This window comes from Astatotilapia calliptera, chromosome 20 (assembly GCF_964374335.1).
Source record: "Astatotilapia calliptera chromosome 20, fAstCal68.1, whole genome shotgun sequence".
In the NCBI taxonomy this organism is placed as follows: Eukaryota; Metazoa; Chordata; class Actinopteri; order Cichliformes; family Cichlidae; genus Astatotilapia; species Astatotilapia calliptera.
Genome location: NC_137441.1, coordinates 1579637 through 1686024, shown reverse-complemented (window position 1 = coordinate 1686024; position 106388 = coordinate 1579637). Strand labels below are relative to the sequence as shown.

Below are 106388 nucleotides of genomic sequence, written 5' to 3'. Positions count from 1 at the left end.
CTGCGGGCGGTTTATCCTTCAAGCTCGGGTCCTCTACCAGAGGCCTGGGAGCTTGAGGGTCCTGCGCAGTATCTTAGCTGTTCCCAGGACTGCGCTCTTCTGGACAGAGATCTCTGATGTTGTTCCCGGGATCTGCTGGAGCCACTCGCCTAGCTTGGGAGTCACCGCACCTAGTGCTCCGATTACCACGGGGACCACCGTTACCTTCACCCTCCACATCCTCTCGAGCTCTTCTCTGAGCCCTTGGTATTTCTCCAGCTTCTCGTGTTCCTTCTTCCTGATATTGCTGTCATTCGGAACCTGGAAGTCCCACAGGATCTTAGCTCGGTCATTCTCCACCACCCTTGGGGGCATCTCCCATTTTGACCTCGGGACTTCCAGGTTATACTCGGCACAGATGTTCCTGTACACTATGCCGGCCACTTGGTTATGGCGTTCCATGTATGCCTTGCCTGCTAGCATCTTGCACCCTGCTGTTATGTGCTGGATTGTCTCTGGGGCATCTTTACACAGCCTGCACCTGGGGTCTTGCCTGGTGTGATAGACCCCAGCCTCTATGGATCTTGTGCTCAGAGCTTGTTCTTGTGCTGCCATGATTAGTGCCTCTGTGCTGTCTTTCAGTCCAGCTTTGTCCAGCCACTGGTAGAATTTCTGGATATCAGCCACCTCCTCTATCTGCCGGTGGTACATACCGTGCAGGGGCCTGTCCTTCCATGATGGTTCCTCGTCTCCCTCCTCTTTCTTGGGTTTCTGCTGCCTGAGGTATTCACTGAGCACTCGGTCAGTTGGGGCCATCTTCCCAATGTATTCTTGGATGTTCCTTGTCTCATCCTGGACTGTGGTGCTGACACTCACCAGTCCCCGGCCCCCTTCCTTCCGCTCAGCGTACAGCCTCAGGGTGCTGGACTTGGGGTGAAACCCTCCATGCATGGTAAGGAGCTTTCTTGTCTTTATGTCAGTGGCTTCTATCTCCTCCTTTGGCCAGCCTATTACCCCAGCAGGGTACCTGATCACGGGCAGGGCGTACGTGTTGATGGCCCGGATCTTGTTCTTACCATTCAGCTGACTCCTCAGGATTTGCCTGACCCTCTGCAGTTACTTGGTGGTTGCAGCTTTTCTAGCGGCCTCTTCATGGTTCCCATTTGCCTGCGGGATCCCCAAGTACTTGTAACTGTCCTCTATGTCTGCAATGTTGCCTTCTGGTAGTTCAATCCCCTCAGTTCTGACTACCTTCCCTCTCTTTGTTACCATCCGACTACACTTCTCCAGTCCGAACGACATTCCAATGTCATTGCTGTATAGCCTGGTAGTGTGGATCAGTGAATCGATGTCTCGTTCACTCTTGGCATACAGCTTGATGTCATCCATGTACAGGAGGTGGCTGACAACTGCTCCGTTCCGTAGTCGGTATCCGTAGCCAGTCTTGTTAATGATCTCACTGAGGGGGTTCAGGCCTATGCAGAACAGCAGTGGGGACAGAGCATCTCCTTGGTAGATCCCGCACTTGATGGTGACTTGTGCTATGGGCTTGGAGTTGGCCTCTAGTGTTGTACGCCACATCCCCATTGAGTTCCTGATGAAGGCTCTTAGGGTCCCATTGATCTTGTACAATTCTAGGCATTCCAGTATCCAGCTGTGGGGCATTGAGTCATAGGCCTTCTTGTAATCAATCCAGGCAGTGCACAGGTTGGTCAGTCTGGTCTTGCAGTCTCGGCTGATTGTTCTGTCTACCAGTAGCTGGTGTTTTGCACCTCTGGTATTCTTGCCAATTCCTTTCTGTGTCCCGCTCATGTATTGACCCATGTGCCTGTTCATCTTAGCCGATATGATGCCTGACAGGAGCTTCCATGTAGTACTGAGGCAGGTTATTGGTCGGTAGTTGAAGGGGACCGGTCCCTTCTTGGGGTCCTTGGGGATCAGGACCGTCCGGCCTTCAGTTAGCCATTCCGGGTGTCTCTCGTTAACTAGCAGCTGGTTCATTTGTGCTGCCAGACGCTCGTGGAGTGCAGTCAGCTTCTTCAGCCAGTAGGCGTGAACCATGTCGGGCCCTGGTGCTGTCCAACTCTTCATACTGGAGACCCTTTCTTGGATATCTGCCACTGTGATGGTTACTGGACCCTGTTCAGGGAGGTCGCTGTGGTCAGCCCTCAGATCCTCTAGCCACTGAGCATTGCCGTTATGGGTTGCATCCTTCTCCCATATGCTCTTCCAGTATTGCTCCGTCTCCAGCCTTGGTGGTGCTGTTCTCTTATTGTTCCCTTGCCACTGAGAGTACACCTTTGCTGGTTCTGTGGAGAACAGCTGGTTTATTCTCCTGCCTTCTATCTCTCTGGTGTACCTCCTCAAGCGGCTGGCCAAGGCTGTGAGTCTTTGCTTGGCAGTTTCCAAGGCCTCAGGTATGGACAGCTTGCTGTATTTCTTAGGCACCTTATTTGTCGCACCTTTCTGCAACTCCGTTAGTTGGCTAACCTCCCTCCGTGCTACTTTGATCTTGCCCTCTAGCCTCCTTCTCCATGGAGGGTACTGCCCCTTGTCGCTGTTCAACTTGTAGCCAAGCATCTCACTGATCACTGCTGCCGTATTGTAGATCAGCTTGTTAGTGTCGGTAATCGTGGTTGTAGGTATTGCCCGTAGTGCTGCATTAACATCATCTAGCAGACCTTCTGAGGGTACTTCACGTAATCTTGGTAACCGGCTACGGGGGGTCCAGGTTTCAAGCTTGGCCATGATCCTATATATATATATATATATATATATATATATATATATATATATATATATATATATATATATATATATATATATATATATATATATACATACATATATATATGTTAAGATTAACAATGGCTAACACTGAGCAGTGCTGATTTTCTAACACTGGAATATTTCTAACATTATTTTCCAGACACTTCCAATTTGTCCATTTACATGCACAAACTGGAGTCTATTAGATAGATATGATACAAACCACTGCAGTGCAGTACCTGTAATACCTACAGCATGTTCTAATCGCTCTAATAGGATATTATGGTCGACAGTATTGAACGCTGCACTGAGGTCTAGCAGGACAAGCACAGAGATGAGTCCACTGTCAGAGGCCATAAGAAGATCATTTGTAACCTTCACTAAAGCTGTTTCTGTGCTGCTCTGAAACACACTCACACCACCTGACATTCACAGGCAGGCTCCCATCCAAGTCCTATCCAAGCCCAACCCTGCTTAGTTTTTGAGATCAGATAAGATCGGACATGCTCAGGGTGGTATGGCCATAAGCTGTTTATCTCCCAGTTCCCTCACTGGGCTGGTTACAGTCATTATGCAAATGTACTGTTTATAAGATTGGGGAGTCCTGCAGTCAGCTGAGACTGAAGAGGTCACCTGGATGAGTGACGAAATGTTTCTCCCACTGAAAACGCTACATCCAGATAAACAGAATCAGCTGTTTGGGAGCATACATCAAGATATTTATTCACTAAATTAATTGGTAGGTTAATCACTGATTATGTTTTAATGCTACACCTATTTGCCATCAGTTGCATCCCTAAAATAAAGAAAGCTTTAAAAATCAGTGAAAAAGAAGCAGAACGATAACCACGGTGGCACAGAATGAGCTTTGTATCCCAGCAGTTACCAAGAAGGGAAGAAGCTGCCCATTAAAGCAACTCACAGCTGACTGAGATGACCATGTGTAACAATAAGAAAAGTAAGAAACCCAAGTGCCACAAAAATATGCCAATATACTCACAAACGAAGAAGAAGTAGATCAAACTGTGAAGGGTGTTCATAACGAAGCTCTGATGGTTTACTGTTTCATTGGAGCTCTGTTAAAAATCTCTTGCTTTGACTCCTCTCTCTTTCCACTCCTCTGAACACATACGTGGTGGGAGGGACTATGAAGGACCCAAGAAGAGGATGTGAAGAAACAAACTGACGAAGTAGAAACAGAAATGAGTCAGAGGTTTATGCATCTGGGCTTGAGGTTCACTGCTCATTCATGTACACTTTGCAATTACACTGTTATTGAAAGTGGATCGAAGGGTGTAAACTTCTGCAGTGACAACTTAAAGAGTGATCATGGGCCCAGTTTGTTCTGCTGTGCAGCACTGGTGTCATGTATAACCAATGCAAAAGCTACTGGAGAAGGTACCAAGGCCAGTATTCATAAAGCTGCCTGTAGTTAAACCAGCTCTCAAGGTTGAAAATCTTACAAAACTCTTAAAATGATCATGTTTTCCATGAATTTCAATTTAAAGTTTAGCCTCAATTCTGTAAAAAGTGGATTCTTGTCGATATTTGCACTTTGCACAATAAAGTTAATCAATCATTTTAGATTTCTAGAATCAATCAGAACTAATTTAATCATCAAGACTAATTGAATTGTTAACGCAGTCATATCAGTATTTATGGTTCTTAATGTTAAGTCTTTTATGTCTTTATGCATCCAGGTAAGTAAGACCCAAAAGGCTGCATTTGATTTGCAGTACCTGGCTCCTACTTATCCATTTAATTCCTGTGGTAATGGTGTAAGGTTTCATACAGCTGTATTTTGACTTTATTTTTCTCAGATAAGTAATGTAATATGTCATATTAACCTAACTTCAGATCAGCTAAAGAAAGTGAGCGTTGTCAGTTTGCAGTCAGGTGTCAGAGGACTGATGTTTTCTCATGGACTATTTCATTTAAAATACAGGAGAAAAGGGAGGGTGGGGGTAACACCAGCAGCTGCATATGAATATCAGCATGTGAAACTGATTCATGGTTAGAACAAAGAGGAACGAAGCTTATTTTTCGCAGCAATGTTCTCATTTATGTTGTGGTTGTTCTTCTGAATTGTAACTTCTCTAGCAGAGGTTGCTGGCATTCATTGAATTTCCAGAATGTTACTTCCTTCATTTTTATTAGGTTTGTAACTTTTTATTTTCTTACATCTTTGAAACTGTTGGCTGTTTTTGAAAGCTACCAAACATTATATCAAGTGTGCAGAAAAATACAACTCCACACAAACAACAAAAACAGAAAGTAAATACACAAATAACGTGTATCAGACCATAAGATTTTAATTTGTTCAGTGCTGCAGCACACACAGTTTTCAGGTGTTTGTTGTGTTGTCTCTGACATCAGGGCTTTGACTTCTACACCTCCTCCACCTCCTCCCTCTTCTGAAGGAGCAGCTGCTAACTCCACTGAGAAGCCCATGAAACTGGGGAGGCTACCCGAAGCCGGCCGGACATCGTCGCCCCTAGTGTCCTCTACATCCCACCCCTCAAACCCCTCTCATTTCCAGGTTGAGGTAACGTTTCACCTGAAACACCAACAGTTCTCCTCTTGAGGCTCTCCGAGACCATAGCCAGCTGAAAACTTCATCGACCAGAACTTAGCTGGTCTACTCCACGTCCAACTAAGCCTACCCCATTCAGTTCCAGACACAGCATGTCCATCAGGGACCACCAGGAGGAGATCCAGTTTCTTTTTTTCTCCACTTCCTCTCCTCTCATTCTGTGCTATCCCTGGCTCTGTTGACATGACTCCCATATCTCCTTGTCATTGTGTCAGATCTTGGGCCGGGGTCTCCAGTGTCTACATTGTTGCCTCTTTCCTAAGACCAGAATGGATTCCACAGAAGCTCCTCTTCCAGAGCCCATTGGCTGGACAAGATCCCTCAGGTCTATCACGATCTCTCCAAAGTCTTCAGTAAGAAGCGACCGTCTACCTTACCCCCGCATCATTCCTACGACATGGAAATCAAGCTCCTCCCTGGAGCAGCGTGCGTCAGCTTCCGCTCACCTCAGGTGCTGCAAGTGTTTCTTCACTTTGTTCATTCTCTCATCTGTGATCAGTGCACGGGATGTTACTAAAGTAGCTGCGTTCGTCTTGCAACCCATTGTTAACCTTTGCCGCATGTGGCTCTAGCCAGCACGCTACACGGGCGTGCCAATTTATCAAAAACCATCCATGCGTTTTCCCCAGATCGTGACATTTATGTGCAATGAATAGAACTCGATTTTGTTTACTTAAAAACAATCAAACTGATTTGTAATGAGTGACTTGATTAAAACTTAAGGAGCATTTTCACTGTTTAACATACAAACATGACAACACAAACCAGACTGGACCTTCCCTGATGGCCTCTGCATTGTGCTGGGATGTCTTCAACTCTCTGAACTCTTTATATTGAAACCCTGTGGAGGTGTCAGGTGGAATTAAAATATATTAAAGTTCCTTTAATAACCAATGAGAGAGAAAAGAAAAAAAAACTTGTTTTCTCTATAATAATAATGGATTGCATTTATATAGTGCTTTTCAGGGCCCTCAAAGCGCTTTACATCTCCACTATTCATTCACACACTGGTGGAGGAAGCTACAGGTGTAGCCACAGCTGCCCTGGGGCAGACTGACAGAGGCGAGGCTGCCATATCGCGCCATCGGCCCCTCTGGCCAACACCAGTAGGCGGGAGGGTGAAGTGTCTTGCCCAAGGACACAACGACTAAGACTGTCCGAGCTAGGGCTCGAACCGGCAACCTTCCAATTACAAGACAAACACCCAACTCTTGAGCCGCGATCGCCCGGTGTTTACAGTTTTTTCTGAATGCTTAAACCCTAACTGTGATTCCTGTAGCACAATCTCTAAAACTATTCAGACTTATAGCAAAACCACTCACTGAGTTTGCAAAACTAAAAGCACAAAAACTGCTTTGCACTCAGTTTGCAATTTTGTAACACACACTTTGCAAAACTGTAGGCACAATTCACTGCACAACACTCAATTACCAAATTTCCAACACACTCCTAGCAAAAGTATACACATGTATGGCTATCATTAACTCTAATTTGCCAACTGTCTGGCACACTTTCACATGTGTAAACTTTTTTAGATAATTCGTTCACTTTGCAATCAGCCTAAGCGCTATAATACAGGTAAGCTGTGTGTGCGGAGTACAATGGAGGGAGCAGAAAGAGTGAGAAGTAGAGGAGGCCGAGGAAGAGGACGTGGAGGTGAAGAAGTAGGATGAAGAGGACGACAAGGACAAGGAGGAGCAAGAGGAAGACGAGGAGGGGGGAGAGGAAGATGAGGAAGGGGGAGAGGAAGGGTAAGAAGAGTAAGAAATAGAAATGCTGATGACATCAGAGCTGAACAGAAATACGACTGCACAGAGTTTAAATGCTGGAATGAACTGAAATCATTTACATAAAGTAACTGACTCACATCAGCTGCTGAGTTTGGCTTCAGAGCTTTACAGTTTTTTCTGATTGCTTAAGCACATTTTTTGTAACTATTGGCTAATTTTGCAAAACTCTTCACACAAATAAGAAAACCTGTCACCCAATCATCAAAACATTGTAGTTCTCTTGCAAAAGCAAACACAGCTAGATTAACTCTCCACACCTTCGTAAAAATGGTGTTTCCGTATCAAACAGTACACACAAGCCATCATCTACTAAGCACACAATGCGCCAACTGCACACTGATGGTATGAATACAAAACACATCTGGCTTTTGCTTTCTCTGTGCACAAGGTAGGCTATGTCAGTTTGAGCTCATACTTCTGTCATAGATCCATAAGCATAGAGGGATCCAAACTTCAAGTACTGGTGTTTATTCACACACATCAAAACAAACACAAGTGTTTATTTCCAAGTATAGGATTATTTGCAGTCGCCATAATGACTATATGGGTTACTTGGTCTGCAGTGAACATGCTTCCTCTGCCCCAGCATCTGGTCATCTAGCAATTCTGTAAAGTAACAATTTCAGTATTTTTACATCAATGGTATTGGTGTGTTTCTCATTGGCATATGGCAGTGCTACAAATCTTTGTGCGAAGTGACTGTACTCACTGATTCTCATTTCAAGATGTCCTTATGTTGCTTGCTACAGTGTAGCGGCTCGAGTTAGGCTGGACCCGTTGGCCAGCTACCCTCAGGGTCATTCCACGGTTGATTACATGGTCCACTATTGTAGCTCTGATGTCATCAGCAATTCTATTTCTTACTCTTCCTACCCTTCCTCTCCACTCCTCCTTGTCCTTGTCGTCCTCTTCATCCTACTTCTTCACCTCCACGTCCTCTTCCTCGGCCTCCTCTACTTCTCACTCTTTCTGCTCCCTCCATTGTACTCTGCACACACAGCTTACCTGTATTATAGTGCTTAGGCTGATTGCAAAGTGAACTAATTATCTAAAAAAGTTTTCACATGTGAAAGTGTGCCAGACAGTTGGCAAATTAGTGTTAATGATAGCCATACATGTGTATGCTTTTGCTAGGAGTGTGTTGGAAATTTGGTAATTGAGTGTTGTGCAGTGAATTGTGCCTACAGTTTTGCAAAGTGTGTGTTACAAAATTGCAAACTGAGTGCAAAGCAGTTTTTGTGCTTTTAGTTTTGCAAACTCAGTGAGTGGTTTTGCTATAAGTCTGAATAGTTTTAGAGATTGTGCTACAGGAATCACAGTTAGGGTTTAAGCATTCAGAAAAAACTGTAAAATAGAGTCATAAATTACTCAATAACATGTCGTTCATTGCAAGTATTTGTTACGTCCTCAAAAAAAAAAAAAAACGAAGTGTCTTGCCCAAGGACACAACGACTGAGACTGTCCAAGCCGGGGATCGAACCGGCAACCTTCAGATTACAAGGTGAACTCCCAACTCCTGAGCCACGATCACCCTCAGTAAAACAAAGTTACAACAAATAAAAACTTCATCACTGGTTTTGTTGTTGCTTCATGAACTTTGACACCAGCAGTACATTTAAACTAAATGATGACATCACTTCCTGTGGATGAAACACATGAAAAACTTGCATGTTGAGCTGTTGCTTCAATCTCTCAACATATAATTACTACAAGTACCACACAGAGGAGTTATGAGTCATTTACATGTCATGTTTTGTTCATCTTCATCTTTTATTGTTATTTTATTCATGCATAGGAAACATGTTCAGATATATTTTGAGTCATGTCGACTGGAAGAAGATTTTCCACCACTTTAGACAATAAAATGTATTTGACATGAATCATTGTTGTTATTCAGACTTTAGTCTCAGTGTGTCTGTGTGTGAATGTTGTGATCAGACTGCAGCTTCTTACAGGAAGTACAAACAGTAACTGTTGATGGTTCATGTTTCCAACAGCTCTGCAGGATGGAAACCCTGAAGTCACCGATGCTCAGATTCTTCACTATGGAGTCATTGGAGGAGATTTTAAAGCTGGATTCTCCTTTAATTCTCCAGGAACATGGAAGATGTTCTGCAGAGAAGAATGTGAAGGAGAAAACATTCTCATTAATACAACTGATGTCAGAGCTCAAACAGGCAGATACAGCATTGAATATAAAATAGAATTAATTTATGTTTTATCTGTGAGCATCTCAAAGCTGACTGAGTCTGACTCTGGACAGTACAGCTGTGGTTTGGGTGGATCTTCATCATCAGCTTCACTCACACAGTTTGTGATCGTTGTTGCTGAAGGTGAGTTTCTGTTTCAGCTGTGGAAATGTTTAGTTTCTGTTTCTGAAGCAAAGTTTGAGTTTCACTGACAGCTGCTGACGGTTTAAAGAAGCTGAAGTTTGTTCTTCTGTCAACTGTTGGTTACATTTGGACTCCTCTAAGTAACCGATGAACTGCAGCTGGGACACGAGTGTGTGTGAATATTAGTGAGTGTGTCAGCTGATAATGATGTGAATGAAATGTTGATGTCAGAAACAGACGCTGATGAATGGAAGAAGATTTCCTGATGTAACTTTGATTTTCTTTGATGAGTTTTTGCTTCTGTGTCGTCGGTTTGATCTTTCCAAGAGTTCCCCTCACAGCAAAATGGATTCTTCCTCAATGAATGTGTGAAAATCACATTCACAACACAAACGTCCATCCAGACTTTAAATGTACTTAAAACCATGAAGGGTTCACAGTTTAGAGTCTATACTTGTCATAAAAGCTGGTTTAAGAGTGAAGCGAGCAGTTTCAAGATGGCTCCGGTGTGCATGGCAGGCCGTCTTCGACTTCGACTGCGCCTTGGCGTAGCACTCCTTGTTGTTTTATCTTTGGTTTTATGTTCACTAGGTGACTGTACGCTAATTACTTATGACAGAGACACGCTCCTGAATCTTCGGTTTTCCTATCCCCAACGACTGGACCTCTGTGGGACCTTGGGCGATGCAATCCCCTTGATGCCCGTTTCCCCCACCAGTGTGACCTACTTACCTTTTTCCACTCTGCGTAAGAAACGCTTCAGGAAACGGGGTAGAAGGAGTGGCGTTCGCGTCCGCTTCAAGGCTTATCTTAGAGCCATGGCTACGGATTACCCTTTTACAAGCCGTGAGCTTTCACGTTTCATCCACTATTCCAGGAGCCGCTCCGCGGCTAAACTGTTGAGTCATCGTTGGATCTGCCTTGCTGGCCTTCAAACCTACCCTGCCCGCCCAGTGGCTTGCCTCCCTATTCGGTCCTGGATAACGTCGCTCGGTTGTGGTGTTCAACATAACAACCTCAGCACTCTGCGACGGGCCACCGCTAATGACCTAGCTCCTCGGACTCGGATGGCTTTATTTAACGTCAGGTCTCTCTCGAATAAGGCTTTTCTCTTAAATGACTTTTTCCTCACCACGGGACTGGACGTTCTATTTCTGACGGAGACGTGGACTTCTCCGGGTGAGTTCATCCCCTTCTCTGAGCTTCTCCCTCCTGACTGTGCTTTTTTTAGCTCACCAAGGCTCACTGGCAGAGGTGGCGGCTTAGCCTCGGTTTTTAAAAACAAACATGAAGCTCGGCTGCTACCCTCCCCCATCTACTCTAGCTTTGAAGCTCAGTTATTGGAGCTGACTGGCTCTCGGACTACTCTGTGTGTTGTGGTTTATCGTCCGCCTAAATACCACAAGATGTTTATTTCTTAATTTGCTGACTTTTTGGGATCCATTCTTTTTAAATATGGCTTTGTTATTATTTCTGGTGATTTTAATATACATGTCTGCTGTATGGATGACCAATTGGTCAAAGATTTTCTTGCATTGACTGACTCTTTTAATCTTACTCAGTGGGTGAATGAACCAACCCATGTTAAAGGCCATACCCTTGATTTGGTCTTTACATATGGTGTGGATATATGCATTAAGGATATTAGAAATACTGGTCTTTCTGACCACTCCCCGGTTATCTTCGATGTTGACCTAGGTAATATTGGATTACACCTTGAGGCTCCTCTTTGCCCTATGCGTACTGTTAATGCTGATACTGTGGTGAATTTCTCTGCTTCTTTTGTGAATTCTGCATCTATTACGTCAGATTGTCTTACCCCTCATACGGTTGAGAATTTTGCCAATACCCTGTTAACTACATGTTCCTCCATCCTCGACATTGTTGCACCTGTTAAAATGAAGCGCCCCAGAACTTATTCACAATGCTGGTTAAGTGACTCTGTTCGCGCTCTACGACGTGTGTGTCGGCGTGATGAGAGGAGGTGGAGGAAAGATAAACTCCAGGCATCTTACGACATCCTACGTATTAGCCGCTTGAAGTTTTAAACTGCTGCCAAAATGGCTAAAGCAGCTTTCCTTTCAAAAATTATCTCTACCAATGGTAACAATCCTCGAATTTTATTTAAAATGTTTAACTCTGTGGTCAACCCCTGCCCCACTATGCCGCTGCTGTGCTCCCCGGTTCTTTGCGAACAATTTTTAAATTATTTTTTAGATAAAGTCTCATCTCTTAAATCTGCTCTTCCTTTAATGACAGGCCCTGCGTTTACCCCTGACTGTTCCTCTTCCTTCTATCAGTTTGAACCCGTTTCACTCCCTACTCTAAAGCGTCTAGTTGAACAACTGAACAATACTAATCCCGTATATGATGTTCTTCCATCTCGTATAGTTAAGGACTGTTTCAGTGCAATTGGACCTAGTATATTGTCCCTTTTGAACTCTTCTTTGCTTTCCGGCTGCGTACCATCAGCCTTTAAACATGCTATAATTCAGCCTGTTCTTAAAAAAAGGAACCTCGATTATAATGATTATGCGAACTATAGGCCGATTTCAAAGCTTCCGTTCTTGGCCAAACTTCCTGAGAAGATAGTTTTGCTTCAACTCCAGGCCTACCTGGATGAGAATAGCATTAATGATAAATTCCAATCGGCCTTCAATCCACATCATAGCACTGAGTCAGCGCTGCTCCGAGTTCTTAATGACCTTCTAATAATGGCCGATAATGGACGCTCCTCGGTCCTAGTGCTATTGGATCTATCGTCGGCATTTGATATGGTTGATCATAACATCCTATTGGCGAGACTTGAGCACACTGTAGGCATCAAGGGTGCTGCCCTGGATTTGTTTAAATCTTACCTCTCCAATCGGCTCTCCTCGGTTCACTTGGCCACTTCCTCTTCCTCCGCTGTACCTGTTTGCTGTGGTGTCCCTCAGGGATCTGTGTTAGGCCCTACTCTGTTCTCATTGTACATGCTTCCTTTAAGCGCTATCTTTGAGAAATATCACATCGCTTTTCATTATTATGCTGATGACATTCAGATCTACTTTGAGTTAAATGATGACCTAGCTTTGTCCTTGAATTGTTTTCGAGAGTGCATGCGTGAGGTCAAGCAATGGCTCCTGGCAAATACTCTTATCCTCAATGATAAGAAAACTGAAATTGTGGTTTTTGGCAGTAACGTTCTCCGTGCCAAACTTCGTGATGCTTGTGGTTTTCTCACTAGTTCCTTTTCCGACACTGTTAGGAATCTGGGCGTGTTACTTGACAGCTCATTTAAACTTGATAAGTGTCTGCTGTTGTTAGATCCAGTTTTTACCAACTCCGCCTTATTTCTAAGGCCAGGCAGTATATCCCGCATAAAGACCTGGAAAAGCTCATCCATGCCTTTGTAACTTCGAGGCTGGATTACTGCAATTCACTCTATTTTGGTCTCCACTCTGCCCTCCTTCATAGATTACAGACAGTCCAAAATGCTGCTGCACGCATTCTAACCAAAACTAGGAAGTTTGCCCACATTACTCCCGTCCTAGCTGATTTGCATTGGTTGCCTGTGAAATACCGTATCCAATTTAAAATTCTGCTGTTTACTTTTAAAATCACTAACAACATAGCACCGAGCTATCTTAAGGAACTCCTAAGCTCATATGTTCCTGCTAGGGCTTTAAGATCATCCTCACAGTTACTGCTGGTGCAGCCTAGATCTTGGATGAAGTCTAGAGGTGATCGAGCGTTTGCTCTGGCTGCACCAGAGTTGTGGAACAACCTTCCGATTGGCATCTGGGCGTCTGACTCTATTCAATCTTTTAAATCACGGCTTAAAGCGTATTTGTTTAATCTTGCTTTTTCTACCGGTTAAATGCTGGCCTTGTTTGCAGTGATTTATTCTATTAATTTTCCTATCATGCTTTTATTTGCGCTGTGCATGTCATATCGCCATTGTGTTTTGATGGCATAGTTATATTGTGCTATAGTTATGTGCTATAGTTATACTTTTTTCTATTGGTGGCTTTTTCCTGTGAACATAATTTTACACTTTTATTTTTTGTTTTTATGACTTTGATTATACTTGTGTTAATTTGTTTTATGTTAAGCACTTTGGCATGCCGTTGGTTTTTAAATGTGCTCTATAAATAAAGATTGTTGTTGTTGTTGTTTTCATGAATCCAATCAGTCTGATGATGAAGCCGTTTAAATCTCACTTAGTCCAACAGTTCCTCTGTCAGACTGGTTGAACTGGGCAGCTGCCAGTGTAACTGTGGATGAAACTGGAGTTATTGTGATCAGACTGCATCATCTTCAGCACTGATAGTAACTATTGATCGTTTGTCTCTTTAACAGCACTGCTGGATGGAAACGATGATCAGCTGAAACACTTTGATAAAGAAACTGGAAGCTCTCTCACAGTCGGATGTTCCTTTAAACAACCTGGAAACAGAAAGTTGTTCTGCAGAGGAGAGTGTGGAGGACACAACATTCTTGTTGACACAAATGATAACAGAGCTCAGAGAGGCAGATACAACATTGGATATGATTCAGGAGTTCTGTATGTGAGCATCACACAGCTGACCAAGTCTGACTCAGGACGGTACAGATGTTACCTGAGTGGATCATTCAGAGACTTTCAGGTCACTGTCACAGACGGTGAGTTTTTACTGACATTAATCAAATGTTGTCAGAGTGGAGCTGTTCAGCTGTTCCTTATTTCCTGTCATATATCTGCTGTTCCAGTGGTGGATGTTCATGTTGAACACGAGCAAAGTTTCTAATAATGAGCTCAGTGTCTGTACAGTGATCCCTGTGAGCCAACAGCTCAGGCTGCTCTCAGCACTCAGTTTATCTCAACATAGAAACAGAATTATTTAGAAACAAGATTATTTAGAATGTGAATTTTGTAAAGTTACTGTGATGGAGAGCAGGAATCAGAGTGTGGAGCTGGAAATGAACAGGTGACCATTAATGTCCCTAAATGTCTTTATTGTTTCCAAGAACCTGATATTTCAACATACATTCATATTTTATTTCATTGTTAAACTATTTTAGTGCATTTTTTTAATCTAAAACTAAATTTTCCAAACTGTTTTTTTCTCAGTCAGTGGATCCATTTAAGGCTCGTTTGATTTCTCAGCTGATTTTTGAATCTTTGTGTTTTTCTTCTTCACAGCTCCAAACATTTATAAGTCAAACTTTCCTCTCTGCTCTTGTTCAGCAGCTGGACCATCAGCCACAACTACAGGAAGCTGCACACCTTCATTAACTTTGACTGGAAGCACTGAGCAGCCTGAAAGAGCAGCATCTGCAGGTACATCCATCTATGAGAGAAGACAGTATGTTTTTAATCAGCCTGTCCTGTGTGGCAGCTTTTCTAATCAGAAGTATGATGTGAGTGTGACGTTGTGCCAAACTCGTTTTCTTTTTCTAAATTCTCTGTGAGCTCCTCTTGTTCATGTAGAACTTTTATCTGTTTGTTTATTCGTTTCACGTCTGTTATTTCACTACATGTGCAACTCATCAATCAATATGTAAAACAAGCTTGTTCTGCTGTCACAGGTGTGCTGCTGTATGTAATCATCTCTCTGCTCATCATCATCATCCTCTCATCACTGACTGTTCTAATAATCTGCATCAAGAGGAAGAGCAGCAGAGGTAAGACAACAGAGACACAGAAACACACAGAACGTCTCGTTTCTAACCAAAAACTCTTTTTTCACTTCACTTGAAGTCTGTTCAAACAGCTGCAGTCAAACATCAAAATATTTCATCCTGCTTGTCCACTTTGGGCTCTAAGAGGAGAGTGGAGTGACTTGTAGAGATGATGTTAAACACTGGAAGTAACTGAATCCTAAACTGTGTCACACATGAACTCTGGACACTGTCAGCAGGATCAGATCCAGATGTTCTCTGCTTCAGACGTGTGAAGTAAAAACAGGAAAAATATATGAAAACTGTAAAATAGTATAATTATTGTGGATCACTTCTTCAGTACACAGGAGGAGACTCGAGCAAATGTGAGTCTTTGATTCTGAAGGCAAAGTCTAAAATGAAGCCTAATAAAGTCCAACTAAGCAGGATGAAAGAACAGGAGGGGCAGCAGTGATCTTCAGCCTCACGTGCACTTTGAATGATTGTTCCCTCTAACAGAGGAACATCCTTTGTTTGTTCCACAGGTTTGAGGACCAGAGGAAACTCAGAGGGCACAAACATGGAGGTGACTTTCTTTCTCTTTGGTTCCTCTCACTGTTGACAGACTGCTACTGTAACAAAGAAATAAAGCAGTCACAGTGTGATGGTTCAGTTTGTAGACTGTTCCAGAAATTACAGTCCAAGAAGGTGAATTCAAACAGGTAGGTGACAAAAATGGCCGCCCAGACGGAGACTCCAACAACAAACAGAGACACTGTTGTCTGAGAGGTTCAACGAGGCAACGTGGAAATATTTACCAGCACAAATGATTTAACCAAGTCAGAGTCTCTTCTTTTTATGTGAAGAAGACAGTTTGTCTCTGTTTCAGGACGTCAACTACGAGAACTTTACTCCAGGTTCTACACGTGAAGACTCGACCTACCAGAGCCTCGATCCAGCCGGCAGGGACCAGGACCAGACCTACTCTACACTCACACACCACACATGAGACTCTCTGGATTCACACCTGGGTTTGTTTCAGTGCCTCAGGTTTAAAGTTTGAACACAAACCCTGAAAACTGTAAATATTGACTCACTTCAGAGTCAGCTTCAAGTGGCTGTTAGAGGAACTGCAGCTGCTGGAACTGCAGGAAGAACCAGCCCCACCAGCCCCCATCATCCTACACGAGTGCCCCGTGGACACTGTGAAGTCTTTCTGCTGCAGTGTGTCATCCATTTGTCTGAGAAGGTGTCTGCAGTCTTCCTTCTCTCCAACACCTCGACACCTCCAGGACCCCGAGACTGACACGAAAAATGTCTTCTGACCCCTCCCACCCTGGACAGAAACAGTCGCTCCCCTCAGTATCATGAAACTGCCAATATTATGTACATGTTATTAAAAACAACAAAAACATTACCTCCCCAGATCAGTCTGTTTTTTGTACACTAAGAAAAATAATTAAATGTTACAGATTTCATATTTTACTCAACCCTAAACAGAGACAACTTTGAATTCTTCTATTTTATTTGAGCGTTTTAAGTGAATCCATTGCATTAAAAGTTCATTTGGAATCACTTGATGGATCTGCATCAGACTAATCAGCTGGTTAGCCACACAGAGCTAACAGCAAACCATATAAAACCTTAGCATACGCAGCACGCAGCAGCTACAAGGATGGTGTTCTTATTCTATTATTATTACAGTGGTTGAAACATCATAAGTCTGCCTTCACTTTGTAATCCACATCAGTCCTGCTGCAAATCCCACATTTCCACAGCGTTCCTGTGACTTTTGGTGTTCTTTAGGTCAGCACTATGTTGGTGTTTGAACTGAATCAGATTATTTGTATGGAACAGACTTTGGTGTCACACCAGTTTGTACTACAGGATGGAGTAGGGAGCTGATGTGGGGTCCAGTCTGTGAAAGAGCAGCTGTTCCAGTTACCCTAACTTACAACAACAACACAATCAGTGGATGTGATGAGCACGTTACCTACTGAACTGCAAACGGAGGAATTTCTGTGGATCATTTTTGTTAACTGCTTATTCAGCTGAGGGTCACAGGGGTGGAGTCTGTCCCAGCTGTCACAGGGAGAGAGGCGGGTCCACCTGCACAGGTCGCAAGTCAGAAAGGACAGAAACCACACTCTCTCATATACACACCTATATGTTTTGGGCACAACCTGACAACCGTCTCATTGGACCGTGGGAGAGCACATGAATGTCACAGAAAGACCCCAGCTGACCAAGACCCTTGAACCTGGAGACTTTAATCTGGGCAGCAGTGCCTGACATCACCTCACCGCCCCGACGTCAGGCTCTAATCTTGTGTTTGTGTTTTACTCCAGGGCAGCTGCCGTGACACCGTCACCTGGAGGAGTTTTAGTTTAGAACTCCTGTTATCAGATACATGGATATAAAGTCTTTACTTTTTATGTGTCTTTATGCAATACACGTGGATTCTGTCAACTCAGTATTAATATTCAAGTCAAGCCAGCTTCATTTGAACAGCACATTTTAAAAATAATTACTCCATTACTAAAATAATCAATAGCTGCAGCCCTACAGCTGTCCCCACCTGAGGAACTGGCGCGGGTGCAGGCCGGGCCCCGGTCGCTCTCACCCCGGGAACAGGGATGGGTGAAGGAGCAGGTTCAGGAGAAGCCCCAGGAACTGGAGGATAGACTGTGCTGGGGTGAAGCTGCAGAACAGGAGGGCCAATCTGAGCCATACTTGGGAGTGATAACTGCTATTAACAGCCATTGGATAGAGTGATAACCATGGTGGGTCTAGTCAGTATAATCAGCAGTAAATGAGTGTGTGGGTGAAGAAATGCTGCACACAGTGCTGTTTGATTCAAGAACCCAAAGCAAAACTCAAAAAGTGTCTCAGGGAGGGGAACCAGCCAGATGTTGTCAGTGTCACTGATGGAAATCCAGCTGCACTAACCCTCCAGTACATGAGACCTGCCACACAAACAGGCCTACAGAAAGACAGGGTGGAGTGATTCAGCACACAGTACACAGGCGGCTGCTGGCTGCAGACAGGCTCATTACATACAGAGACGTTCTCTTCACACTGATGCAAATAAAAGAAATTATATGACAGATTTTACAGATGTATTTAGCAGTCAGTCAGCACTTTGAGGTTTTTGATTCCATAATAGTTGTTGTGAAATCAGAGTAAGAACAGTGGGCTGGACCTGTCTGGGAACTTTGTCTCACACTGACAAAGAGCTCCATCGTCATACATTAGTCTGAAGGTAACAATGTTGAGAAATGCGAGAGCTTGTAGAATATTTCGAATGAGTTTGATTTGTTCCTTCATCCTGTTGATTTATAAAATTCATAACATGTGTGCTTAAACAACATTAAACTGTAGGTCTCCTGTCATGATCAGTTCAGTTATAATCATACTGAAATACCATTGAAACGTTTTTTTACCATGAAACATGAACCTGGGACAGTCGCCTACAAACACCAAGCAGGTAGTCCTCTGATTACATCAAACAGGAAACAGGCCGTCTGCTTTTAGGGAAAGAAAATCCGAGCGCACAAACAACAGGAGGCGTTCATTTCTAGAGGCAGTCGTAACTTAAACACTTTTCAGTGTATCTGTATTTTTAGCATGATTCAGATAACCTGGTCACAATTTGCTGGCTCCTAATTATGGCCAGTTCAATAAGTTGAGACAAATTGTTCAAGATTAGACAGTCCATCAAAGTAACCATCACAGTGAGGTCTCCTTTCAGGGGGAAAGAATAAAGTCTTTAACAGAATGAAGCCAGGCAGCAATAGGAAGATGATTCCCTTTATTGCCTCATTCAGAGTGTGTAACAGTGGGTGTGGTTCTGGAACAAACATCAGGTACATCAACCGTGGAACATAATGCGAACACTGACGAGGATAAACCCTCAGCCTTACACTGGAATTCAGCAACACTTCAAATGTTTCCAAAAACACAAGTTGCTCTCTCTCAGTCTCCGGTAGGTCACAAATATCAGATTACAGCTGATTTATTTATTTAATTTGTTTAATATTAAACTTTACTCTGTCAAAAGATGTTTTTTCTGTGTCTCAGGAGGATCAGTTGGCTGAGTGTGACAGTAACATTCCTGCATTCCTGGAACTGGAATATTGAGCTAACTGGAATAATGTTGGGATGTCTGATGTCGGACTGAGGACGTACTGGATGCTACACTGACTCGTGCGTCACCTTGTGGTTCAAAGTGGTATTACATGAGGCTGTCATGTAATACCACTTTGAACCACAAGGTGATTGAAATGTTTGATATAATATCAGAACTGTTGTTCTTTCATATTCTGTTCATAGATGTATTTAAATGTGCAAAGATTTGAAACTCATGTTAAACAAACTGTGAGAAGAAAGAAAGTCTGACTCTTTTCTAACATTTGACCCAAACTGTTTTTCTAAATGATCCCAAACTAAAGTTCTTCAGATACAGAAAGAGAAATGATTTCATGATGAATGATGATCATTGTTGGAGGTTTTGGTCACGGTGCTGAATTTAACAGAGTCAAGTGTCATCATTGTATTTCCTGCAGCACTTTGCACATAATACTATAAATATAAGGAGGAAGCCTGAGGCCCTGCAGCAGACTCACAGACGGATGCAGAGGGGAGGAGTGTAGAGGTGCTGTGGTGTTTGGAGGAGGGACTCCTTCAGTTAGAGAAGTGAGGCGTCACAAGTTCCTGGTTTCCAGTGAAGAAGAAGAGAGGCAGCAGTGAACCATCAGAGCCTCATCATGAAAGTCCGTCACACTCTGATCTGCTTCTTCTTCCTTTGTGAGTACATTCACTTGTTCTTTCTGTCACTCTCCTTCTTCAACATGTTTCTGTTGTTAAACATGATGATCAGAGTCAGCTATGAGTCACTTTCATGGACGCTTCTTCCATTCAAACTGCTTTTATTCATGATTCCATGGATGTGTTTGTGGCCAGTATGGACAGAAGAAACCATCACAGTGAGACATTCATGGACATGTTGCTGCTCACTTTGGCTTTAGGATTCGTCCTTTCAAAGATGGTTTCTTACAAGTGTTTGTTACGTCCTCAAAATAACCTGTAATATCAAAGTAAAAACTCCACCTGATACTTTCAGTTATTATTTGAAAATACAAACTTGTTGATCAAGTCAATGAATTTTTCTTTGAAAGACAAAAACACATTTTGTTGCTTTTACTGTTACATGTTCATGTTTCTTCACTGTGACTATTCACAGTTCACTCCCACAGTGCATATAGATTTGACAAAATGACATCACTTCCTGCAGACAAATATAAACCTGTGAGTGAAATCTGTCAGCATCTTCAAACCCAGAGTTGTGTGAAAAGTTATTTGCTAATTTTCCTGTTTGTCCTGTTGGAGCTGAACAGAAATACGACTGCACAGAGTTTAAATGCTGGAATGAACTGAAATCATTCACATAAAGTAACTGACTCACATCAGCTGCTGAGTTTGGCTTCAGAGCTTTGAAATAGAGTCATAAATTACTCAATAACATGTCGTTCATTGCAAGTATTTACTTCCTCAAAAAATAACAACAAAAAAAAAAAAACAAAGTGTCTTGCCCAAGGACACAACGACTGAGACTGTCCAAGCCGGGACTCGAACCGGCAACCTTCAGATTACAAGGTGAACTCCCAACTCCTGAGCCACAATCACCCTCAGTAAAACAAAGTTACAACAAATAAAAACTTCATCACTGGTTTTGTTGTTGCTTCATGAACTTTGACACCAGCAGTACATTTAAACTAAATGATGACATCACTTCCTGTGGATGAAACACATGAAAAACTTGCATGTTGAGCTGTTGCTTCAATCTCTCAACACATAATTACTACAAGTACCACACAGAGTTATGAGTCATTTACATGTCATGTTTTGTTCATCTTTTATTGTCATTTTATTCATGCGTTTGTGACCCGTGGTAGGTACCTATTTAAAATAGGACAGAGCCGTAGGCGCACAGTCAGTTTAAAAGATTTTTAATACAAAATAAAAGAAACAGTGTAACAGCGGCACCTAAAAACAATTAAAAACTTTACCTTATTAGAAACTATAAAACTGTACGATTGCCATGAGCCAGGACAAGCGCTGCAGGGAACCGTTTAAAAACAAATCGACATAGCACACAGGTTAAAAGTGGACGGCAACTCACACATGACCCCAAATGGGTAAAACACTGTAGAAAAAGGCAAATCTTCAGTGCCGTCTTCACTCAGGCCCACCGCTGTGCATGCAAAAGCGGGGAGACAAAAAAAAGGATTTGTTTTCCCTGCAGCGCCTTCACCGTCTGCGACAATATATATATATAAAAAAGGAGTTAAAATACTAAAAGGATCAATATCTGTGGTGCCTACTGATACAGAAAAAATTAAAACAAAAAACAAAACCATCGACAGCCGCAACAGTCAGTCTGTCGACTTACACCGGTTTAAAACAAATTAAAACACACTGAGGTATCGGGTCCTTTACCCGCAGCCAGAAATCCACCTGGCAAAGCAGCAGCTCGGTACTCTGTAAATAAAAGGCAGGAGATCACTTAGCTGGACAGTAAAACACAGGAATATTCCTCAACTGAATTGGTTTTGTTACCTGTCCACAAGTTCGTGTCACACCCTAATAAATGTGGGTCAGTGGCGATGAAGTCTACTATACCGTTCTCACGGGAGCAATGTTTCCCACCTACAAGGGTGCAAATAACTGTAAACCTCTGCCAACAGCCAGAGCTCAAGTGGTACATTTTTGTGTAACCTACCGTTCTAACAGAAGTTTAGGGGAAGACCCGTATCAGACTTTCATAGTTAAGAAACACCAACTTGCCCAACTCGGACCAAGCACTCGCAGTTTCAGGTTTGCAGAGGAATACCCAATTGCCCACACCTGCGCTTATAAAAGGAGCAAAGACCAGCTCCGCCCACCAGGGGCGGTCCCGAGTCTCCAGGTCTCACCTGTCACACATAGGAAACATGTTCAGATATATTTTGAGTCGTGTCGACTGGAAGAAGATTTTCCACCACTTTAGACAATAAAATGTATTTGACATGAATCATTGTTGTTATTCAGACTTTAGTCTCAGTGTGTCTGTGTGTGAATGTTGTGATCAGACTGCAGCTTCTTACAGGAAGTACAAACAGTAACTGTTGATGGTTCATGTTTCCAACAGCTCTGCAGGATGGAAACCCTGAAGTCACCGATGCTCAGATTCTTCACTATGGAGTCATTGGAGGAGATTTGAAAGCTGGATTCTCCTTTGAGTCTCCAGGAACATGGAAGATGTTCTGCAGAGAAGAATGTGAAGGAGAAAACATTCTCATTAATACAACTGATGTCAGAGCTCAAACAGGCAGATACAGCATTGAATATGAAATAGAATTAATTTATGTTTTATATGTGAGCATCTCAAAGCTGACTGAGTCTGACTCTGGACAGTACAGCTGTGGTTTGGCTGGATCTTCATCATCAGCTTCACTCACACCGTTCGTGATCGTTGTTGCTGAAGGTGAGTTTCTGTTTCAGCTGTGGAAATGTTTAGTTTCTGTTCCTGAAGCAAAGTTTGAGTTTCACTGACAGCTGCTGACGGTTTAAAGAAGCTGAAGTTTGTTCTTCTGTCAACTGTTGGTTACATTTGGACTCCTCTAAGTAACCGATGAACTGCAGCTGGGACACGAGTGTGTGTGAATATTAGTGAGTGTGTCAGCTGATAATGATGTGAATGAAATGTTGATGTCAGAAACAGACGCTGATGAATGGAAGAAGATTTCCTGATGTAACTTTGATTTTCTTTGATGAGTTTTTGCTTCTGTGTCGTCGGTTTGATCTTTCCAAGAGTTCCCCTCACAGCAAAATGGATTCTTCCTCAATGAATGTGTGACAATCACATTCACAACACAAACGTCCATCCAGACTTTAAATGTACTTAAAACCATGAAGGGTTCACAGTTTAGAGTCTATACTTGTCATAAAAGCTGGTTTTCATGAATCCAATCAGTCTGATGATGAAGCCGTTTAAATCTCACTTAGTTCAACAGTTCCTCTGTCAGACTGGTTGAACTGGGCAGCTCCCAGTGTAACTGTGGATCAAACTGGAGTTACTCTGATCAGACTGCATCATCTTCAGCACTGATAGTAACTATTGATCGTTTGTCTCTTTAACAGCACTGCTGGATGGAAACGATGATCAGCTGAAACACTTTGATAAAGAAACTGGAAGCTCTCTCACAGTCGGATGTTCCTTTAAACAACCTGGAAACAGAGGGTTCTTCTGCAGAGGAGAGTGTGGAGGACACAACATTCTTGTTCATACAGATGATGTCAAAGCTCAGAGAGGCAGATACAACATTGGATATGCTTCAGGAGTTCTGTATGTGAGCATCACACAGCTGACCAAGTCTGACTCAGGACGGTACAGCTGTATACTGGGTGGATCTTCCAGCAGTTCATTCAGAGACTTTGAGGTCACTGTCACAGACGGTGAGTTTTTACTGACATTAATCAAATGTTGTCAGAGTGGAGCTGTTCAGCTGTTCCTTATTTCCTGTCATATATCTGCTGTTCCAGTGGTGGATGTTCATGTTGAACACGAGCAAAGTTTCTAATAATGAGCTCAGTGTCTGTACAGTGATCCCTGTGAGCCAACAGCTCAGGCTGCTCTCAGCACTCAGTTTATCTCAACATAGAAACAGAATTATTTAGAAACAAGATTATTTAGAATGTGAACTTTGTAAAGTTACTGTGATGGAGAGCAGGAATCAGAGTGTGGAGCTGGAAATGAACAGGTGACCATTAATGTCCCTAAATGTCTTTATTGTTTCCAAGAACCTGATATTTCAACATACATTCATATTTTATTTCATTGTTAAACTATTTTAGTGCATTTTTTTAATCTAAAACTAAATTTTCCAAACTGTTTTTTTCTCAATCAGTGGATCCATTTAAGGCTCGTTTGATTTCTCAGCTGATTTTTGAATCTTTGTGTTTTTCTTCTTCACAGCTCCAAACATTTATAAGTCAAACTTTCCTCTCTGCTCTTGTTCAGCAGCTGGACCATCAGCCACGACTACAGGAAGCTGCACACCTTCATTAACTTTGACTGGAAGCACTGAGCAGCCTGAAAGAGCAGCATCTGCAGGTACATCCATCTATGAGTCTGAGAGTAGAAACACTGACAGATTCTTTATAACCTGAGTGAAAACTGGTTTAATTATTATCATAATTACTCCTTAATGTGTCCTGTTATATGCTTTTCATTTAGTTTGACAAGTGACATTAGCAAACAATCTGAGGTGAATATGTTCTTTAGAAGCTGTAAAATGCTAAAATAACACTAACTCTATTTCATATTATTTCAGTCTGTAGGTGATGAGTTCTTACTGTACAGCTCTATATACTGTACGCATGTCTTCAGCTTGTTGTTCTTCTCAATCAGCTGCAGATGTGCTGCTGGTTGTGGGTCTGACTCTGGCTCTCATCATCATCCTGTTATCAGTGTCTGTGCTGATATTCTGCAAGAAAAGATCCTCTAAACCAAAGGGTGAGACAGCAGGAAGCACACAGACAGACACACTCATCGCTCAGTTTGTATTTAATTCTTTGTGAATTAAAGCTTTGAAAAGACAAACACAACAACACAACCTCGACCCAGAAAAATCACTGAACAAAAACCACCTTAAGATCTGAATTCAGGTTAAGAGAGTGAACTGCTGCTCAGTTTAAACTTCCAGTTACACCTGGAAGTGATGTAATAGTTACTGTTACAGCAGCAGGTGCTAACATTAAACTGACTGTGATTTACAGACAGCAAAGCAAATTAAAAACAAACCAGAAACAATCATTTTATTACACAAATGAAAATGTAAAGTTTCACATTAATCATTGATAAATAGCCCAAAGCAGAGGAGTCACGTGTGGCTAATGTTACAGTTAATTTATACTTAAAATACTATTCTGCCTTGATTAAATCTGCTGTGTGGCTCCTGCTAATGTTTTGGTAGAAAACTACTTAAAAATGACTTTTTAAAAACTGAAGGTTTCTGACCGGCTTCAGCATGTTGGAGGAGATGTGGTGGAAACCATCACGAGAATTTATATCCAAAGCCTGGCAGAAATGTTGTCTGAATCACTCTCTGAATAAAGTCTTCAGTGTCTTTGGTGAAGGTCGTCACAGATGGAGATCTGTCAGCACTAAATCATCAAAAATATTCTCTCTGATGTGTTTTCAGATCCTCCTGTGGAAACCGAGCAGGCTGCTGTCACAGAGGTGAGTTTGATCAACTTTACTCACAGCGTCACAGTTTTGGTGAAATTAGTAAGTAGAATTTTATTAGTTCAGCAGGTTTAAAGATAAATATCACACAGTGCTGATAGCAGCATGCTAGAACATAAAAACATGACCTCAGAGACCTGCTGCAGACGTGTGGATGGAAACGTTCACTGAGTACAGTCATACTGTGACACAATGGGACTTAACTTTGTATTATTTCTTAAGTGATAAAAAAGGGTTTAACAACAGTCACCTTAATGGTTTCTGATAGATTTAGTACATGTGTCAAAGGGACTTTCCGTTACTTTACACACAAATCTGTCAGGAGCACAAACTGGGACTATTTTTTCTTCAGGTTGGAGAAAGTTATCAGTGATCCACCTACTGTACACAGGCTCTGCAGCTCAGAAACATTTTGGGGTTTGAGAGACATGCAGCTGAACATCATGTGTGTTAAAGTGCTCAGAATGTGCTGAAACAGTAAAGACCCCAAACAGAAGCCTGTGGAAGACAACAGGCAGAGGAGAATACTGAAATTAGAAGTCGCCACCTGGCACACAATGCACCCGACCCCTATGGTGCCTCCTGCGGGTGGTGGGCCTGCGGGAGGATGGGCCCATGTCTCCTCTTCGGGCTGTGCCCGGCCGGGCCCCATGGACTAAGGCCCGGCCACCAGACGCTCGCCCTCAGGCACCCTCCCCGGGCCAGGCTCCAGGACAGGGCCCCGGTAACCCTATCCCGGGCAGGGTAAACGGTTCCCTCGATGTTCTTTTCATAACAAAACATAAACAGGAAAATTACACACAAGTGAGGGGTTCATTTTTCATTCTTAAATAAATAACATCAGTCACACAGTGCTCACATTATTTATCACCTGTGATGCCCGGTGACAAACAGATGCCTGAACACACCGGCCCTTTAATGAACTGTTCTATTACAAGAGCGGGGCTCCGGCCCCACTCACTCAGGGCTGACGACGCACCTGCTCGTCTCGTCCTTCGAGTCGGTTTGTGTTAACAATCCTAAACATTATTGAAAATGTGGCAGCTGATCAACAGTTTCATCTCTGCGCGTTCTCTTTTTCAGGAGGAAGACGACTCAAGCAAACTCACCTACTCTGAGGTGAATTTTTCCAAGAGGACTTTTGGCTCTCCCAACGGAGCCTCGAGTGGTAACACTGGTGAAGTTATCTACTCTGCGCCTCGGGTCCATGTGAGCTCTGATGTCAGAGATGATTCGTTGTACTCGAGTGTAGCTTAGCTTCAAGCTGCTGCTGCCACGTTTCTCTGTGAAGGGACCAGAGGAAGCTTTCAGTGTAAATAATCTGATTCACACCAAAATCTGTTTGAATGGGATTTTATTTTAATGTAACAACAGGACGGTGACAGCGTGTGATTGGTCAGATGCTGTGATGTCATAGCTGTGTAAATTATGGTCACTGAGGGATTTTGGTGTTTTGAAGTTGAGCACAGGTCCAATCAGTGATCCTGTGGCAGTAAAGTGACTCAGTGAAGATGCAGGGAAATCTGTCAGACAGCTGATCTGCACAGTTCTTAAGTTTACTGAAAACATTTTCAGGATCAGAGCTTTTCCTCTCCTTCAGTCATTCGAGGAGTTAAAAAACTTTGTTCCTGTCATGTTCCATGTACACACACAGTTCTTTGCTAAATCTAAAGTCTTGAAATAATTCTTTAAAAAAAGAAAAACTTCTTGTCTTTCACAACTTCAGAGTCACACGAGTGAAGAAAATGGGGAAGTGTTCAGACTGCATGCTCAGCTTGGTGTCAGTTTAGCAAGATCAGCTTCCTTGATTAGCTTCTGCAAAGTGTCAGGCCACTGTTTAAAACTAATGCTTTAATGTTTAACAGGACAATGTTTTACTGAAATAAACTTTCATAATGTAGAAAATCTTTAGCTTATTAAATCAAACAGTGGTGGAAGTGAGTGCAGAGCAAAGCTGCATTCGCTCCAACAAGCAGATCGGTGCTTGTTGGCTGTACCTGGATCAGCTCTGGATCTCTCCAAGATATTGAACTCACTTCCACTGGACCTACGATCTGTGACACTGTTGGACCTGCCTGTGCATGCTATCTGTTTACCTTGTTTGAATTCTTGTATCTTACTCTGTGCTGTAAAGAGCTTTGTGACTTTTGTTCTTGTAAAGCGCTGTATTAATAAACCTTAATTACAATAATGAGAGCAACCACATCGACTCTACAGACACTGAATGTAATATTTACCACCTCACTTGTTAGCAGAGATATTTTCTCTTTGTTCAGTGTGAGAATAAAAGCTTTTTTCTATTTGATATCAGCACAGAAAATGAGTTTGTTTGTATTCAGTCACTGCTGTTGAGCAACAAGTGTCTTTCACATGTTTGTCTTCCTGTTCAGCTGTTTCTATGGCGACTAAATTTGCATGTTGTTATCAGAAGCTGTTCTGCACAGTTCTTAAGAAGTTAACTGTCAGTATTATCTGTATGATGTGGACCAGGCCTCTTCCTCTCCATCAGTCCTCTGAGCAGTCATGTCTTTCACAACCTCAGAGTCAGTCACGAAAAGAAAAAGAGGATTTTCAGACTGTTACCCATCAAATATAAACCTGCTGAGTGCTGCTAATTGATAGAATAGAAATGTATCAATGAGCACTCAGCAGGTTTTTTTTCTGCAAGTTTAAGATCTTCATTTCAGCTCACTGTGTAAAACTGATACCAAATAATGTTTAACAGTGGAAGCAACTCCACTCTGAACACACGCTCACCTGCAGACACTGCACCCGTCCACGCCTCCTGCTCCACTCTTCTCTGACTGGGCGGCTGTAGCTCAGGCGGTACAGCAGGTCACCTACTGATCGGAAGGTTGGTCCTTCGATTCCTGGCTTCAGGACAAGTTGTGTAAAGTGCTTTGAAGGCTCAGAAGAGTAGAAAAGTGCTATATTAGAACCAGTCCATTTCCCATGACTTTTATGAACAGGACCCCAAAATACCTCAACTCCTCCATTCAGAGCAGCAACTTGTTCTTCATCCAGAGAGAGCACACCAGCCTTTTCTGGCTGAGCAGCGGGGACTTGGACTCAGAGGTGCTTAGTCTCATCCCAGCTGCTTCACACTTGGCTACAAACTGCCCTGAAGTGTGAACTTCATGACTGCATGATGAGACCAAGAGACCACATCTTCTGCAAAAAGCAGAGTGATCCTGACGCCAAGAAGGTGGAAACTATCTGCCTACAAATTCTCTTCATTAAAGCTGTGAAAGAGTTGGTGACAAACAGCAGAGCCTGGAAATGCAAACCAAGCTCTCACTATAGTTGTACAGGGACTGAATGGTCCTTCACATAAGCTCCAGGAGATAACAAGATGGTTCAAGGTTACAAGTCCAGAATAAAAAACACACTTTTCCTCCATAATCTGAGTTTTAGCTTAGAGACAGACTCTTCTTGCCAGCATCCAGGTAAAGATCCACCCAGGGAGGCTGAGGAGTGTTGGAGCACATCCTCCATCCACAAAAAAGACTTCCAGACTGTGCTGCAGAGTCATGTACAACATCCTGAGCCTTGAGCAACTCCTCACTCTCTCCTTCCACAGAAAGTGTTGGTGGGATTGAGGAAATCCTCAAAGTATTCTTTTTACCATCTGATTATGTCCTTATTGTGGTCAGCAGCGCTCAATCACTGCTGCACGCAGCGTGAGCAGAAAGCTTCCCCTGAGGTTTCCTCTCAGGTCTGAGCAGGCACCATGTTCAGGGGCAGCAGGTCCGAGAAGCTCTGACACTGTGGAGTTTTTCAGGAAACTAATAATAATAATAATAATAATAATGGATTGCATTTATATAGCACTTTTTGAGACCCTCAAAGCACTTTACAATTCCACTATTCATTCACTCTCACATTCACACACTGGTGGAGGCAGCTACAGTTGTAGCCACAGCTGCCCTGGGGCAGACTGACAGAAGCGAGGCTGCCATATCGCACCATCGGCCCCTCTGGCCAAAATAAGCTGCTGGATATGTAAACTTCTCTTCAGTATAAATAAAGTATTTATCTTCCAGCTCCCAGTTTAGATTCAGAGGAAGACAACTTCTCTCCTTTTATAAGAGAGTTTTTCCTTCCCACTGTTGCCACATGCTTGTTGATAGGGGAGACGTCTGATTGCTGGGTTTGTGATGAATTACTAGAGATGGTGCAGAGACTGATGAGAAGGAAGGGTGTAGTAAACCACAGCAGACCTGGTGACATTTTTATGGTTTTAAGCATCCTTTATTAACTCTCGGTTGCTGTTTACAGCACAGCTGCAGCTAACCCGCTACCAGCTCAACATAACAACAACCACAATGACACAATAAGCACAGCTTTTTATGCTGGTGAGGTGTGATTGCAGATGCCGTGCAGGTGAGTCCACCTCACCTGCACAGCATTGCAGGCCACGGCCCATCACATAGGGGTTGCTGGTTTACTTGGCAGACACAGAGCTCCAGGAGGGTTGGCAGGGTTGGTATTGTGGTTGGAAGCCAAATTTACACGTCGAGCTCAGACTCAGTTGGTGATAATAAGAAGCTGCACCTATTTATAAATGCTAAAAATCATCCTCAATACAACCTCAGAGTAATTCTGAAGAATGATTTGGTCCACAGGTAATTCTGTTTTTGTGTTTTGCTTCATGTTGTTTTTCATTCTTTCATCCAGTGAAAAGTTCAGAAAAAAATTAAAACGTTTAATCAAAAATGCACATGAGGATCATCTGTTCATGATTGAAATGTGTTGTTAATCCAACTGCAAGCCAGGTGCTGTGACTGAGCAGTGTTGGGCAAGTTACTTTGAAAAAGTAATTAATTATAGTTACTAGTTACTTCTTCAAAAAGGTAACTGAGTTAGTAACTGAGTTACAAGATTTTAAAAGTAATTAATTACTTGAAAAGTAACTATTGCGTTACTTTAAAAAAAATGTTTAACCCTCTGGGGTCCAGGGTGTAATCGGCCATTTTTAACTACTTCTGATGTTTCCTCCACATTTCACCTTTAAAAACGATTTACTTTGTCTTGTTTGGTATCATCAGCACAACCTCACGTGTCTGAATCTGCAGTCATGCTTTCATTTTGACTACTGTAGTAACACAACTGATCTAAAATCAGACAAAAAACACATTTTTTACTGTAACAACCACAAACAAATCATATGTCATAACTCTAAATGCAAATATAAATTATCAATTTTAAAATCATATGCACAAGTTTTGCAAACAACAAAGTTATTTGCAGCCATTTACCTTTTACCTTGATTTTTTAAAGAACCATTTCAAACTATTTACACAACAATCAGCTGTTCTTCAATAAGAACAGCTGGGCTGTTTTTGTTTCGTTTGGTTTTTTTGCTCATAAGCAGAGAGCGCTCGCTGCTGTCCTTAGACAGTAAACGTGACGAAACTATTGAGGAAAAAACGTCGCGTATATCTTGTTTATCACGACTCTGGTTTTATGTGGCCTATCAACACAATTTAAAAGCTGGTATATGTCGTCTTGTTGCTTTGTCATCTGTGAAGCGGTCGTGCTTTTTTTTTTCCTGAGACGCCGTTCAATAGTCGACCTTAATCCTACAGAGAATGTGGTGATTTGATGGATAATTAAAGTCAGTCATATATCCACAAACCAGAGGTGGGACCAAGTCATTGTTTTGCAAGTCTCAAGTCTTTATCCTCAAGTCTCAAGTCAAGTCTCAAGTAATGTCAGGCAAGTCAGAGTCGAGTCTCAAGTCACTGGTGTAAAAGTCCGAGTCAAGTCACAAGTCTGAAACTTTGAATTTCAAGTCCTTTCGAGTCTTTAAAAAAAAAACGAAAAAAATAATGTTGCAGTTATGCTAAATGTAAATATTAGACCATGTAATTTTAAAATCTGTGTTTTTCTCAACACATGACAAAATAGTGAACTTAGAAAATATACACAAATTGTGAAATTGCACCTCTTTAAAATGCAGCTCAATTAAACCTAGCTCCAAGAATAATTTTCACCGACAGTTCTGAGATAAGCTGCATGTTATTCTTGGATGCGGTTGTAGGACCAGCTTTAAAATCGCATGACAAAAATATCATACACATTAAAAAAACTGTATCACCAACGTAGCCTGGACAACATTTGCTAGTTAGATTAAGTCAGCTATCTCATTGTAGCATATTTATATGCATATTTATAATTATACGGTTCTTGGAGTGAGTGCATACACTCATGAAGTTTAGTAACTTAGTAACAAGCCCAGGTACAGTTTACCGACGGATGGGTGCAGGACCTTGAAATGCACCGTGTAGAACGAAAGACCATCGTACGTATCATAAGTTTACCAGTCTCACAAATCGTCTTCATAAATACACATTCGTTAACCGTTTATTAATAGGACCTTTGAGCTCAACGGTAATTAATTAGTAGTGGAAATAATTTCTGGTAGCATCACAGAAATGTAGCAGTGACAATAATACTGTATGCTGTAATCGTACTGGACAATTAGTGATACAAAAAACCTGTTTTATCCTGTGAATAAAAGTATATGTTTTTGTCAATGTACCATAATAACAGAAGCGAAACGCAATATTGTGTCAGGACAATTCACTATTTATGCTCAATAAACACAGGAGCATAGCGCGACAATTTCTGTTCAGCGCCAGACTTGCTTGTAACCTATATCACCAATTATGTTATGAAAATGACGCATTAACTACAACAGCAGACTGACCTTCGTGTAAATGCTTGGAGCAGACTAACCTGTGAGCTGGAGTGTTCTGGGACGTTATATTTGATCTTTGAATGGCTGCGATCCAGGCCACCCGTCGCGTCTTTGTCACTTCGGAAACATGGCTCGAACAATTTCTCTTCAACGACGTAATCCGATAACAACCGATCTCTTTACCCGTCAGCTTCCCGTGGCTGTCATGCGACCGGCTATTGCAGTTAATAATACAACGGCTTCTTGACATTTTTGTGTTTCTTTTTATCGCTGTGTGACTGATTTTAATTGAAAGCCTGCGTGCGCTAGTACCGCTTGCCACGAGTTCCCAGAATCCTTTGCGGTTCTACCCGTGAATGACGTCACATTTTCAATCTCTATATAATATGCATGTTAAATTTTATATTTGGGGTAAAATATCACGTCTTTTCAAGTAAACCGGTTCAAGTCCAATTCAAGTCCCAAGTCATTGGTGTAAAAGTCCAAGTCAAGTCACAAGTCTTAGAACATTTTTTCAAGTCAAGTCTAAAGTCATAAAATTAATGACTCGAGTCTGACTCGAGTCCAAGTCATGTGACTCGAGTCCACACCTCTGCCACAAACACAACAAGCTGAAAGTCAGTGATGCTGCTCGGTTTGCAGTCCTGAACATCACGGCACAAGCAGGATTCACTGCACTGTTAATGTGAGCTGTGTTATATTGCTGCCTCTGTTCGGTGGTGTCGAGCCAAACGGACTTTAACGTGTGTTTGAACGAGCTGACGGTTCACTCGTTAAGCTGAAAGAAAGATGCTTTAATCACAGCAGTCACACATGTGTCCACTGCACCATCTGGAACTCTTCTTGTTTACACTCGTAATAACACAAACACTAAATCCTCCTGTTTGTAGCAGTGTGTACACCTGAGACTGTCACCTGTCTGTCTGTCCTGCACTCTCTCTCTGTTTCTTTCTCTCTGATTGTGGAATAAAAGTATGAACATGTGTTTATAAGTTACACTTGTGTCTGAATCCTGCAGCTTATCACACATTTGATTTCCATGTGTGACGACTGCAAGTGTCCAGAGTGAGGACAGACTGAGGGACCCACTGCTGCACATCATCTGTGAGGCTTTGCAGCCCTGATGATCCACCAGGACAAACTCAGCAGTGTGTGAGGAAGAGGAGGAGGAAGAGCCAGCAGCAGCTGACAGATGGAGAGAATAGACAGACTGTTCCCTGTTTGTGAAGGACTGCTAGGAAAGTTTAACATAACTGTCTGTGCTGAATCAGTCTTATTAGGTAATGTTCAAATAATGTGATCATCCCAGTGTTTCCAGTGTGGGAGAAAGTACTCAGAGTACTCAGGGCCTTCAGGTTACACACTATGAAAGGCAGCAACAAGTTTAATGTTCAGAAACCTAAAGTCTGTATCAGCAGCAGAATGGAGCTAAAATAAATGTTGGTTCCAGTTCTATGAAGCTTTGAGTATTTTGGATCAGTAGCTGCTGTGTTTGTTGCATCATATTGCTGTAACTGTTTATATGCTTTATATATTCTGAGCTAAGTTGATCTATAGTGTTACATCATATTCTATAAGGTGTTTGTAGACTTTCTGCCCAGTTTGACCCATTTAGCAGACGTCAGCCTGTTTAAGGCTCTGATATCTATTCTGTGTGACTTACAGCAGTTATGACATGGTCTGATTTTCTCACCCAATAAAGGAATATTTCATATATCAGTCGACTCTTCATTCTATCAGACACAGTTATCACAGCTCCTACATTTGCTTTTACACATGTATGTAAGCATTGAGCCAAATGTAATAATGCCAACGTATTAAACGAACAATATTTGTCTCTTCTATATAACACATCTGTATATATTTAAAATTGGCCATATAATAAATACATTACCAAAGTGAGTTAACTTTAGTGTCATGAACAACATCAGCTAATTGTTATTTACTAGCTGATCTTAAAATGACTGTTCAGCACTGAAATGAAGCCCAACAATCATGTTTTACAGTCCTGTGGTCTCAGCCTCAGATACTCATCAAATCACACAAAGCTCGTGTAAAAAACAAACAAACAAATGAACAAAAGATTTTCTCTTTCATTTGTGTCAAACAATTCTGTATGAAACGTTTCCAGCTGTTAGTATCATGGTTGATAAGCAACCTGGGCAGCGCGACGGAGGCTAGACCATCTCATTTCACAAGCCTACAAGCCTCGCACTTCCAGCCTCAGCGGTCCTTGAGGACCGTTAAGGCTGCATACTTTAAGGCTGCAGAACCTGAATTGGGATACAGCCATTTGCCGAAGGTCCCATGGCCCTGCAGCAGACTCACAGACGGATGCAGAGGGGAGGAGTGTAGAGGTGCTGTGGTGTTTGGAGGAGGGACTCCTTCAGTTAGAGAAGTGAGGCGTCACAAGTTCCTGGTTTCCAGTGAAGAAGAAGAGAGGCAGCAGTGAACCATCAGAGCCTCATCATGAAAGTCCGTCACACTCTGATCTGCTTCTTCTTCCTTTGTGAGTACATTTAGGACTTGACTTCATGTTTGCTGGTCTTTTAAGATATATTTCCTTATTTGTTACTTCCTCATAATAAACATTAAACATAAAAATAAAAGCACAAACTCAAAGTACTACTTATTTAAACTAAAACTAGAAAAAGTGCCAACTTTGACTGACGTGATCAGAATATTAAATCTGTCTTGTTGATCATGAAAGAAAATGACTGAAATGATGATAAAATCATTTTTTATCAAGTAAACTATTTTCTATTTGAAAAACAACAATGATATATTTTGTTATTTAATGTGGGTTTTTGCTGTTACAGACTTCATGTTTCTTCACTCTGCTGCTGAGTTCATCCCACAGTGCACATAGATTTGACATAATGACATCACTTCCTGCAGATGAATATCAACCTGTCAGTATTTTGAAACTCAGAGTTCTGTGAAGTCTTCCTGTTTGTCCTGTTAGAGCTGAACAGAAATACGACTGCACAGAGTTTAAATGCTGGAATGAACTGAAATCATTTACAGACATTAAATCATTATTCTCCAAATCTTACCACTAAATTCACTGTCTTTTGGATCTCTTTGTGGTCAGTGTGAAGAGAAGAAACCATCACAGTGAACACATTCACGTTCATGTGGACTGTGAGCTGCTGAGTTTGGTTTGTTACTCCAAAAATGTAAACTGACCCTTTCAAAAATAGTTTTTTTTTCTTTCTCTTCCTTAAAAAGTAAAGGGAACAAACTCAGTCTGTTGGATACAATCAGATGAATTTAGAAAAATGATTTTCTTTATTTTCTATTTTAACTGCATGTTAACGTGTTCTTGCTGTTGCTTCATAAACTTTGAGACACAAACAGGGTGGCTTCTAAAAATGCTGCAGATAAATATAAGCATATACATACTTTTTTTTAAAAATAATACCTTCCTTTAATAATGTTTTTGTGCATTTGTCACCATATTGGCTGATTTTTCTTATTTTGCTGTTTCACAGACAACATTTCTTCCCTGCTGTGATACATTTTTAATTCATGATGAATTTACAGAATGTTATTCATGATTTGAATCCTGGGTTGTGTGAAATCTCAGGAATGCACCCTAGACAAAGTGAATCTGTGAACTAAGGTGTAGGTGTGTTAAATCATGTTGTGGTGATCCTCGGGTTGAGGGATGGGTGTTCATACTGGAGTGCAAAATTAAAACCAGTGGAAGATGGACAAGAAAAGTTCAAAGCCATCAGGTGCTCAGTTTAGAAAAAAGAGAAAAGAAGAGGAGGAGAAACGAGCTAAAGATACAGGTAAGCAGATGTGTGATTGGATAATGGCAGGTCACCCTGAAACAATCAGAATCAGAATACTTTATTAATGCCTAAGGAAATTATGTGAGTTACAGTTGCTCCAAGAAGAAATGGTAAAAATAGCAACAGTAACAGACTAAACTCCAAACAATACATTATGTTACAGATTTTAATATTAATTAGTCATTATCAATTGTTGATTTGTCCTGTTCTCATTGTATGACGAATTATGATGGCTGTTTGGTAGCCGTTTGCATACTATGCACTCTTTCTTCATATGTGTGTGTGTGTACAACAGCTTTATGTTAATGTATAATCCTTAATATGTTTTGTCTGTGTGTGTGTGTGTGTGTGTGTGGGGGGGGGGGGGGGGGGGGTCAGAGTGTGACCCCATAAACGACTTCCCTAAACCTGCTGGTCTGGAAGTCCAGCAGTTCATCTAAACAAAAGGCACTTAGACTAAAACAGACATAGATACGTTTATCCTGCCACAACACAATAAGAGAAGGTACGACCTCTCCCATGCTCCCAGGATGTGGTGTGAATGCCAGAACACTCTGGATTGCACACAAAGTCTTTGCAGACTATTAAGGATCAAACCTCTACCAACATGACATTGATCATACAACTCCAAGCATATATGAGTAGATATTTCTAAGCATAAATGACAATCAACAATACAAATCTAACAGTTAATTTGAACATATACAGGTTCAAATTGAACATGCTCTGCTGTCTGCAAGGTCTATCAGCTAACCAAATGCACCCTGACAAGTGACAAATTTTAAGTATAAGTGGAAAAATTGACAATGTACTCTCGTATTTGCGAGGAGCAGGATTTTGAAATCAGCATTTTAGATTAACTGAAGGCTTTTCAGGGAGTTTTTAGGACTTCCTGATAATAATAAATTATTCAGGTTATCATCTGATTTCTTGTTTGTCCACAAAGGACGTGCATTTTTCAAATCTACCTAGTGGGACGAGTCACTACTGAATCAAGTGAAAGAAGGAACTGAAGTAAAAACATTAAGACTCATTAGCATCAAAGTATACAGCCAGACAAACAGAATCTGATATTTAGGTCATTTATCATGACACAGACTTTGTGCCACAGACTGCTCAACAAGCCTCAGATCTGAAAATGAAGCAAATATAAAGTGACTGAAGCCTGCATTCTTCTAATGTCCAGGAGAGGGACACTGTTTTGTTTGGAAATACAAGCCTCAGTAATGGCTTTCCTGGTGGGTTCTTAGTCCCAGTCTCAACTCCTCAATTAGAGGTCTCAAAGTCTCAATTTCAACTTGTATTTAAACCTTTTCACGTGCACGTGAGTGAGTGTGTATGGATGTTGGTGTGTTTGTGTGACTTCCTGCTGCTCACAAAGTGTCATGTCCCCTCACCCCTGTATATGGCTTAGCTTCCTCTAACGGTTTACCATATACAAACACAGGTGAGAAGATAAAGAGCAGGGAGTAAAACACCCTCACTAAATAAGGACACCCAGAACCTTACTTGGAATGTCTGCAATAGGGCTTTGGAGTTGACGTCACGCCGCAATGCATTGTGGGAGCGTGACACCATTTTCGGGGTCTATGAATCAAAACAAACACACTGTGTTGGGACGACGATTACAAGATGCTTAAAAGCAGCTCAAAAGAGAACGGACTGTGTAGAGACCAATTTTGTTCAGAGGCGAAGCGGCAGTACTTGCAGAAAATAGTGTGCATTGGAAATGTGGACCCGGCCACGGCCCGACTACCAGCTAGTGCTTCCGCGGTAATAACATCCTTGCATTACATACTTTAGGTAGTGATGGGCAGATGAAGCCCCATGAAGCACTGAAGCTTTTCATCCAATTGGTTCACCCCAACGCGAAGCTTCATGAAGCTTCATTTGCTCTAGCAGGACACCTACTGGACGTAAAAATAATAGCTGGCATGAATTTGAAGAGTGTGGCATTTTGCACACAGCCTGTAAATGTCAACAACAAAAGGAGTGTGTAAAACACCTATAGTGTAGTGATGGCAGTATACTGTGTATATTTATGCTGGCAGTATGGAAAATGATTATTTGCGGCAAAGTTCGAACCGCTTCATGAACCAGTCACGTGGTACAGCCGGGCAGCGAGGCTTCGGACGTCATCATTTTCAGCTCCTCCCATAAATGAAGCAAGCCTCGATACGCGCTTCGCGGAAACGCCCCCTCCATTACTCGACACACGCTCCGAAGCCTCGATACAGAACGTCCCATCACTAACTTTAGGTTCATTTTCTGCAGGCAGGTTTCTGACAGAACAGACAGATTTAGACTATAACATGCAGCGTTCTATAGATGGACCAACACGTTCTCACTCCCAACTCGTCAAACGTGTGACGCATGGTCAGGCTCCCTCTGCTGCACTTATGGACGCGCAGGGTACCCCCCTCGCGTCGGGAATTGACGTGAAGGGTCCTCCGATTGAATGCCGCGGAAGAGCCTGTTGTCCGTATATTTATATATTTCCGAAATCACTTTGTAGTGACGTATACTGAACACAATAAATTATATAATGTAAACAACTACCTGAAAAACAGGTAGAACAATACTTTTGTATCGTTTATTGCATTTACGGAGGGAGTGATGTATGCTGGGTAATGGCACAGCTAGCTACTGGGTGACTTTGTTCACCCGCTTCGGCTGTTATCAGTCCATACAATGGGCGTTATTAGCACAGATCAGTCCCATAGATATGGGCCATCTCCTGCTAGATTGTTCAGAAGGTTGTTCTCATCCATCCAGATGGAGGATCACTAACAGGAGCGTGGGAAGACTCCAGAATCCACTCTGGCTGGAATCCGGTGGATATGCAGTGTGTACAGGTAAGACCATTTAAACGGACAGCATTTATAGAATGACTATTAAAAGTCAGTAATGTTAATGTGGTTATGTTAGTAATACACCGAGTGCTAATATAACAGCTTTAAGATGCATTTGTAGACATTATTACGTGTTTTACCGTCTTTATGGTGCTAGCTTAAAGTTACGGTGTAAACGTTAGCTTATATTGGAGTAAAGCTGTTACTGGTTAAACGATGTTAGCACAGAAATATTAGCTTCTGTCATGACTGATGAAGTTACTAGTTAATAAAGTTTCCAGTAAAGTGTTTAATCGCAGCCACAGACTGACAGCAAATATCTCGATTAGCTTCAGTGCATCTGTAATAAATATGTGCAAGTTTCAGTGCTTCGTTTAAACTGTATGATACTTATACTGACCCAGGGTCAGTGTAAAATACAATCCTAGCTGTGTGAACAAAGCCTGGCTCCTTTAATCCTGCATGACAAACCTCAGGATGCAGGTTATTATTATTATTTCCTGCTGGCACACCTGTCACACCTGAGAGTCAGCTAGAAACTTAGTGACGTGGACATCATGCAAAGACTGCCAGACTCTGTAATACTGCAAATGATCAGTGACTCAGGTTATCACTAAACTTTAAACGGCACCTCTGTGTCTCTGTGTGCTGAACATCTAGGATTGAGTCAGGCTGCATCAGCTGAAGCTGTTATTTGTATATATCAGTATTTTTTTATTCAGGTGTGGGGAAAATACGTAAGACTGCAGTGAAGCGATGCACCAGATGAATCCCTGGCCAAAGGTATCGTACTTGAATCAGACTACTGATCCAGCCACATCAGCCTTTTGTGAGGTCTGTTTAAAGTTGACTAAAAGTCAACTGCAGGTTCCTGAGAGGTGGACTGTGAACACAGAAACATATGTTCATACATACAGCTGCAGCAAACTTACATTAATTTTAAATAGATTTGTTACTCTGATGTCTGTCTCTGTGTTAGTCCTCTGACAGACTGGTGACCTGTCCAGGTGTGCTCTACCTATGACTACTGGGACAGGCTCTAGCCTCTGTAATAGAAATTTTCTGTTATTCTCATTTAAAGTATTTAAGTGCTTATGCATATGCTTAGTTGTGACACTGTTACTGTTCAGGGAAAGTTTCTAAAACTAGATGAACTTACTTCAGCGTCAGCAGTTTGAGAAAACAACTCCCTTTACAGGTGGTGATAAGGCCACAAAACAGCTTAACCATTGATCCGTTAGGTTTCATAGTGAGGCGCGTGAAGTGTGGTGTGATCAGTTTAACATCCTCTTCCTTGGAATGCATAAAGGAGGAGGAGCAAGACCTCTGTGGCAGCGCTGACATGACTGAACTGTGATGTTTGATGTGTGTTGGCGCAGTAATAAATAGCTTGATCACAGCTCTTTCTGTGTTGCAAACTTTATTTAAAAAATTCCACGACCCCCCCCCCCCCCCCCCCCCCCACTGTGAACCTGAATTGAATATTCAGAAGACATTTGTTTAAATAGTTCTACAAATCTGAGCTGTTGGTGTGTCCTTGGATTGTGTGGTAATAATATTAGAGCCTGCAATCTTTCTTACTGAATCTCTACTATGAGTCATGTTACCTGAGATTAATTCTATGTTTACCTGTCAGCCTGGACGAATGTGCTGTGTGAAGGAAATTAAATTAAATCAGATCTGAACTGCGTACATTTGAGGAACCTGTTCATATTTAATTGAAATATGAACCAGTGATTTTTTTTGATTGCTGATTCCAAGAGAGTCTTTGTGGAAATCCTGTTTGGCTTTTTGTTATTTTAATTCTCTTCTCTGTTTTCCAGAACAGTTCTCCACAGTCGCTGTCCACATGGGTCAGTGGGACCAAGAAGCACTCTGCTAATGTGGGACTCTGACCAGCAACATCCAGCAGGACCCAGACAGCATTTTCTATCTCCCAGCTGGAGTTTTTATTTGTCTGTGACTTGAGAGTCAGATTTTTGTTGAGCTTCACACTCGCAGAGGTAAGTCAGTTTGCAGAGATCCCTCCCACCCTGGCTTTTATGTGCTGGATTTCTTATCTGAAACAGTAATATTTCAGTGACTGCTGCTTATACCACAGGTTAATACACGCTACTGATCCCTGATGGGAGAATCATCAATTTTGGCAACAAAGAAGCCTGGTGGATGTTTGTTTGCAGTCTGATGATGGGACATCATGCTCTGCATCGTCAAAGTTTGCCTCCTCATTATTATTCATACCCAGTAATGTGAAGTATGCTCATATCTACTATAACTGAACCAACCTGGTGCTCTTCATTTATGGAGGCTGTTGAGTCTGAATGTTGGATGTTGTGTATCTCGTGTTCTCTGGGCTTTGTTGTCCTCAGTCTTTTCGCAGGATCAGAAAACAAAACCAGGAGGCGCGTAAATGTTTCTTCTCCATGATGTTTCTTCAAATGTTTCTTCTGGATGATGATAAGACTGACACGGGATGCCACCTTTGGTCTTGTGATGAAGCAAAGCTCAGGAAGAAGTGGGATTAAATGGTACCCACATGTTGAGAAGGATGTACAGGGGCACCTGCAGCCAAATCCAAGCTTCAGGTTAGTTGTAGTTGCAGAACACTACAGGACTGAGACAGCTGAGGCATCAAATGTTTGATTAAACAGATGAAAAAGAGAAGTTTCTTCCCTATAATTATCACTTCTTAAAATCTGTAGCAACTTCAAGTCTGTCAGCGTGCTGAGCATGCTCAGAATGTGACAATATATTTTTGTTCAACATTTAATTTCTTTCAGTTGCAATTGTTAAATGAAAAAAATAAAAATATATATTCTTATAATTTAGCAAACTAATTTATCAAAAAAATATACATATATCTGTATTAGTTTTAATAAATTAATTTGACAGCTGTATTGAAAATACCATATTGTATTCATACAGAATCAGTTTGGTATCATTGTTTGTCTGATTGTTGAAACTAAGAGCTACTTTGATCTGTTTAGATCTAAAGTTTCCAAAGTTGAGCTCTGATGTTTCTTCACCCCTGTGTGTGATATGTGATTCCTACATGCTGGCAGAGCAGAGCAGCAGTTTGTGCTCACAGATGGTGACGGTGTGGAGAGACGGTGGTGTTTCCTCAGAAGAACCAGCAGAGTCACAACAGACACCAGTCCATCACCACCTTGACTTGCTGACTGATGCTCGTCTGCACTGCACAGAGGAAATCAGCTGACCGAGGTTTGTCCAGTGACGTGTTATGAATGTATATTTGTTTTATGCTTACAGATATGTTTTTCTTGACAGAGGCTCTGCAGAGGTTAGACAAAGCAGAGAAAACATGTGCTTTACATTTTACTGTGATTTATTGAGATATTTGTTGCCTGAAGTTCAGCAGGAATGGAGAAATAGAATCAAAGGGAGATGTTTTTGATGTTTTTGTAATGATGTAAGTAAATCTTCAATATTATTTATTTGCTTGGTTATATTAGGAGTGTTTCTGAGTGAGGGGGGAGGAGTCATCATCCAGGTAAAGTGACGTGGATCAGTGGATACACTTGTCTCCCCTTTAAAGGAGACGATCCAAGTCATCCTTAAATGTTAGTGCTTTCAAATACACAAACATTTTTAAAGGACAAAAATGAACATCCAACTTTGACTGTAACACAAAATAAATCTTTGCATGTGTGTTTTCAAACTCTCAGATGGGCAGCATATCAGTCTTGGACTGTCTAACCTGCCGGAGCAGCACTGAATGACCACCACACATGAGCATGTTCCTGCAACATTCAGCATCTGATCCTTCATCTGTGTGCTTCTGCTTTTGGTAAGTAGAGTTACCCAACTCCAGTAACTCTAAACACATGCCATCCATTTCTAACGACCTGGTTACTTCCTGTCAGTTACTTTAGAAACCATGTGGTCACCTGACCTAACACTGTTTCTTCTTCTTCCCCTTAATGTTCAAGTGTCACATGTCAAACAGCTGGAGAGGAAACTACACCAGCGTACTGGGATGTTTCAGCAACACGTGCCAGATGCTGTTCCTTCATGGTGACATCACCAGAGACAGCCACGCCCACCTCAGGACCTCGCCATTGATCATGATGATTATAATGATGACAGCGAGCGGAACTAAGACTGTAAAAATCCACGACCAGAATGTTTCTTTCTAATTATGAATGAATACTGAGAGCCTCTTTCTGTGTTTTGTCTGTTTTTGTTTTTTACCTCATTTGTTACTAACAAAGTTCACAAACTCACACAGTTTACATTCTGTATGTTTCCATCTTTACCTGCCACACTCTTAACTGCATTTAAGAAAATAATCCTTAGAAATCGTCGTTTTTCTCTTTTGTAATTGATGATAATTCAGTGAATATACTGCACTGCTTCCTTTTATTGTGTCACACATTGCTTTGTTTTTCAGTGTCCAGTTATTTTTTTACTGCTGTTTGAATTCTCTGTATGTTTGACCCTGTAGACAGTTTGATGGACTGCTTGTCTTCCTGTTTGTAACCGCCGCCTGTTTTTGACTAAAGATTTGGATTTCTGACTTCAACACAGCCTCTGTGTGTCCTCCCTTTGTGTCCTCTTCCTCTGTGAATGTGTTGCATGTGTCACAGATTCATTTTATTAACAGCTTTCCCACAGTGAGTTGCATCAGCATTCATTCACAGCACATTTCAGAAGGATTCAGATTAATACAGCAATCTTACAGTCAGAATGATCCTGACAGAATGCCACTGTAAATGATCTTTCATCAGGTAAATTTTAAAGTTCAGGGGCAGGAGTTATGAAGACTCATACTGGCATTAGGACTAATAATATGTACTTACAAAGTCAAAGTTTTTTAATTATGCTAGAATATTGGAAGACAATCAACTTTTAGTGTTTTCCGCATATTAATTATTCTGAAATAGAGACGGTGACTCTAACTGTACAGAAGCACTAAACAACTGACAATCTAACAGACATCATCGGCCTGAGCCGTCATGCACAGTGAGTCTGATCCTTTGCTGTGAGAGTCTGACAAGCATGTTTCTGGTCAGTTTGGAACAAATAATATCACAATGTTGATCTTTTTTCCAATATTCCTTCTCTTTTACAACATAAACTGTGATCAAAGGTACTTATGTTCACAGCATGTAATAATACTGACAGTCCAGGGCATTGTGGTCTGTTGAGTTAGGGTTAGGGTTAGCAATTCAGACATATGTAATCAATATTAAACGATCGGACGTGGGCCACTGTCCGCAGTGTTGGGAAATCCATACCAGGCTGGAACGAGTCAAGGTAGGTGAGCATCCACGAGAAGACACAGCAGATGCATCCTACTAATACTGACAGGACCAGGAGACTCCAGAAACCGAGCATCTTCTCTTCAGTGCCATCCTCGCCTGTCACCCTCTCTGCCCGCGGCTCTTTGAGTATGGGTTAGATAAGGGCGCAGAGAAACCCTTATTACTAATTCGTATTATAATTCAATTTTCATGAAATATTCATATTCAGTATCGGTCCTTTTATATTATAACCACGTATCCACCCAGGCTCATGGTGGGGCAGGGCTCTGTCCTGGGATGCTTGAGTACAAGGTAATGTACACCCTGACAGTCTAACTGTAAGCAACAGTCTAAATGTAAAGTGCATTCTAAAGTCCTCTTCAATAAATCATATGCAAAGAGTCATTCAGGACTGTAAAACGTGAACTACAGAACCCAGAGTCTTCATCATTAAATCTCTGGTTGCTTCATTTTTCTATCCTATATCAGATACTTTAAGGTTAGGTTAGGTAAACTTGCATTCTCATGGTGAGGCAAAGTGCTTTATGTGTGTGTGTGCGTGTCATGAACGGCTATAAAAGGCCTATAATTAAAGAACAAAGCGGGGTTTGAGTTCGAGTTGCGGCAGACTGTCACTACTTGTAAGTGGAACGCAGCCTTCCTACGGCGGACAGCTAATAACAGGAATCGGACGCGGTCCAGCCAAGTCCACAGCAACCACCATAGCAACCGCCTAGCATGACCTTAAAAACATTTTCTGTCTTCATAACTATCAAAAACGTAAAATGATTTGCAAAGTGTTTAAGTGTTACAGCTGCAGAGAGCTATGGCGGCATCTTTGGAAGCTGTTTACATAGCTAATAATATACGATGTAACCATGGAGACAGTCAGTCACGTGAGCTAGCGGTGCATGTTTACTACAGTGAATAAGGTGATTGTGTGCACAGCGTCCACACGCGTAAAGACATTACTTCAATATTGTTTTATATTTGCCTTCTGTTGACCATCACCTCAGGTTCACCATTACAGTTTCAGCAGACAGATGCACACTGTCTAAATATGAACACATTCAAAAACTCATGTCTCAGAAATAAGCACAGCTGTTCATGTTTGTCATTAGAGTTTTATTTGTAAGAAAATTATGAACTTCATATTGTGCATCAAATAAAAGAACATTTCACAACTCTGAGTCAACAGAAATGTCTCTAATGTAGACATGTACAGTGTAGTGTAAGCATTAAAAGATCATAAAAGGAAACACTAACATTCATGTGAAACTAATTGTAATAAAAAATGAGCAGGTGCTTTATAGATGTAAAAGAAAGAATCTGAAAACAACACTTTTTTGGTCTAAGTGATCAAAGTAGAAAACAGAACTGATGTTCAAGAACAAACCGTAGCTGCACTAATATTACACATCTCCATTGTTGTGGTGAACAGACATGTTGCTTTTAAAACCACATGCAGTGTGTGACTGTGACTGTTCACTGAGACCATGAACGCCACTTTGCTGAAGCCTTCGCCTTCTTCTTCTTCTTCTTCTTCTTCTAAATTGGAAGCAGAAGGAGCACGAGCTGCTTTGATCTACTGAAAGGAAAAAGCAGAACATCTGAGCTGAAACCATTAAGACAGGAACAAATTCAATGCAGTGTCTCAGGTGGCTTAGCCTGTTACAACTGTTGATACAAGCTAAATACGGTTAACACACAGTGTCAGGGAGCTCCAGTGTGGGAACTAGTGGCTTTAGGTTTGTAGTCATTTAACTTTCATCCATTCATTCATTTAATTCAGGAGGAAGAAATGTCAGGTTGGTGCAGGCTGGTTACATGCATTTGGTCCCATGCTGTCTTTAACTAAATGACTTGGTTCACTTTATGGCTGGGCTGTATGTGGGGTTATATCATGTTATTTGGGCAGGACTACCTGTCCCCTGTTAGGCTTAGAAAGTTTCTCCATAAGTAGAGTTTCTAACTCTTCTAGCACATCTGTGGCTGACAGCTTTTTGGTGGCTCTTTTTACCCCACACTGGTTGTGAGTGTGTAAATAGCCCCACTAGTTATTTTGGGTTGCAGTTAACTTGGGAGGAAGGGGTAGGTCTGCCATGACTAGATGAATAACAATTATCTGGGATACATAAATTTCATAATGCATGCATATATCTCTATAAACCTGGCTGAGGGCTGCCATTTTTACATTCAGTTATTTCTCTGCTGGATCTAAATAATGAATGTGTTACAGTTAAAGTGACACTGGTCAGTGTAAATGGCTCATTGGGACACAGAAACCTTTAAATTAAACACTATCACCTGATATCGAGTGTCAAACAATATCAAAGCTGTAAAAGCTGTTTACAGTCAGAATTTATAAAACTATGATTGTAAATAAATTCAAACAAGTGAGCTTTTCTCTTTGTGCTGAACATCAACACTGTGATTTCTTAGACTGTAAGCTTTACTTTAGCACAACCACTTGTAGAAGCCGTCACTCCAAATGTCTTTGATAACAAGACAAAAATACCTTTTCAGTCCACGGCCTGAAGTTCTTCTCCGACATCTTCTGACATCGGCTTTGTCTGCTGGTTTGAAGACAATAAACCACAAAAAGATGATTTAGTCACTTTGTCTGCGTCATGCAGCTCGAATGTGTCGTGTAACGATGTTGAATAGCCGTCGTTATCCCTCTGCTGTGTCAGTAGGATTGTACTGTACAGCATCTCATTGATATGTGAGGAATGCTAATGTAACACGATAACAGACTTACATCATTAAAACATAAAGGACAGGAGATATTTAGATATTTTTATATTTATATTACATTTTATAGCTGACGGATATTACTAAATAGATAGAATTTACTAAATAGCTGGATGAACATGAAAAATATGTCTATAATAACAAATGACCATGAGAGCCAGTAGAATTAATTCAGCTGGACACTCAAAAGACGTCCTTAAATGCTCTTTAAGTGGCAGAACAGATGAACAAACAGTTAATTGCTTACTTGAGATGAAATCTGCTCAGCTACTTTGAAAACAGCTTCTAACTGGTTCCTCCTTTAACAGGATGACTGCTCAGGGGTAAGGCCATCATGCAATCCAGCAACCTTTATGGTTCTGCTTTGATTCACCAGGAACTATTAGGGAAACCTTCCAGCGCCTCCTGTGAAAGACACAGGCATAAACACACAAACATTTATTAACATGTTCCACAGTGTTCCAGTTTGATTTTCTCATTCTGTGGACAACAACGTACATGGATGCAGGTTTATTGTTAACTTTTGTAAGGTTTATTTAGTGAACATATCCAGCTGCAGCTCCACTGTGATCCTGAGCTGGATAAGCACTTAAGAAAATGTGTCAATAAATGGACAAACATCAACTTACTATATTTATCCAAACAGACGGGACCAATAATGCTTCACTGAGTCAGAGACTTTAACGTCTCTTCTATGTAAGAATGTCTCGTGCTGATATACCTGCACACTTGACAACAAAGGTTTTTCAGACTGCATGTAGCTGTCCTCTATGTCAGCTAACACATTTACATTTATGTCACACTTATTTCTGCTTTCCCATTTTATAATTATTACTTACATTTTGATTAGATACCTTGAGTTTGTAAATGATCAGATTACATAATTGGAATACAATGTATCCAATTCAGGGTTGCGGGAGGATGAAGCCTATCCCAGCTGATACAGGACAAAGACAGGCTGCCAGTTTATCGCAGGGCTAACACAATATGTGTAACAGAAAATCCACTTAAATGTTTGATATTTCTTATAATAATCATAATTATGACTATTATTTAAAGGTTTCTTTATAAATACATTTTTATTTTTAATAACCTCTAAAATATAAACCTGAGCCGTTTCAGATTCTGACCTCTGACCTCACTGCAGCTCCCTCTTTGGAAGTACGTCTGCTTCTTGTCTTCCCCCAGTGTTGACCGCCTGATATCAAGATATCACGTACTGTACCTGAGGAACAAAAAAGGACAAACACTTGCCTTCATTTAAGAAGTACATTCATACAGAGGTAATCTATGGAAACACACTAGTTCAACCTTTGGGAGGAATCAGTTCCTGTGAAACATTTCTGTAAATGAACATCATGTGGAGAATGAATGAAATGAGTTCTTCGGGTGACTCAGCAGTCCCACACTGACAAATGAAATCTAGTTAAACTATTAAGCATATTTGCTCTTCTGAAATCTGTGTTAAACAACAACAAACATAAATTAGTAACAAAAATACAGCTGAGTAGAGGCTTTACAAACCACCAGCAGCCATAATGCTAAGTTTTAATCTTCAAATGTTTCTGAGCCGTCTTCAACCTGCTTTTAACACATTAAAGTCCCACAGTCAATGCAGCCTGACTCAATCCTAAATGTTCAGCACACAGAGACACAGAGGTGCCGTTTAAAGTTTAGTGTTAACCTGAGTCACTGATCATTTGCAGTATTACAGAGTCTGGCAGTCTTTGCATGATGTCCACGTCACTAAGTTTCTAGCTGACTCTCAGGTGTGACAGGTGTGCCAGCAGGAAATAATAATAATAACCTGCATCCTGAGGTTTGTCATGCAGGATTAAAGGAGCCAGGCTTTGTTCACACAGCTAGGATTGTATTTTACACTGACCCTGGGTCAGTATAAGTATCATACAGTTTAAACGAAGCACTGAAACTTGCACATATTTATTACAGATGCACTGAAGCTAATCGAGATATTTGCTGTCAGTCTGTGGCTGCGATTAAACACTTTACTGGAAACTTTATTAACTAGTAACTTCATCAGTCATGACAGAAGCTAATATTTCTGTGCTAACATCGTTTAACCAGTAACAGCTTTACTCCAATATAAGCTAACGTTTACACCGTAACTTTAAGCTAGCACCATAAAGACGGTAAAACACGTAATAATGTCTACAAATGCATCTTAAAGCTGTTATATTAGCACTCGGTGTATTACTAACATAACCACATTAACATTACTGACACTCGCTGACTTTTAATAGTCATTCTATAAATGCTGTCCGTTTAAATGGTCTTACCTGTAAACACTGCTGTATCCACCGGATTCCAGCCAGAGTGGATTCTGGAGTCTTCCCACGCTCCTGTTAGTGATCCTCCATCTGGATGGATGAGAACAACCTTCTGAACAATCTAGCAGGAGATGGCCCATATCTATGGGACTGATCTGTGCTAATAACGCCCATTGTATGGACTGATAACAGCCGAAGCGGGTGAATAAAGTCACCCAGTAGCTAGCTGTGCCATTACCCAGCATACATCACTCCCTCCGTAAATGCAATAAACGATACAAAAGTATTGTTCTACCTGTTTTTCAGGTAGTTGTTGTTGTATTGCTGATAATGTTTGCACTCCGTGCTTACTGTCCCTTGTGGTCCACCGTAGTGGCAACGGGGAGTGTTTGCTGTTACGAAAGTGGGTGTGTTTTATGTTGAAATGGACGAGCGGCAATAAAGATAATGGTGGCTCACGAAGCAGATTATGAATACGTTATTCATAAGTTTGAGACAGAATATTACATGGTGTCAGAGTAAATCGAACTAAACGCCCACCGACAGAGCGAAATGGATTCGTCGGGAGTTCCTGCACCACGGATGGACTGGGACTCAGCCAATCTTCCCGATGCCTGGCGGAGGTTCGTACAACATGTGAAGCTAATGTTTAGCGGCCCGCTAAGCGGCAAGCCCGAGGAGACCCAGTGCAGCTATCTTCTTCTGTGGGTCGGAGAAAGAGGCAGGGACATTTATAACACATGGCAGCTATCGGATGAAGAAGCTAAAAAGCTGACCACATATCTCGACAGGTTTGAACAGTACCTCATGCCGAAAACGAACACCATTTTCGCCAGATACAAGTTTAATGAAAGACTCCAAGGTGAAGGGGAGTCATTTGAACACTTTGTGACCGAGTTAAAGTTACTCGTCAAGCAGTGTGGCTACGTTAACAGTGATGAAATGGTCCGAGACAGGATTGTCTTTGCAACCAGTTTACCACAAGTCAGAGAAAAGCTGCTGAGCCAAGGGTCAGATTTGACTCTAGAAAAAGCCATAGACATTGCACGCTCCTATGAGATCGCACGAGAGCAATTGAAAGCCATGGTTGACCCACACACTAGCCTGCAGGGAGCAGCGCCCGCGCATGCAGTATCCGCTAAGCGCCAGAGTACGCAGCAAAAAGATAGGAGGGCACCTCATTATAATAAGATGGGAAAAGTGTGTGGAAGATGTGCACGAGCACACAGCCAGAAGGAGGAGTGTCCTGCAAAAGGGAAGAGGTGCAAAAAGTGCAATAAAATGAACCACTTTGCCAAAGCATGCCGTTCACAAGCACCACACCAACCCAACCCAGTGTACTCTATTAACCCTGACACTCCAAGCGATGAAGCGGAGCTATTCATAGATTCCATAACAAAGTGCAACGAAGGGGAGGCCGATGAACAGGCTTACGCTGACGTAGAAGTAGGCTCACTGCATCACACCGTGAGTTTTAAGCTTGACACAGGAGCCACTGCTAACGTCATTCCTGCCCGATTGTTTAAGAAGTGTTTTAAGCAGGTTAGCTTGGCACCGCCCACACGCACACTATCTGGCTATGGAGGAGAAAAACTCAACATCAAGGGCACATGCCAGTTGAAGTGCAGGTGGAAAGACATTCACAAGATGCTGACATTTGACATAGTAGACACTGCAGCACCCCCCATCCTAGGGTTGAGAGCATGCCTGGATCTAAACCTAGTCAAGCTGGTCATGTCAGTACAGATCACAAATGTCATGGAGGAGTTTGCCGATGTGTTCGAGGGCATAGGGAAATTCCCAGGAGAATGCGACTTACACATTGACCCAGACGCCATGCCCGTTGTGTGCCCCCCCCGGAGGATCCCTTTCACACTGCGGGAACGACTGAAACGGGAGTTGGATGACATGGAGAAAAACGGCATAATCATCAAAGTAAAAGAACCCACAGAATGGGTAAACGGACTGGTGGTCGCAGAGAAGCGTACTGGGAAGCTCAGAGTATGCCTCGATCCTCGCGAATTAAACAAAGCCATCAAAAGACCTCATTACCCGCTTCCAACATTGGATGACATCACACCAAAGCTGGCAGGAGCACAGTACTTCAGTGTCATGGATGCTCGCTCAGGCTATTGGGCCATCCAACTAACCACCAAGTCATCGCTCCTCACCACCTTCAACACGACCTTTGGCAGGTACCGTTTTCTGCGCCTTCCTTTTGGGATAATATCAGCACAGGACATTTTCCAAAGGAAAATCGATGAGACGTATGAAGGGCTCAATGGAGTGGCAGCCATCGTGGATGACATCCTCGTGTTTAGCAGGACAAAGGAGGAACACGACGAGAACCTCCGTGCCATGCTTGAGCGCACACGGGAGCGAGGAGTACGTCTCAATCCAGAGAAATGTGTCATAGGCGCCACAGAAGTGAGCTACTTTGGACACAAACTCACCCGGGAGGGCATCCAGCCAGACCCAAAGAAACTGCAGGCCATAAAGGACATGCCACCTCCTGAGAATAAGAATGAGCTTGAGACAATCCTTGGAATGGCGAACTACCTGTCCAGATTCGCACCACGACTATCAGAGGTGAACGCACCGCTGCGTCAGCTGCTCAAACAAGACTCAGAGTTCATCTGGGATCAGACCCACGACAGAGTCTTCCAGCGAATGAAAGATCTCATAACCAGAGAACCAGGCCCCATACTGGCATACTACGACACGACCAAGGAGCTACGGCTACAGGTAGATGCATCAAAGTATGGTTTGGGAGCTGTGTTGATGCAGGACGGACACCCAATAGCATATGCTTCAAAGACACTGACCCCAACAGAAGTCAACTATGCACAGATCGAAAAAGAGCTCTTTGCAGTGCTGTTTGGATGCAAGCGTTTCCACACGTACATATACGGCAGGAGAGTCATCGTAGAGTCGGACCACAAGCCGTTGGAGCACATACTGAAGAAACCAATCTCTGTAGCCCCTGCTCGTCTGCAGCGCATGCTGTTACAGCTGCAGAGATACAACATAGAGATCGTGCACCGGCCCGGAAAAGACATACCTGTGGCCGACACACTGTCCAGGAAACCATTGCCCGACCAAGACAGCACGCTGAGTGAAGGCATGGAGGACCAGATCCACTCAGTGATAAACAGCCTCCCAGTAAGTGACAAAAAACTCTCCGAGATACAGGCGGCAACAGGATGCGACCCGCAGCTCACCCTGCTGAAGCAAACTGTGCAGGATGGCTGGCCTGAGGACAGAAAAAAATGCCCCAAAACCCTTTTGGACTTCTGGACTTTCAGAGATGAAATTTCACACTCCCATGGCATCATCTTCAAAGGTGACAAAATTATAGTGCCAACAGCCCTAAGAAACAACATGCTGGAGAGAATCCACACTGGGCACATGGGGATTGAGAGGAGTAAGCAGAGAGCAAGGGACGCCCTCTTCTGGCCAGGCATGGGCAAGGACATAGCTGCCACGGTGGAAAACTGTTCCATATGTCAGGAGAGGCGCGCGGCGAATCCCAAAGAACCTCTCATCCCACACCAGATCCCTGAGAGGCCATGGCAGGCAGTGGCCTCAGATCTCTTCACATGGCGTGGACGGGACTACTTGGTAGTTGTGGACTACTACAGCCGCTACTTTGAGGTCGAAAGGCTATTCTCTACCACTGCAGGGTCCGTCATCAAAAAGCTCAAGGCCATATTCGCCAGACATGGCATACCAGAGACGCTTATCTCAGATAACGGCCCACAATACAGCTCTCGAGAGTTCAAGGATTTTGCAGTCTCATGGGACTTTGTCCACACGACCTCAAGTCCTTTGTACCCGCAAAGCAACGGCCTTGCCGAAAGAACAGTCAAGACGGCCAAATCAGTTCTGGATAAAGCTCATGCTCAGGGAGTAGATCCCTACCTGTCCCTATTGGAGCAAAGGAACACGCCAGTCGACAGCTTCAGGTCACCCGCGCAGCTCCTCATGAGTCGACGTCTACGCTCAGTGCTTCCTGTTACCGGATGCCACCTGGTACCTCGCATCATAAGCCCGACGGTTGTGCAAAAAACACGGATGGAAAGACAAGAGCATCAGAGGCGTTACTACAATCGCAGCGCCACACCACTACCGAGGCTGCAGCAGGGGGACCATATTCGCTTTCAGCACGAGTCCGGAGCCTGGAAACCGGCTGTCATCATCCGACCTGCAGAGACTGCCCGCTCTTTCGTGATCCGCACTGGCGAGGGACAGACTATACGGCGTAACCGACGGCACCTGAGAGGCGCCAAGGCGTCACCGGCACCTTCAGCACCAACATCCGATCTGGTAACCCAGCCAGATAGTGCAGCTCAGCAACAAGCAGAGCCCCTGTCGCCATCTAGAGACACTAAAACACCAACCATGGACACTAGCCCTGCACTGACCACCAGATCAGGACGAGTGGTCAAACCGAGGGTTATTCTTGACCTGTGATGTAAAGGGTGTAGGCGGATCGCTGCCCTAACAAAAAACAAAAAGGAAACATGTCAAATGTCCATGTACTAATGAGTGCATATCCCACATCGCATTGTTGTTGTTAGTTTAGGCCGCAGTAATTTTACACATGGCAATGTTGAAAAACTGTTCCTTATCCTCAGGTTCGGGATGTTCTATTTTGAAATGTATACCAGCTGTGTCACTGGTGGGCATCTAAAAAAAAAAAAAAGGGAGATGTTGTATTGCTGATAATGTTTGCACTCCGTGCTTACTGTCCCTTGTGGTCCACCGTAGTGGCAACGGGGAGTGTTTGCTGTTACGAAAGTGGGTGTGTTTTATGTTGAAATGGACGAGCGGCAATAAAGATAATGGTGGCTCACGAAGCAGATTATGAATACGTTATTCATAAGTTTGAGACAGAATATTACAGTTGTTTACATTATATAATTTATTGTGTTCAGTATACGTCACTACAAAGTGATTTCGGAAATATATAAATATACGGACAACAGGCTCTTCCGCGGCATTCAATCGGAGGACCCTTCACGTCAATTCCCGACGCGAGGGGGGTACCCTGCGCGTCCATAAGTGCAGCAGAGGGAGCCTGACCATGCGTCACACGTTTGACGAGTTGGGAGTGAGAACGTGTTGGATGGACACATAAAGAAATGAAAAATGACATGTATGTGCTAACTTTCTAAACACTTTGTTACATTTATGATAAAGTAGATTAAACACATTTACGTCGGCCTTGGCTCATAGTTCTTAACTTTAAATGAACTTTGTCTGAGTGTGTTTCAGGTCCTGCACTCTCAAAGACTGAATGAACAGCATTGCAGCCATGGGTCACTGTGAGCATCACAGGGAAGGTTGACTTTATTCAAAAGTTGAATAAAGAAACAAACTAATTTTTGCCTCTTTTTATTAAAACCACTTTATAGAACATCACATCAGTTACAATGATGATGTCATTTATAGTTTACAAATGACAAAATGTTTACATAAAATCATGACAGTGTTTACATGATATCACCCACTACTAACATTACTTTATTTACTGTATCTTTTAAGAAATACCGCTACTTATACAGCAAAAGACTAAAGAATATTTAACAGGAGCAGGTTTCATTTTTCCTGGTTTTATTATCACACTGTTCACCAAACGCAGCAAACCTTCACCATCTTATCCTGAAGGGTCACCTCTTCACCCTCACATGGAAGAAGTAATCTGATTGGCATGGTGGTATGTTTGAAGCAGATCCCTTGTGTAGCGCTGGAAACCAGTCACAATGTTTCACCCATTTCATCGGCTGGTTTGCTGCAATAATGCAAAATAATTAGTAACTCTATAAATAGAAGGTAGTTCTGCAAAATCACTCAGTAGGATGTTTGTTCTAATTTGCTATGAGCTCAGAGCGCATCGAAAATAAAACTAATAGGCTATAAAGAGTGATATGAACATATTTAGAACTTACCGGAATGAAAATGTCTGGAGCACCAACAGATATTTGGAGATGGAAGAGAACTGCACGTCAGCTCGTCTCACAGCTGCTATCCAGGCTGGACGCCTTCATTTGGTAACATCGATACACGAGCTGCTCATGTTGCTTCCAGGTTGGGAAAGAATGAAAAGATAAACCCTTTTCGAGCTTATTCTCTTGCCGGTCGTGCGATCGAACATTGCAGCCGACCACACAGCAAATACGAACCATGGCTGTTGTGTGTGCCTTCGCTCCTTTTTCGCTTGCGCTTTGTTTAGACCCCCAAAATGGTGGATCGGGCCAAAATCCTTTCCACGCCCACCCCCGTGACATCACGCTCCAAAGCCCTATTAAAAAATATAGCTAATTGCCTCCCCCACCGTTCAACAGGCCGGGGAGGGGGACAGAAACATAAGAATGTCTTTGATCATGCAGTTTGAAACCAAGGCTTACAAATTTAAGTACAATAATGGCAACATTTAACAATTTCAACCTAACACCACCTATGAGCAGCACTTTGGCGACAGTGGGAAGTAAAAAGTCCCTTTAAAACAGGAAGAAACCTCCGGCAGAACCAGGCTCAGGGAGGGGCGACTGGGGATGGAAATGTTGATTATTTTCATTATTTTAATATTTATTGTAATGTAAATGATATTTCACCACATTATGCTTACCACTGACTTCAACATTAGTTAGATCCCCCCTAAACCCACCCCCATACACATAGACACACACACATGTGAAGTAAAAAAAATATAATAGTAATAGTAAGTATGGGGTCTTCAAAACAGGAGTGCACAAAGCCAAAGGTGATGTTACAGGAAATATAAGTATGTTCTGTCCTCATGCTTTGAATACTTTGAATGATTGGTCCCTCTAACAGAGGAACATCCTTTGTTTGTTCCACAGGTTTGAGGACCAGAGGAAACTCAGAAGGCACAAACATGGAGGTGACTTTCTTTCTCTTTGGTTCCTCTCACTGTTGACAGACTGCTACTGTAACAAAGAAATAAAGCAGTCACAGTGTGATGGTTCAGTTTGTAGACTGTTCCAGAAATTACAGTCCAAGAAGGAGAATTCAAACAGGTAGGTGACAAAAATGGCCGCCCAGACGGAGACTCCAACAACAAACAGAGACACTGTTGTCTGAGAGGTTCAACGAGGCAACGTGGAAATATTTACCAGCACAAATGATTTAACCAAGTCAGAGTCTCTTCTTTTTATGTGAAGAAGACAGTTTGTCTCTGTTTCAGGACGTCCACTACGAGAACTGTACTCCAGGTTCTACACGTGAAGACTCGACCTACCAGAGCCTCGATCCAGCCGGCAGGGACCAGGACCAGACCTACTCTACACTCACACATCACACATGAGACTCTCTGGATTCACACCTGGGTTTGTTTCCTGATTCCAGGGTTTCACTCAACATTTTCAGTGTTTAAAAAAAAAAAGAAAATCATAAATTAAACAAAAATAAAAGAAGAAAACTGAAGCTTTCTAAATCTGTATAACAATGACAGTGATGGCTTTACTGGAAAAAAAGCTTCCTTTCAGTGAAAACCATGAATCAGTTTCAACACAGACACAAAAGCTGTTTTACAAGAAACATCCGTCCTCTGACACCTCACTGCAAACATGTGCTTCCCACTTCACCTATAAGTACATGTTTTGTTTTGTAACCATTAACAGAATCCTTGAAGTTTTAGGTCTATACTGAACAGCAGTGGAGACAAAAGGGTTTTTCCTTCCCACTGTCACCATGTGCTTGCTGATTGTTGGGGTTTACTCGTCTCATAAAACGAGCAGCAACTGCAAAGCTGAGAGAAGAATTTATAAAATTAACAGATAAAGAGATTCCCATTTTTATTTTCAGCCAGTTTCCATTTTGGAGGGAAAAGGTTTCAAACTCGTCCAGGCCTCAAAGCTCACCTGTGTTCTCCCTGGTAGAAATAAATGCATGAAAATAAGGCTTTAATGAAGACAAGGAATGAACATAGCTTCCTTGAAAAAGTTCCACTTCACTATTGAATATTACATCAAATAAATACAGTCAATGAAAATAATGAATTATGCATTTGCTTCACATGGCGAACAGATTTAGGCATTTACATACAAATCTCTCCAAATATGCATAAAAGCAATAAAATATACACCACTCACTACTCATCAAGATGAAACACAATTCAAACTTACAAACAAAGCTTCTTCATGGCATAACAAGGTGGATGACGAAGGATTAAACAGGGAGACGTCTGGTATGCCTCATTGTGCAAATCCCAATACAAAAATGGCTTCCTGCATTACCCCACTCTAAACATCCAATAGGAAGGAACAAGCCAAGCCACAGAAAAATTCACTTGACCGCAGTCTCCAAGCTAACCACTAGGAGATGCTAAAATTCTCAACGTGCACATAACATTACAGAGCCATATATATAAGAAATGATTAGACAGGAAGACGTGGCTTGTCGTTCTTGAATACTCCTGAATGCTAAAAAAAATGAATCTCAAATGTTCCAAAACAATAGTGTAATCAGCTCCATCTTGATATGTGCACTGAATTTAAGTAAACACTTTTTAGCAGAAAATAAGCGACAAAAACAACACACTACAAAGGTGGAGCAGGTCAGTAATATTACAGTGTTGGGGTTGTGTTGAGGTGGTGAGATCCAACATGCTACCTGTAGCATGCTGCTAAAGCCATAAACAAGTATTTACAAAAATCTAATATCCCAGACTAGGTACCAGGTCTCTGCCTAAAACTAGTTAATTTAGAGCATTTTCAAATAGAAACATCTCTTACATTTAAAGCAAAATAGCTTAAATATAAATCAATGACATCAATGTGATCACACATTAGTGGGTATCACTTCAATTTGATTTTATGTACACAAATCACAACAGTAACCTCAAGGTACTTTATTGTAACCCTACAATAATACACATGTCACATGTGGTATCCACTGAAATGTCAGAATCTCAGCTAAAAGCTCACAAAACCATTTCAATAACCACCAAACTCTCTGTCATCTTTTCTTTATGCTTCAGGTGTGTGTTCTTTTCAGAGACAATACTTGGTTTATGGCTATGTCTGCATTCTGGGCACTTCAGATGTCGTGTACTGCGGCGCGATCGTGGCTCAAGAGTTGGCAGTTCGTCTTGTAATCAGAAGGTTGTCGGTTCGAGCCCCGGCTCGGACAGTCTTGGTCGTTGTGTCCTTGGGCAAGACACTTTACCTGTTGCCTACTGGTGGTGGTCAGAGGACCGGGTGGCGCCAGTGTCCGGCAGCCTCGCCTCTGTCAGTGCGCCCCAGGGTGGCTGTGGCTACAATGTAGCTGCCATCATCAGTGTGTGAATGACTGAACGTGTAAAGCACTTTGGGGTCCTTAGGGACTAGTAAAGTGCTATACAGATACAGGCCATTTACTGCAAAAGGCTGAATTGGTTCTGGACGATGCATCCCTCTCGCAGTGTGTTGACAGTAGGGATGGGTATCGTTTAGGTTTTATCCAATACCAGTACCAAACCGGTACTTTTGAAACGGTGCTGGTGCTTAAACTGTGCTCGAACCGGTGCTTAAAGAATGAAGAACACACACTTTGTCCAAAAACCTCTCATGTTCAGCTGTTTTTTTGTAAAAAGATAACAATGTTAGCCTTTTCTGTAGCTATGGGGCATATATGGCATCACTCTTAGCTGGAAGCAGTGCTTAAACAATGGAAAAACACAAACTTTGTCCAAAAACTTCTCATGTTCAGCTGTTTTCCACTTTTTCTTTGGTCATTTTAGCCTTTTTGGCCAGGGTGAAGGGAGTATCTGCCATCAAACCCATATTTGGATGATGTACTCGTCTGATTCTGATTCTGATTCAAACAAGAAGACAGCCGCATGTAGCTATGATGATGTTTGCTAGTTCACCTTACATGCATTAATGTAATAACGTGGTTAGCCTACTCAACGTAAATTACACACGAACAACATTAAGCTACTCACGCAGAGAAGAACGGCTGCTGCATCATCATCCTCATCATTTCTGCTACACTGGCAGGGCTAGGGGCCAGGACTCTCCTCTTCGGGTTCTTGGGGGATGTTGCTAACTCCGGGTCCGATAACAGGCACCACACCCGCAGTAGATGTGCTCGGTGTGAGGTCTGGCAGCAAGCTATCAAATACGGTTCATTTCTCGGCTTTTAAAAAAAACGCTATGCGTCGCCAGGTGTTTCATGAGATTCGAGGTGTTACCTCCTTTGACAGTATCACAGTATCAGCTTAAAGCACTTGTTGCTGCTGAGTTTGCATCTTTTGCTGTGAAGTACAGCAGGACTTTGACCGCTTCGCCTTGGGCATTTTTAATCTGTAGCTCTGCTCTAAAAGAACGTACGTACCAGGGCCCGCCTACTATCCTTGGAAAGGTAAAATGATTGGCTAGAATCCAAAGTGTATGACTTCTCAGGGGGAAAAAGCACCGAAATAAAGCACCGAAATGTGCGCTGCTTTTCGGTCTGGTTACTACCGTTTATATCAGAACCGGTACCCATCCCTAGTTGACAGTAGCACTCTCCTCACATTTTGGATGTGTTGTTCGAAGCTTGAGCTAAAGACGAGTACGTCATCCAAATATGGGACACACACTTCATCCCTGAGGTCTCCCAGGCATCCCTCCATGTAGCGCTGGAATGCTGCTGGGGCATAAGTAAGGCTGAATGGGACCCTCACCCACTCATAGAGTCCCCATGTTGTTATAAATGCAGTACAGGGTCTGCTGCTCTCACTCATGAAACCCTGGTGATAAGCCTTCCCCTGGTCCAATACTGTGAACAAGGAGTTGCCCCCGAGGTTTTCCAGGATCTCTTGTATTCTCGGGATGGGATGTCTGTCGGGCAGTGTCATTGCATTCAAGAGCCTACAGTCTACGCACATGTGAAGGTCACCATATTTCTTCCTCACATACCACAGGTGAAGAATATGAAAAACAAGATTTTTGGATCCAGCCCTGATTGAGTAAGTCCTGTGTGTGTGCTTTAACTTCCTGATAAAGGTGTCTGGGGATTGCATATATGTCTTTTGCACAGGCCCATTGTCTTTTAGCTTTTAGCTAGTATCTCCAGGTACAGATCTTTAATGCATCCCACGTCCCAGTCATCTTTCGCAAAAACATTGCATTCCTCCCTCAGCATCTGTTTTACCTGCTGCTGTTTGTCACTTGTCAGATGGCGCAAATCCACTGGTGGGTCCCAGGGCTCAGTTTGTGTTGTCTGACTGGACTGCACTGTGGGTGTGGAAGCACTACTGTCTGATGTCTTAGAAAGCTCACCCTCCATACATTTTACCTGCGGCATGTAGATGGCATCAGCATTGTGCAGCCATCCCAGTGTAGTGCGACCACAGAGGGTGATATCATGGTCAGTCATATTTTCCACAGTCACTGCAACTTTAGCATTATCTTCTGAGGGGAGCTGAATTAGCCGTTCTCTAACAACTAGGCCGTCTGCTCATGGTGTGTCACGATTCGGCTCCAGCAGTGCATGGGACCCACTTAACACATTCTTATTTAACCAACCACAATGCACTGTCATCATGTTACGCTTCGAAACAAAAATAAAACACTGTTAAATAAGTGTAGTCTTTAGTAAGTATTTCAGTATTTACTTTAGTAAGTTTTATAACTACTTTTAGATTGCAACACAAACTCACCTACTCTGAGGTGAATTTGTCCAAGAGGACTTTTGGCTCATGGTGGCTCATCCTCGAGCCCTGGACCCAGCTCAGGAGTGGCACCACAGTAACCCTGACCCACTGAGCAGGAAACCTGACCATTTTTTGTCCTCATAGAGACTTCCCCTTGGCTAAATTCTAAGTATTGAAATGATTGCAATAAACTCTTCCTCTGTGTCACAACTTCAGAGTCAGTCATGAAAACAAAATGGGGATTTTCTTTTGGACTGCACGTCCATCATAGACTTCACACCCTTACATGGTGCGACGTACGAGCAACCAGCACCGCTTATTTTTAACCTTAGCAATATGAACTTCCTCTATTTGCTTCTGCAATGAGTATCAGCCCACTGTTTAAAACTAATGCTGTAAAAAGATTTTTATTCAAAGAAATTCATTAACAAGAACAACCACAGCAACTCTGCACACACTAAAGTTCATATTTACCAAAGAAACTCAGATTCTGAATGTTAAGTCAGTTCATGGTCAGTGGAGATGTTTCCTCTTTGTTATTGTGAGAATAAAATAATTCTCCATGTAACAACAGCACAGATATTAACTGTTCCCTCAGTGCTGTGGAGCAATAAGTTTGTCAGACTTGGTCAGTGTTGACGTTCAGCTTCCTCTTCTGCCACGAGCTGACCTCAGACTCAGTGAGATCGCATCAACAGGAAGTCGAGCTGTTGCAGCTGTTATAGACAAAAAACAGCCTCAATGCAACTTTTTGAAATGGACCAGAATGATCCTCTATCCTGGGTCTTTGTGCTGGATGTCATGTTAGCTGTGATGTAATATTTAAGTCTCATTATTATGTCCAGTCAAAATGAAACTAAGTTAATTAAATAAGGAATTATCTAATAAAAATATGAACACAAGATTCCAAAGATCTCATGGAAAAACTTACATCTTTAATGAAGGTCGGACAGATTTACAACCTCAGAGTCAACAGATACTGAAATGCTGTGAAGTCTCAAGAACAATACGTATAAATAACAATGACACTTATGATCATTTAAGAGTTTTAATATTAGAAGAAGACTAAATGAATTTTAGCTGAGGTGGAAGAATCAGCTGGACACATCATCACATTTTAAATTAGTGATGTGAATTCTGGTTTCAGGGATAAATGTAAATATAAAGAGGTGCATGAATGAGCAGGAAGCCCTGCAGCAGACTCACAGACGGATGCAGAGGGGAGGAGTGTAGAGGTGCTGTGGTGTTTGGAGGAGGGACTCCTTCAGTCAGAGAAGTGAGGCGTCACAAGTTCCTGGTTTCCAGTGAAGAAGAAGAGAGGCAGCAGTGAACCATCAGAGCCTCATCATGAAAGTCCGTCACACTCTGATCTGCTGCTTCTTCCTTTGTGAGTACATTCACTTGTTCTTTCTGTCACTCTCCTTCTTCAACATGTTTCTGTTGTTAAACATGATGATCAGAGTCAGCTATGAGTCACTTTCATGGACGCTTCTTCCATTCAAACTGCTTTTATTCATGATTTCATGGATGTGTTTGTGGCCAGTATGGACAGAAGAAACCATCACAGTGAGACATTCATGGACATGTTGCTGCTCACTTCAGGACTTGATAACATGTGAAACCATCGCTTCAAACACAGCTCATTACAAGTGTTTGTTACTTCCTCAGTAAAATAAAGGGAACAAACTCAGCCTGCTGCCTTCAGAGTTTATCGACTTGGCTGAACTTTAATTTGACTAAACTAAGACAATCTGCCTGCAAACATTTTGTTCCTGATAACTCAGATGAAACAGAATAAACTGCCTCACATCCTGCAGCCAAATATAAACTGTGAGTCATCGCCTAAAACCAAAGTGTGAATAACTCAGTGATGTTAAACTTTTAGTTTCCTCTTGATCACAAACAGTTTAGTGTCAGAGCTCTAACAGGACTGAATGTGGATCTTTGTTCTGATCAATGAGGAGAGAAAAGTGAAACAGAAGATGATGTTTAAACTCTGAGCTCTCAGTGTTTCACATTCAGACTTTAGTCTCAGTGTGTCTGTGTGTGAATGCTGTGATCAGACTGCAGCTTCTTACAGGAAGTACAAACAGTAACTGTTGATGGTTCATGTTTCCAACAGCTCTGCAGGAGGGAAACCCTGAAGTCAACATCAACAAAAACATTTCATTTGGAGTCGTTGGAGGAAATCTTACAGCTGAATTCAGGTTTTCTGCTGGAACATGGAAAATATTCTGCAGAGGAGAATGTGAAGGAGAAAACATTCTTATTAATACAACAGATGAGAAGCATCAACATCACAGATACAGCACTGAAGATATAATAGAAAATTTTGCTCCTGCTTTGTCTGTGAGCATCACACAGCTGATCATGTCTGATGCTGGACAGTACAGCTGTGCTGTGGCTGAATCTCCATCATCAGTTTCATACAAACAGTTTGAAGTTGTTGTTGCTGAAGGTGAGTTTCAGTCTAAACTGTGCAAATGTTGATTTCTCTGCTTTGTCTCTGAAAGTCTGAAGAAAAGTTTTGTGAAACTGAGTTTTTTACTTAAACTTTTTATCAGTTTTCACAGTCAGTGACTCTCTGAACAAAACTCCTCTTTACTAAACTGTTTCTTTAACTCTAGTCATGTATATAAACTATGGAAAAGAACATTCGTGCCATAATCTCCATCATGTCAGGATGATGTGAGTGAATCGTGCTGCACAGAACAGAGCAGACAGACACATTTATTTCATCAGACGCTGTGGTGGAGGGTTGTGGGCAGGAGACACTAACAGCTCTATATGAGATCGGCTAATATGATATCTGAGGTCTCGTCTAAGTGATCAGCTGATCTGCTTTCTGTGGTTGAGCTGGACGTCATGAGCATGAACTAAACTGTGTTCAGTTTCTGAGTCTGAAAATGGAAATCAAAGGTTTGTGTGTAAATTAGAATTTATCTGTTTGATCCATGTTTGTATTGCACAGGATTCACTGAGGCGTTCTTAACCTCACACTATTCTCATGTTGCTGGATTAAATTTGAGGCTCTGCTCTGTTGGCACAGTGAGTCCTGGTTCATGTTTCAGTGATGATGTTGGGTTTTTGATTCCTCTGATCACCTGCACAGGAACTGAAGCATTCAGGGTTAAAGCCTGAGTTTCCTAAACCACAGTCCTGTGTGGACTCACTGAACCTGACATCAGCATGAAGCTTTTTACCAGCTCGCTAAGTTAACCCCTTCGTTGCCAGTTTGTTCACATGAAAGAGGCGGGAGCAACATCTGACCAATCAGAAACATGGAGACATCAGAGCAGCTGATTTTAAGAAGGAAGATAAAACTATAAAGAGGTTAAACACACACAGTAATACAGACTAAAGTAAACTGTGTTAAAGGCCTGAATGAACGCTGCCATCAGTAAGACTGTGAACGAGCTACTGGACTAATAAAGTTTAGGTTTTTGAAGTGATCAGTGTCTCAGCTCATTAAAACACAGAGAATCTGATGGATCATAATCAGCATTTCATTAAATTCATGTTTAAAAGAAAGGTTTAGTTTTTACTCTTTCAAATGCACCTCTTGTTCGAGTTGTGTGCAAATCTGATGTGAGGTCATCGAACAGCTGCTTGTTTTAGGATCAGATACTTTGATTATGAAACAATAAAACTGCAGTAGAAAAAAGAATCAGGGAATAAATTTGTATTTAATAATTAATATTCCTTCAGGCATCAACAGGGAGAAGCAAAGACATTAAACACCACCATCTGCTCTCAGAGGTCTTGGTTCCAGAGATCTGATTGGACAGTAGGTTGTGGTTTCCTGGTGATCTGTGATCTGGAACATAACCTGCTCTGGAGCAGATTAGCTTAGCATATATATTAGCACAGTGATGTAAACGGGTAATAAGTGAACCAGCTTCATATTAAAAAACACGATTAACCCTGAAGTTACGTGGACAAGATTAAATCCTGCTTTGTACAGTAAACACAGTAAAACCTCCAGAGTGACACTAGCAGAGTGTCTGCGTGTGTCACTGTTTTATGATGATGTTGTGATGATGGCACGAGGAGGTCGGGCTGAAGCTGAACAATTCACTTCAAATCAATGTTGAATTCACTGTTCCAGCCACAGACTGGTTGAACTGGGCAGCTCCCAGTGTAACTGTGGGTCAAACTGGAGTTATTGTGATCAGACTGCATCATCTTCAGCACAGATAGTAACTACTGATCGTTTGTCTCTTTAACAGCACTGCTGGATGGAAACGATGATCAGCTGAAACACTTTGATAAAGAAACTGGAAGCTCTCTCACAGTCGGATGTTCCTTTAATCAGGCTGGAGGACATAAGTACCTCTGCAGGGGAGAATGTGGAGAGCATGAGGTTCTTCTTCAAACAGATGGTGAAGATGATTTCAAAGACAGATACAGAATTGGATTTAGAGGAACGTCAGAGGAGAAATATAAAGGAGGAGGAATTCTGTATGTGACGATCACACAGCTGACTGAGTCTGACTCAGGACGGTACAGATGTTCTCTGAATCCAGCTGCTGGTCAAGGTTCATTCAGAGACTTTGAGATCAACGTCACAGATGGTGAGTTTTCCCTAAATATGTTTTTAATGTTGCTAATTCAGTCATTGATAGCTGCTGCTGTTTCAGATAACAGACATGTTGTCTTACTGTGGCTAATGATTTGCACTTTTTCTGGAACTAAAATCTAATTTGACAGTTTTTCTGCAGCAGTATCAAAACTTGGTGCTATTTTAAAATCTGAATTTCAGAATCTTTCTTTACACTTTTGTCCCAGATGTCAGATACTGCAGATCTATGAGACGCTGCTGGTGTCTCACCTTTAAGAATGAGGTGTTCTTTGACTTTTCATTTCCAAACTGGCTGCAGGAGGACTGATGTGTCCTTTTTGTTAAAGTGCTACAACATCAGGAGATGGGAAAGGTCACAACGTTTGAAGACAGCAGTCTGTGTCCACTCTGAGGGACTTTTGTGTTTGTTTCTTGGTTTCATGCACTGGTTTGGACGCATATTAATGGTTGGCTATAGTACAGAAGAATATTAGGGTGGTTAAAATACACCCAGCATGTTGAGCTATGATACCTGCCTACTGTGACGTCAAAGATGTGATGTGACAAACATCCTTACTCGCAGTGAGAGACACACTTTGACACACAGTGATGTGTGACTCTGAGTGTGTGAGCGGGCTGCTTTTTCTCTGCTTTTAAATAAGAACCACATCTAAACCAAACTTCACTCTCTGACCTGTTTCAGCAGTCGTCCAATCAGCCTCCTCACCTTCACTCACCACTGAGCAGCCCGAGAAAACATCTGAAGGTACCATTGTGTCCACAGGTTTTTAAAGATCCTCCTCTGCACACGATCACTGTGGAATTTATATCAAAGAATTTCGTTAATTTAAAATATTTAATAAAAACTTTCCTCAAATGTTGATGGTTTGGTTTAAAATCCACTGCTGTGGTCTACAGAGATAAACTTAAAGATGTGCTGTTGTCCAAACACTGAGACTGTTTAACACAGTAATGCAAAAGCAACTCTCCAACTTACCCTGAGTCTGAATGTAAAGGTTCATACTGGTAAACACTCACCTCACAGGCCTCATATTACTAACATGACAGAGAAAATACTGATTATCTATTGTATCAGGAGGTGTGAGTGTAAACTAACGTCTTCTGAATCTGCTGCAGATGGTTTGCCGTCTGTGGGTCTGACTGTGGCTGTCATCATCATCATCATCATCATCATCCTTTTATCAGTGTCTGTGCTGATATTCTGCAAGAAAAGATCTGCAAAGAGTGAGGCAACAGGAAACACACACACACATGCACAGACGCGCACACACACACACACACACACACACACACACACACACACATGCACACATGCACGAGCACACACACACACATGCACACATGAACGAGCACACAGACAGACACACACTCACACACACACATGCACAGACACACACACACACACACAGAGACAAACACACACGCAGGCAGTGTGTGTCTAAGATGTCTTGAGTTGTGTGTAACAGCCACTGCAGCTGCTGTAACAGGCCGCCATGTTTAACTGCATCACCTGACTTCCTGTTGTTTTCAGGACACACACACCTGTCCTCTCTCCTCACCTGCACTGGTTCAAACTCACTGATGTGTTTTTCAGGTCATCCTGTGGAAACAGAGTACGCTGCTGTCACAGAGGTGAGCTCCACGAACTCTGACATCATCAGAGTTTGACGTTACAGGATTTGAAGTTTTTTCTTCTCCTGCAGACCAACAACGCCGTGTATGAGGAAATCAGAGACGAGGGCGGACAGAAAGGAGCCGCTCCTGTGGAAATCAGTTCAGTTTATGCTTTGGCCAAATACAACAACACGCCTGAAACCACCGATGATTACAGCGTGATCACTGCAGCCACGCCTGAGCACAGCGTAAGGAAAACGCTGGACAGAACAAAGCAAAACTGTAATCTGGGAAAGGTTTTGTGTCTGGGACATTTTTCCTTTGTGTCGTTCATATTGTTGACTTCTACTGTCTGTTGTGATGTGTCACATTTAGCTGCATCAACTCGTGCTGATCTCGCCTCCTGAGCCAAAACCAACTCACAGTTTGCCAAACTGCAGAACCCCTGGCCTTGTCTTCACTAAACTCTCTGTAACTTTGCTCTGTTTCACTGCAGCATCGGTCTTTGCACAGATCATGTTCATGTTGATTCCTGGTTTAATGTGTACGCCAGAAGATTTTGAAAGTTGTTATAAAAGTAAAAGAAAATTGGGCGAGGAAAAAAAAATCGTCTTATTTTTCCAGACACAATAACATCTGCTGTAATATTTACAGCTCTGATGAAGCCTCACAAGTGTTTATTTTAATACTACACACAGTTTGTAATTGCAGAGAAATACTCTTCATTCTGGGCGTGTTGTTTCCAAGCAGGAACCTGAGAAAGACCCCTGGGGTTTAACAGGCTAGCTTCAGGAAACAACATGAACATATTAATAAAAAAATATTCCAGTAAAAACAATAAAATCTCTGTTTTTTGTTTTTGTTTTTCAGGCTGAAGACGACTCGAGCAAACTCACCAAATCTGAGCTGAATAGTTCAAAAGCAGACGTGGACTCTCCCAGCAGCACCTCGCCTGAGCCTCAGGGAGACGCAGGCTCTGACCCGAGCGCCTCTCTGGAAAATCCACTGTATTCTACTGCAGACTAGCTTCTGTTCTGCTGATGGCATATTTTCTCCTGCAGGGTTCAAAATGAAGTCGTTCTCTCACAAAATGTGAGATTCTTTTAATTCAACGATGTGACAGTTTGAGGGAAACAGTTGAATACAGGGAGAGTTTTGACTTTCTGACACACGAGCTTTAACCATGGGAAGAAATTCTGCTGCTGGCTGAAGTAACCAAACTGAAAACTCGGTTAAAGTTTCATATTTTACACGTTCATGCTTTACAGTCTCATCCCTACATGAGTTTGTTTTTCTTTACACCGTTAAGAGTACAGACTGCACATTTTACTGAGCTAAAGCTAATAACTGTTTATTAATTTTATGAATAAATGCTGATTGTTTTTTAAGTGAAGTGGGGAGTGTTATTGGCAGAAGTGTCCTTCTGCACATTCACATGAGGTCATAATAAGGATTTGTTGTGTGAGCATCTTTGCTTACCAACCATGTTCACTATTACATGTTTCATGCTAATGTTCTTTAAAGCTAATGTATTTATTTATTTTAAATTGTTCTGCAGAGTAGCTGTCAAATAAATGTTGAACTCATGGTATGTTTCTTTTTGCATTTATAAAATCTTCCTATTTTATAAATAGTGTGAGATTGTAAACATCTGTTTCAGGCAGCAGCAAACACAGGAAGTCAGTAAGTTTGCATAAGATCTGTTCTTCATGCCTCAGTATGACCTGTGCTGTTGACTGAAATTACCCTGGGAATCATTTACATACGTGATGATTCATGCCACCACTGTCATGTTTTCAGTCTGATTAGTAGAGAAGGACAGTAGGACAGATAAGGACAGCAGAGCGCTGTATGAGCATCTCAGCAAAGACCTTCATCCTGTTGGTAACAGAGGCTTCACAGGTATTTCAGGGGTTGTTCTGTCAGTTTGCTAATGTAAGGTAACTGTGAGAGGCTTTGAGACGGGAGCAGCTGGAAGCTGGATGAATCTGCTTTGATTCAGCTATTGATCATTTTCATTTCATTTTATTAGTTTCTCACTGTTTAAATTAATTCATACTCATTAATTTTAGGGCAGTTTGCAACCCCAGTTCCAAGAAAGGTTCAAAGTTGTGTAAAAATTGAACCAAAAATGAATTTAACAATCTGCAAATATTTCATTCACAATAGAGCACAGAAAATATATCAAACATTTAAACTAAGAACAGGTCATTTCAAGAAAAAAGAGAAAGAACAAAGAATAAAAAAGGAAAATAAACCCAGGCCTGCTTTAGTAAGTTCCTTATTTTGCTTCTGCATTGCAGTATTTAAAACTAATACTGTATAATGTTTTATTACAGTTTTATTACAGTTTCTAGTTAAATAAATCAAACACTGGTGATTGGTCAGAAAAGCTCATTCAACAACTCACCGGACTCCAGCAGCTGTTTGCAGAGCCAGCTGTTCTGGAAATGAGGAAAAGAGGAGGAGCAGGTGAGGAAGAGGAGGAGCTGATGCTCACTCTCAGATTTGGTGAATCAGCGGCTCTCCGTGCTTCCAAAATGTGTATCGCCCTCTGACACACTGAGGCACATAATCACACACTTTCTCACGGAGCTAAAAACAAATTCATTGTTATGACAAAGTGACTCAGACCGTGTGTGTTTCTACAGGCCGTACACATAAAGTCATGCATGCTTTGGGTTTGATGTCAGGTATAAACACGCTCTCTGTGCACGTGCACGGACATGAGAGTAAGTAACTGTAACCATGGTTACAGGGCGCCGTCCTTTGTCCATCATGATTCCTAATAAACGATTTCAGGTCATTATTCCTATTCTGTGCTTGGAAACAGTTTCCGTCGTGAAAGTGAGGCAACAACGTCCATAATCCAAGCAGAACAAGCTCGTCACACCACGTGCTCTGTCATGCCCAACTGTAACTGAGTGCATTTTCTTAATGCCAGGAGGGGGCGCCGTGGCTCACAAAACCCCCAGAAGTTGACACAATGCATGTTGACATTTGGAATAAAGTACTGTACATAAAAGAATCATTCCTACTGCCCTTCTTATACAGTACAGACATCTCTGCAGTGGGTCAGAAACACTGTTCCAGTTCTGTCCTGATGATTTTACTTCAGCTTTGCCGGCCTCGTCGTCACTGCCACAAAATGTCTCTCCAACGCGTCTGATTGGCCCGTCGTCTCTACGTGTTCAAGCTTTAAGTAAAACAGCAAACGCAACACTGATGTTTGGTTGTCATCTATTTTCTTTCACTCTCTCTCTATAATGCATGGTGTGTATTATTAGTGTATCCATAATATTACTGGCATTGTTACTTTTTCCATCACACAGGAAAAACATGAAAACTAATCCTGCATTTTAGTGCATTTTTGTGTCATTTCCATTTTGTTCCCACAGTTTGAAAATCCTGTAGCAGCATTTGGTGACTTTTTACCTCTTATGCCATGAAATGGTTCATTAATGTTTAGTTTTTCTGCAATCTGTTATTTATTAAATATGTAATAATCACCTTAAAACTTTGGTTTTAGGTAGTTTCTCGGCACATGGTGACTGCATTATTTTATTATCATAACAGAAGGAGACGATGAGGCACCAAAAAAGGGGGACGGAGTTAATCCCAGTTGAAACAGAACCATTATGGCCCAGTAGATGCTGAAACTATGAGAGTGGGGATGGATACATGTCAGGTGAACATAATGTTGCACCTGACTCAAATTTGTTTTAACAGGAAGTTGAGCTGTTGCAACTGTTTCAGACAAATGAGGAGTGTAGAGGTGCTGTGGTGTTTGGAGGAGGGACTCCTTCAGTCAGAGAAGTGAGGCGTCACAAGTTCCTGGTTTCCAGTGAAGAAGAAGAGAGGCAGCAGTGAACCATCAGAGCCTCATCATGAAAGTCCGTCACACTCTGATCTGCTTCTTCTTCCTTTGTGAGTACATTCACTTGTTCTTTCTGTCACTCTCCTTCTTCAACATGTTTCTGTTGTTAAACATGATGATCAGAGTCAGCTATGAGTCACTTTCATGGACACTTCTTCCATTCAAACTGCTTTTATTCATGATTTCATGGATGTGTTTGTGGCCAGTATGGACAGAAGAAACCATCACAGTGAGACATTCATGGACATGTTGCTGCTCACTTCAGGACTTGATAACATGTGAAACCATCGCTTCAAACACAGCTCATTACAAGTGTTTGTTACTTCCACAGAATAAACTGGACAGTCAGTAAAATGTGGATGTGATACAGCACAATGGTGCAAACCTCTTCCTGTTCAGCCTCTTGGAGCAGAAAATAAAGAAAAATTGCAGAAGTTAAAAAGTGTGTGCAAATTCTAGTAGATTAAAGGACAGTAAAATGTTTTTATCTCTGTGCAGTTTGAAGAGTTGAATGAAAGAGCCGTAACAAAACTCAATGTAGATCTGGAAAAGAAATAAATAAAAAGTAAATAGTGAAATAGAAACGTCACCCTGCATCCTCAGCTCTTAATATTTGTGATCATGAAGCTGGGTTAAGCAGAGAGGTGATGATCAGTGACAGCTGTGTGGCTTCATGCTGAGAAAGAGCTCCACAGATGTGATGCTTGCTTTGAGTGTTGATGGAGAAGTTCAGAGAAGGTCAGAAGAAGCTTCACTGAGTCTTTATGGATCAGAGAAAGCAGATGATTGGCTGCTGAGAGAGGAGCTGTGGTGCTGCATGAGGAAGTATGTGAGGCTGGTGCAGGACATGTATGAGGACAGAGAGACGGTGGTGAGGTATACGACAGGAGTGACAGATGGGTCGGAAAAACATCAGGGATCTGCTCTGGTACATTTCCAGGCATTCCAGAGCACCTTTCAACAAAGTGCGTTGAATGCCAAGCAGGCATGACTAATCTGCGACCTTTGACCGCTTTGATCATAAGTTTCTTTTTGACAAATTATGGAATTGGGCTGGTATCTCTGACACGGCTCTCAGAAGGTTTTCATCGTACTTACAGAATGATGAAAGGAGAAACTTCTGAAGACAGCCTCTCCTGCATCAGTGCATGATATATATATATATAATATTATATCAATTATATCAACTATTATATTCATGTATCTGCTAAGAACTTCAGATTTTTGACCAATATTTGAAATTTGAACATCATTTAGGAGTTTTAAGAAAATCGAACCTCTTTCATTTGGAATTTTTCACACTTTATTTTCTCCTGCCTTGATTTTTGAAACTCACTGACTCACATCTCTCCACAGCTCGTCTTCAGTTAGTCGAGACTGCAGCGGCAGCTCAACACACATCACCTCTATTCCTGCTTTCCCTGAACGGCTTCCAGTTATATTCAGAACTCACTTCATATTTTTATTAATAAGACACAAAGCCATACATGGTTAGCCATGTAACCAAGACAAAAGAGTCAAAAACTGTTAGCATTAATCCCACTAGCTTAATGCTAACATACAATGGAAATTCCCATAGACAGGCTAAGTCAGTTTGTGCGCTGCTACTAATCTAATCAGATGCCACTGACCAGTTTTTTGATACTGTTTTTGCCACAGAAGCAGGAGCAGGCCCACCTCCTCTTAGTGGAGCTGCTGCACTACAGCACCAGAAATCTGTCCTGAGAAGCCACAGCATGCATGACAACATAACAAGTCATCACTGAGAATGACCTGCAACAACAAAAAAATTATGTTTGATTATGAGTAAAATAAAAAGCGATTTATTGGAAAGGAGTGCCATTACTGACACTAAAGTCTCAGTGTGACTCTGTGTCTGTGTGTAAATGTTAAAATGCAGCTTAGTACAAATAATCAGTATTAATGGTTCATGTTTCCAGCAGCTCTGCAGGACGGACACACAAAGGTCACCAGTGCACAGATGCATTTTTATAGACTCGCTGGACAAAGCATCACGATTGAGTGCTACTTTTCTTCTTCTAAGAAGTGGAAGATCTTCTGCAAAGAAAAATGTGAAGAAGGAAATATTTTAATTGAAACGCAGCTCAACAGTAATCAACATGGCAGATACAGCACTGAATATAGATATGAACATAAATATATTTTGTCTGTAAGCATCAGAAGGCTCATCAAGTCTGACTCTGGACGGTACACCTGTGGTCTGGGACGATATCCATCTTCATACCAGTTCATACATTTTGGAATTGTTGTTGCTGAAGGTGAGTTTCAACTTTTTTTTGGAGTTTTGAATAAAATTTTCAGTATTTCTGCCTTTTGTGCAGATTTTTTTTGGTATATGAATTATTTATTGACTTAATGAAATATTATTAAGTCCCACATACTCTCTTTGTTTTTGTTTTTTTAAATCTAGAAACTGCAGAACTGAAAATCTCAATATAGGAAGTATCTGATAAGGCAAACAAAATAAGACAGGAGACAATTTCAGGCACAAAGGAAAACTAACATACAAAATACCACAGGAACATTTAACACACAGCTGAAACACACAGCTACATTTAGACACGGGTTCAACTTGTAGCCAAGCATCTCACTGATCACTGCTGCCGTATTGTAGATCAGCTTGTTAGTGTCGGTAATCGTGGTTGTAGGTATTACCCGTAGTGCTGCATTAACATCATCTAGCAGACCTTCTGAGGGTACTTCACGTATACTTCACGTATATATATATATATATATATATGTAGAGAGAGAGAGAGAGAGAGAGGTGGTGACGAACCAGCTTACAGAAGTTTTACTCCCAACATTTTAAATAAATTCCATTCCTGAATTCACCAGATGCACTCCACTGAAACGGCTCTCCTTAGAGTTTCAAATGATATTTTAACACGTGGAGATATGAGTTACTATTTAAGTACTTTTGGATCTGTGTGCTGCCTCAGGCACAGCTGATCATAGAATACTGACTGCGAGACGTAGAGCATGCATGGGCATTTCTGGGTCAGCTCTTGACTGGTTATCTTCCTGTATCTGTCACAGGAGGTTTTTGGTTGCGGTTGCTCATTTTGTGTCCTCCTCTGCTACCTTACCTTGTGGTCTGCTGCAGAGCTTGGTCATTAGAGCACAACTATTCAGTTGGAGGTTACATTTTTGCTTTTATAAAAACTCGATTTAATTCACCGACTTTGTTGTAAAATAAATGTAATTAAAACAAAACTGAAGCGCATGAAAAATCAAGCTAAAGAAAATGTTTATGTTTGAAATGTGAATGAAACCCTGCTGGATGTTAACTCCTCTATGGTTCATGATGGGGTGGCTGTGGCTCAGGAACAGATCATCTACTAATCAGAAGGTTGGTGGTGCAATCATGCCAGTCTGCGTATCACATACCTTTTGGTACTAACCACAAGATGCTCCATCAGAGTATGAACGTGTGTGAACGTCCAAGTGTCCAGAACATATGGTCGCAGGTCTGCTGATACGATTACAAAATCGATCATCGACCTACGGCCTAGAGCGTCCTGGTGCCACGTGCACTTATGGACACTCTTATGTTCGAACAGGGTGTTCGTTATGGCCAAACTGTGATTAGCACAGAAGTCCAATAACAAAGCACCGCTCGGGTTCAGATCAGGGAGGCCGTTCCTCCCAATCATGCCCCTCCAGGTCTCGCTGTCGTTACCCACGTGAGCATTGAAGTCTCCCAGCAGGACAACAGAGTCTCCAGGTGGAGCACCCTCCAGCATCCCCCCCAGGGACTCTAAGAAGGCTGGGTACTCTGAACTGCCACTCGGCGCATAAGCGCAGATGACAGTCAGGACCCGTTCCCCGACCCTAAGGCGCAGGGAACAAACCCTCTCGTCCACCGGGAAAAACCCCAACGTACCGGCAGCAAGCCGAGGGGATATTAGGATACCCACCCCAGCCCGCCGCCTCTCACCAAGGGCAACTCCAGACTGAGACAGAGTCCAGCCCCTCTCCAGGAGACTGGTTCCAGAGCCCAAGCCATGTGTAGAGGTGAGCCCGACTATATCTAGCCGGTACCTCTCAACCTCACGCACTAACTCAGGCTCCTTCCCCACCAGAGAGGTGACATTCCATGTCCCTATTGCCAGTCTTGGCAGCCGGGGGTCAGTCCGCCAGGGCCTCCGCTCCTGGCCGCCACCCAGCACACAATGCACCCGACCCCTATGGCGCCTCCTGCGGGTGGTGGGCCTGCGGGAGGATGGGCCCATGTCTCCTCTTCGGGCTGTGCCCGGCCGGGCCCCATGGACTAAGGCCCGGCCACCAGACGCTCGCCCTCGGGCACCCAAAACATAAACAATTTTATGTTTTATTTTTTTCAGACTGGAGACGACTCGAGCAAACTCACCTACTCCGTGGTGACTTTTTCCAAGAAGAGCAGTGACTTTGCCAACAGCACGTCCCGCAGTAACACCAGTGACGTTATCTACTCCGAGCCTCGGGTTAACGCGAGCCACTCCGGAGGTGATCCGTTGTACTCTACTATAGCCTAGCTTTAGCTCCTGGGACAGGACAGGTAATGTTTGTCATGCTGTTGCACACACAGCACGCTCCTTTGTTTCAGTTCGTCAGTTGCCACAAGACAACTGACCATCATGTGCATCATAACCTGAGACTGCTGGGTGCTATAGAGTACACGCTGTACATCATACTTCATCGTTTTGCTGCATCAGTCTGCCGCTCTGAGTTAATTTGTGTTTAAGGGTTAGGGTTATGATAACATGCATGAACTGTATCTTCTTCGACCTCGTGTCTCTATTGTTGTTTAAGACGTGTTTTTGGGGTTTAAATGATTAAACAATTTCTAAACAATGATATCTTTTGTAGTTTGGAGGCTAAACAGGCCAAATACACTGAATATGTTTTCAGTGGTAGTCGAGCATCACTTCAGTGAGTATGTAACGGAAAGAGGAAGCAGCTGCTGGTTCTCTAAATCTATTTGACACAACATTCAGTGAAGTGATTAAAAAGAGGAAGTAAGAGCTAGTTACTGTAAACAAGCAGTCACACATGGGTGGACCTCCTTTACTTCAAGAAGGACTCAGGTTTTCTGTCTTTGTGAGGTTGTTTTAACCTTTTCATTTGTATCATGAGTAACCTTTGCAGCATTTTTATTTGCATTTGGTCGCACTCCATTTTTATTTATCCACTGTCTGCCTGATGATGCTTGTTTGAGTTGTTTCTGCTCTAATCTGAGTCCCTTAAGAATATTTTCAAAAACAAAACATGAAGAAGAAACTGCACAGGTGCAGAAGTTCCCGTTGCAATACGAGGAAGTCAAAATCGTATGCAGGTTTATGTTTTTACAGCACTTTGAATAGAATAGAATAGAATAGAATAGAATAGAATAGAATAGAATAATCCTTTAATTGTCCCACAAGGGGAAATTTGGTTGTAACAGCAGCCAGAAAGACACATATACAAACAAACAGGACACAGGACAGAAACATGCACAATTTTTCTTACATATTTACATTAAGGACGGTGGTTACTATAAACAGAGTACTGTACAGTTATTCAATTAAATAAAAATAACTACAGATAAGAAGCAAACCAGGTTGTAGTGCGAAGCGGTTGATTAAAGCAGTTTAAACAGATTTGAACAGTTAAGTGTAATTCAGTTTGCAAACAGAATATTTTAGTTTAAGTGTTTTTTACAAAGTTATTAATGATTAAGAAGAACAGATTTAATGACAGTGCCATACAGGAACTAATGTACCATGGAAGTACACCTAATATATAATATACTTAGCAAACAGGCACTTGGATTATATTTTATAACAGTTCCCAGATATGTACCCATGTTTCGCTGCTCGACCCGCAGCGCTGAAGTTCCTTGGATCTGACCATCACCTCTCTGCCTGCTGATGTCATCACTGGAAACCTGTGATGTGAGATGTGAACTGGGTTGGTAGTTTGAGTCTCTTCTGGCCTGAGCTTATTTGATGTTCTGCTTCTCTCAGCTGAAAACAGTTTGCATCCACACTTGTGTTTTTGTTTTTTTATTTGAACACATCATAAATTTCATGGAAGTCTGTAGTTTACAAAAAAATAACCTCATCCTAATCCAAATATAACCAGCTGCTTCAATTAAAAATATTTGTGGTATTGAAGGGGGAAGAGGAGACTTTAAACACATCCAAGATGAGACTGACGTGACCTTGTTGGTTCTGCAAAATGATTCAGGTCTTAGTGGTTGTGTTCCTGACTAGGATAGAAGAAGAGCAGCAGACAGCGGACAGAATTCCAGAGGGAAAGTGAGCACTTCAGGTGAGTCGCAGGTAAGTTCTGCAACCTACCTGAGTCAAACAGCCACAGTCAGTAAGTTAAACTCCTTGTAGAGATGCAGGTTAGAGAAGTTGGGAATATCTGACAGGCTTCAGCCAACGAACTGAGCAAACAAGATCAGAGAGACACGAACAAAATACGCAGTTAGAAAGGAGGCGTGTTTACCACCATCACAGAGACAGCAGCAGAACCAGCCGGTCCTTGAATACCAAGAAATCATTCAACAATGCACAGCAGGCATAGAAGACCCGAGAAAAGACTCCACCTACAGGTCGACCTGTACCAGCCACATCTCCACCCGAGAGCAACAGCAACAGGAAAAAACCCACAGGCTGTGGGCACCGTAATAAATTATTATCCACAACCTGAATCTGGACGTTCAGCTTCCTGTTTTTGATATTCCCACACAGGAGGCTCATGACAGAAAACCACAAAGTTTAATATGAGAATGTGAAGATATCGTCTTCTAGTTTCTTCTTTTTTAAGATGTGGCCAAAGAAAAACCTAATCAGGTCACTGGCGAACCACTGAGGGTTACTCAGTGGTTCGCCAGTGACCTGATGGATGTCAAAGATTAACTGCGTGCTGCCAGACAAAAGTAAAAAAAGAAGTATTTATTTCTCCTCTTTCAAGAAAAAATAAAAGAGGAACCAGACAATGTGCCGTTTCAGTTGCATCACAAACCACAAGTTTCTGTGTGACTTTACCGAAGACCATGAGAGGAAGAAACGGGGAAGTGAGACAAAGAAAGGCTTTAAAAAGTTTCAGTGTTAATTTAAATGTTGAATATCAGCATTTTTGAAAGGCTGCTTTGATAAAGTTAGGACATATATGTATAAATATCCTAGTTCAGTCTATTCTTCTGTATATAAGATTACAGAGATTATTATAATCCTCATCATCATCACCATCATCTCCGTAAGCTGTAATAATATTAATAAGATGCAGTTCCTCTAATGTCCACTAGAGGCTCCAGCAGTGGAAATAAACCTGTTTCCCTCCATTACAAAGGGCTTCGTGTGAGCATCAGTACAGGGTGAGCAGGCTGACACAATCTCACATCCACACATGCAGCCAGTTTAGAATAACCAGTTATAAAAACAAAGACATGCTGAGATGTTCTGAACATCTCTACTCGGGGGTAGTGGAGATATTGAACAAAGGATGATGAAGATGGAAAAGAGGAAGACCACAGAGGAGGAGGATGGATAGTGAGCAGGGTGATGTGACAGGGGAGGATGCTGGATGATGATTCTCTGTGCCTACATCAGTGTGACACTTTAGAAAGTTGATGAGATTTTTACAACAGAAGATGTTTTTACTGTATTTCTAAGAAAGGAAGAAATCTAATTCTGGATTTTATCATTTAAGACGCCCGCTCTCACTCCGAGGTGCACTATAATGACGATCTGTCAAGTCCCTCAGTGTTCGTGAGGAACACGCAAGGTGATCGTCTGCGTTCTTACGCTACACGCTGGGTTATGGATGAAATCCAGTAGAATGACACTCCCGCGGTAATCCACGTTCCAGCCATGTATTCTGTGTGCAGTGCTTTAACTTACCACCAGATGGCACTGTTCACTGTGACATCTAAATGACGAGGCCCAGCAAAGAGTAGATGACCTTTGCTCACGTGGAAACAGGCAGCAGCAGTGGTACAATCTGCTCACAGTCTCCAGTAAAATAATCATTTCAAAAACAGATGGCTCTTGTTATTTATCAGAATGTTTTTATGGCATCAGTGCTTCTCATAGCCCAGGTTCAGGGTTTATTGTTTATGGTTCATCACGCGCTTGTGCTCTTCCCTCAGGTGTAGCTGATCTATCCTGATGAACTGGGAACCAAAGAAAGTGAGCAGGAAGTTGTGCTGCCTCTTTTCACACTCACTTGTTTTCAGTGTGCATGGTTGTCCTGTTTATGGAAACATCACCGTGGTAACTTGTGCTGCAGATGTATCCTGCTCTGTCGCAGAATAGATTTGAGATTACGACATCAGCACATAAGAACGTCTTCCATTGGTTCTCTGGAATCTCAAGAATGGCATCAGCAGAGCTCAGAGGTACAAAGAGGGTCCACAGTTTGTAGAGACTGTCTAAAGTCACAAAAAACCACTGACTCAAAATAATTAATGAACAAGTCACATGCTTTTTTGATTTTGAGCATGTTATGAGCTTAGACATGCCACTCTTCTGCAAATAGACATGTTCATGTCTGTGACTGGTCATATGCTGTAGACTCCACCTCTAATCATAGGCGGTGATATTAACAAACACACGACAGACACATGAATTCACTGACCGTCAGTAATGAAAAGAAACGACTGCTGCATATTCAGTCTGTCTCGTTAATGTGATTGCTGAAGGTGTGAGAGTGCACTGATGCTTCATCGGTGCATCATGAGGAAGACGTTGTTTAAAAGATCAAGGTCAAAGGTAAATGGCTGCAAATAACTTTGTTGTTCACAAAGCTTGTGCATATGATTTTAAAATTGACAATTTATATTTACATTTAAGGTTATGACATATGATTCAATAAACATGTTTGTGGTTGTTACAGTAAAAATATAACATTATCTACTCTGATTTTATGTTTTTTGTCTGATTTTAGATCAGTTGTGTTACTACAGTAGTCAAAATGAAAGCATGACTGCAGATTCAGACACGTGAGGTTGTGCTGATGAGACCAAACAAGACAAAGTAAATCGTTTTTAAAAGTGAAATGTGGAGGAAACATCAGAAGTAGTTAAAAATGGCCGATTACACCCTGGACCCCAGAGGGTTAAAATGTTTTTTTCTGCTTCAGCAGACGCAGAATTCATAATCCTGATGGTCTGATTGCTTTACAGGATTTATTGTAATAGAATAAAACTTTAACCTTTATTCATCTTTTCACTTTTTCCTTTGATCACATCTACATCAGTGCTGCTCCTCAGCTTCTGCTGTCTTTTAAAATTCTGACATTATTCTCTCTGTTGCACTTCAGCCTCACACTTCGGATGACAGGACGTCTTTAATCCCAGTGTGTGTGTGTGTGTGTGTGTGTGTGTGTGTGTGTGTGTGTGTGTGCACACATGCTGCAGGTTGTTGGTGTTCTGTATTGAGAGGTTGAGTCGCAATTACAGTAAACAGTATCCACACAGAAAGCGTGTGTGTGTGTGTGTGTGTGTGTGTGTGTGTGTGTGTGTGTGTGCGTGCGTGCGTGTGTGTGCGTGTGTGCGTGCGTGTGTGTGTGTGTGTGTGTGTGTGTGTGTGTGTGTGTGTTTTAATGACATGTCCCAGACAATGCCAGACATGAGACAAGGACATGAGAGGGAATGATCCTCGTCTGTTGTATTGATCTTTGACTCTTAACCATCAGCTCTCAGACGCACACACACACACACACACACACACGCACTTGCAGGTTAAGCGAATTAAGCAATAGAGGACATGAAAATGGAGGAAGGCTATGGAAGTCGGGGGGAGGAGGGGACAAGCTGAAGCTGCAGGAGGTGGAGGAGATAATGGGCCCGCTGTCTGCTTGAGAGGAAACTCAATTTTCTGAGCAGAAGGAGATCAGAAGATGAAAATGAAAGAGGGGGAATCTGGAAATACCCTGGTTTTTGTCTAAAGAGCAGTTTGGATGGTGCTCACACTTTCACTGCGGTTCAGCCGTGTAGCAGCACTGCTCTATACAGCACTGTGTCAGCCTGTGAACAAACAGACATCGAAAACTCTGAGAATAAATATTCATAACTTTGGTCGTTCTCTCGCTTAAGCTCCTTTAAATCCGGTCAGTTGGTGATTTACTGTAACTGTGTGCACAAAGGGATGCATAACGAAGGCTCAGCCTGCTCAGGTCCAGTCTCATCACTATTAAGTTAAACTTTTATTAAACATTAGCTCAGATAAAACATATTTAAAACATATATAAGTATTAGTATAATATTGTATTGCTGTAGAATCTTTACCTTACAAAATAAAGCGCCTTCAGGTGACTGTTGTTGTGCTTTTGGTGCCATATAAATAAAACTGAATTGTAATTGATTTAAATTAAGCAGTGAGGCATCTTCCTGCAGCTCAGCTGGACCTGCTGTTGGCTCATGTAGCACAATATGTACTTTATTATTATTATTTAGTCTGAATAGTGAGTGTAAGCACCTTCACACTATAACGAGCACGAGGACGGTGCTCATTTACGTTTGCCTCGTAATGGAATATGAAATGCTCTGTCACTCGTTTCATCAGTAAGCTGACTGTACTTCATTATTATTTCAGCATTAACAGAGCAGGCTGAGAGGAAGAAAGGCCTTTTCAGTATTAAAATGAATATATTAAACTTCTGGAAATCACCTTTTATTTTTATCATGTCTGCATGTTTGCATCTGAGAATTTAAACCTGGAAACTTGAAGTTTGTTTTCTGAAACTTGCTGTGATACAAAAACTGTCCAGTTCCCTTTTCTTAGAAAGAGACATGCTTCTTGTGTTTTTCTTCTTTAACACACAGTTAAGGAATGAAAAGGTTAAATCTAATCATCAGCTGCTGGACAGTAAATTACAATAGAAATTATTCTGAAATACCCCAAATTTGCTAAAGCAGTTTCTGTGACATCTGTTTGTACCCGAGGCTGTGACACACATGCAGGTCCAAACACTGTTCAAACAGGTGTTCCCTGACAAAACTTTGTGTGTATGTTTTAGATGGTATTGAAAAGGCCAGCTAGCTTTGTGCAGTCTTTGCTGTGTCTCAGCTTTTTTTACCTCCCTTCTTAGATTTGCTGTTTTGACTGCATACACATATTCCCAGTTAAATACAGCTACATGAAGTGATTTGCGTGTATGGTGTAACCATATAGAACAAAAGGTTGTGCGTTGGAGGTCATCGTCCTGGCTGCGCAGCACAGAGGGAGGGACCACCAAACACTTTATCCTGACAGCTAACTGAAGCCTGGTTCCTGATGTGCTCAGTTTCAGTTTTTCTCAACACTTCTCTGTGCAGATTCTACAGGAAATGCTACACAAGTACGTGTGTGCAATGAGTGCTACCAAAGAATGTAACAGAAGAATAATCCAAACTTTAACATGTCTCGCACTTTACCTTCAACAGTCCTGTAGGACATAATGACTTCCTCTCTTTCCTTGCATCACTCAGTTTGCTGACTTCATGTGAGGAGTCTCTGCTTACCTTGCTTTCTGTCCTTGATACACTTTGTGACCAATGGGGGCTCGTCCGGGATTGGTAAGGTTACAATTTGCCTCACAACTTGACATTTTCACAGGACCACACGTGTAGCCTGAGTAAAAAGCAGACCTGCACCGTACTCAACCTCACTGAGTGCATGAATCACGTAGAAATCAGAAATGCGTTGCTTATGTGTGCTTGTGTAGCTTTTATGCTATTTAATGTCAGTTATTTTAGCTTTTTATTACATTTCTGCGTTTTAGTCTGGTTGTTAAAGAGGAGGATCTCATGCTGCAGGCTTAATAATGCTCAGGCCTCTTCAAAGCAGGTTTTTCTTTTCTTTTAAATGTTTTTGTGGGATTTGCAGATTGTTTGACTGATGATTTGTGTTTTATATTAAGCTGTCGGAGAGCTATGGAGAAGAGCACAACAACGATGAGACACAAAGAAACACTAACCGATCACTGTTTCATCATATCCATCTTCCTGCTAAAGAAAACCACTTAAAAAACTGACGCCTGGTCCCGTCCATCTGTCCTCTCACATCCTTCTTTCTGTATTTATCTTTCACACACAAACACACACAGAGAAAGTGTGTGCGTGTTTTGGATGCCTGCTCTGTTTGGCAGTTAACAAAATGTCACATGGATGTCACTGGGTTTTATAATCTGGATACCAGAGAACATAATCTCCATTCTAATTATGAGAGGAGGAAAAGAAGGAGGAGCAGAGCGGGAAGGCATCTGGACAGACTGGAAGGAGATGGAAGAAGCACAATGTGAGCTGCTGTTGGTGGTGAGTTCAGGGGCGGTACTGCTCTGTTATGTCACACATTTTTCAGGGTTTTAAAGGGAGTGGGCCTTTTAACTATGACATAGCCAATTTACCCAAAGACATAATAAACTAAAACAAGATAAATTATTTAAAGAGCTGAAGATTAACAACAAGTTTTAACTTTAAAACCTGCATTAAGCAGAAGAAATAACATTTAAACACTTAAACTACAGATTCTAGTGTAATCACAGTCAAGCAGAGTTAATCCTGCTTCCAGAGACAATAACCACCAGCAGCCAGAATAAAAAATAAAACTAATAAAACAACAACAGTAGATTCACTTTGTTGTGTTTTCATGAGACAAGCACGCCTCTGATTGGTTGCCCTAACAGGACGCCACTGACATGCGTAACACAATTTCACCCACCAATTTGTTGACTTGATGTCTGCAGTCACATTTATCTACAGTTATCAGTAAACAATACAAACCTTTGTTAGAGGCTTGTGACATAAGTCCCAACGATGCCACCGGACTAACCCACGGTCATATGGTCACACTGGCTCAGGTCGAAAATGCTTCAGTCTTTAAACCTGCTGAGTTCATGCAAAGCAAGAACCAGCTGCTATTTCACCGAGGGCACTGCTCGTATTCAAGCTTTAGCAAGAAACTCACTTTCAGGACCCTGAAGATGGAAATTACTAATTAATCAGTTCAGTTCAGTTTCTATTCATTAGTGTAGCTGAACTTAAAGGGTCATATTCTCCCTCTTCTGTCCTGTAATTCTGAATAGTGCTCCAAAAAAAGAAAGGGAAGAAGAAGAATATAATAACTCTAATTTCATGGATCCATCCATTATCTTCAATTTTTCCATTTCAGGGTTTAGGGGCTTTGATCGATCTGGTCTAAAATATCATAATTCAAAAAAAAATTTTAATAATTTTTAAAAAATCTAAAATATTTACCCAAACTGTAAGGCTTCCCTCTCTAATGGACCAGTGTACTGGCAAACAAACATCTCTTATTGAACTATAGGAAGCTTTTATAATGAGCTTGTGCTTCTGTGATTCAGCCATTAGCAGCATTAATGGATATAAGGAATATAAATATAAATATAAAAGACAGAGAGTATGGAGAGGTAAAAATAGGGGATGGGGGGGGGGGGGGGGGGGGGCTTTGAAGTAAAGAGGAAGGGAGGGGCAGGAGGTATATGGAGAGAGAGAGAGGGAGAGAGAGAGACTACAATAAAAAGGCTGATGTCATCTCTGTGAAGCAGCCAATCCGAGAGCAGCAGAGAGGGAAGGAGGGAGGGAGAAGAGGCAGAGCTCAGAAGGGTGTGTTTTCTGTACCACTGCAGCATCAGTGCAAAAAACGACAGGAGGAAAAGGCACGAGTCGGTGGACTGGACCGAGAAACAATACAGAGCTAGAAGAAGAGCCACGGAGAGGAGCCTGAGAGGAGGAGACACATCAAGAGGAGACACCTGCAGAGGTAGGACTAACACTGAAGCATCCCAGGCTTCTGCTGGTGTCTGGGTTTCCATCCATGAATGTGTGTGTCTGTGTGTCAGTGGGTTGGAGATCAGGGCTGGAGGCTCTAACGGTGTCTTACATAATAGGAAGGCAGGTAGTGTGTGAGCGACTGTGCTGAGATACTAGACAAGTGTTTGTGTGTCACTGTACATACATGTGTGGGTGTTGGTGCGCACTTCCTCCTGTCTGTGATTTCACCTTTTGACTCAAACATGCTCGGGTCAGTAAATGTTCACTCGTGATGTTTGTGTGGAGGTAAATCCATCTGTAGGGAGTGTCTGACCCGATTCAGCTTTTTAATATCTGATAAATCATCTGCGGCCGTGTGTTTTTATGAATATTGAATGAAATGCTGCACTATACCACATTATCGTGTTAAATTATTCACTGCTGCTCTGTAGCACGCTTCCTTTCATGCTAAAAGTCTCTGCCAGGAATGATTTAGTCTGATCTTCATATCTCCAAACAACATAACTGCAATTCCCATCTTGTGTCCATGCCAGCTTCCAGGCTGCTGTCCGCCCATGGCCTGGTGCTGAATGGTGCTGTTTCCAGGTTAACAGGGTCTTTGGTTTGTCCAGTTAGCGGTCCAAAACCAAGAACATATTCAGTTTATCAGCATTTATGACCAAGAAACGTGTAAAAAAAAGTGTTTCCTGTAGCTCAACTTCTCTCTGAATTGGGGGATAAAATGCAGGAAGAGAAAGCTGTGTTTGTCCTTTGCTTCTGTTTACTCTGGAATTCCTCTTTTTCCTCATGGCAACATCATTTAGGCCTCTTTGTCATTCTTTGCCTGCATTGTGGAGTTTTCTCACTTAAAATTAGGCCAGAACCTGAGAGCAGGAATAAGAGAGAGGAGGTGGAAGGAGAGCTGAAGGAGGGGAAGTTGATAAGGTGCAGAGTTTGAGTGAAACGGGAGGTGAAGGATTTAGCCCAGAAGAGCCTGAATCCAAAAAGAGCAGAAGAAATGAGAGGATGTGGAAGGTGAGAGGGAGCCTGGACTGGGATGAGAGGAGGAGGAGGAGGAGGGATATTTAGGGCTGAGTGGCGTAGGAGGATTTTTAGCCCTTTTCTCTTTCTCCCCTCCCCAGATCTTTGGCAGCAGTCAAACTGACTGAAACCATCTGCCTGCATTTTTTATTCAGGCTTTTGTACTTACAGTAGACTACCTCCAGACAGCCACATGAAAAAAATATGCATCATGAAAGGAGCGCTCTGCACAGCCCTGTTCTCAAGATATGACTGCAATAATTAACAAATGATGTTTTTAAACTTTACTGTTCTTTGAACAAACATATCCATCTTTTGTTTTTGCTGCCAGTAAGATAAGATAAGATAAGATAAGATAACCTTTATTAGTCCCACACGTGGGAAATTTGTTTTGTCACAGCAGGAAGTGGACAGTGCAAAAGTTATGAGGCAAAAATTAGAATACAATAAGAATAAATACAGTACACAACTGTACAGAATAGAATAAAATACTATATACAGTAGAATAAAATAAAATAAATATACAATAAGATAAAAATAGAATACAAATACAAATACTATATACAACTGAGTAAAAATACAACGATGACAGAAAGGATTATTGCACTTAGTGTTATTGCATATGTATGGATGTGTGTGCTTGATCAGTTAAAGTCTTTATTATGGAGTCTGACAGCAGTGGGGAGGAAAGACCTGCGAAATCTCTCCGTCCCACACCGTGGGTGCCGCAGTCTCCCACTGAAGGAGCTGCTCAGTGCTGTCACAGTAACATGAAAAAGTAGCTTCCCACTGTTTTGCAGCACGTCTTCTTTAAAAGACACTCTGAGCTGATCCGTTTCTGTGCTTTGAAAGTCGACTGTTTCCTGCCTCAGACTCAGTTCAACAGTCTTCTGTCATGTTTAGTGGAGAGGAAGCAGCAGCACCGACGCATTTCAGACTGAGCTCAGTTCCAGCTCTGCGTCTGCTTTTCGTTCTCGTGAATGAGTTTGAACTTATTAAAGTGTTTCTGACAGGAATTCCCTTAAACAGACTCGTGTCTGTGTGCAGCGCCTCACTGCAGACGGATCGCTGAATTTTTAATGATATTAAGTTGTGCAGATGATGAAGTTTCTCTATTTCACAATCAGACCATAACCTCCCCGTCTTTTCTTCTGAAAGCCTTTCTGAGATTTTTGTTTTTACCCTCAATGAAATACATTAAATTAAATTAAATAATGTATAAAATAAAAATTAAGTACATATATATTCTTGAAATTAGGAGCAGCTCTTTTTAATTACACTGACACTCACTGTCCTCTTGTCTTAATGTCGACAACATTTATGAAACTAAGTGAACGATATCTGCAGAACATTGATTTGATTTGATTTTTGACAGAAAAACGCCCAAATTAAACCAGCTAACCCTGTGTGCGCCGCTGGTGACGTGGTGATTAAATCACTTCTTCATCGATATATTTCTGTGTTTTTGCTTTTGTATCATCCAAACATTATGACACTTTAAATTCTTTAATATAGTTTTCTATAATGACACCAACCCGTACGTTGCAGAGAGCCAGCTGATAAGAAATGATATGAAGCTGACAGCAGTTACAGAGTGTGCGAGTGCTGGGCGCTCGGTGCTGTCCAACAATGTGGCACACACTGAGCCTCCTGTGTGAGTCTTATTCATCCAGACGGAGCAAACTCGCCCACCTGACACACCTGATACAGTTAAAAGCATTTGAAATTATTCAGACAGCCTCTATCTGATCAACCTGGATTCTGAATTATGACACAAAAATGATGACGTGTTTATTCATCTACATTTACAAGATCAATATACTAATAAGAGGTTATGAAAAGGGCAAAGATATAACAAGTGGCATAAATGTGGCCCATCTGTAAACATCTGTCACAGTTTCCAGGCTGGGAGCAAACATTTACCGAAGCGTTGATCCAGACGTGTGATCTTTGGAGTGTTTGAGGTAAAAATGATATCATCAGTTTTACAGATATGGGTAAAGACTCTTCACACATCAAAAAATTAAACTTTACGCAACATTTCTGAAAATAATATCAACGTAAACTCTGTGGCAGTTTCTCCACAACTTTTTGTGACTTTTTATAAATAAATATTGTCACATAAATATTCTCCATTAATCGTTTTCTGACGTCCCGAGCAGCATTTAGCAGCTCTGCATGCAGAACATGTCAGAGGAACGATGCGGTTGTTTAGCGGAGACTGTTTAAACCTGTTTAAAAGCGCTCTGACTGAAGTTGTTACTGAGAGTAATTCTGGGCCCTCGGGCAAGCCTCGGTGTCTACATCCCTACGTTAGCATGCAGACTGGGAGGACAACCTGAATTTGTCTTGTCCCAGCAGGTCTATCAAGTGGATCAAAGAATGAGCAGTTTGGACTAAAAGGTTTCAGCCGCAGGTCCGCAGGTCAGATGGAGGTCTGGGTTCAGAAAATAAGATTAGTCTGAATTTAGCTCTTTCTCAGTTCCTCTGTCCGTCTTTGCTCCGAGTGTCGTCTGTGATTCTCTTTGTGGCATTTCTCATCCATCTTCATCCATCTCGCTCTCACGCCCCCGCTCCCTCCCCCTCGAAACATCTTTCCTCTCTTTTGACCTTTCGTTCTTCCACATCGCCTTTTTTCCATTTTACCCTCAACAAATGAGGTCTTTGTGTTTAGAAATTAAGGAATGCCCTTAACACCCCCCTCCCATCTTTTCCTCCTTCCTTTTTCAAGTGTGTGTGGAGATTGGGGGGTGCGTCCATTAGCCCGGATTAGAGCCTGTAGGCAGGTTTTAACAGCCCCTCTGTGTTTGGGGCTTTAATCTCTTCAGAAGCAGCTAATCTGACTTCACTGGCTTTAACACACACACACTCACACTCACTCACACACACACACACACACACACACACACACACACACACACACACACACACACACACACACACTCTCACACTCACACACACATACAGTGGAGTAAATGTGTCTGTTTTTGTGGGCAGTGTAGCTGATCCATGACAAGAGTCCATTCATGGCGTGACCACCAGCACAGAGACTCTATCAGACAAATATCAGACAAACAATATGATCAGTGACTCGGTGGACCAAAGGTCACATGACATACAGTCTCCTGACCAGAAGATGAGCAATACGAGACATAAATCTGATGCTTCTCACCAACCAGCAAAACTGGTTTGATCAAAGGATAATTTTTACCATATATTTCCTGTCGTGTATCTTCTGTGGTGATGGTGCATGAGCCTCAGACTGCACTCGCTCGCATCACTAAACATTAGTTTTTTCTAATGTCAGAGCTTTAAATGGTCATAAAGAACAAACATCCATTTGTGTTCAAAACTTCTCTTTAAAAAGTGAAACTTGAGTTTCAGGAAGCGTAAAGTGTGACTCATACAAAGCTGATATAGTCGAGAACAGGACGCCTCGTTTTTTGGTTTTCAGCGTTTTTTCATTTTTTTATTTGATAATAAACTGAATGTTTGGGAGATTTCGGGGAAAAAGGTTTAAAAACATCATCTCAGGCACTTTTTCAGTTTTCTAAAAAAGTTTTCTAAAAGAAATAATAAAATCCCCAAATAGTCTAATCAGAAACAGAAGAAAAACTCGAGTGGTCTAAAACGCGTTCATTTGTCCGTTCCCTTAATCTTTATGACACTGAGTGGAGCTCAGACTCTGTCCTGTGTTCATTTTGCTCACAGATGAGTCTGTTTCACTAAAACAAAGAGTGACTCATTCAAAGCCAGTAAACACTGATCAGTCACACCTGCTGTGACCTCTTTCACACTCCACCGCAAAAAAGAGGAAAACCTAATATTCATATCCGTGGTTTACTAATGCTGGTGTGGAGAGATTTTATAGACCACAGTGACCTACAGGAAATAAAGAGGAGTGAGGTCATCGGCCACTTTGTTGCCCAAAGAGAAGCTCGCCTGTGCGTTAGGAAACCACAGCATCCAGGCTCTGCTCCGCTTTTTTTCTGCTTAATGTCGTTCTTACTTGTTCCAAGTGAAACGTTTGGATCGTTCTAAAGATAAATATGTTCAGTGGGGATAAACTGAGCCGTCATATCGTCTTCATTTCCCCAGAATTCACTGTTAGATGGTTTCAGTCACCAACATGCTTCATGATGGAGAAATGTCTGATTGGTTCATCACTGCCCTTAAGTAAAAGTTCATCTTTGTGGCACGCAAATGTTATCTTTAGCATTTGTCTGATTTTTCTGATATTCGACTCACAATTGAATAATCAAGAAAATAATTCCAAAGTTAATAAGTGATGAAAATAATCCTCATGTCTGATTAAATGTCAGCGTCCATGTCATCCCACAGCTGCAGAATTATCTCGTTTAATCCACGATTATCTTTGCATAATTTAACATTTCTTTGCATTTTTGAGTTTAATCCTGTTGCACCTCCAGTCGCCGAGTACTCGAAATAAAGCTTTTCAGTTTAAGAGATGAGCGCTCAGGAAGAGGAAATATGTTTCTCGATACTTTAGTATGTTCTGCATTATTTCAGCTCCTGCTGCTTTTCTTTTATCTCCTCATACCTGCAGCGACGGCAGAACTTTTTCCTGGGCTCACCATCTGTCACCTTATTTGTGCTATATTTGTGCGTGTGTGTGTGTGTGTGTGTGTGTGCGTGTGTGTGTGTGTGTGTGTGTGTGTGTGTGTGTGTGTGTGTGTGTGTGCACTTTAAGAACCTGCACAAAAGGAGGGAATAAGCTTCCCAAAAGCTGGACGGCTGCTTTAACACTGCAGACCACTCGTGTTGAGCAGAGGAGACGCGAGTGGGAACTGAGACAATGGGAAGAGAAACTGTGTGTGTCTGTGTGTGTCTGTGTGTGTGTCTGTGTGTGACTGAGAGAGAGAGGGGTGAGTTGAGGCGATGTAGGGAGTGGCACCGGAGAGAAAGCGAGGGAGAGGTGTGGAGGGATGGAGTGGGGGATGGGAGAAAAGAAGGAGGGGCAGTGTTGGGGGATGGGAAAAGAGGAAATATTGCTGTGTGCTGCTGGAGTCAGGGGGTTACCATGGTGATGGGAAAATGACGGAAAGGGATGGGAAAGACTGCCAATACACACACACACACACACACACACACAAGCGCGTGCACAAACCAAATTGACATTTTTCTGTCTGATTAAATAAAGAGATTTACGTCAAATCTCCTTTTAATTTAAAGCTTCCTTCCTGCGTGCTCAGGGTGGGGCGAGCAGAGACAAACGATGCTGCAGAGGGAGGAAGAAGAGGAGAAGATAAAGACCGAGGCTCTGAGAGGAAATGCGATCTCCCACCTGGGAGGGGTGTAGCTGGGAGCCGGAGAGATGTGACGGTAGACGCTGATAAGTTAAAGTTATTAACTTACTGGCACATCAGTAAAGTTCAACCGGACTCAAAAAGAAGCAAAAATGAAATAATTGTGAACCAAACAGTGTGTTAAACTCACTTTTACTGTCTGTGTGCAAACAGGCTGTAACGTCTGTGACTCGCTGCTGTTTTCACACATGATCTGCATCCCTGACACAGACGTGTTGGGGAGACACGTGATCCAGTGCAACTATCACTGCAGTCTCCTTATCTATTTTGCCTGATGTGTAAAAGCAGCACGTGTATAATTTAACCAGCGTTATACTCTTAGCACCACCTTTTCCGTCCTTGCATCTATAATGACTCTGATGAACCTGCTAACTCACTCGCTTGCTAAATGAACAGCTAATGTAATTTAGTTTAATTTTAGTTTCATAATGAAGTTTTTATTTGAACCAAGTGGCTAATAATCAAGTGAAGGTTGTAGCTGTTTGTGTGAAATATCTGTGAAAGAAATGCAAACCCAGACTAAGCTTGCAGAAATCCTTCATCTTTGTTAAAGAAACTCGTCCGTTCGTGTTCTGTGTGACTTCATCTCCGCGCTTCAAACGAATTCACCTTTGTCTCGTCGATGCTCCCGAGCACCTGCTGGCTGTGACCTCACACCTCGCACATCAACAGGACGAGGTTATTATGTTGAGACAAAATCAAAGCCCGGCGTAGCGCCTTTTACCTGCCAGGAGGGATTAGGTGTGATGTGTCTGCAGCTGCTGTGAGTCTGAGCTCTCAGTGGATCATCAGCCGTGAAGAAGAAAGATCCAGAGTCAGAAGAGCCGCTGGCTCGCTGTGGTGTAAGTGGGTGGGAGTGCGTGGGAGGATGTGGTGGAAACAAGAGAGGATGTGTGTGGGACCACTGAGGATAATGTGTGTGTGTTGGTGAGAACATTTAAGTGGAGCTTATCTCCATAATGTGGATTCATTTTCTGTTTCGCCTTGGGCCTCACAAAGTTTTACAGCCATGCTTTCAATCTTTACACACAAACCTCTGTGATCTCAGTCGTTGCTGGGATTCATGTTTTCATACATACACCATGAACTCACTGCTTCCCTGAGCTCCACGAGCGCTACTTTCAGCTCGTTTGTTCAGCTCAGTGTTCTCGCTGTTTTGGCCACAGGCAGCCGTGTCCAACGATAAACCCAGGTACGCTACCTGTACAGCAGACGGACGCCGCGCGGGACTAGCCTGTGGGAGCATTAGCAGCTAAAGACTCGAGCTGGTGGTTAGATATGCTCACTCCTCCTGAACCAGCTACTGTGCGTCACAGCTGCTGTGATGGAGAGCATGAGTTAGCGTGAGTCAGGTCTGTCAGGTCTCATAAACCTGTGAAGCACCCGCTGGCATCACACACTGTTGGGAAGGAGAACATTTTAACCCAATTCCCGCCTCTTCCTAACCCTAACACGGACGTTTATAAAGTCCGATTCGATCTGAAACCCAAGTAATGAATCCTCCAATGAAAACAAAGCAAAGCGAGGAAAACGTGAAGGTTCAAAGGTCGACGTGAGGCAAACGTGCAATCAGACGCTGACGTTACCTAAAGTCCTGGAGCAGGTCAGGATCTGTGCTGCTGGCAGTCACAGCTGTAGCTCGGTGGTGTCTGAGCCGATGATGTCGCTGAGGCGTTTCCTCTGTCGGCCATGTTTTTATCGCCTCTTTCTAGAATGAAACCAGAGAAGAAGTGGGAGAGCGGTCTTTGCTGATCTCACAGCTCTCAGTTAAGTGTGCCCGTCACACGCGTGACACATGATCATGTGAGGTATTGATTGACGTCGCAGCTGAGCCGAGGGCCGAGGCCGCACGCCGCCGATTCCATGTTTTAATCCAGGATGTGTGAAAATGATTAGATCAGATTAACCAGAGAGGTTGTTGAATCAGAGGATGTAACATCCCTCACTCGGACGACCTGTTTCGTGTTCTCTCTCAAACACATGAACAGTACTGCTGCCTCCTCACTTTCATTTCTTCTTCTCCTTCTTTATAGTGTTTGTTGGCTGTTGGCAAACAGTAAAATGGTGCATTACCGCCACCACTTACTTTGATTTGGGTGGAGGCAGTGATAGATGTGTGGCCGTGGGTGTTGTATACACCGCCCCGAGCGCTCTGTCACACTGTGGCCTCTCACAGCTGGCGCCACTCACCCCTCAGCTAAATCTAATGGACTCCAGCGGGGCCGGGAAGCCACCCAGCGCGGGAGCCGTTGTTTATCCAGGAGCATACCGTCACTAATGAGCAATTTATTCGTGCCTGTGTCGCTTCGTTTGCCTTCGTGGAGAGAAACGCAAATCATAAACAAACGTGCCGGCTTTGTGTCTGCCGGAGTGTGTGCGTGGGAGGGTGGGCTGTTGGAGGAGGGCGGAGGTAATCCAGAGGTGACTAAACAATGTCACACCAATAAGAGCTCATTTGAATGTGAAAAGCGTCGGGCTGAGCTCCGGGACCGACTCCCCACATCCCATCTGAAAGGCAAATACACAGAAATAACACAACGGAGCTGTTTGACAGACGCACATGTCTTCAGATGCTTCGTCAATTAAGTGATTAGTCAGAAATAATCAGGAACTTTTGATAACCAGCTTTTCATTCAACAAACACAAACGTTCGCTGCTTTTTCTGCCTCTGCAGGACAACAAGCCGTGCTTCAGGACTGACAGCCTGGTGTGTCTAACATTTGTTTAGTGAAATACTTAAAGCCTAGAATCAAAAATATGTTCATACTCTTGCCTGTGACCCTGTTTTTCGGGTGGGCTGCCCAATTCTGAGGAGATGTTTGTTTCCCTTTAAGTCTGAAACGTCTCGTTCCAGAAACATGAAGCAGTTATTCATGAAAATCCTCTAACGTTGCTGTCAAAGAGGACTGTTCTCTATCATCAGGGGTCTCAAACTCCAGACCTCGAGTGTCCTGCAGGTTTTAGATCTCACCCTGGGTCAACACACCTGAATCACATGACCAGTTCATTACCAGGCCTCTGGAGAACTTCAGACATGTTGAGGAGGTCATTTAGCCGTTTAAATCAGCTGTGAAGTATCGAGGACACATCTAAACCCTGCAGGACTCCGGCCCTCTTGGCCTGGAGTTCAACAACCCTGATATACATCTACCGGTACTACCTGAAGGAAGCTCAGCCAAGGCGGACGTTCACGTCGTGCCACAGACGGGGGCTGGGCAGCACACTGATACTGTCCGTGTCGACACTAAAGAAAATATTACGTTTGTAGATTTTTGAGGGGCAGGGTCATGAGCTGAACATTTCTCTCTCTGATTGTTTTTTTTTCAGGTTTTATTCTTTGTTATTATTGTTTAATTTATTTATTTGATTAAAATCAGGAGGAGGCAGAAATCACCTTTCTGTTTTGTAAACATCAGCCTTCATTTTAAATGCTTCACCTCAGCCCATGAGCCCTCAGCCCCTTAGGTTACAAATTATACTAAAAAATAATTGGTTCATATGAACTTTGACCTTTGAGCTCTGCACAGTCAGCAAAGTTGGTGGGATTTCTCCTTGGGGATCAAGATGAAGGCACTCCATCAGAGCCTGGACTGACAGACTGAGCCTGGCTAAAACATTTCACCCAGAAATCACAACCTTGTTTTTTCAAAGCCTACGGTGTCTCCATTAACGGGGGGGTGGATGCTTCTGCCTTTGCTGCAGCGTGGTTCTTTCATGGTGGAGGCTGATAAGGCAGGAGAGTTTTCATGGTGAAGCATCGCCTGGAGCTGTTTTACAGGCATGTCGCTGGTGTGGAGGCAGAAAGAGGATCCACACAAACAGAATGGCAGAACAAAAGTAATGAAGGAGGAAACGCTGCAAACAGAGAGGAAAAACAAAGCAAAGGCAGAAGAAGACGGCGGGTGGTGGGAGGCCTGTCAGCGGAGGAGCTTTGTAGTCGGTCAGAAACCTCCTCGTGATTATTGAGTTATTCATCTCTCCACTTCCACGGGGAAATCCCAGTCTGCTAAGATGTGAACACAAAGACAGCTTAACACTGACGTGTGTGTGTGTTGCTACATCCTTCGAGTTGAGGTCATCCCTGTAAATGACAGAGCTGATGGTGACATCATCTGTGCATCAAAAAGCTGACAAATGCACAGCAGCTGAGTCATGACTGACAGGAAGAAAAACACTTCATGTTTCAGAAATCATTTAAACACTTGGGTTCAGTTTTTTTTACTCTTGGATCTGTATGATGTCATAAACAGGGGACAACCCTAATATGTTCTGGCACAGAGCCAATCAGAACGAAGTGATCTGAAAGGGGGAGGAGCTACAACAGATCCTCCACCTTTCCCTCTGAGGATGAACTGAGCGAGGCCTGCTATAAGACTGATCAATGTGATTAGTGTGAACTGTGACTCAGAGCTATAGAGTAAAAATATGCAGCTGAAAACAGTCATAGTTTCGTCACTGATGCTGATTTGAATCTGTTTCGGTGGCTGTCACCGCACACAGTGTGAAACATTAGCACATCAAGAAAATGAAGCCAGTGGAGATGGGCCTTAAATTTGGTCTGCAGGCCTCAGGTGGTGTTACCTGTGGCTGTGAGCTCAGGGAACACTGACCTGATGAGTTTGAGGTCTGAGTCGCTCTTTCTGGCTCTTATTAAAGTTTGCTTGGTCAGACCTGGCCGTCCTCGTCCCATCAGTTTGTTGCTTGTCTTAAAAAAGATGGTGGAGGTGAAAACAACGGCTCCCGGGCCTGGCAGATCCCCATCTACTAAACAGAAGTGAAGAAGTTAAAGAATTGAAAAGGGGAGTAAGGGTGGGGAACGCAAACGAGAACGAACAGCTCGTGGAACTGAGGGAACATCACTTTCAGATCTCTCTTTTTTTCCCAGTAACATATTTTTTCTTTTGTTTTAATTTGTTGTAATTTTCAGCAAATCTGTTTGTGCTCTGCATGTTGGGAAAGAGAGAAATGACCTCTCTGCTCACTCAGTCACAAAGGGTTTTGTGGAAGTGCCTGCCACACTCGGTGCTCATCGTCTACCGAAGGACATTTGCACTTGAGTACTTTGTGCCTGGTTGCATGTGAAGAAACTTTACAAATCTGTAATCTGTTAAGCTGCTTGGAGAAGAGCCAAAGCCTCTTCATGAGAAATGTTGAGTCACTGCGGTTCAGAGGAATAAACCCACATACTGACTGTCACATCTGCTCTGCACCAACATCTAAAGATCAGATTAAACTAAAGTCATCAGATGACCTTTTTGCACTTATTCAATTAAAAAATGACTTGTTGTTGTACACTGATGTCACAGACGGCCATTACAGGAAGAGAGCAGTGCAGAAATGTCAATTAGGAAAGAGTTTATTTTAAATTAAACAAGCAATTTAAAATGTTTCTTAATTTATGGTGTGTGCAGTCAGTACTGTCAATGCTGAATGCAATGGGATTTAGTGCAAGACAATAAACCAAGGAGCAAACAAAGTCCAAAAGAGGAGCTCAAAGAGGAGCTCTAAGGACTTTTCTAGAGCACTGGATGCTGGGCTCAGGTGTTACCAGTGATGCTGAGTGTTAACAAGCCACGCCTCCTCTCTCACACCTGCAGAAAGGAGCTGTCACACAGACAAGAGGAAAGTAGAGCGAGTTGTAAAAAGTGATCTTCTTAAAGTAAAGCCAGCTCCAAATGTTTTGGCTTTGACTCTACTAAAGTAGCTTTGATTGAAAATTCAAAATAATCTTTCTTTATCTTATACAGAGCCTCAGTTCATCCTAACCCCCTAACCCTAACCCTTTTAGCTCCTCCCCCTTCGAGTCAAATTTCTTCTGATTGGGTACAACCCATTAAAAGTAAGAGGCCTGAAGAGCAGGCGGGTCCACTGTGCCTGAGATGACCATATATCAAACTTCAGCTGTACAGTTATAACATGCAAGTCTATGGGACGGACTCACAGCTGGAGTCTGCCTCCAGTGGCTGTTAAAGGAACTGCAGCTTGAATTTGGTTCATTTTTTCAGTCTTCAGGTTTCCTCTCAGATGCTAACAGGAAGTTTACCCACACTTTGACAAATAATTATGACAGAAGAATCTAAAGATTCAAAATGCTTTGTAGCGTTTTGTGATGTGTGTGGAGTCTTAGAGTCTGCTGTGGACATTTCAAAAAAATCCAGTTTTCAGTTCCTGACATTGACGTTTGTGTTGATGCTGTTACACTAGGTTTAGATTAAATTATGGAAAGTTCGTATGCTGATTATTTTTTTCATTCTTCATTCAAGATAGTGATCCTTACCTCACCTTTAGAAGATAACATTTTCTGCGAGGCAGATTTGTTCATTAACAGCTTTCTTTGTAATCCGGGTGCATTATGCTTCATTAAAAACATATTTGCTTTTGCACATGAACAGTATATAAATGTCATTTCTCAGAGAAAGGATGTCTGATACATATCATCCCCCCTGCTATTCACACAGAGACAGCAGCACGTTTAACTCAGTGGTGCTTCATTAAAATGACACTTCATCACATATTCATGAGGACTGATGTGAAGGACATCAGCAGCTCGATCTGCAGACTGTCGCACACACTTAGCAGAGTTCACCTATAGACTGTCTGCTCTGTGGTCTGTGTGTGTGTGTGTGTGTGTGTGTGTGTGTGTGTGTGTGTGTGTGTGTGTGTGTGTGTGTGTGTGTGTGTGTGTGTGTGTGGATGGAGTAGTAAATGTGAGATGTGTAATGAATAATGAATTTAGGGTGAATTTAGGTCATGTGGGCGAATAGGAGGGACAACATGGGAATAGCTCTTTCTTTCCTCATCTCCGTACACCTGTGTGTGTGTGTGTGTGTGTGTGTGTGTGTGTGTGTGTGTGTGTGTGTGTGTGTGTGTGTGTGTGTGTGTGTGTGTGTGTGTGTTTCGTGCAGACTAAAAGGGAAGTACCCTCTCCTCCCAGCATTTGCTTAATCTCTCCATCCACACGTCCCTGTTCTTTCCTCCAGATCGGAATCTATCAATGAATTAATTTCTCGCTCTGTCGCTCTCCATCCGTCCACCTGCATCGCCTCCCTTTGACTCTCCGATCCCCTCCCACCTCCCCACAGACTGCTCCACCTGCACCCACCCCGTCTCCCCTCCTCCCCTCAGGCTTCCCTGTGGACGGGCGGGTCCACCTGCCTCTGCCTTTTGAAGCCCTTCAGGTTCTCTGGGATGGCTCAGGACCCTGAAGAAGCCGAGGGGGGCCGCAGAGAGGAAATTGGTACAGTATGTTTAATATTAACCGGCACAGAACGGAAACATGGCTGCCCACAGGGCATGAACTGCCTCTTTACTGCGGTCTGCGAGATTAACAGCAGCTATTAAAATGTCCTGTTTGGGCTTTCAGTCATTAAACATTTTCATTCTTGAGAGTGAGCACTCAGCTGGCAACCCAACACTCAGACTGGGGTCTGGTAATCTCTGTAACATATGTAAGATTTGACTATAGGAAGAATATACAGAGACCAAAAGCTTTCTATTTAATTATTCCTGCGGTGTCCGCGTTGCTGCTGTAACAGTGTGAATTTGCCAACACTGCAACTAATAAACTTCTCTTAAATCAAAGAAAATGTCCATCCCAGTTTGTGAGAGCTCCACGTCAGAAGAAACTTTAACACTTTTAGTTTTCTGTGGAAAAAACAGCAAATAATAAAATTTTTGGAGCTTAACTTTTGCTTTATCACCATAAAACCTGCAAAGTCCCCTCCTGCCTGCTACATTCATGTCTGCAGCTGATATACAGTTGTGATCAAATGTGTGGTATGTTGTGTTTTCTTAAATCTAAGACTGCGCCGTGAACACGCAGGGCGCCAAAACTTGCAGCATTAATCAGATCTGAAACTCTTCCTCCTCGTCCTTCCTCTCTAAATCCTAAATGGACTTCCTGTGCTCTCACGGCTGATTTAATTCAAGTGGTCATAATGTGTCAAATTTCCAGGATAACAAAGAATCGGTGAGAGGCGAACAACACGGTGCGTTTAATGTCATTGTGCACCAGCAACAGCAACTCAACGAGCTTCCTGTCAGCAGAGGTCAAGCAGCTCTAAGCTGCAGCCTCAATAAAGACTCAGAGTGTGTGAAGGAGGCGACCCTCCATCAGGCGCCTTTAGATTAAGACTTGATTCATTAACGAGCTCCGCCCCCTCCTTAAGTCAGTGCCAGCAGGAGCACCATGAATATTTAAATGAAGAAAGTCTCTGTGGATGATCATGGATTTCTGTTTTTTTAAAACCTCCATGCTGAGGACGAGGCTGCTGTTATTAAAGGAAGTGGAGCATGCTGGGATGTTTTCTTCACCCGTCATTTATTACGTCTGTTTCATTTTTCTGTCTGAGCTCGTTACATCATTAGACCCACCCCCATCAGTGACGAAATGACAAACACACACACACACACACACACGCACACACACACACACACACACACACACGCACACACACACACACGCACACACACAGGCTCTCACACACCTTCTGTCCCGCTGTGCCATTTGGCTCATGTATTTTGAAAATACGCCCGGCAGGTAACAGCAGCAGCCCGACAGGCGGGAGCAGGTGTGTGTTTGTGTGTGTGTGTGTGTGTGTGTTTAAGTGACCGTGACGCAGGGCAGATGTGAGTGTGTGTGTGTAATCATGAGTGATAACAATGAAAAACTAGAAGAATAAGACTCTGACAGTCATAGGAACTGAACGGGGGTCCTCTGTGTCCTCTCTGTGTTTGTGGAGGTGCTCAGAAAGACCTGGATCCTCACAAAGAGACAGTGTGTGTGTGTGTGTTTGTGTGTGTGCTGGGGACAGGTTGTGTAATTATGAGATGTTGGAGGGGGTCTACATTAGCCAGCTGTCACTCCTCGCCCCTCACCCCATGTGTGTGCTTTAAGAGAAGCCTCGGAGACGGGCCTTGGCGGAGGACTGCTGGTGGTTACACTCACAGATTGATAAGTTATGACACCTCCTGTAACCTCCTCTGCCCTCCCTGTCTGTTAGTATTCTCACTCCGGTGTGTCAGCGTGGAGTCGGTACAGTCGGAGCATCTTTAAGCTGCTGCAGCATCACACCAGGCATAAAGTCAGTGTATAAAAACTTGTATTTCCATAATTGTCCACTGAGGGAGTGAATGAGGGAGGACAGTCATCCAGACCCAGACCCTGTTCATCTGCAATATGTCATCCATCAGTGCAATTAGACACTGACAGCAACACTGGCTCTATTCGATTCTTTGTATTCATCTTCCATGAGCGATGCGTCCTCTCAGCTCTCTGGTGAAAATGACATGAGTGACATGAACTCTTGGACAATCTATCTTACTGTCTTCTTATGACTCCAGGTTGTTATTTACAGTCATTTTTTCTAACTTCCTGTCTTTTAAAAAATTACATAAAGTTGTGAAAAGAATCTAAAGAGGCAACTGACTTTATATTCAACGCATCTCTGTACTGTGTCAAAGGGATATTAAGTCAAGTTAGGTGCAGGCTGTACTTCAGTGTTGAATTGAATCAGGAAAGTTATAAGAACCTATTTGCTTTAATAATCCTGGTTAAAGGCAGAGCCTCCTGAACAGATATAAAAACATACCCAAAGATAAAATGCTGCCCCCGGTGGTGAAAGTCTCACAACGCGTTACAAAATGCTTGTTTGGGATTTGTCCTTGTTAGCAGACAAACAAACTGATTCATGCAAATGCAAAAACTGCACAATGAGCTTTTTTGGCAACATGATACCAAATAAATCAGGAGCATTTACAGTAATTTTCCTGGAGGCATGAATGGTTTGGAGTGGAAGAAACACTGTTTCAGGCTTTAGCATGAAAACCTGTCACAGATGTTTGGCTCATTCGAGGGATCTCCCTCAGTTTCTTTCATTTTTTGCTTGATCAAAGTATTCCCATACATGGAGCCGCAGCCTGATTTCATGGCTTTGAAGTAGCACAATCGGCTATTTTTAGCCTGGCTGTTAGTTTCAGCTGATCAGCTCGCAGAGGAGGAGCGCGTAATCCCCAACTTCAAGTACAAACAAGAATGTGGCCAAACTCGGAGCGCTGAGGGTTCTTCTTTTGGCCTTCATGTCGAGGCAGCAAAGAAAGCCTGATCCATCTGTGTCTGCTTTCACCCCCCGACACTCCTGCTGTCACGGGTCAGTGTTCAGTCACCAGGCAGGGACAAAGGAGGAGATGTTGAGATGAATGGAAATGCGGCGAGTGTGGCAGAAACACACACACACACTCAATCTCTCTTTGTAATGTCATTAGTGGAGAAGCTGCTTCCTGCTGCTTTGATCTGATCTTGACTTTATCGAGGTGACCCGGCCGACTGTCTGTTCTTTATCTCAGATTTTTGTGGATTCTGTACTAAATTCAAACCCAAAGTGAATTTAAATCTTAGAATTTATTCTCAACGTCACAGATGTGCCGTGGATTCATCGTGATGTGATTTTGGGTCAAACTTTCCCCCCTCTGGAATACATTAATATTTGTCTTCTGTTGATTTATGTTTGGTCAAATTAACCATGTCTTTGCTTCTTTCCCCTCCCCTCCTCCCCTCCTCTTCTCCTCCCCTCTTATCCCTCTTTGTTCTCGGGGTCACCCCCCCCCCCTCCCCCCACAGCCAGCTCCTGAAGAAGTGTTTGTGGAGCTGACGGAGCGAGGAGCGAGCCTCACTCACAGTTGGGCTGTAAAGGAAACAGACACACCCACCAACTTACTGCTGTTTACTCCTCTCAGCTCTCCCTCAGCTCCGGGCGGTCCCTGGAGTGTGTGTCTGCCTTGGTGTGCGTGGGTGTGTGTGTGTGTTTCTTTATGTGTTGATGAGTGTGTGGGTGTCTTGCATCACTTTTGATGGGACATTGAAAGATGTGTGTGTCACAGAGTCGGTGGATGGGCTGTAGGGGGATGTGCTCCCCCGCCCTCCCGCTGCTCCTCCTCCTCCTGCTCCCTCTGTCCTTCCTCTCCTCCACGCCTCCGTTTGCTCAGGGAGCCATCCACATCCCCGAAAGCTGTGAGTACTCCCTCCTCCACTGCACACATCACACACTGGAAACACTGGAAACACTGGAAAGTGTTTGTTTTTTCATTTCCAGTAAATATTTCCAAACCATTTCCTCAGAATTAACAGGGCTGGGAAGTATGAGGGAGAATTTCCACATTTGGCTTCTCTAATCATATCATTACTCTTTGAAATTAAGTATCAGGTCAGTAGATTTCTGCTGTAGCCACCAACTTGAATTATTTCATAGGCATCAGGGGAGGAGTCTAAACTACCCACGAGCCTCTGATGCAGCGCTGTGGAGAAGAACCAGAACTATGGATTTCTTTTTTCTTTAGCCTTTGTCAAGACGTAACGTTCAACATTTGATGCGTTTGGTTGAAATGTTCGCAGAGACGTCAGGTCAGTTCAGGTTATTTATGTTGCTCCAACTCACAAGAACAGTTACTTCAAGACACTTTAGACTCCAAAGACCCCACAGTATGCTGTGAAAATCAACCCCTCCCCATACGATCAGCACATTGTGACAGTGGGAAGGAAAAACTCCTTTTTAACAGGAAAAAACTTCCTGTAGAACCATCAGTTGTGGAGTGAGGGGTGACAGAAGAAGAGAGAAAAAGAAAGCACCGGGAGACATCGTCTGTGAGATCATAGAGCTCTGCAGTAGCCACAAACTCTCCTTCAGGGTTGTCTCCTCGAGCACCTCTGGACCAAAGCTCACTCTGACCACTGTGACGTCACCACAGACCTCAGACTCCAACAAAAAGCTGTTCGCCTTTCAGGCATCTGAGGAAAAACCTTTGATGGAACTGACCAGAAACGTGACGTGTGCTGATAGGGGGCCATTTAAAGGTGGATCCTTTGGTTCCTGCACAGTAAAGTTCAGTAAAGCTCTGGTGCTGTGTTTATTCCTGTCAGATATGGAACTTTCGAACACATCTAAGCACAAATATAAATCCAAACAATCAGGTTAGAATAACCTCTGGTCCTGGAGTTAAAGGTCAAAGGTCAGCAGGCTTATCACACTCCTAGAGGAGAGGAGGGGAAGCGGGAGTCAGAGGAGGAATCAGGTTCAGTCTGACCTTCGGTAAACGACCTTCTTTCTGGGTGTGGCAGGAGAGGAAGAAGAGAAGGATAGGAGGAGGAGGAGGAGGAGAACGATGGGGGAGGTGGAGAGAGGGGAGGGAGGGGAAGGAAAAGGAGACACGGGGAAGAAAAAATAAGGAGATGGATGTAAAGTGACCTGAGACGCCAGTGTGTCTGAGTCAGAAAACCAAGAAGGAAGATAAAATCCCTGAGATGTTGTCACTGTTAATAAAAATCCTGTTAATGAGCAGATCTTGTCCCGCTCGGGGAACAGCATGAAGAATGTGCCAGCATGTGTTTGTTCAGTCTGTAAACCTTTCCTTTCTGCTCTCCTTTCACTGCTTCCCGTGGACACAGATACAAAAGACAACAGTAAGTGATTTTCTTTGTTGCTGTAATGAAGAAATGTGTGTCGTGTCTGCAGCTCTGACGTGAGCAGTGCTTCATTGGTAGAAACCTGCTCCGGACGTCTGCTGACTGTGTCTCGCACCTGCTCACCTGCACTTTTCCTGTTAGATTTGTCAAAGCAGAACATCTCTCCCCTGCATCACTCCACACAGACACTAAGAAAGAGATCATGTATATTAGCTCATTTAAAACTGATTTAATGTTATTTTGAGTATTTTTCTGAAACAGATGTACGGATATTTGGAGGGCTGAAACTGCCACATTAGTCATTTCATTGTATTTCTGTATAGTTCTTGTGCAAAAGTCTTGGACCACTTTTCATTTCTCTGTATTTCTTGGATTCGGTGCAGCAATTTAATGAAATGTGCAAACATACATAGAAATGAACATGACAGAGTTTGTACAGCTCCAACGAACCTGAGTAAATGTTTGTCATGCGCAGCTTTATTTTTCAGCACAAACTGAACTCTGTCCTTTCAGTATGTTCAGGAACAGCTCTCCACACATTTGAAAACAGCACAGGTCGACCAAAGTGTTGTACATGGTAAAAAAAAAAAAAAGCAGAGCAAACACACACAAAGAACAAAACAAAAACTCAGTCATAACTTAAAGCTGGTGAGTAACAGTGTGTTTTCAGACGGGTTTGAAGATGTTGAGTGTTGGAGGGATCCTAATTTGAAGAAAGTTGCCCAAAGTTTGGGCGCAGCAATATCACAAAGGTCTCCTCTGTGTTGTAGCCTGCTTCTAGGGACGATCAGAAGCTACTTATCAGCTGACCTGAGACTCATTTATCTACAAAATATTTTATTTAAATATACAATGTCACAAAATATCAGAGTATTCCATTAAAAACTGTAGTTTTTAATTTTTGCTGTTATTATAGGATGTTTATCTTTTGATGGTTTTAGAGGACCTGCCAGAACTAAGAATGATGAATGAGCTTCAGTCAATCCCTCTAGATGTGTCTCGATCTGTACGCCCTACTTTACCTGCCTGTACTCTGCCAATTTCATTACTGTGTGTGTGTGTGTGTGTGTGTGTGTGTGTGTGTGTGTGTGTGTGTGTGTGTGTGTGTGTGTGTGTGTGTGTGTTCAGTATTTCAGCCTCCAGTGCTGACAGAGATGCCAAAATCACACACAGTGTTTTCTCTAGAAGACTTCAATCTGGCCTGTGAGGCCACCGGGAACCCGGCACCCACGTACGTACACCTGTGTGTGTGTGTGTGTGTGTGTGTGTGTGTGTGTGTGTGTGTGTGTGTGTGTGTGTGTGTGTGTGTGTGTGTGTGTGTGTGCTGACATGGCAATAAATGTCCTCATAATAAAACAAGAACAAAATTGTCTCTCAGCTGTTTCCCTCCCCGAGCTCGTCCCTCTCTCCACTCCCTGCTTCTCTCGGGGAGACAGACTGTTAAAAGTAATAATAACAGCTGTAAATGTTACACTTCCTCATATTTATGTATTTCTGTATTTCAGGCCGTCAATCAAAAGGCTGAAAATTTTACATGAACCTGTTTCCGGCTTTGATCCAAAGATAAAGACTCGCTGCTTTATAATGAAAATGTAGATCCTTCAAAATAGCTCACAAATAAATAGAAGCTGTTTTCTTCATTGTGTGATTTAAGGTTTGTTTCTGTGACTTTGTAAACTGCTGATGTGCTGACAGCCGTTCTCCCCTCTGTGCTCATAGATTCCGTTGGCTGAAAGATGGCGAGTTGTTCGGATCTGAGACTGAAGGATCCGGAACGCTGAGAGGCGACAATTCTTCCCTGGATATGTTAGAGGGTGAATACCGCTGCTACGCCTCCAACAGTCTGGGCACCGCCATGACACAAACCGTCAAAGTCAACGTAGAGCGTGAGTCACAAACTTACTGTAAGCACACAAAGGCAGTCGGTGTGCTCTGAGGTTCACACCTGCTGATGCACAGATGTCACACGATCATATAAAATCACACACACACATCAGTGAGTCAGTGAGGTTGATCGGGGCCACCTGTTCTGCTCGCTCATCTCAAGTTGCCACGGCAACCATTTCCCGGAGACAGCACTGTGACGTCACTCAGTAGGGAGGATGTACCGTGGGTGTGGAGGATGAAGCCGATGGCTGCGGTCAGCGTGCACACAGACTCACTAAAATCTCTCCAGATGAAATATTATACTGTACGGGCTCTTGCTGCCCCGGATCTCACCTCCACCGTGGTTTTGATTGCAGTTCAGTTCTTTCAGATTTTATTTATTTATTTCCTCTGCAAATTACTTCCATAATTTGTTGTTTTTCTTCCTCACAGTTTTTTTTTCTGTGATTGAATATTGCTCTGTGACTTCCAGAGAACCATTGTTCTCAATTAATTTGGGAAACTTCAATGTTTACAATCAGCTCAGCCAGCGTTTCTAAAGGTTTTGATGACTAAATGTCAGTTTCGACAGGCAGCATGTGGTCGAGGTATCTTGATTTACCCAAAGCACCATCAGAAAGCTGCTTTTAGCAAATAAAACTTTTAAACAATATTTCAGAGCAAAATAAATAACTGGCTGATGAAACCTGAGAAGCTGTGCAGGAAATATGAGATTCAAGTTAATCATGTGACCCAAAAAGACAGATGATGTCACTCTGTGTCCACATGATTGTAAATATGCAGCTATTGTTTCAGCTCCTCTTAATTACAAATGAACCCTGGCATTGTTTTTATATAATTTAGGCATTTAAAGTCTATTATCCTGGAGATTTCCTCCAGTCCACTGTGTTACAACAGCTGTGGAGTGTATCTTTACAATTATCTTCTTCCTTCTTTGTATTGTTTTATTTTGCGTCACTATTTTCATTGTTTCTTCATTGTTACCTGCACAAGTATTAACTTGTATTCTGCTGCTTTGTGTTTCAGCTCAGCCAATTCTCATGAAACAACAAGTCGAGCGTGAGCGAGGACTCGTGGGACAGAGTATGGTCCTGTCCTGCAACCCTCCAAAAAGCTCACCTCCTCCCAGCATCCACTGGATGAACATAAGTGAGTGTGCCGATCTGTTTCCTGTCCCGTT

The 106388-nt window shown here is 42.4% G+C and overlaps 4 protein-coding genes and 5 long non-coding RNA genes across 26 annotated transcripts in view; 7 read left to right on the top strand and 2 right to left on the bottom strand.

The window, feature by feature from the left end:
* Nucleotides 1–8882: 8882 nt before the first annotated feature.
* LOC145422993 (uncharacterized) lies at nt 8883–10949 on the bottom strand. Its single transcript, XR_013904135.1, has 2 exons — nt 10597–10949; nt 8883–9243 (listed from the first exon to the last, which is right to left on the bottom strand). It is a non-coding gene; the product is annotated as an uncharacterized LOC145422993 (long non-coding RNA).
* LOC113013814 (uncharacterized) lies at nt 9116–16503 on the top strand. Of its 3 annotated transcripts, none has more exons than XM_026154996.2 (6): nt 9116–9464; nt 13806–14108; nt 14677–14766; nt 15015–15110; nt 15632–15672; nt 15976–16503. In XM_026154996.2, exons 1-6 carry the CDS (start codon nt 9116–9118, stop codon nt 16093–16095), a joined length of 999 nt encoding a protein of 332 aa, XP_026010781.2. In that variant the 3' UTR covers nt 16096–16503. The 3 variants fall into 3 exon arrangements, with proteins under 3 accessions (XP_026010781.2, XP_026010780.2, XP_080151152.1); XM_026154995.2 differs by having other exon boundaries at nt 14674–14766; XM_080295026.1 differs by having other exon boundaries at nt 14629–14766.
* A 3185-nt stretch (nt 16504–19688) lies between these two features.
* On the top strand, nt 19689–27679 carry LOC113013808 (uncharacterized). 5 transcript variants are annotated; one of them, XM_080295025.1, is made up of 7 exons: nt 19689–19892; nt 22276–22611; nt 23268–23582; nt 24148–24240; nt 24538–24642; nt 25331–25368; nt 25727–26449. In XM_080295025.1, the coding sequence occupies exons 1-7, from the start codon at nt 19853–19855 to the stop codon at nt 25745–25747; spliced, it is 948 nt and encodes a 315-aa protein (XP_080151151.1). In that variant the 5' UTR covers nt 19689–19852; the 3' UTR covers nt 25748–26449. The 5 variants fall into 5 exon arrangements, with proteins under 5 accessions (XP_080151151.1, XP_080151150.1, XP_026010771.2 ...); XM_080295024.1 differs by lacking the exon at nt 25727–26449 and adding an exon at nt 26458–27679 and having other exon boundaries at nt 19696–19892; nt 24151–24240; nt 24544–24642; XM_026154986.2 differs by lacking the exon at nt 25727–26449 and adding an exon at nt 26458–27679 and having other exon boundaries at nt 19696–19892; nt 24544–24642.
* Nucleotides 27680–34487: 6808 nt separating this feature from the next.
* Nucleotides 34488–68462, top strand: LOC113013807 (uncharacterized). Of its 6 annotated transcripts, none has more exons than XM_080295020.1 (8): nt 34488–34586; nt 62802–63137; nt 64909–65253; nt 65944–66024; nt 66378–66485; nt 66856–66893; nt 66965–67123; nt 67746–68462. In XM_080295020.1, the coding sequence occupies exons 1-8, from the start codon at nt 34547–34549 to the stop codon at nt 67899–67901; spliced, it is 1263 nt and encodes a 420-aa protein (XP_080151146.1). In that variant the 5' UTR covers nt 34488–34546; the 3' UTR covers nt 67902–68462. The 6 variants fall into 6 exon arrangements, with proteins under 6 accessions (XP_080151146.1, XP_026010768.2, XP_080151147.1 ...); XM_026154983.2 differs by lacking the exon at nt 34488–34586 and adding an exon at nt 61912–62066 and having other exon boundaries at nt 65947–66006; XM_080295021.1 differs by lacking the exon at nt 34488–34586 and adding an exon at nt 61912–62066 and having other exon boundaries at nt 65947–66024.
* LOC113013837 (uncharacterized) lies at nt 36680–43956 on the top strand. 3 transcript variants are annotated; one of them, XR_013904134.1, is made up of 9 exons: nt 36680–37680; nt 38137–38732; nt 40553–40732; nt 40831–41314; nt 41792–41951; nt 42203–42310; nt 42416–42537; nt 42680–43176; nt 43923–43956. It is a non-coding gene; the product is annotated as an uncharacterized LOC113013837 (long non-coding RNA). The 3 variants fall into 3 exon arrangements; XR_013904132.1 differs by lacking the exons at nt 36680–37680; nt 38137–38732; nt 43923–43956 and adding an exon at nt 39361–39512 and having other exon boundaries at nt 42680–43272; XR_013904133.1 differs by lacking the exons at nt 36680–37680; nt 38137–38732; nt 43923–43956 and adding an exon at nt 39367–39512 and having other exon boundaries at nt 40558–40732; nt 42680–43272.
* On the bottom strand, nt 45104–49335 carry LOC145422985 (uncharacterized). 2 transcript variants are annotated; one of them, XR_013904125.1, is made up of 5 exons: nt 49045–49335; nt 47878–47972; nt 46995–47152; nt 46512–46569; nt 45104–45581 (listed from the first exon to the last, which is right to left on the bottom strand). It is a non-coding gene; the product is annotated as an uncharacterized LOC145422985 (long non-coding RNA). The 2 variants fall into 2 exon arrangements; XR_013904126.1 differs by having other exon boundaries at nt 45104–45578.
* On the top strand, nt 55802–56479 carry LOC145422994 (uncharacterized). Its single transcript, XR_013904136.1, has 2 exons — nt 55802–55942; nt 56246–56479. It is a non-coding gene; the product is annotated as an uncharacterized LOC145422994 (long non-coding RNA).
* A 2156-nt stretch (nt 68463–70618) lies between the features above and the next one.
* On the top strand, nt 70619–79664 carry LOC113013805 (uncharacterized). 3 transcript variants are annotated; one of them, XR_013904144.1, is made up of 3 exons: nt 70619–70802; nt 72412–73031; nt 75117–79664. It is a non-coding gene; the product is annotated as an uncharacterized LOC113013805 (long non-coding RNA). The 3 variants fall into 3 exon arrangements; XR_013904143.1 differs by having other exon boundaries at nt 70635–70802; nt 72693–73031; XR_013904145.1 differs by having other exon boundaries at nt 70636–70802; nt 72696–73031.
* Nucleotides 79665–84343: 4679 nt separating this feature from the next.
* LOC113013792 (neural cell adhesion molecule L1.1-like) overlaps nt 84344–106388 on the top strand; it is a 43484-nt gene continuing 21439 nt past the window's right edge. For both annotated transcript variants that reach the window (XM_080295707.1, XM_026154948.2), the window contains exons 1-5: nt 84344–84506; nt 101483–101872; nt 104450–104552; nt 105041–105207; nt 106235–106357. In XM_080295707.1, coding sequence (XP_080151833.1) covers nt 101728–101872; nt 104450–104552; nt 105041–105207; nt 106235–106357 — 538 coding nt within the window. In that variant the 5' untranslated portion in view covers nt 84344–84506; nt 101483–101727. The remainder of the gene's footprint in view (nt 84507–101482; nt 101873–104449; nt 104553–105040; nt 105208–106234; nt 106358–106388) is intronic.

Coding starts and splice junctions, on each gene's coding strand:
- LOC113013808 (XM_026154984.2), top strand. CDS start 19,853: ATGAAAGTCCGTCACACTCTGATCTGCTTCTTCTTCCTTT. Junction 22,612..23,267: donor CGTGATCGTTGTTGCTGAAG/GTGAGTTTCTGT, acceptor TCTCTTTAACAG/CACTGCTGGATGGAAACGAT. Junction 25,369..26,457: donor AGCAGGCTGCTGTCACAGAG/GTGAGTTTGATC, acceptor TCTCTTTTTCAG/GAGGAAGACGACTCAAGCAA.
- LOC113013807 (XM_080295020.1), top strand. CDS start 34,547: ATGAAAGTCCGTCACACTCTGATCTGCTTCTTCTTCCTTT. Junction 66,025..66,377: donor AGGTACCATTGTGTCCACAG/GTTTTTAAAGAT, acceptor AATCTGCTGCAG/ATGGTTTGCCGTCTGTGGGT. Junction 67,124..67,745: donor CAGCCACGCCTGAGCACAGC/GTAAGGAAAACG, acceptor TTTGTTTTTCAG/GCTGAAGACGACTCGAGCAA.
- LOC113013814 (XM_080295026.1), top strand. CDS start 9,116: ATGTTTCCAACAGCTCTGCAGGATGGAAACCCTGAAGTCACCGATGCT. Junction 9,465..13,805: donor TGTGATCGTTGTTGCTGAAG/GTGAGTTTCTGT, acceptor TCTCTTTAACAG/CACTGCTGGATGGAAACGAT. Junction 15,673..15,975: donor CAGAGGGCACAAACATGGAG/GTGACTTTCTTT, acceptor TCTCTGTTTCAG/GACGTCAACTACGAGAACTT.